This window comes from Electrophorus electricus, chromosome 11, assembly GCF_041902795.1.
Source record: "Electrophorus electricus isolate QZ-2024a chromosome 11, ASM4190279v1, whole genome shotgun sequence".
NCBI classification, from domain to species: Eukaryota; Metazoa; Chordata; class Actinopteri; order Gymnotiformes; family Gymnotidae; genus Electrophorus; species Electrophorus electricus.
The window spans coordinates 11,356,109-11,492,981 of NC_137507.1; the positions used below are offsets into that span (position 1 = coordinate 11,356,109).

Consider the following 136,873-nt stretch of genomic DNA (forward strand, 5'->3'; position numbering starts at 1 on the left):
TCTAGCCCCAAGCTCTGAAAAGGTATAGGACTTCACTCAGCTCTATTACTGAACACATACTGCTTAAGAATACCATACCAGAGAGTGTGTACACACACTCACGCGAACACACACACACACACACACACACCATTAAGTCCATCTGTTGAGATATCCATCAACAAAACACTGATGTACCTGTATCAGTCATCCTTTGCTTTCTCTCTCCAGCTCTCTTCATGTCTCACAGATCAAAACCTCATTGCACAAACTGAAAGAATGAACATTAGACTATTCCCCTTACACTATCTGTAATGCATAAAAAGACAATAGGAACTCCATAAACGTCCCAGTGTGCTGAAGGAATAAAGGCTGCAGTCTACAATCTAGACTCACCCAAAATAGAAAGTTAAAGACAAAGAGGAGGTACTTGAGACAGACAGTCATCCAGTCATCCTGCTCATCCTTATACATGCTCCCCATCTTTCCTGTAAAATCTGGGAGAGGAGAGGAGAACATGTTCATTTAAAGTGGGGGTTAAGATGAATAAAGCTTTTGCCTTACAGTTTTCAGAAAGCAAGAGGAATATGATCAGGGAGGAAAAGGACAAAGATGGTAGCAACAAGAGGCTGCTGAAAGGTTTTGATCAGAGAGACAGCAGTCAGATGCTGTTCTTTTGGGTGACACGTTAATTACCAGATGTGGCTGTGCATTGCTACTGCATGAGAGTGACATGGACTATTTGAGAGCTCAGTGTAGAAGCAATGCATGTCAAAACAGCAGCTGAATAATGGCCCACTTTTGGAGAGAAGCAGTCAAAAAATATATATACCAAAACACACACAGACACGCACACAAACGCACACCCACACACACAAAGAAAATTCACAAACTCCAGAACAGACAGATGGCTGCAGCTCATTATGACGCTGACTTACACTTTTAGGAGCTTTAAATAAAGCATTACTGTCCCTAATGACATAAACCATGCAGTACCACACTGGCCCTGAGTTTCTTTATAATGACATATAACCCATGGAGTACCACCCTGGACCTGAGTTTTCTTATTGTGGATGACATTTTAATCTGTTGTAGATATAACCTAATGTACCATACAAAAGTCTTTAGCACATAAACAAAAAGAAGCTTAAAATTATCATAGCAGAAAGTGTTTATTTGCTCTGAAGGAAAAGTGGTCACATGATTGGTGGGAAAGAATTTCTTCTTTTTGACTTAAGCAGTTTTTGTGCTCTGTTCCCTGTCCAAGTCATCCCCCACTGTTCCAGTTCTGTTATGAATAGGGTTCTAGATAAGTTTCTAGATAGGGGTCTAGATCTGTTTTGTATAGGGTTCTGTTCTGCCCATCAGTATGTCTTAATTGTGTTTCTGTGTGTTTGAAACACTTATGCTGAAATATGTCACCTTCTCAAACCTATGTTATTAATTAGATATCAATAACTTGTTGAAAAAAACATTAAAAAGTTCATTTTTATAGTATTAATGTTGAATGTATTTATGTATTAATGTAATCCATGAATGTTTCTGTACTAGTGTTGGTATATTATTTAATGTTTTCCATGCAAATAAACACACATTACAGAGTTTATAATTTTCTGGATGGCATAAGATTTTTTGCATGGTACAGCATGCACACAGGATATGTTTAGAATAAGCTGATGAACTGATTTTCCAAGTTATTACAGAATGGTAAAGCAAGCCATTCTCAAGTCTTTGGAGTAAACAAAATAGAACAAAAGCTACAAAAGATTTCCTTTTCTGAACAATGAATGTAAATGGTTAAATTATGTAAATAACTACATTTGTCGGGTGTCTGCATCATAACTGTGCCTTAATTCATAAATCAAAATACATAATTTTCTTCACCCATATATTATTGAATGTGAAAGGACACAGTGAAGCTGCCCGATATGTTTACACAGACCCCAAGTTGTCAAGGGTTGCCACATTCAGAGAGGAAATATCTGAACCTTGGCGCTACTGTTTTCTGGCATGGGGGCAACTTCAGATGCTTCCCGATGGCGGAGGCGTAGCTGAGAGGTTAAGTTTCGTTGAATAAGACGGGCCTCGCTCAGCACACAACCAGACTGATTGGTAGCCTATACGAGCTACTGCGGTTTGTTTACAGTGGAAAACAGGGCTTTTGTTGTTATTTTAAATGTCCGCGTCCGATCGATTTCAGATCAAACACAGGTCGGCTTTTCATGGCGATATAAAATAACCTAAGCCACTAGCGTGTTTGCACATCTAAACCGCTAAAAGATCTGTTGTTTTATACATGGATTGAAGGGTTGATGAAAAAGAGCGGAAATTTAAATCATTTGGTTGCATCTTCCCCGAACGCTGGCTCTAGTGATTATCAAAAACATTTGTTATTAGGCGCTTATTGCAATTAGTTAGATTGCCTTTCAGTACTATCACTTTTGTTAAATCGACACAATTAACAAAATGAAAACAGCGACAGTGAAAGGCATTTGCTTCTCTCAAAACAACTGCATTTAGCTTATCCACAATGTGAGGAAAGTACAAACTAACATTCGCCAAACGCTACTTTTGCGGTGTAGGCCAGGAAACCATGAACAGGGAGCTTTTTTGAAAAACTCACCAAAATACAGCGAGTCCTTTTCTCACTGTGTGAAGCTTGTTGCTTTGCCAACGTCCGTCCTGTCCACGGGAGGAGTGGGTCACTGCAGGCTGTAGAGGAAATGCAACTACAACCCGCCCCTCCGACTGATGGGATTAAAACGCGTCTCGCCATTAATCTTCAAACAAATAAGTAACCGCGAGGTGACTACGCAACTCAAGAAAATCAGCTTCCTCGACCATCTGTAATTGGCAAATTCATACATTATATAATGCAATTAAAATATATTGAAGATTATATTTGTTGTGAGATTGAAAAAAACAAAATACCGTTAAACCAATGACAGACCACGCTGCACCGGGTGTACATAAAAATATGTGTATAGGCTATAAGAAATATACGGGGCACATCTTTTCTAGGGTCCTAAGAACAGCCTCAAACTCAAACCCTTATTATGTACTGGAGAGCGAATAGAGTATTAGTCATAACTGTCCTTTTCATTATGCAAAGTGAAGAGCGACGCCATATCACACCTTCATCGCAAAGGTTAATTTGATGTTTTTAACAGCGAGGCAGGGCTTCGCTGATTAGACAGGCGTGTTGTACTGTTATGTATGCCTGTCAGTAGCAGAAAGGATTTTATTATAGAAAAGCAACAGGCGTATTGGCCACTCTGGACCCAACGGTGTGCTGGGGTAAGGCTGATTGAACTGCTGTCCCTACTAACCAGAGATGACATAAGCAACCAAAGACTAAATAAGCTCCACTATTTCATATTATAACAATGATATTGTGGACAGAAGGCCTGCGATACAGCTGAAGTAAACTAGGTCTAAATTGTTCAAAGAATGAAACAACAAAACATGGCCGACAAAGTGGCTATCAATAATACCAATACCGTTCTGTAGTATATAGAAACCTGTGTGTTTGCAGACTGCTACTAGCTGCGTATCCGTTATCCTAGCCCATAGTTGAGGCAAGGCGTTTGTCCCCTGTTCCTCATAGATTACGACTCTGTGTGAGATTTCCTCCCAGCCTACATCCCTGTAACTCAGTCGAGTCAAATCTCCATGAGGAGAAAGCGTTCCATCTCAGGCAGTGGACACAAGCAACAGTTATTTGCTTTTGATGTGATCTCTCAGCGAGAAATGACATTAGGGAAGAGGATGACATCTGTAACACCAGAATTGGCAGAGGGAGTCTACTGATACAACCTTAAATGCAGTTAATTTGGGAGACATCATCAATAATTGACATTCAGTGTATGATAAGGTGCTTAATTCTGTTTGTAGCCCACATGGTGGAACTGGTTGATCATAATATTGATATACCAGAAGAGAATATGATGTAAAAATTGTCATCTGGGGTCACAGATTTAAAAATAATCTCTATATCAAAGTACAGTAGGGAACTGAAAGTCAGTGCAGGGTGTGACATGGCAAACAAGCAAAGAAATAAGGGGGGAAATCATGAATTAATTTGATGAAGAAAAAAAAAACAGATAGAGACAACACCGTATACCTTTCAGAATGAACCTGATCACTTAACTGTATTTTTGTCAGGTCCACCCAATCTGTTCCTTGTAAGTTTTTCACTCCAGTGTTTTATTCTCTGTCTAAAGCTCTTAAAAGGCTGCTCTTGAGGGGGTGTTAGTGGGATGTGTTTTGATGGAAACACATTCAAAATGGACAATCACATGCACATATCCAGGCACACACACACACACACACACACACACACACACACACACACACACACACACACACACACACACACACACACACACACCACAGATCATACAATACTAGCTTTAAGTTGTAGGCTGTAATGCCTCTAAGCTTTCAAGTGCTTGCTCTATACAATGCCTCTCTACTGATAAGTTGATGTATTAAATCATGAAAAGGCTCTCTTGCTCCTTCAAGCGAAATATAAATAATATCTAACCTTGAGGAAATAAAGCAGAAATGTTGTTTTAAGGCCAAAGCAGTAATTGTAGACTGAAACTGAATAACTCCACAGTGCACTTGACCTAAAAGAAAGATAACAAATATATGGTGTATAGTGAAGAAAAAAAATGTCAGAACTTGTACAAAAACAAGTAAATGTCTGGATTTGAAGAATAACAGAAGACTTGCTGCCCACACCCTCTCAAGGGTTACACACCAACTGAAGAAAAAGTACCGCTGGACATTTTACAAAAGTGTGTGTGTTTATTTTTCATCTTGTCACCCATGTTGGTGTGTGAATGTGTTACTCTGTGTATGGTTTTGCACAGCATGCGTGGGCAACACTCCTTCGGTGTGAAGCTTGAGCAGTACACACATTGGAAATCCTCTCACCAGGAGACATCTTAGCTATCTTAAGACTTATTCCAAACTAGCTACAGTTGATTATTAACCATAGGTGCTCGTATGATTTTTAACTAGTTAAGGATAATATTTTCTCCACGCAGTAATGTTTAAGCATGGCCTACGCCTAAGCGTTCGCATCTCTCTCTCTCTCTCTCTCTCTCTCTCTCTCTCTCTCTCTCTCTCTCTCTCTCTCTCTCTCTGTGTGTGTGTGTGTGTGTGTGTGTGTGTGTGTATGTGTGTGCGTGCGCGCGTCTACATGTCAGCGCAGTGCTACTTCCCACATTAGCTTCAGGGATTACACAAGCCGAGGGGGCGGCACACTGTAACAATGCGGGGGTTGCAAACTCCAAACTAAAATCCTGAATCTCTCTCTATATGGATAGCTATATATGGAGCAGACTCGCCTAGACATCGTGAAAGCATGATTCACTTAATCCGCTTAATTTCAGTCAGGAATGGAATCGCACATAAAGTTACACTAGCCTATTAAGTGTCGCATCGTGTGACGGTTTATCCAACGGGTTTCTGAGGTAAGAAAACAGAGATCGTAAACGCTTGTTGCTCGGCTTTTACGACTGTTCAAATCAGTGTGCAACAACTGTCCTACAGGAGCAACATAGTTACGAAGAACCCGTTACCAAGTTAAATAAAACGTCAAGTAAATTCAGAGAATAGTGTTCTAATGCAGTGATTTGCAGTGACAATTCTACGTTAAATATTTATAACACCGACATATAAGTATGGAAAAAACTGGAGGTAATTTTTTTTCTCTAAATATTTAAAATGTTGACCAAACCATAATCAGACGAACAAACCCCGATCTGCGTGATAAGTATCCTCGGTGCGCTATAGTCCATAAAATATCACCACATAACTTAAATATTTTAATGCGCTATCCTTGTATACTCTGTGAGAAAATCTGTGGGAAGGTGGAGGTGCAATGCGCGTGTAGGAGGTACCGATTTAGGCTAGGGTTCACAACCACGCACTCCGGTTGTTCGACGACTCGCACAAATGTCCATTCATCTATTGCTGTTCAACTCTGAGTAAAGTTCTTTTTGACGGGAACTTTCAATGTAAATTGCACCTGAAATTACCGACAAAAATAAAGCATCTTGGCGTCGCTGATCTGTTACAGGATTGCGCGAGGAAATATGATAACCTTGGAAGGGTGAATTCATCGTATCTTTTTAAATGAAACAATTGGTACAGAAGACGGGCAGGTCTCGAGAAATGCACGCTTAACGACAACGCTGTGGCGCGCTCGAAATACTGACGGCTCGTGGCTCAACTAGTTTCCAAGTGGCGCTTTCTAGGATATTTCCGGTAACTTCAGCACAATGGACTACAGGACTCTTCTGTTTCTTATTGGAAGTTGTGTCTTGAAAGGAGAGCGGGGAGTGACTTGGCTATATGAAAAGTTATGATAGTTCCACTTAAATATTGATGTTGAGAAAGGCAGAGTTAAGTGAAGGGCCATTATAAAGCATAAACCCAAATCATACCTACTTCAATATACCCTAAAGATCTGCACAGGGATATATTAGAACATTGTAACATTTAGGATTACCGAAACATTTGTACCCTCGTCGGGAACCCGAATCTCGTTGGCTCATATGGGACTGAAGCACTCATCGCGGTGCCTGCTCCTTCGGAGAAAGATGGCGGAGGCAGAGGGCTCGGAGGTGAGTTAAAGATACGTTCTGAAATGCATCATAACGCCAAAGTTCGCGCCAGTCTTTGACAAGATTGTCACATTGTATATAATATTACTGAGCACAAATGATTTCATTTGTTTCATGATAGCTTTCAACGTAGTCTTGAATCTGGAGACAAAATCCGCGCGACGTTCTGTGCAATGCTGCGGGCAATATAGCCTAGACGAGCTGGCGACAAAAAACATCTTTTTGTAATCATACTGTACCGCGCGTCGATGGCAGCGTAGTAAAGAACACTAAAAGATACTGCGATCAAAAGGACACTGGACCCTCTGTTGTGGGACGACGCTCCTTGTAGTGTTGCCGGGAATTAAATGCCAAAGCACGCCACGGTTTTTTTTTTTTTGTTTGTTTGTTTGTTTTTTGTTTGTTTGGCGGATCTGGTAGTTAGTGCGGTCGCGTTGATTGAAAATCCCTGCATACACAGCCTACGTTTGTACGAGAGCTGTCCTTGGTGCTGCAGTAACTGCTACATCACACGTTAACACCACGAACGAGCTACACCGTAAATATATGCATACGTTTATATATATATATATATATATATATATATATATATATATATATATATATATATATATATATATATATATATATATATATACACTTCATCAAACGGCCAGTTGATCAGTCCATGCTTTCCAAAACATGTAGAGAACTATAGGCTCCAAGCAAGCGAAAGTTAATAGCATCGTTTTTCATCTCTCCCGGCTAGCAACAACAGCGCACTGTTAGCGCCCCCTCATCGCAGTCCCCGCAGCCTCCTCCTGTGCCGAAGCTCGTGCCCTCCGTTCGCCATGTCCCTCGACCTCCTCACACTCCACACGTCTCAGCACTGTCCGCCTGCCCCGGACGCGGCAAGATGGCCAAGCTCCTTAACCCGGAGGAGATGACATCACGAGACTATTATTTCGACTCGTACGCTCACTTTGGCATCCATGAGGTACACCGGCAAAGCTGTGACAGATGCGTACATGGCAGAAGTTGTATTATGCCAGTGATCTGAGATCACTTTTATATTTGTAGTCAAGCATTCTAAGCTGTGGGCACACTGCTCTGCACAGATATGGCTTTCTTTTGCTGTGACACACTTAATGGAGTAAAACAGATAATTAACAAAGACTTAATGAGTTATTGGGTGTGTTTTAAAGCAGTGTGTCTGCAGGACTGGATTTTATAGCTCATAAGTCTTGAGTTTTTTTTACTACTTTGATAGTATTACATAAATGTGCAGTGAATCACCTAATCTAACAGGACAAGTTTTCTGCCCATGCTTACAGTGTTGATGTGAAGCTCCCAATGAGCTTTTGTATGTTCGTTCACCAACAAATGGTTCTTTCTAGTATGAAGTGCTACATCATCTATTGTATCATCAAAAGAATAGATTCTACAGAATCCTTCAAAAGCATAAGATAACCTAACTTTACTGTAGCACTCGGCACCAAGAAACACCCCTCTCACAAAAGACCCATGTTCATGATGGAGTGTGATACTGGTACATTCTCTAGGTATTTGGGTCAGGTTGGGCTGTCTGCTGATAAAGGGACTATTCCTGATAACAGAAAAATAGCAAGAAAGGGGGAGAGAGAGAGAGAGAGAGACAGAGAGACAGAGGGAAAGCGCAATGGCCATCAGATAATCCCTCCAGGACTATTATGGAGACCTGTCTCTATAAAAAGAAAGCTAAGGATACTGTGCTATGTGTCCTACATATCTCATAATCCCATACTCTTGTAGAGATGAATGACGATGGAGAGCCTATGTGTCACGATTAGTCCCTCCCAGTTTCCATGTTCCATGTTTTCCCGGTCTTGTGTATTTTAGTTCCATGCCATAGTATTGTTTTCTGCGCCCCTCATTTAATTTTCCACACCTGTCCCTCATTTAGCTCATGTATTTAAATCCTGCCTTGTGGCCTTGGTCTTGGCTGTTCATTGTTTATTTGAATGGTGGCATTTATGTGGTTGTATTGAATGTTTGGATGTTAGAATGCCCATCTGTTTTTCCTAGCCTTCATATTTGTTAGTCTCTGAGTTCTTCCTCATATCTGTCATAGCTAGTTCCTCCTGGCTGTGTTCATGTTTTGTTTGTTTGATCATGTATCCCCATGCTCTCCGTGTTGGTAATATGACCCTGGACTACTACAACGACTCTGATTTTGGATTTGCCCATAATAAATCTCGCTCTTCTCCGCTCACGTGTCTGCCTCCTTACCGCGCACCGTTACACTATGTAATGAGTGGCTCTTTAAGAATGCATGCTGCTGTAGACACTGACTGTGATCCTAGATATGACAGAGTATACTTTACATACATTTTATATTTTTATTGCATTTTAAATCATAAATAATATGCTTTCTACAAAAATAATGTCCACTGAGTTGACCAACAGGGTTAGAGCTGAACAACAATATAATCAAACTATGTTATTTTAAAAATAAAAATAGACTTATGAAGAATATCATCACAAATAATAACTCTGGGCCATCACTTTTTACTAAATTTGTGTTCTTAAGACTACACACTCATACAAAATTACTTTTATTGGTATTGCTGCTTGTAGCCTAGGCATAAGTTAGGACAACCAGTTGTCGTTCTCAACTCATGCTTCAAATCTGACCCGGTCTTACAGATTTCTCCTTTGTAATGTACAAAGGATATAACCCTTTCTCTCACAAGAAGCTGCCCAGGTACTTGTGCAGTCTCTTGTAATCTCAAAGACAGACTACTGCAACTTGCTACTTGCTGGTCTTCCTCTAAGAGCCATCAGACCTCTACAATTTTTCTAGAATGCAGCAGAATGACTGGGCTTCAATCTTCCGAAGTTCAGACGTCACTCCACTGTTGCACTCCCTTCATTAGCTTTCAGTAGCTCCTTGCATCAGATTTAAAACCTTGATGCTTTCCTACAAAGCCAAAACTGGACCAGCCCCTCCATACACAATGTCAATGATCATAGCACAATCTGTATGAGTACTTCGAACCTTAAGTACAGCTTGGCTTGAAATACCATGCTTCATGTCTCATGGAAGACAAGCATCAAGACTATTCTCTGTCCTGGCTCCTAGATGGTGGAATGAACTTCCGCTTGCTGTCCAGACAGCAGAGTCCCTTGTACTCTTCAAAAGCAAACTGAAGACCCATCTATTTCTGGAATATTTAAATTACTACTGATCCTGCTCCTATGTTGACTAGCTGAAACTCTAGTACTTATTGTAGGGAGTTTTGTTTATTGCACTGATTGTTGTCTGAGATAGAGCTTATTTATTTTGCACTTCTAGGCATCAGCATTGATCCCTGTATTTCAACAGGGATTGGACTCTAACCTACAGTACTGGCTAGGATGTATTCTCTGAGTAAATGACAAAGCACTATTGTAAGTCTCTCTGGATTAGAGTATCTGCTAAATGCTGTAAATGTAAATGTAAATAATTGCGTAGTTGAAGCTAGATGTTTCTCAATTGTGTATTACACTGTAGATTGCCCTTTCTTATTAAAGCATTATATAATATTAACAAATGTCACTAACGAATACCTATATAGTATTTCCAAACATTTATTGCAAGCATATATAAATTGTTTTGAATTTGTTTCCCCCAACAGGAGATGCTGAAGGATGAGGTGAGAACACTGACCTACCGGAACTCCATGTATCACAACAAGCACATTTTTAAGGACAAGATAGTTCTGGATGTCGGCAGCGGCACAGGAATCCTTTCCATGTTTGCTGCTAAGGCAGGGGCCAAGCACGTTTATGGGGTGAGAACACAACTCCGGCTCCAGACACAGCACTTTTACAGGAGGAAATTCTAAGCCTTGAATTAGAAAGATAAAACATATGACATATTTTTCAGGTCCAATATTAGAGCTAAAAGTACAGATTAAAAGATGGGGGTGGGGGTTGGATGGGCTATTTGCTTGTGGGTCTCAGCAATAGATCAATAAAAAGTGGACCATTACTATCAAAGGCACTGATTTTCCTGCATGTTTTGCAGATTGAATGTTCAAGTATATCAGAGTATTCTGAGAAAATCATCAAATCAAACCACCTGGACAATGGTAAAACCTATTACATGTTCACTTGTTGAATATCTATGGAGAGGAAAGGGTGACACATTTCAAGTCAGAAATTTGCATTCTATCATACAGTAACACTAACTTCCTGTATAGGACACTCACTTCCTGTGGTGGGATGGCAGAAGTTGTTTAGCTAAATCTGTCTTCAGCAGCTCTGATTAACATTGGCAAGCAGTTGGGGGGTGAGGCCTGAGTCAGCGTGCAAGAAATCACTGCAGCATGGTCGTGCACATACACACACACACGCACACACACACACACACTCTCTCTCTCTCTCTCTCTCTCTCTCTCTCTCTCTCTCTCTCTCTCTCTCTCTCAGCACCCCTTCATCGGTCAAATCAGTAATTGGAGACTGGCAGCTTGCCCTACTGAAAAAAAAGAGAGAAGCTGAGAAGCAGAGATGGGTAGGAGAAGAGAATGGAGAGAAAGGGAGACATCAGTCAAACCAGACTCTGAATGAACACTCTCAGCCAAAACAGCTCCCTATTGACTTCAAAGCAGGGGGTCAAATGTCACTGACAATCTTTTCATGTAATTGTTCTCCCTGCAGTTAACTGATAGTAATTTGTTAGGATTCAACGAGTTTAGGCCTCATTTCAGTGGGTTTTATAAATTGGTGATGTTGTTACAGGTACTGTATTTTGTACAAGTATTCCTGTGTTTTACCCTGTGCTTCTCTACATGTGTATTTTGTGTGTCATACAGTGATCACCATCTTTAAGGGGAAAGTGGAGGAGACAGAACTACCTGTGGAGCAGGTGGACATTATCGTATCTGAATGGATGGGCTACTGTCTTTTTTATGAATCCATGCTTAAGACTGTCATCTATGCTAGGGACAAGTGGCTGGTTAGTAAATATTCATATGTGTTTAATCCAAGGTCATATAAACCAAGTTCATATTTTAGGATTTATAGTGACCTGGATGTTTATTGTGATACACTGTAATTCATTACACCAAGTAGCAAAGAAGGACTTATAAATAAGTGGGATATTTCAACCCTCTGAAGACATGAGCAACAGAAAAAAATGGTTGCAACATTATAATTATGTCTCACTCATAGTAAACATCAGTAAGTGGATACATTGTAAACTTTCACTGCATAGCATATTTATATGTGTAAGTTGAAAGGGAGATATTTTATTATGATTAGCATTTAATGAAATGTTATGTTTTAATAGAAAAAAAAAAGGTTGACTTCTTTGATAATTTTCTCCACTAGTTTATTTGAGCTGTGAGTGAGAAATAATTAGTTTATTGCAGCAGTACACTGACAAATAGTGTCTTCACAGAGTTTAAGCATTCCCATTTGCTTATGTTTAACAATGAGCATGCAATGTTCATCCAAGAGGGACAGAGAGTGAGAATGTAAATGATGAAAATGAAGTGATAATTTGATATGCCAGATGTTCAGAAAAGGTTATGTGAAATTAATATGGAATACAATAATGTCCTGTGATACAATACCTACCTTTTTCAGAAGCCTGGGGGCTTCATGTTCCCAGATAGAGCAGCCCTCTATGTGGTGGCTATAGAAGACAGACAATACAAAGACTTTAAAATCCACTGTAAGTACACACACACACACACACACACACACACACACACATGCACGGAATCACACATCACCAAGATGAGTCCCAGGTGATATAAATGGCATGTATCAGAAAGAAACAGACAGGAGCTGAAGAGACATCCCTGTAGTATTTGTCACACTCTTCTAGTGAAAGCCTATTTACTTCAGTCCCCTTGTGTTTGTTTTCGATGGAAGCATATGATCTGATTTATTCTAATGTTTTGTTTTTTTTTCTGAAGAATGATGTAATCTCAAGGCTGCCAAACAACAGGGATGAGACTATTTCAGGCCTAAGGGGATAAGAAGACTTTAAAGCAGTAAGAGTCAGAGAGAGACAGGAAGCTATAGAGAGAGACAGAGAGAGACAGGGAGCTATAGACAGAGACAGAGAGCCTGGCTGGCTGTGTAGTGAAAATAATACTGAGCTAATATTAGTGAATAACATTTTATTTGCATTTCATCCACATTGCAGTGTAGCCTATCACCTGTCTTTTTCTGCACACAGCCATTGTTGAGAGAATATTATTTGCCCTTCTGAGAGACAAGAGTTTAGCAGAGATGGGTAGGAGGAGAATGGAGAGAAAGGGAGACATCAGTCAAACCACACTCCGAATGAACACTCTCAGCCAACGTCTCCACATGGACTTCAAAGCAGGGGATCGAATGTCATGGATAATCTCTCCATGTAATTGTTCACTCTACATTTAGGTGTCATTAATTCATTAAGGCGCAATCAATTCACTCAACCTTCAACTCTGTCATAATATCAGCGCTGTGTCTATCTCATTAATGTTATTACAAGTCCTGCACACTGTAAATTGTCAGTCTCACTGTTTGATTGAAAGGTGGTCTGCCACTCAAAATTATCCAGCTAAAAATAACTGAACCGCTGATGGAGTTTTGGAGGATGGTAAACAAACTGCATGAGATAAAGTGGTGGGCTATAGTCTGTACACCTACAAGTTTCTATTCAATACATGTAACCAATAAAGTGGGTGGTAAGTGTATAAAGCAAGAAAGCAAGAAAAAAAGTACACTTGGGGGAGAGTGTGGAAGTGGCAACACGATGTCTATACGCACCACAGACGGTGTTGCAAGTCCTCATCCTCAGAGATTTGCCAACAGCCTGCTCCTCATGTATTGCTCTTACTCCCTTTTTAAATGCTTTTCTTCATGTCAGCTATGTACACTTGCAGGTGGATACTCATATATGACTTTAACACATCCACATGCCAACACATCATATAGAGCGCTTTGAACGTGAATGTCAAGCTTTCCAGCCAAATGTCCACATCCCCTTTGTCATTCTACCATTTCAATTCTCCTTTAACCCAGTTAGGATTGTCCACATCTACCAAAAAGGCAAACCACAACTCCTCACTGTTTGGGCCAAAGAGAGAAAATAGTTCAAAATAAAGCTTTTTTGGCCTAAAGTCACGCAACATCAAGCAATTATTGCTGTTGTGTAACTTTAGGCCAAAGCAATTGAAAAAACCTTGTTTTTCCTATACAGTCTGCCAGGGCTCCTATCCCAGACTCAGAAATGTTGAATGCCAAAAAATCTCACTATCAGTATCTATTTTGACCCATATGCAGACACTAGTACCTTGACAAGGACACAATAACTAAAATCTATCTATTGCGCTCTAACATATTTGCTGTTAACTTTATCTGATAAAATGTTCATGACATTTATAAAACCGTGTTTGCTTACTCACTGTTTGACTTCTAGGGTGGGAAAACGTTTATGGATTTGATATGACTTGCATTCGGAATGTTGCCATGATGGAACCTCTGGTTGACATTGTGGACCCCAAACAAGTGGTGACCAACTCCTGCCTTATTAAGGTCTGAACATAATGTGTGCAGGTGCATAGGCTATGAAAATGTGAGTGTTTGAGTGTGCTCATCGTGAAAGCCCTGCACTGATTCATAGAGCAGATTGACTAGGCGCTACCTCAGGACACATGTTGCGTGGGCGTTACATAATGACCCAGTTATCATTAAGGGGCTGTTTGATGACTGGGTGTTAATCTGTTTTCATCATTTTAACTGACTGGGAGTGCATTTCATACTGGACTACATAAAATGTCCAGCAATGTTATGATTACACTGCTATATTGTGATTGCAATTTCATTTTCAAAGTGTTCCAAAGATCCCAAACACTTCATATTTCTATGCGATGCAGTCAACAGGCTGGGAGATGTTTTTCAAAACAGCACTGAATTTGTCCATTTGACCGTGTCTGTGGTTCAGCCAAATGTTCACAGAAATCTCATATGGGATGCTGATAAAAGGCTACCTTACTTAACGGAAATTTGTAATATGTTAGTGCTCTTGTTCTGAATAGCATAATAACTACAAAAGCCAGATTTTCCTGCTCTAGTACTAAATAGAACACATAGAACAATAGTTATATTTTACCATTCTATCACAAGGGCAATTAACCTGTGACACCAATAAACATGCTGTATACTGCAGACCTACTCAGTCCTATTGTGTTGTCAATATACAAGGTTTTAGTGACAAAATTATTAATCATCACAATAGGCCTTTATAAATAAGTGCAGTATTTTTCATTGACTGTCACTCTGAACTCCCAAGGATAGCTGCCAACTAAATGTGAAAGAAATCAGTCAGATTGTCTGTAATAATGTAGGTTTTTAAAAATATGCTCAGTGTTCTTTTTTTTTCTATTTGTAGATGGAGGTTGCGACTATAAAGATTATGTGGCATAGCCGTTCATGTTTATTATATGTGGCGTTTGTACTCCTCAGCTAGCGAGATGGTAATTTTAGGATCTATTATACAAACCTTTTCAATACTTAAAATATCAGAGAAAAGAGTGCAAACAGATACCAAAGGGTGGAGAGAAAACAGAGAGGCAGACAGAGGAAGAGAGGGGAGCAAAATTCCAACATCAGCATGCATGTCAGTGACTCCTCTGTTGGTGTAATCATGAAACACCTGGAGGAAAAGGCTCTTTGAAATGAAGAATGGCCCACAGTCGCATTGTCAGGCTCTCTGAATGGAAAAGGCGAACAGGGGGAATGGAGTTAATGATGTGATGTTGACACCATGATCAAAAGCACAGTGAAAGCTTTACCCATTCACCCTCATCTTATGTTCAGAGGACACAGACAATAGGACTGAAATAGTCAAGAGATTTACAATGAATAAGAAAAACTTGTTAATCACATGTATAAGAACTTGCAATAGGGAACAATCTGTAATAATAATAATAATAATAATAATATCATTTCTGTGTTCCCAGCAATCTACATCCTCGGCTATGAATCTTCAAACTGCTAAATGTTTTAGCTCATTTTTCCCCACCTTAATAACTTACCAAATTAAATATTGAAGGCTAAGTATTGTGTCATGGTCATGGCTGTAGTTTATGATGATCATTCTTAATAGATGCCTCTCAAGTATCACGAACCAGAACATCGGGGTTTGTTTTATTTATAAAAGATTAATCAAGATTCAGAGTCATACAACAAGCAGACATCAGTATCCACAGGGCAAGCAGCCAGAACCTAAGAAATAGGCAAAGGGATAAACAAGAAAACAGTCCAGAGTGTATAAAACCAGAGGGCAGTCCAACAGGGAAAACTAACCAGGTTGGAGTAGGGCAGAGGCAAGAATCAGGCAACAAAACAGGTCAGAGAGACAGATAAGGAGACCGCTCAGTACGCATGTGATACTCACGGCAATACTTTGCAAGGAAAAGGGAGGAAATAGGCAGGTATAAACAGACAGGTACATGATGAGAATCAAGTGAAAACAGTCAGTAATCAGGGGTGGCAGATCTGGTGAGCGTGATGATTGCAGGAACTGAATTGAGTGACGGGACCTTGCAACAGGTGAATGCTGAGAGACGGACTTTTGGGCTAAAGAGCGTGATATCAAGAGATTTTTGTGTTTTCAATGGCAGCCAGAAAGCTGAAATCTTTTGATTGTGGGGGTGCCTAAGTGAATGGATGCTGGTCCTTTGTCCTTTGCAGGAGGTGGACATCTATACAGTGAAGTTGGAGGATCTGACCTTCACCTCAGCCTTTTGCCTGCAGATCCAAAGGAACGACTACATCCATGCCCTCGTCACCTACTTTAACATAGAATTCACCAAGTGTCACAAGAAGACTGGCTTTTCTACAGGTTCAGCTCCACTAACAAACTCTGACAAAGCTCATGTTATCTTATTACTATTAGAAATATTAGTTTAAACTTCTTGCTGACTTCAAGCTGATACATATTTATTTTCTCATGTTCTGCTCATATTTTCAGCCCCTGATGCTCCAAGTACTCACTGGAAGCAGACTGTATTTTACTTGGAGGATTACCTGACTGTGCGGAGAGGGGAGGAGATCCTGGGCAGCATTACTGTGAAACCCAATGAAAACAATGAGGTGAGTATGAATGACCGAATATTGAGGGGCTCCCTTGACAGAGGTATCAGATAGACAGAGAATGAACCCTTCTGGCAGAAAAGGAGTGAATAGTAGATGTGTCAACCACTGGCTTAATTTCAATCTTTTATTTTTCCCTAGCGTGACCTGGACTTTACCTTTGAGCTGGACTTCAAAGGACAGCTTTGTGATGCAGCCATTTCTCATGACTACAAGATGCGGTAGTGCTCTACCAGGGAAGACAGTTTCCTATAAACTGAGCAAACTAGAGAACAAGAGGAGGCTAAGTCATGTGCTGCTACATGCTCTGACCAAAATTGGGAGACTAGGAGGATAATGCAAGCCTAGCGATGTCATCTGTGCAAAACCTGCACGTGAAGCAATAGTGTCATCAATCCTCCAATGCTGCAAAAAACACAAGGCCGTAAGAGAACAACACTTTGAACTTAAGAATGTCCCATTTGTCCTTTATTTTAGCTGTATAAAATAAGAAAGCATGATAGTTGAACACTGTTGAACAGTAATCCATATGTCTGTGTGACACAAAATGAGGTGACTACCTCAAAAAAAAAGACTTAAGTGCATAAATTGCAGTATGAGAATTTTAAGCATGGAGAAAGATGAGTGTTTAAATGAGTAAGAAACTGGACTGCATATTTTCAAATAATTTAATTTATTTCTCATGATTATTAAATATTTATCTGATAATTTCATAAATTTCTTGATCATTAGTTTAATATTGTGATTGAAATGTCTTCTGAACTGTTGCCTTTATTAAGATATTCCTTATCAAGAATCCAAAAAAACAGTTTAAAGCTTTTTTTAAGGGCAATGTTTGACATATTTTGCCATAATCTGAATATTTAAACAATTATTTGTTAAGTTTCTTGGACTGTGTGGAGCCAGGAGTGGTAAATAAATCAGAGATAAATAATTAATCACAGTGTATATTTATTAAACAACAACAAAATAAATTAGCTGTAGAATTTAGCAGTATACGTCTTTTACTTCCTAGTCCTTGGCGTTAAATTCTTTCAGGAGAGATTGATCTATTTATGCTGATAAAGCAGTTTTATTAGAAAGCTGACAGAAGACAGAAGCCATTATGAACAAATCAGGTCTCTATTGCAGCTGTTGCAGATGTGTGTCCTACTGGGCACGTCAAACGAACCTACTTCATTAGTCTTACCAATTATTTCAACTTGAATTATTTTATTTCTGATTTTATTAAATTTGTTTTTTCATATTTTAAAAAAGTAATAATTTCCAGAATAGATCAAAGCCATGGGACAATGGAACTCACGAGTGGATATCATCTGAATAATTTAATCTGACACTATCATACAGATGAAAGCACACACAAGAAGACATTCTCCTCAGAGTAATTTCTGCGTGTGTGTGTGTGTGTGTGTGTGTGTGTGTAAGGGGGAGAGGTCAATTGCAGCAGGCTTTCCTCTTCATTGGCTTGTCCACCAGTAACACTGTGCTCTCCCACACTCTGTCTTCCTGCTCCCTCATCACCCTGATTCAATAAAGAGAAAAAGCTTTGAGTAAACAACACACATACAGCATTTAATAAACTACATGCAAACAGAATTTAGACAAACAGTACATATGAAGTGCTCAGAAAGAGAATAAAAAAGTTGTGAGCTTTTCATTACTTTGCTTTCTTATTAAAACAACCCTCTATCTATATTAACTTTCATTGTGTTGTACATTTACTCTCAAACTTTACCATTTCCCTCAAGATTCATAAAAACAACAGGTTAAATACACTGTGTGAATGTATTTTATTTAGAATAACTTCTAAATGCATTACTTATAACTAAATAAATAGATAAATGGGCTAAATCTACTAAGATACAATTTATCCAAATTAAAAACTGTCATTTTTTTAAACCTTCCTGGTACATCTTTATTACTCTTCCATGAATTTATAAACTGATAACTTTTCTGAGTTTTTCTGAGACATCAGGTTAGGAAAAACAGGGACAGAATTCAATGTCACTCACTGGTTTGCAGTCTGAATAATACCATTGACAAGACTAATGATGTTTTACATATCGTTGTTCTCTCACTGTGATATGATTTCACATCAAATGTTTTACACTTTACCCCATAGGCAAAAAGCAATCCATAAAAGAATAGTTCTGCACACCCACAATTTCCTGTCACAGCCACTATTTATACTGCTGTGGTTTCACAGCACAACCTCTGTTAATTACAGGTCTGATGGAAGCTCTGACCAAAGTGATTTCAGGAAAGTTCACAAACAGGGAAAAATAACCAGGGATGCCTGTAAATTCATCTCAAATGGGAAGACCAGAGGGTGTTTCACTGTGAATTGATTATCCTTGCCTGGCTAGGTGTAGCATGGCCTCCATCACATTGTGACCTGTGTAAGCACTGCACTCGTAGAACATCAAACCTGTTTCCTAAAAAAATATATCACAGGCAAATATTAATATCATCTAGTGTCCATTAATGATCAGGTACACAGGCCTACCTGATAGTTGTGTAAAACCTTAGGGGTTGTCGTGAAATTAATATTTTTTTCCCCATACTGTGCTCCTGTTTTTGCAAGTAGTGTGAGCTTTATCAATGGATGAATATTATCGCTTGAGAATGTTCCGAGCACTACCTGAGCAAGCTGCTCCCCCACTTTAGTTGGCACTTCTCTCATAATCTCCTTGTCTGATTTGTTGCCGAGAAGCATGATGGGAATGGGCCCCCTCACTTCTTCCTCTATGCTGTCTAGCCAGCAGTGCACTGAACTAAAGCTGTCATGTGTAGTGACATCATAGATCACTACCACTCCATCAGCCTTGCGAAAAAACTGTTGTGTAATACTTCGATACCTGTGAGAGATGGCAGACAGTTACAGTTCACCATTATTTTTTCATACAGAAGGGGTTACTGTTTATGATAGGTTTGCTATCCACTAGATGTTGAAGCTAGTTAATACTATTTGGTTATTATGAACTAGTGAAACACTAACATTAAGGTTACATAGCAGTGGAGTGCCATTATAATACCCAACATCATGACAATTTTATCATCTATAACTGGACTTTCAAAACCTCTGAGTTGAAGATGCTGGCAGAAGATATAAGCTATGAGTTAAAGAGTTACCATGAGTTAGCCCTTTGAATTTAGATATTACATTCAAGTTCATAGTAGGTAACCAAGAATATATTTAAACATTAATCTTCAAAGCAAACAATGCATCAAATTTTAGTTAATCAAAGAACTCACCTCTCCTGTCCTGCAGTGTCCCACAGCTGAAGTCTCACAAGACTATCTCCCAGATTCAGGCTATGCATGCAGTAGTCAATGCCTTCACACAGAGACAGAAGAAAAAAAAGTAAAAGATTATAAGTAAGTCTAGCATAAAGAAGCATAAATCCATCTTTATGTACTTCCAAATATTCCTCAGTAAATTGGCAGATATACAAATAGACAAACAATCAAAACACTCAGACACATCAAAGACTTATTAAACATTAAAAAAACAAGTATTTTATGAATTATTGATTGCAGCGGTCAGCCTAACTCTGCCTACCTGTCTGTCATGTAATCTCTGAATACATCTTTAAATAAATGTAACGCATTTTGCAATAAGTCAATACATTTTTCAAAAATATTTCAGCACCCGAATTTTAGTATTTGAAGTCTTATAGTTATATAAGTTATAATGAAGTAAATATTAATGGTTATATGGCTTATTCATTAATGTTTTTTAATATGAAAATGGTTATATGATTCATTAATTAATATTAATATTGTATTATTTATTAATATGGCAATACCTTTATTTCTGTAACACACACACACACACACACACACACAACTTGTTTCTTATTTTTAAAAAATGCAAATAATAATTAGTAATCAGGATCCATCAATAGCCACAAGGAGGCACTGTTCAGTAAATTTAGTCACCTTAAACAACCAGTAATGTGTGTGGATTTAAATCAGGGATTAAGAGAAAAATCCAGATTAGGGTGAATTGACATAATCTGTTAAACACTAGAACTCAGACGGATACAGCCATCTCATGTGACCCTGTTCTTCCACTTTTTCTTACGTCTCAGACAAAGTACATAAGGACTCTTTTGTCTGTCTCTATCTCTCACACCCACATGCCCACACAGCCTCACACTCACAGACAACATTGGTCTTTTTAACTCTCTAATAAAAAAATTTACAGGAAGTGGGGTGATGGTTAACCACTTATAAAGTCTTTCTCTGAGCACAAAACTGGCTCATTCTGCTAGTAACCTGAAAATATCAAATCATACTACAGCCTCAGTCTCTGTCTTTAAGTGCTTGCTAAGAAGTAGTCCAGGCTTTTTTGTAGGTCTCTTAGTTGATTTAGAGCTAATTATCTTAAACTATCTCAGTGTAATCAATTGTAAATAACCACTCACAATATATGCACAAATAGTGGGCTCAGAGGTCATCAGAGGCTGTGAGACTCACCAACAGTGACCATGGTTGGATGGAATCGTCCATCACAGAAGCGGCGCAGCAAAGCTGTTTTCCCTACACTCGAGTTTCCAACAAAAATGACCTTAAAGATGCACTCACGGAGGCCCACAGCGTCCTCCACTGGACCCTGCACAAACAAATGCACAGTGTCCTGAACAATATCTCAGAGAGTAATGTGCTGGTGCAGTAATATAAAGAGATCTTTAAACACTGCAGACTTTATGCAGAGAGATCCTTCACCTTCTGCAAAGATTCCTTGCCTACTGGTTGGCCCCTGGCCAAATTGGGGACAGTTCCTTCTCCTCCTTTCTGTTCAGAGAAGTGCATTTTTCCTCGGGCAAGAGGAGCTGAATCGGCACAGGCCAGGAACATGTCAGAGGAATACATTTCCAGGTCAGTCTGGGCTTCCTCCTGTCCTCCTTTCTCCTCTTCCTCTGCAAGCTGGTGGAGCAGAAGATGGGGGTCTTCCTGCAGCAGGTTTGGGAGGTGATCCTCCTCAATGGAGATGACCCGGCGCAAAGGCCATCCCTCTGGAGGAGCTACTGTCACATCCACGCCCGGACTCATGGTTGCTGGAGCCCAACCTGCATTTGAAGTGCAGTCGGCAATTCTCGTCTTCCCTTCAGCCCTGGCACCCAAGTGTGACGTTCTTACATTCAACAGAGAGGAAGGCTTCCTGCTAGAGGGCTGAGTCACTTCCTCTGTGCTCATCTCTCTAGGGTGAGGAGAGGCCAGAGACTCTGAGTGTTCAGGGTAGTTTTAATCGTCAAGAAGGAATTGCTGCCATGTGAAAAAGAAAAGTGATCTCCAACAAATGTGCTTTAGCCTGTCACACCCATTCTAGCTTCTCACCTTGCAGTATCTTGGTTCTTCCCAGAATTCTTTATTGGGGTAATTACTGCTGGTCTCTGTGAATGGGTGATTTTTTTGAATAAGTTGCTCTTCTTCTGTAACCAGAATCAAGATGTTTTTTTTCTGAAAGCTATCTTTATTACATAAATAGACTTGCAGTGCGTTACACAAATAGAAACTGAACGCTTACCATAGAGCTGATGTCTCGCTCGTCTCTTAAATGTTTGTTAATTTCTCTGAAGAAACACGCACAAACTGTGAAAAAGTCATAGACAATTATTCTCAAATCAGTAAACATGTTTGGAGCTTACCTGAGTAGGTCTAACTGTTTAATTAGACTTTGTTTCTCTCTCTGCAGTCCTTCTGTGATTCTATAAATTTCCCTGTGTGAGAGAACAGTGCTTCTGAGCATGACTGTGTATGCATGTGTGCATGCACATGTATGTGGATGTATGTGCATGTGTATACTTTATATGAACATGCATGTATATACTGTATATGAACATCCATGTGTAGACTGTATATGTGCATGTATGTGCATGGTGCACCAGGAAGCAATAAAGAGAATAAAGAGATATCTAAACTAATAAATAAAAATACAACATGTTTGTGTGTTTGTGTAGAAGTGTATGGGCATACATCTCTCTCTCTTGCTGAAGTCTCACAGCCTGCTCCTCTAGGATGGCCAACTGTTCTTGAGCCAATGAGAGCTCATGACATGTGTTCTCCAGCTCATGAGACAGCTCCTCATTGGTCATTTTTAATTTATTATTCTCCACCCGACTCTCCTGGTGCTCACTATGCAGCTCCTGACACTGTTTCTCCAACTAGGAAAAACATTCATACAAAACACAACAGGTTCTTTCCAAGTAACTCCATATTAAGTAATTCTTTAACATCTGCTGGTGCACTTGTTGATAGAACAGGTGTACTCCTGAATGCATTACAGAAACGGTTGATTTTAGCAATGCAAAAAATGGCCACTGCAGTTTTTTGGATGCTTGCTGGGCATTTGTACATCTCCAGTACTTTCCTGACAGCACCCACCCTCCTGTGCCTGAGGCCAAGCTGCTCGAGCTCCTGCTCTTTGCAGCTCAGCTGCTGCTCCAGATCCTGGCTCCACTGCTGTATGCGCTCTGAGCCCTGCAAAGAGGAGAGAGTCATGGTCATCATTTACAGACTGCATGCCATAAAGGTCTTTCTTGTAGTATCTACATGTTCTATAAGCCGATGTGGAAGAAGGTTGCTGGTACACCCATGTTTCAACACAATTTTAACTCGCAGATTCACTGTAGAAAATACAGTGTTGGCTTAATCAGTGAAAGTTGAGATCAATTATGTCATCACGAAATTAAACATAAAGGACTGCTGCAGGCGCCATCAAATTACGAAAAATAAAATAAAATAAATAATAATCATAGTCAGGATATAGGTGGAAGGAAATCCTGTTCACCTTAAGAAGCAGTTGATCTTTCTCAGTGTTTATCTGTTGCTCCATTTCCTCGTATAGCTGCCGGATTTCACCATCATGTGTTGCAGCTTTTCTGTAAAAAAAAAAGGAAACTACCAAGTCTACTAATCTATGTGTCCACACTAAAGTCTGTACTTCTTTTAAGCATCAAACATGGATAGACATAATTACTGGTAAACAAAGAGGCCTTAAATGTTGAATCATAATGACTCATGTGAAAGGGTGACATGCAAATATACAATTACTTCAATAATTCAAAGTTTGTTTGTTTGTTTGTTTGTTTTTTTAGAAAAATGACTTCTAGAAAATATGAATCATTGATATCAACACTGATAATTCAAACTTTATGTCAGTGTTGTGGATCAGAAATATTAAGTATTAAAAACATCATTAGAAACTTGACAAGAGAAACTCTCAAATATAATGTTAAGATTTAAGTAAGCAGATTATAGTTTTCTCAACTGCTGAATTCCAAAATGCATCAAATTCTTTACCTTAAAATGTTTTGGGGGGAGGTAGATGGTTAATTATTTTGTATATTGTTAGACTTTGCAAATATGCATTTGTATTACTCTACTGACAAGCTTAAACGTCACTAGACATATAAATAATTATCTACAGTAATATAAAACAATATGTACAGTAACATTAAACAATAAAAATACTGCAACCATTGGAAGATTTTAACCATTTAAAATCAATTTTAAAAATCATTCTAGTTTTTCTAATACATTATAATACAAAACCATGATAAAATGATGCACTCCATATCATTTTGAACAGCTAAGACAACTGACATTAAAGTGCTTTTAAGACACTACGTTCAGATTGTTAACGTGTATTTAAAATAAATGCCCACCTCATGTGGTCACAGTGAGTGATACAATTTCTTTATGAAAGGCTACAACTTTAACTGCCTTATACCACATCCATAACTTTTCCAGACTCCATCCCATGCTCAGCAGCACTGAAGCATAAATGCTGGTTCATGCTTTTATCATGCAGTTTATCAGTCTTGACTACTGTAATGCCCTTCTCTTTGGTCTCCCACTTAAACTCCTTACTATAGTATGTCCAAAACTCAGCATCTAGAGTCCTTATATGCTCTAAATCCTATTCCCATATCATACTTGGTCCCCACAAATTGCACTGGTTACCTGTCTTCTTTCATATGTTATAAAAAACTACCCCTTATTACCTTGAAAGCCTTACATGGACTTGCTCCGTCATACATTGCTCAACTTCTACATCCCTAGACTCCAGCCTGTACACTTAGGTCTTCCGGTACTTAAAGTCCCTAGTTTAGATTGTCTTCAGTCAATGGTAACAACTCTGAAACTTGGGAACTCCTCAATGGCTCCATGATCATACCCCTATTTCTACCTTTAAAACACATCTCAAAATTTATGTTTTCTCAGTGTTTCCTTTCCCCTTCTCTTAATTTTGATTATGTTTGTGTTTGGTCATGCATTGCTTTGCTGACTGTCCTATGTTGTATGTTTCATGCATGAATTATGTAAAGTGACCTTGAGTGTGAGAAGCTGCTATATAAATAAAATTTGTGATTATTATTATTATTACAGGTTTATATATAAAAGGAGTTTACGGAGACATTCATTCACATGTGAGAAAAGGCCAGAAACAGGGTGTCCTACATTCTGAGTGCATCTTCCATCTCTTTCCTCTCTTGTCTAATTTGGGATGTGACTTGGGCCAGGAACTCTTCAAAATTGGACAGGAGGTGAGGCTCATCTTTTTGGAGCTGAGCCCACAGACTGCGCACTTCACTGTAACTAGAGAGAGAGAGAGAGAGAGAGAGAGAGAGAGAGAGAGAGAGAGAGAGAGAGAGAGAGAGAGAGAGAGAGAGAGAGAGAGAGAGAGAGAGAGAGAGAGAGAGAGAGAGAGGTAAAGAAAGTGCAGAGAAGGAAATAAAAATTGCTTTACAGCCAATTAGCCTGTATGTTTGTACTATTTGTACTAATAGTATCAAAAATTAAACTTTTGACAAATTAATACTAGTCAAGAAATCTCTGTGTATCAGTGCAAAGACTCAGCCTTATAAAAATAAAACTGGGCTGAAATTGTCAAAAATACACAATGACACTAACTCCTTAAAGACACTACAAGCATCAAGGCGTTCCATTAGCAGGCTAAAGTGTTTCTCCTCCTCATCCTCAATTCCTGCTTGGGGCTCATCTTGATATAGCACTTCTGGGACATTCTGTGAGAGATCTGCCATCTGATCCTGTGCTTGACTCAATTTACGGCCATACAGAAAGTCACCTGGGGCAAAAAGAGAAAAGACATTTAAGCCCAACTTGGCTTCATTCAATCAATACATGACAGATCAGTCCCGCTAAGAGCATGTTTGAGCATCAAAGACATTGGACTAATTGTTTCTCAGTCTCTTTATTAGAATACAACCAGAAAATACAGGAAATTTGTATGTAGTATTACAGTGGCAAGTATTTAGTGTGAGCTCCCCTTACACTTGACCAACAGCAGGGACCTGGCTTTCTTAAATCTAAATGGAATGAAACCTGAATAGTTCCACTCCATTCCAGAAGATTACTTCAGAAAACTTCAACAGAGTCTCTACAAAAGAGTTCAAGATGTGTTTATTCCCATGAGAGGTCACATTAAATACTGACTTTTGCCTGTAGAAGCCATTTTGTTCTGAAAATTGTGTTTTTTTAAAGTATATGTACATATTTCCTATATTTTCTGTTTGTATCTTAATAAAGACACTGAGAAATAATTATATATGGTCGTTATAGATTTAATGGTGGCCTAAAACTTTTGCACAGTACTCTATATAGACATATAAATATCCAGTATTATAAGCCTGGTATAATGATCTGTATACAAGCTCACTAAATCCCAATGAGAACTCTTCCAGAGTAAGACAGCCATTTTTGTCTGAGTCGAGTGAGTTGAAAACATTCTCCAATTCTTCTGCAGTCAGTGGCATCTCTCCATGTAGCTTCTGAAACAATACACCAAGAGGTGGGGTGGGGGGCACATGTTGGTACATAGAGGAACAAGAAATCATAAAGTAAACATTGCAAATTTCCCCATGTGTGTTATAATTGGATAGGATTACTTAATTAATAGGCAAGGCACCTATACCAAGCAGAAAATACAAGACAATTTATAAGGGAATCTGGTTTAGCTGTCCTGTTTGATGATGAACACAAAGTGAGTGTAAGTAGGCTTACGTTTAAATTAAATCCAATAATTAAAGATCGAAAGAGATGATAAATGTAGTGAGATTCTGTGCACTAACAAAATTAAACTCTCACAATTGTTGCTCTTTTCAGTAGTAAACTACAAACCAGTCTTAAACCAAGTGGGATGAGAGCAAGAAAAGAAACGCTGCAATAAAAGTCACTTAAAAGTCACATTCAGCCTTCATGGTCATATCAAACTGCTCTTCTATAAAATATCGTCTCATAAGTACAAGCTACATGCTACAGCTAAAACAATGTAAAATCATAAATTATATATTATAAACAACACATAAACAACATAATGTATTACTTATTTTTCCAGGTAATACATTACATTTTACAGAACATATCAATTCTTCAGAGTCAGGTCATCAACATATAGTAATCCATCAGTATTAAAGAAACATGTGGAAGACTCACTCCACTCATGTGTGAGAAGAAGGGATTCCTTAGGTCATTTAACTTATGATTATAGTGACACACAAGATATAATTTCAAGCAAAATGTTAAAGGGAACAATTTTAGACAGATTATCACCAATGAAATATATAGTTTGGCCTGAAATAGAAAAGTACAATCAAAATGTACACCAAAGAAAAAGAGAAACTATAAAAGATTATTTTGGCGTCCCACAAATAAAAATGTTTCGGCTCTTTACCTTCATGTCAGTGCGTGTTATGTAGCCTTTGTCATCACTATCACAGATCTGGAAGAGCTCCTGTATCTTCTCCAGCATTGCAACAGGTGCCAATCCTGATCCAGTTCTCTCCAAGTTCTTCCTCGCCTGCGCCCATGCCAGGCACTCGTTGTTCTCTGAGAAGTCAACTGTCATGACCCGTCCATTTGGGAATTCAGACATGGCTCTGACTTTCTCCTATCCACTCAACTCTGCATCCTCAGGATAGGATGTGAATAGGAGACACGATGGGGGAAATATAGGATCCACAGTAAGGGACATCAGAGGACCAGTGGTTTTAAAGAATGTCATTACTCATGTTGCTGAGTTTATCTTTAGAGCTTAAGTAAGAGAAAAAGAAAATTAAATTAAAAATGCAAGTTTAAATCCATTATCATGTGATCATGCTAAGAAAACTTGGATAAACGTTCTGCAGAGTTATTTTAATATACAGTAGGTATGTGTGTGTAGTGTTATGTAGTGCAGTGCCCTTAACTAATTCTTCAAAGTTTTAATCAAAGTTTTTGTTGGATTATGTGTACTGAAGTAGTGACTAATTAGACTATTAAAGTTACGAAATAGTAGATGTAAACATACACACGTTCATCAGTAAATTCGGAGATAGTTGTCAATACTACATTAACTTAGCACTCTCCCTTATTCAGGTTTCTCAAAATGAATTCTTAATAAAGTTATAATTTTGACAGCAATGTTACGGCAGTGTGTCTGGTGTTCTAACTAGGTACTTGGCTAAACGCTTTTTCTTTTGGGGATCGATTTTTCACAAACTGAAACCTACCTTTGATGAAAGTCACACACACCTCGCCATAATGATGAGTAACAGGAAGAGGCATTTGCGGTAAAGTGTTAGATTTCCTGCTCTGCAAAAAGAGCAGATTAAAAGAGTCAGCAATGATGAGTCCACTGATACCAAGGGATACTTATTCAGCTTCGGTGCATTAGTTAGCCTGTTACAAAGAAATATATAAACAGTTGTAAAAGCGTCAGAAAACTGGGAGAACACCATCTCAACTAAGCAGACCGATAAGAGCAACGATAAAAATAGGAAAACATTTTGTAAGTATACGCACGAATTAGGAGACGTTGACCAATGCCACTGACACTTTCAGCAAGTGCGGTCTTACCTTAGCACTGTTTAAAGTGAAAATTCAAATCCTCCCGATTATTTAGGCGTCGAAAACGACAACTTCAACAACATAAAGAACTCCAGTTTTGCAGCATGTTTAGCTAACTTTACTTCATGAGCCAATAGTTCTCGACTTCTCGGTTGCTATTGTGTGGTAATGTGCTCGTGGTAAACGTCTTTAACTGCCCACCGCCTCTTTTGAATCAAACAAGGACTGACTAATCTGTACATGAAGTTTGACGTTTCAGTCAGCAGTCGTGCGAATCGAATAAATTGCTCTTAAAAAAAAACCAAAACAAAAAAACCCCACACATTAAATGCCTTATTTATATAAACAAAAGTGCCCAGCATATTAGTTGACCCTGATCCATAATTGGCTCAAAAGCCTACTTTTAAAAGTAACTGTTCATTTAATCCACGTTGTGCTAACAGTGTTCTACTGAAAGTTCTGCTAACTACTGGAAATGTGTATCCTGTTCAACTCGTGTAAACTTGTAAAGCCTTATTAACCTCTTTAATGAGTGGCCTAACTTTGAACAAAGAGTTGGTGTTTCTGGTGTTTTTTAACAGACAGCACATTTATAAATCCCCCTGTTAATGCTGTGGAAGCTTATCCAAAGTATAAACCAAATGAGGCCTTAATTCAGTATGCTTCCTTTTTACACATCAATTTCCCTTTTCCCCTTATGTGGCATATAAAGAAAAATATTAGTATAGCTTTATTACTTTGAAGTCAAAGTTACATAAAAGTTAAAATGCAATATAAATCTGTTTATGTAAAATCTATGAGCTTGCACAGACAGCACTTCACCATACTATTTCTATTGACATATTCCATCAGTCCATAATTTATTGGATTGCCAGGATCGCACCGCTAGAGTTCAAGGCTCTCATTCTCTGCCAGGTGCAAAAACCTTTGGCTGGACCTTTACAGCAGCTCAGTGTACAGCTTTGTCATTTGTGCTGATCTTGGATCTTCTGAAGCAAAAGCTCCATCTGCAGGTTCAGGTTGGGCTGACCTTTTTTAGTCTTTTTTTTCAGCAACTGGTATGTTGCCATTTTCTTTTCTTTGTAATTCTTCAGGGCTTCCTCTCTCTGTGCTTTGTCCTTCAAGTATTCCTGCAACAGAACAAGTGCATACAAGTGAAATGATAAAGGAATATAAGAATTGTTTTCTTTATTTTGGCACAACAAACTGGAGTGAACTGTATTATTCTCTGACCTGTCTCTTTCTGTCTTGTTCCTCCTTGATTTTCTCATACTCTTGCTTCATCTTCTGATAGGAAGACATTTTCTTCTGGTTCTTTTGCCTTGGTGTATCTTTATGGGAACTGCCAACAGCACATCAGCACAAAACATAGCAATTAGCAAAGTAAATTAACCCTTTTTTATGTAATCAAGTGACTTCTTATACCAAATAACGCATTTCAGATAAAAGTTCATATAAGACCGAAATCCCTGCATTCTGAAGGGTTTAGCACCAGCACAAGTTTTACCACTGGCCTGCCATCATAAAGCACATACATACTCTTGCGTGATTAATTGTTCCCAACACAGGAGATGGTCAGTTTGTCACTGTTATTGGTGAAATTGTAAAACCTACACACCTCTGAATCAGTGAACCCTGTTCATTAGATGAGCCTATAAGAGCTGACACCTCAGGACAGGTTGCAGCCCTTGTCACAGAACTGGAACGAGCAGCAGTGGGTTCCACGGTCCCTATTTCCTCCTCTTCAGGCTCCACAGTCCGTCCTTTCCTCCTGTGAATCCTTTTCATTTGCTCTTCCTCATCAAGCCTCTGTTGCTCAGCCAAGTAGAGATGCTTCAGATGCGCTGGGTATTCCTCTGTCAGTTGAGCCTTCGAATCTTGCATTCTCCATTTCTCCTTTCGAAGAAGCTTTCTGTATTCCTGTTTTATTTGCTGCCTTCGTTTGAAAGCAAATCCCTGGCCTGTTAATGGATAAACAGCTCTATTAGACTGGCTTAATAATAACCCAGTAATAACGTAGCCACTACATACCTAGCTATTACTGCGCCTTAAGATGTCTTGAAATAGTTTGTTGTACCAAAAGGTCTCAAATAGTATTTGTAATAGCAGTTAGCAAACTAGCTTGCTACCGAAGTTACGCAAATTTGGGGCACTGGATCAGTTCTTAAGAACGTCTAAAGAGTCCGAAGAGTAAACAAGAATTGTGGAATTCTATAACTCCATAAATTCAATGGTCTACGAAATATAACCATCTAGTTAGCTCTAATAGCTGACGTTAACCAAAATGCTTAGATTGTGAGCTACGGACAGACTAACCAGAGATCAACATACTTAGGTCTATAACGGTAGCTAGATATTAGAAAATCTCTGGACTAACCTTGCTGTAAACTGCCATCGAAATACTTGTTCCCGGGAATCCATTTTTTCTTCTTTTGAGTAACAGCTAATGACGGGCCCTTTTCACAATCGTTTTTCACCTTTTTATCTTTAAATGACGCTTTAGCACTAAATCTTGGATTTGCAGGTGCCATTTCACAACTAAGTTAGCTAGCTAGTTAGCTAATCGAACTGTAAACATATGTAGCATGTATGGCCACAATCCGACACGTGACATTTTTGTCGCATAGTAATTACGTAAAGGTGGACAGTAGATCCTGCTAATCGAACATGGGCTATCGATAGACAGGGTCTTTACATTTTATTAAGTTTATGTAGCTATTTATAGTGCTATAACGCAACTACATTTACTTTAATAAAAGTGTAATTGGTGTCAATGATGAAAGTAAACAAACATTCAGACATTCAGTTTTCTTACTGAACCTTATTTTAACAACTAGCAATGTCTGAATATCAAGCCTCACTCTTCTGGTCTCTGTGTGACATGCCAGCAGTACTTTTCGTGTATTTCAATACAATATGGCTTTTTCTAATATCTCTAGTAATAAATTAAAGAAAAATATAGACGACGTCCGCCGTTTTCTTTCTATATCATTAGGTATTGCAAATGCGCACACCGTAGATTTCTATACGCGCGATGTTTGGCGGACGTCTATAGCTGTGAATCCTGAAGAGGTGTTGTCGGCTGTTAACTCTACTTGTGACCACACGGTGGAGGTAGAGGGTAAGTTAGGATCTTGGATAGTAACTTATTGTATACATACTGTATAGTATACTCCGTGCCTTATAAAGGATACACATTGCTTGTTTAATTTTCAGAAATTACTTTCAGTCTTCCTTTTTACAATTTTAGGTAACGAAAACATTACTTTTGGATTCTGTAATGTCACCAAAAAGCTGGTAGACATAGCAGCACTTCTCAGGGCAGCCAAAGCTCATTCTCTGGCTGGCTTGGGTGTATGTGTGCAGCGCACAGCAATGATGGAGTCACTGAGAGTGATGTCTGAAGGCTGCCCAGGTCTGTTTTTTAACTATGTGAATCTTAATAAAAGTTTTTCATTTGTTCATTTCACTGTTTATCAGCCATTGAATTAGTGGCTTATTACTGTGTAATATTGTTGACAAGCATTTTACATTTCCCTCATTTACAATTTCACAAAGTTGTTATTCACTACTTTGACTGTTTTAGATGGAATATCAGATGGACGTCTTGTACCTGAAGAGTTCATGAACTCTAAGAAGGCTCATGAGGTGCCAGCTATGTCTGAAGTGGTGGCCAGTCTGGCCAGATGCTGTGGAGTCAAACAGGTTAGAATGGCCTTGTTAACACTGGTACTGCTGTCACACTCACTAGAAGCTCACTAAAGCTGGATTCAGTAATCTTTCTCACCAACTTGTTTGTATATATTCTGTTTCTTTCCCCTGTACTCACACTCACTCACTCTCTCTCTCACACTCTCTATCTCTCAGGTTATCGATGTGGGCTCAGGTAAAGGCTACTTGTGCTCATTCCTCTCTATGCAGTATGGCCTGCAGGTATTTGGCATTGATTGTTCCAGCACAAACACCCATGGTGCAAAGGAGAGGAACAGGAAACTCAAAAGGTTCTCCAAAGCCTACCGTAAACATGACAGAGTAAGGAGAAACCAGAAAGTCCTGCCCAAAGACTCAAGTAGCAGGCAGACAGAAAAAGAAGAAGAAAAAGAAAAAAGAACCAATGAATGTCACACAGCTACTCCAGACCAGAAAGAAGGGGATGCGGAGAGCAGTCAAGCAGAGGAGAATGTTGACGAATGGAAAGTTGGGACAAACCTCTTCACCATAAGTGGACAGAGTCGTATCGTCGAGGTCCAGAGTTCTGTTTCACCAGAACTGGCCAGGGATCATTCTGCAGTCTTGAACAGGCTTGGCGAATGGGCATCAGATGCGTCAGAGAACCCTTTCATCGGTGCTTTGGCCCCTGACATTGTGGAGCACACCTCACCTCGTGTCCCCCCGAGCCAGCTGAGCCCTGAGGAGAGGGAGAGGAGGAAGAGGGAGAATCTGGAGAGGAAGGCGCAGGACGGCAGACACAACAGTGACAATGGCAACTTGTTTTCACCTCTGACCTCCTATGTCACAGCCCAGACGGACCTCGGGACACTCATTTCAGAACTGGAGGTGAGGGATAAGGAACACTGCTCTGACTAATGGCGAGTTCACTCTTACCAACACTGTTCAGACTCTGTTAGCATGCAGTAGGTTAGAAAAAGAAGCATAGTGGCTTTTATGTTGCCATCTTCTCTGCAGAACAGTCATTTATAATCCTCATGCACCTCCAAATCAGGCTTAAATGTGCTAATGCAGTGAATGGATTCTTATGTGCTGTGGCCTCTTCTATGCTTCACTCCTTTAACGGGGCGTAAATGTCATAAGAGAGTCAACTAGCCATTGGGTTTTAATATGGAGCAGAACCCTAAGGCCTTTCGTTCCCCTGATGTGACAGCAGTAATCATCCCAATAATATTAATTATGTGGATTATGGGAGGTTACGCTCAGGAATTACAGGGATTGGTGTGTGAGATGTTTCCATCATGACATATGATAGCCGTGTTCAGTGAGCGGCTGCCGGGGAGAAGAAAAGTGGATGCATGCGTTAATGCAGCGTGCTGCCAGATAGATTTCATCACTGCACTCCTCCCCCCTCCCCACTCTCTCTCCCTCTCTCTCTCTCTCTCTCTCTCCCACTCCCACTCTCCCTCTCTCTTTCCCTCTTCCTCTACCTCTCTCTCTCTCCCACAGGAGGCAGTTATGGTTGGCCTGCATACGTGTGGAGATCTGGCTTCCAGCAGTTTGCGGATGTTTGGAGCCAAGCAGGAGCTCCGGGCTGTCTGCAGTGTAGGCTGCTGCTACCACCTCCTCTCAGAGCAGTTCGATCCGGATGGCCAGGGTGAGCTCATGCCCTGTGTTCAGGGTTGTATACAGTGAAACATCCACCCAGCAACCCCAGGAGCTGAGTCACTATATCCGCATATTAAAGAAGAATGAAGGGTCACATAATCACGTTGGCTGAACTAAAGGGAGCAATTCATATTTAATTGGTGTGGTCATTGGGTAATGGAGGTCAATATATCTTTTTTGTTGTTGTTTGTTTGTTTGTTTTAAAATTGAAATACTACCCTGTAACAGGCTGATGAAAGAGTTGGTAGTCTGTGTAGGACTTCAGAGTAGCACCTAGACAGCAGCGTTCATTATGACATCACGATCACTCAAAGTGTCTGATTGCTTTCAGTGATGACACTTCAGTTGATGGGTTGTTGAGACATGCAGTCAGCCTGTGGTGTGTATGCATTTATCTATGCATTTGTGCTTGTGCATTTGCCTCTGGTTCTTCTTCCAATAATAGGTCTTCCAGCAAAGTTTAATTTCGTGTCAACATAGAAACTCAATTGTACATACACACCACAGGCTGACTGTGTGTCTGCTGAGGAAAATACTACTTATATAGTATTTCTCTCAGTATACTGTCTCCCATGAGACAGCTCTCCCAAGGGAGCATATGCTTCCACACACACACACACACACACACACACACACACACACACACACACACACACACACACACACACACACACACACACACACACACACACACACACACACACACACACACACACACACACGAGTACACACAGCAGGGGTTTGAGTCCTGGACAGCTGAAGCTGCTCTGTACAGCTCTCCTGTTCTTTATTAGTTCCTCACACAGCAGTGGCTTATTTGTCCTTCCTTCTGACCATGCGGGAAGGATTATTACTTATTTTCTCAGCCAAGTCAAGAAGCATAAATGCTCTAAAAGGGCTCAATATATTATATGTGACAGGTGATAGAAACAGCAGACCTTACTGCTGCTTCCTTTAAAATCACTTAGGAAAAGGACAGGAGATTCCGGAAAACAGTATGATATAAACAGGGCAACCTTTTTATTAGCAATAAATAAAAATTATGGATTAGGCAAAGAAAATGTGATGTTTTTCATTGGAGCACATGAAGACATTCTTTTCATTTTACCCAGTAAATGGTTCTCTAAAATTTATAAATTGTCCATTTCGATTCTACTTATAGAAAAATAAGGTTTGACAAAACATATGGTGAAATGCCTGACAGAAAGTGTGCAAGAGTTAAAATGAACACTGATGCTGCACTGTGGCTAATGCTACTTCCCATGGCAGTCCCGTAGTGACCTTCCTCAGTAATGCTATATTAAGATTAAGATTAATCTGTGTCTGGACATGCAGCCCCTTCTCATTGCCTCTAAGTCAGAGTGTAGTGATGACATAAATGCTTGCAGTAAAGTCGTCCACTGGGGCTCACGTGCTCTGCGTCGAGAAGAGTTCTGGCACAGCTTCTTGGCCACTGCAGACAATACTTGCTCCCAATCAGAGCAGAGCCGCTGTACCTGAAAACAGCCAAGAGCAATAGTGAAAGAGGCTGGAGCGGAATTAAGGAGGCTGTTTCGGAGTGAGGAGGCGACGGAGCGATGTTTCGCCCACGGTGCTCTCGCTTCCAGCCTCGCAAAGCTCGCCTTGAGCTGGCTTATATCAACAGTCACACGAAATTGAAAGTGTTGCGTCATGGTATGGTCACAAATGCATCAGGCGTACTTGCGCGCGCACACACACACACACACACTCACACATGTGGTGGAGAGTATCCATCTTAGGGCCCACTGTGATTATGCATCTCTGCGCAGTGTAAGAACTCACACTTAGTTATGTCCATGTGAAAGCACTGGTGGTCATATCCTGTTAGCCATGATGCATTGTTCTCCCAACCCACCACCCCAACAAACACACACACACGCACACACACACACACCATACATTCTCACAGTTTCTGTTAGGTTTTGGCTCTTGTTCAGCACAGCAAGCTTCAGGTTAACAGTAAGGCATCTTGTATTGCATAAGGAATAGGGCCTAAATGCACCAGTAGAGGGCTGGTTGAGTGGCAGGCTGACTTGAACATGTGGCTTGCAGGCATGTGCTCTGTGAAGCCCCACAGGATAACACGGCCTAAGAACACTTGAGTTCCTTAGGGCCTGGAGCAATGATGAATCGGGATCTAGATCTTCTGCAGCTTCCAGCAAAGTGATATATAAACAATGTTTAGATAATGATATTTATTCATGTTATTTTTAATCTTTTCTGGAATATATATTCTTTTCATTTATTCCCTGGCCTGTCCTGGGTAGAGTGTGAGGTGGATGTGTGCGGGTTTCCCATGAGCCAGTATCTAAGAGAGCAGGCATGCTTTTGCGGACGCAACGCCAGGATGTCGGCATGTCTGGTGAGTTTAAAATACAAACTCTTTGCCCAGAGGTATTGGAACACATTGACCAATGAGATTAACCCGGAGGTTGATGCCATTGACATGATATTGCAGTCTTGTGGTGTGAGAGTCAGTCTCTCTTTATGTTTGCTCCTGTGGTTCTTAGGCTCTGGAGAGAGTGGCAGCTGGAGGAGGGGTAAGTGACTGATGAAGTTGTATTCCTGCCTGCTGTAACCACACGTGTGCCCCCTCAGATTTGCATATAGAGAGTGATTCTGCCAAGGAGCTGTTTGTACAGCTGACAGTAATAGGCTGTCCATGCTGAACACCAGTCCTGCAGTTTGGGGTTGGAGGAATATGAATATTTATCATGCTCTGCTTAGATGGGCTGATAGGGTCTGCTTTTTACTTTAGATTTTTTTGTTTGTGGAAATTAGCGCAAGCACAGGGCCAGAACAGTGTGTTCTGCTGATTTGCATTATTTTGTGTGTATGTGTGTGTGCGTGCATGCATAACTCCATGTGCGAAGAAATGCACATCTATGTCTGATAACAACTGTGGAAATAAATGTGCTTTAGGCACAAGTGTCTTATATAAGGTCCAGGAAAACACCGTTAAAATGTGAATAAAAGGGGTTTTTAATTAACATTTTGGAGCATTTAAATGCCAGTTGGTTAGGTAATTCCTTATCAAATGTGTTCTGATTGGCCTGTTCACCTTTCTTTCACAGCTTCCTATGGAATCGCTCTTCTACAGGGCAGTTCTTCATGTTATTCTTCAGGATCACTATGATGCCCATAAGAGGTACTACTTTTGTCTATCTGTATACACACAGGAATTCAAACACGCGCGTGCGCACACACACACACACACACACACACTCACACACGTTACTTACCAGGAATCTTCTTCGGATTTAAATATGAAGATTATTTGTAGTGTATGTATATATGTAGTGTTGTGCACACGATTTCCAGAGAAACAAGCCATGTAGATACACATAGGTCTGCCTCGCATACTGTATGTTTGTGACATCCTGGATCAAGTTGTACAGTAATCACCAATTTATCAGGGCATATAATACTGTAGTACATTGCTTTATAGTTTACAGAATTATATATTTCCCAGTGGTCATTAGGCTGTCATTCTAAAAGCAATGTATTAAGTAAAAGCAGAAATGCACTGTTCCTTGGGACAACTGAGAAGTCAGTTCTGGTATAAAACCCTAGCATTACCCGCCTAACCTTCCCAGCACTCTCTCCCAACACACACACACACACACACACACACACACACACACACACACACACGATGACAAACACAAAGCTTGCTTCGCTTGCTGACACAATCCCCCCGGGTGAGCGGGAGACACAAGGTTCTGTATCTCATTACCATGACTCCCGGCACATAGCATCCAGAGCAGTGTGTTGTTTTTCCCGCTCATGCTCCAGAGAGCTTTAGGAAGCACTGGGGAGCAGGGGGTGACCACTGCGGGACACTCAGGGGCTCCAGATACTTGATACTCACTGCACAGGTTGAGACCTGATTCTGATGACTGATGGTTATGACTCTTGTCTGAGCACTGGTTTTCCCCGTGGCTAGTGGGAAGCGCGTTGGGAATGTTTACTCCAAAGCATCCTCATTCGTGGACTATGTGAGGAGGGCACTCAGGAAATTGGAACTGGACGCTTCAAAGGTGAGCGGTAGTGACACTGAAGATGTCAAGCAGAGGGGTTGTCTGTTCTTCTAATTTTCTATGAAAAGATGCCCAAGTCATAATGCAATCTGGATTCAATCTGCTGTTTGTTATCAGATTTTATCATGGCAGAGATCATTTTTCGCCTAACAGAACTGAACTAAGCACCTCAATTTATCCTTTATGGGGACTTTCATTTACTTTAGTTACATTGTAGTAAATCTCTGTTATTGAAGAGTGCTTGTGTTCATCTGATTTCTGTTAGGGGAACAATGGATAAGGCCTAATTAAGCAAGCAGGGAGGGCAGAGATTTATCAAATTTCGCATCCAAGCATTTTGCATCCTAATTCTCTATGGTCAAACAGTGACTCTTGTTGTTTCTGGGCTCTGAAAATAGAATATTTTTTCTTCTCTTATGGTTTTGATTTTCACTGGTCTGCCTTCTCCCATCTTCTCCCCTTCTGTGCAGCTGTCAGATGGTGTGATCCAGGGTTACCATGACCTCTACCATCCTAGGCTGAACGAGATGGTGGCCTTCAACATGGTGAGTTCAGTTTTAACGCCATAACTCCACATTGTTTGACAACATCATAGAGTTTCCCTCCGTCCTACCACATTTAACATCCAACAAACTGTCTGGAGGGAAGTTACAGATTGAACTCAAAAGTGAAACTGCACATATGGCACTGTCACATTCTCCTTCAGCTGAAGGTGACTTTGGCTCCATGTATCGAAGGCCTTATCCTGCTGGACCGTCTCTGCTACATGAAGGAGCAGGTAACAAAGTCCTCGTGTCCTCATGACAGTGATAGATATTAGATATTACCATCTGATTGGCTGACCTGAGCCATTTGCAGACTGATGGTTTTTGCCACCATCAAGTATTTCATTCTGTGCAGGTCACCAGTCACACTCTAATGAATATGGAGGTCTGGTCCTGTCATCTCTCCCCACCATCCTCAGCCTCCCTCTGTTGGTCCCTTGCCCTTGGCCCTTTGACCACTCTGAGCCATTGTTGGATAGGGATCTGTTTCAGTTCCACGATGAAGTTTGTTCTCCAAGTGCTCTGCATGCGTCAGTCTGAAATAGAACACCGAAAAGCTTTTTAATCCACTCGTAATTAGAGGAAAAAGTGCACTTTGTCAGTTACTGTGGGACTGTTGAAAAGGGCCGTTATTTCAGGCTAAATCTCTAGCTTATGCCTCAGAATTACAGCAAATATGGTTCTAATCATACAAATCTAAAACTGACTATTCGGCATTTTGGACACTGAAAACTGTTGTAAAGCAACTATTTAAATACTAATTCATCACTTTCTAAAATGATGGATCACTTTCTGGTTGAACTATGTGCTGTTCCTGTTAATATAGAACATAGCTTCCAGCATGAGCCCTCACAGTGGTATTGTATTTGAAATGACTCATCAATGCATACACACTCATCACATAGAGTGCTAAATAATTAACAGTATTTAGCTGGGCTGGTAAGACAGCATATGTTTTAGTTAAATATTCATTTATTTTTATACCCAGAAAAGGTATTACATGCAAGTTTGGGCAATTTGATCCTTGCTCCAGTCAAACAGTTGATCATGAGACAGAATCATTAGAATCTATTCTTCTTATCTTCTCTCAAGATTCATTTGATTTTATTGCCATGCAAACGTGTGCCATTGTAACGCCGTTTCAACTTCTTTCTTCACATCATCCATCTGTGTTTCAGTTTCTACTCTTCTTTTGCACTTAATGCACATAATTCTTCCAACTTATCTGGATCTGAGCATCTGTTTTGTAGTAGAACTTCAAGGACCTTGCGTTCTTACCAGTTGCTCCAATACTGCTGATATTCTCCTTTATTTTGCTTAGCTATTCAGCATACAGAATATCAGTCTTTGTCCTTTATCTTCTTTTATAAGCATCAACTTCAAACAATCAAATCTTGTGTTGGTTAATTTAAAAACGGGGCAGTGGTAGCTCAGTGGTTAAGGTACTTGACTTGGTATGCTGAGCAAGGCCTTTAACCCTCAATTAATCCATTTGTACTCAGTCATAACTGTAAGTCACTTTGGATAAAAGTGTCAGCAAAATCTAAGTATAAATGATTCTTTTCTTTTACTATACTGTAGTTTTATTCTCTTACATGTTTATGTACAAACAGCCAATCGTTCTACTCCAAAAGAGTGGTTTCTTAGTGGAAGTAGGGAGAGGGAGGCACCAGCACAGGTGTACTCTTGTAGGTCATATAGTAAGGCAAAACCTGCTCCACAGCGGCCTCGGGTGGTAAAGCAAACTTAGGCAAAAAGACAGCTGTATTCATATATTCACACACACAAAAAAGTAGTTCGGGTTCCACAGCTCTCTTCGTACTACAGGAATTCAACAGTTTAGAGTTTCGTCTCCGTTTCTGCCTTCCATAACATGCTTTAAACATAAAACCCAAGCCTCCTGTCGAGGACACTTAAGAGCGTGCGGCTAAGGCAGTCACGAGGCGAAATCCGCAGACTATGGAAGAGTGATAGAAATGTTGATCAGGAGTGAAGCTGTTGGTTCTCTGGGGATCATTTCTGTATGGTTTTGTTGCGTTCACTTGGCGGTCATATAGCATAAGGCAACTAAACCATTTGCTTTCGTATAGAATGATGTGGTTCCCTTTTGTCAGACACTAGAAGGGCTTGCTGCTCATTAAGCATTGTTGACATGACAGCCTGTGAGCCCATGGTGTCCATATGGAAATTAGAGTCACAATAGACATCATAGCATTTGTGGTATAAATAATTTAGCTGAGTTTGCTACCCTAATAATAAACCTACTTTGATGAGCAATTATGGAGTGTTTTATTATATGAACTTGAGGACAAAACAGTTTTCAGCTGAGCCAGATATTATATCTAATCTAAATAGTCTCTTCTGTGTTTTATATACAGTAACTGCACTCAAGCAATTGGCAAACTAGTTGATAGAATTTTGTTATGTAATCCTGTTATGCAGACATGAAACTACAGTAGAGTTTAAAAGTCCACAACCAAGAACTGTTGGCTTCATTAATGAGAAACTAATCCAAGTGTTTAGTCATTTATTACTTACTAATGAAGAATAATTTTATTAAGACTGTTTTAGATCCTCAAATGAAATATATCTGGAAATCTTGTTTGCACATCATTCGCACATATTTTTTAAATTCTTGAGACAACCATTCTTGAGAATGGTAAATTATTTGCCATGTCTTAACAGCTAACACCGATTGTTTTCCCAACATGATTCTTTATGCAGCTATGCGTATGCTTTAACAGTAAAGAGCATGGGCTCTCTTATACACCACTCTCTGTTTAGGCAGGGTGTTAAGTAGATGGCAGAACAAAAAGCTGCAGTGAAATATACTGCACTGCCGTCATGCAACCGTAGCCCTATATTATACATATGCCTCTCCAGTGTACAAATTCCTCTTTAAAGACTGAATGTTCCAACAGGAGAATGTGTGCTACTCCGCCCTGGTGCAGCTCTTTGACCCACTTCTGTCCCCCAGATGTTATGCTGTCGTTGGAGTAAAGAGCCAAAGGACTTCATAACAGCCAAAGATGCTTTACCTCATATATTCCTTTTATTTGTTGTAATTAAATTTTATTTACTTGCAATGTACTCTTATATCCTAATTGTTATTGTGAACTATAAATGATTTCTTATGTCTGCATCTGTGTGTTGTAATTAAGTCATTATGGCAATGTGCTTTTTCACTATCTCCGTAATTTCCATGTTGATATCAGACTTAAAGGAGTGACTAGCCCTTGAAAGCAAATAGTCGCATCCCCATCTGATCTTTCAAAGAAACAAAATCTGATTAAAGCATCACAGAGTTGTCCAAGTAGCACTTTAATAGAAGCAGTAGATAGAAATTAATGCAGTGTGTTATTCAGGCTCTAAATGAACCTTTTGAACTCCTGAGTTTTTGCTATTGTGGATACTGCATGCATGGAGTGATCCTCAGACATAAGTCGCACTCAGGCTGCCAGTATTCTGCTGTGCCAGGTTGGTTACCAATAATCAGTACTAATTAAAGCCTCAACTCTTGGTCACCTCAGCCATTTCATCCACAGCCCTGGATGTGCACGTAACATTCAGATTTATTAAAAACATATATAAGCTCCTCAAAGAGATACATTGACCTCTATCATTGCCAACTCTATAGATCATTGCAGTTTGAGGGCAGAAGGATATAGTGGAACTATTCTTTAATTAGTTCTTTGTATATTTATCTATTCCTTTTGATCTGTGTCTGAATGGAGGAGTAAAAAAGGTTTCAAGGCTATTGGAGATTCTGTTTGCTAACCACTAGTGAACAAGGCTCTGTCTTAAGGGCAGATTTCAACACCTGGTAAGTGCATCATCTATCTAGTGGAAGAGTTTTTCCCTTCACCTTTCTCAGTCTAACTTTATAACTGACCTTCTAAAAGTAGGTAATTCAGTAGCTTTTTGGTGCACATGATTTATGCAATACATATTCACTGATTCAGTCCTATCTGTGGAAAACTAGCTATTTGAAAAATATGCACATACTCCAGTATAAATGATAAAGATATATAGTTATATCCTCTTTTTCAGGTTTATCATATTTTTTGTTCATTGTTGTAATGGAGTCATGAGGTTACCTGATTTACATAAAGCTATGTATCACAAAATCCACTAAGCACATGGCATTTGTATTTCTAGGGGCTGAAGTGGCATTTGAGGTCTTAAAAACGAAGGGCTAGTCTCAAACCATAAACAAAAAAAAAGCATATCCACTTTTTCCTAGTGTTGCTGGTTTTGTATGCATGAAGAGTTGTTTCCAATTGTAGTTACTGCTATTGTCTTTGCTGCTGTCATCACAAACATTCCTCATACTACAGTGCTGGCTGGAGCTCACTGTGCTCTGACATCTGTCCACAAACACCTCATTCAGAATGAAAGAATGGAGCAGAATAAGTTACCGGAGGAATCTTTTGGGTGTATATGCTGTGGAAGGGCTTTGATTCCTGCTCACTTCTGACACGTCGCACCTGTGCTGTCCAAACCTTCCCCATGGTCCAGGACGTTTGTGGTCATTCACACTGCACAGAGCCTGTAATTTACACTGACCGCTGCCTTATCTTCTGGCACTGCTTACTCTGTAAAGAGCTTGCACACACACACTCATGCACAAACATTTATGCACTTAAAGCAGCTGAAGGCAATGCCATACTCCAGCAGGGATGTGATGCCATTTCCTGGTGTGTGGCTAAATCGGGGGATGGGGAAAAAACATGTCCAGGATATGATGTTTTAATGCAATCTTCAGGATCTCTGTGCCTGAAATAGCAAAGAGATGAGAAACAGACTAATTCGATCTTCTGTTTCATTTGCCCAGGTCTCGGTTTTGGGGAATGAAAGAAAGTGTCCTTTTGATATACAGACCATAGCATCTACAGCGTCTCTGGCATCACTAATGTCCTAACTACTAAATCTGTGCTATACATTATTCATTCCACATGGACCAAAATCACATATTTCTATTTTAGCACCTTGGTAAACACAATGGACTGATTTAGTTTTCAACACTGCAAACAGCACAGTCCTGAGGGTATTTTATATACAGAGCTGCGCTCTCCGGTAAGCTGTGGCCTACAATGATATGGTGTAGGTATTTCACAGCCTCAGTCTTATACAGCTCTAAATATCAACTTATTACCACTCCATGAATCACTGTGGATTGTTTGTCATGTAACATATGAAACTGTTGCACAGCTGCCAAGAGAAAATCCCCAACAGTTCAGAATAAGATTCACACATTTGAAAGGGCGTACATGCATTATTTAAACACTTACATTATTTAAAAAAAAAAAATCTGTTGGCATAATGGCCTTTGCCCCATGTGATCTGATCAGCTGGTGGAAGGGGGTCAAACAGGAAGGATGAGACTGGAAACAGGCTAGTCAAGCTTCCGGCCAGGGAAACAGAACAAGAGGAAGTTGAGAGAAGGCCTGGAACACTGCTTATCAGGCATCAGCTCTTTGAAAAAGCACCGTGAATGAGGGACAGACGGAGGGAAGCTGAGAGGAAAGAGAGGTGCGATTTATCTTTTCCATCGATGACCCATCATCATCAGTGCGACCAAACAGGATGCAGGGAGGTTGGGCGAGGGTGGAGGGGGTGGGGGTCTATTTACAGATTCTCTCTCCCACACACACACACACCACCAGTCCATAATGGCACATGATGAGTTCCATCTGAAAACAATCACTCACTCGTCCAGTGTGTGAACTGCAAATTCATTGCATAAACACTACCACAGCCAACAGAGACAAGTATACGAAAACAAAGAACAACACAGTATCTTTTATCTCCTCTTCTGAGGTGGGATCTTTCCTTTTTTCTTTGATGTGTAAATAACAATATATAACATATATTTAGCTAAGTAATCCAACTTTAACATTTAGTAAATTCCAAGTTATACAGTTTGCTCATGTTGAACCATTATATCTCTAGAGCAGAGCCTTTAATACTTTCAGATAAAGCATGAAGGTGATTTTTCAGTCAACGTGTTTGCTATATTAAGGCTTCATCCAGTTTTATGCCACTGATCTTGTGTGGTTATGAAAAGATGAATAATAATAAGCATTGTGATTGCACTGTGCTGTGGACAAGCAGCAACATTTCAATCTAAATATTTTTCATGATATAATGTTCCATTCACATAGCCATTGTTTGTGTGGATAGTACATAAATGTAGTTCATATAGACTCAAAAACTTAGATTGTTCCCATATTTTTCAGTTTGCTTCTGGTTTATTTTTATTTATTTATTTACTTCAGGCTGTAGTATTCAATAAGATTTCCAATGAAAGAAAACATTTTCTCAGTAAAACTAAACACTTTTGAGCTTGCAGTGAAGTACAATAGAGTAGCAGACTCAAGGGATCTGCTAATCACTACAATGTTTTCAGTAAGTAATTAGAAAGTTCTGAATTTGGTTTTAGTGATGTGCTTGTTTTTGAAATATATCAGTCTAGATATAGCAACTTTTTTAAAGGTATAATGAAGCTTAATTAAAGGGTACCAGGTAGGGCAATTGTTAGAACATATTCAAAATTTCTTCTTGGAATGAAAAGAAAAGTTTAAAGTTGCAGAAGTTCATTACATCATTTTAGATTTTTACATTTAGATTTACATTTACAGGATAGTCTAAACCATAGTTTAGACTATCCTGTATTCTATTCATGCAATCAAAAATTATAATAAAAAATCTAAGAGTACTATGGCATTCGTTTTATTATATCAATTATGTCATGCAGATGAAAGAACACGATCAAAAAAATGAGCAATTTCTGTAAAAGCCATAAAATAGAAACTCTGTTGTTAAAGCAAAAGCAGCTTTACTGGCCATTTATTTCTCATTCAGAAAACATGCACAAACACTTGTATCTTAAACTGAGGTTAACATTATCAGATGAAACCTAGTCATCTGTTGTAAACATGCCTAGGTGCTAGTGGGTCTCTGCATCTAAATGGCTTACTCTCACCACAATCAGTGGACAGTTTTAACATGATTAAAGGCAGTGTAGTTCAAACACATATCTATCTGACAGCCATTGGGGCTTTGTGCTTCCAACATTCAGCAGTACATTCTGAACTATCTGAAAAAAAGTAACTTGGGCATGCACAGATGATTAATGACGAACAACAAACCATTTTGAGTAATCAGGAAAAGAGGAGAGAGAAGAAAAAGAGAGGAAAAAAGATGGAGAGAAGGATTCCAGAAAAGAAGAGATAAGCCAAACATCTTCTATGATAGTTTTCATGTGTTCCATCTCTCTTGTAATTGGAGGCAAAGGCTGACACTATCTTTGTCTCTTTGCTGTTAGTGATTTTCATATACTTGATAATAACTGTTTTTACATTGGCTTGAAGTGAGTATATGCTATTTCTGACTGGGCGTGCTCACACTCTGTCATTCCTTATTATGATTTATGGTTTCCTGTGCGACATTCATCAGCATTTATGGAAAATGCTACTACAAATGCAAAAATATGTAACTCGGTAACAGCAGCTCTTCATATGCAACTGGAGCATGCACATTTGTGCAACTGATTTATTAAGTAAAAAATAATCATTATCCTCCCGAATTGTCCACCCACCTTGTGCCCCACTCCAATACCAAAAGCAAGCAGGATATGAGACTGTCTATCCTCTACTAGAAACATTACCACTGCTGGGGAATTACGGTTGGCCAGAGACTGAGGCAGACCCTGGGTTAATATAGTGTTCACTGAAATGCCTTTCAAAAGCTGTCAAACAACACAATAAATAATTTGTAGTTCATGAAAAAGACACTTTATGTTTGTCTTCCCTTGACATTGATTAATGAAATAAAAGAAATTCAACAGTCATATGTAAAAATAAGTGATAAAACATCATTTACATGCTATATTTTATACCTGTCTTTCATTGATTAACTTCAATTTATGCTTCCTCTCATATTTGTGGGGTAAAATATATAACTTAGATATGGTAGATAAACTACTGTTTCATTATGTTTTAGAAAGCCCAGTGCATCTGCCTTTTAACAGCTTGTTCACCTGTCATGACTCTACACAGAGGAACAGCGGATCAGGAAGCACGCTTAGAATGATTTGGATTATTAATACAACACTTGTGCTTTCAATAGGAGTAGAAGTCAAAAGTCAGATATTTGAGTTCAAGGAAATGGTCACATGTCTTATCATGTTTTTTTTTTTCTTCTTCTGATTTTGTACCATATGTTTTTCCCTTTTTTCAACACCCTTCCCCCCACTACACTCACACACACACACACGTTCACACTTACTGAACAGGTTGTAGTGCAGCTGGTCCACAACAGGGTTGCACTATATTTTCAAAGTGGCACACATGGATCATATCTTACCAGGGTGTGAAGATATTACATTATTCTCTCTCTCTCTCTCTCTCTCTCTCTCTCTCTCTCTCTCTCTCTCTATCTATCTATCTATCTATCTATGTCACACACACACACACACACACACACACACACACACGCACGCGCACACACACACACACACACACACACACACACACACACACACACACACACACAGTATTGTTAGTATTGGTAGTATGATCTAGGTGAGACTTTCTTTGAAAGTGCAGAAATTACATCTTTTGTAAGACAGAACCTCTTCCTTGCCATATATAAGACATATTTAGTATATATACACTATACTATAGTATTATTTTACATTTTTGTAATTTTTAAAAATTACATGTAAGTACAATGTAAGACTTTACAGGATTTCAGTAGAATTTATAGAATTAGATTTTGTATTCTCTGTTATTATATACCTGATTTGCAAATATTTCTTTCTTTTTTGTTTATAAAATCATAATTGGAATCTGAATCTGAGGAACCTTGAACAAAGTAAAAACTTTCAAAACTCTGTCAGTGGAGGGCATCACACTCAAGTAGGCTAAAGCAAGTTTGATTAATTTTACGGTGTAGCTAACGAGTCAAAAAGAAGTGCTTGTTAAAATGTCTTCGACCAGGTAGGCTGGATGGTGTAGCCTTTTGGACTTTCAGCACCATTGGTCCCTCGTAAATTGCCCGTTTGGGTAGCGTCAGGCTACTGCGCATGTGTGTCTTTTAATCAACACACGCGGGCAGTGTTTGATAGGAGGACACTGAGGAATGAATACTAGGCTGTCTGCGCAACGCTGTCGAGAGAAAGCGCATCCATACGGCCGCAGAAATGTAACAACGCCGCTACGTTTTCCGACAGTTTTTATTCTCTTTCGAGCTGAGCCAGAGGCATGTTTCATGTCGCCTGCTGTAAAACTCCGCTCGTTTGATGGAGAAATAAGAATTTCTCTCTCACAGCAGGGAATCAGTGAGGAGAAGAGAGGAGAAGTCATTTTTTCACGATTAGTCTCTTTCTGTGTTGTTCAAAAATGATAACGGAGTTGGTGTGCAGTGCTGTCGCCCTGATCCTCTACGTTAACACCCTTAAGGCGGATTTCTGCTACGATGACAGGTAACTACCTCCATCAACATACTGTCTGTTGTACTAGTCTTTATCTCATTATCTGTTAAGGGAAACAATGGGAGACAGAGTAATAACCATAACCTTTACAGTTCCGGATATTACGGTATAGTTTATCGTTTTGTAAAGCAAACTAATATTTAAGGGTTATGCGGAATGTTTACTTTGCTATAAGGCAAATTGTTACACTTGCAGTTAAAAGTTTGCGACTGCAATTATAAACACGAAACATGAATTAACAGAGTTTTTCTAACAATATTCGACACGAAATCTCAGTCTAACTTGATGTCAAATCGATGTTCTTCATCTCTGGGATACATTCTTTCATTGTCTCTAACCAGTGGTTTCGGTTGTCAGAGAAACCGTGAACACCTCGTCGACACGCGGCGTAACGGATGTTGTGTGCGCTGTCGGAGGGGAGTGTTGCAGTGAGTCTGCACACAATACCTCTTGTCTGAGCTATTTCTTATGCAAGGCATTAAGAATGCTTTTATTCTGGAGGAGGTGATGTTATACACCACCCCCGGGGCGTTTTTCTTTGACACTCAATGAGAAGAAACCAACCACGAAATGGGAGGATTCGCGTAGACACTGGTCAAGAAACGGACCGATCTTAATGAATAGCCCCAGATGATTTAAATTCAACGTGAAGATTTAGCCTATCGGTAGGCCCTCAGATGAAGCCCTACAGAACAGTGTTATTGATGAATTAAAGGCACTCTGCCTTTGACCCACAATGCCGTGTATAAAGTTTGGGGCAGGAAATTGCTTTTTCTTGTAATACGGTCATTTTTGCCGAAATTTGTAAGCATATCTAGAACTATTCATGACTGTTTAAGCATTCCTTATACGAAACTTAAATCTAAAAATCTTCAATTACCCTTGTTATTTCAAACAAGACTGTTGAAAGTTAGAAGTCTTACGGAGGTATGGGGCACAATATTACGGTATAACCTATATGAATAAAAATTAAGATTTGCTCTGCAAAAACTAGTAACTACATAAATCTTTGATGTTTTGATGTTTTTTGACGTCTCACGTAAAATAAACGAGTCCTCACCCTTTTAGATGAAGAAAATAAAGAATTGTGGTTAAAAGCATATCCCTTATACTGTTGTGGTTGTTAAATTAAAGCTGGTGACCTTTAACATTCAGACGTAGTTTTAATTTGCACCCAAGAGGCTTGGCGTAAGATTATGTGAGTGTGTATGTGCCCTGATGTGTAGTCTCTAGAGTGGCTAGGTCACAGCGTATTCTATCAGTGAATTGACACCTCAGAGTCATTTATCAAATCAACTTCTTCTGAAAGGTCAACAATGTCCTTTCCTCTGACCTGTCCCTTCCTTTGGGATGTGCGTGTGTGCGTGCGTGTGTGTGTGTGTGTGTGTGGGTGTGTGTGTGTGTGTGTGTGTAGCACAGGCTGCATACATGATAAGAGAGCCTCTGAGCCTAATGAGTGCTTTCCAGTAGTTGCAGCTCTTCTCTTTATTTTTTATTCCTGCTTGTGGATGCGCACTAACCAGTGCTGTACTGTGTTGTGTGGTTGAGGTCCAGGGCTCCAAAAACATGTTGTCTGTTTTTTTTAATCATGTCAACAACTTTTCCTGGGAACAGTATGGAAACTAATTTTTACACAATCAGCCAATCATAATATTAATGAAAAGTAGAAAAACTGTTCATGCCATATGCCATAGTTTCCGTCATGAACACCATTCCCATGGCTCTTTCCATGAGTCCGTGGTCAAAAAATGTCTTACATATGGCTTGTTTTTGCCCTCAAGTTAAAGTTCACTGGGTTTGTTGTGATGAACGCTAGTTGTCAAAACATCCATATGTCCTCCAATCAGTAGACCACACCATATGCCAACACCCACCATTTGTGTTTGGTTTTATGAGGAAATGACTCAGCCAGTGGTGAGGTTGTTGGTGCTAGAGGGGGATTGGTGAGGCTGGCTCATGATTGGTGTCTCTGACAGATTAACTACTATGGCTGTATCTCTGTATGCTGAGTTAAATCACTTTAGTCAGTGTAGTTCATATGAAGGAGCAAGAACAGATGTCCTGAAGGGAACTTTTAGAAGATGGATACCGAAAGAACATAACATAACAGCTTCAACTGATCACAATTTTTTTTACTGTGATCTGTAAACATTCTAACAGGCTTCAGATGTACCAAATGAGTGCTCTTTGAGTTTAACAAACAAACATGAACAATTTTGGTTAACACTGTGCCAGCCTGAATATCCCATGTACCTTAATATTTTACATAGCACATGTAGCAATACATGTAGAGACAGGAGTGCGATAGAGTATTTTTGCACATATTGTGCACCCCTGCTTAGTGTTAAATATCACAGAGAATATGTAACACATGGTGTGTTATGCCCTGAGCTTACGTGGCCTTAGAATATCGCAATGGGTCTTGGAGGACTTGGTAACAAAACATAACCCTATTAAGTTTAAACAAGACTGAAACAAGGCACTGATTCAGTCAGGTATTATAGCTCTGAATGACACAATAACACACCTTTTCCTGCAGACGTTTGAGGTGTTAATGTTCTAGATTTGCCCTTTGTGCTCTGATTCCTATTAGCATTGTCCCTGGCTATCAGTCAGTTGGTGTGTGATCCACATGTGTCAAGAGGCTCATCAGTTTAGTTTGTTTGTGTTTGTATGTGTGTGTGTAGTGCTGTGATCACCCTGTGATTGATGGACATTGTCACAGAGAGTGCACTCCTGTGGGCTGTACATGTTGTCCCGCTGCTGTACAGTGGAGTTCCAAGAGTGTGATCTTGCTTTGTATCTTAGATTAATACTTTAATATTAATATTAGTCAAGGATACACATTAATCCATTAAGGTATCTGTCTAGTAATCAGAAGGTTGCTGGTTTGAGCCCTGCTGCTGCCAGGTTGCTGCTGTTGGGCCCCTGAGCAAGGCACTTAACCCTCAGTTGCTCCTGTCTAGGTTTGGGCTGCCTAGCAGTATCCTAGTGATACCTGTTGCTGTTGTTGATGGCAGGGCAGTCAGCAGTATTATTCTGTACCTCTGTACTACTGTGTGTGTGTGTGTGTGTGTGTGTGTGTGTGTGTGTGTGTGTGTGTGTGTGTGTGTGTGTGTGTGTGTGTGTGTCAGGTAATGTAAATCTCCAGTTGCTTTAGAGCCTTGGTTATCATGTGGAAGTAGTTGTATGCTATTCATTAAACCCTTAACTCCAGAAGGCCCCTTACAGAGGCTTATTATAACTCCATGTCCACCTCCCAGAGTCATTAGAATTCCTTGAACAGCTCCATGACAGGAAATGTAATACTCAGGAATCACCTTAGCACCATGTAGTATTAGGATGTACCCTGAGATTCCTGGCAGGGTTGTTTTGAGTGACTCTCTGCATGGCTTTTCAGTTCTGCTTGCAGCAGAAAGAATTGGTGTGTTTGGGGCTAGATTTTTTTCATGCAAATAACACTCATTTGAAATATTCACCACTGCACATGCAGATAAATCACCCCAGATGGACTTCATGGATTTGTTATTTTTGCTTTCAGGCCAGTGTAATCAGTTTTAGATTCTGCAATTTGCAGTTGCATTGTTAATCTTGCCCCAGTCATCACTGCTTATACAAGTTTCCACTGTGAACAGTTGGCATTAAAACTAATTAAAAAATGAAAGTGATTTTGCATAGGATGAATCTGGTTTTCTTTACTCTCTGCCCCTCAACAAACTTTCCTTTTGATCCTTCAGTGGACACATCTTAAAGCACTGTTATACCAAAAGTGAAATGGGTGCTCTTTAAATGCATGCATGTTAATGCAGAAAGGCAGTGAGCGTGAAATATAATGAGTTTGCACAGAGTAATTTTAGCAGGTTGGAGGCAAGAAAGACATTTCAACCACTTGACCCACCAGAGTACATCGTAGAGTTTTTACACAGCAGAATCTGCCATTCCTGCTGAAAAGGGCTGAAAAGCATAATTGTGTGTGATTAGAGAGAGAGAGGGAGAAAAGAACCAGAAAGGTAGAGAGAGCTAATATGTTTCCATGGATATAACCAAGTAAAGGAGTCCTTGTATTCCCCCTACTGGCTCAAATGTTCAGCATTATTCGGCGACGCATGCATTCTCAATATCTTCACCAAGGTACACGTGTTTAGTCTGTGCATGGATATTTGGATGGATATTAAAGAGCAGGGAGGAGCAAAAACCAGAAAGCATCACACTTGCTATAAATCCTGATTACTTGCAGAGTTTCACTGCTGAGCTTTTTATAGCAGCCTTTGAGAAACTATTAGCAACCACAGCACGTTTTTGAGACTGAGAATAAAGCAGACCACATTCAGGTTTAAAAACCATTTATGCACTTCTGCTCTCAATATGGTCTAAGAATATTTCAATAATAGAGGATAACCAAGGCTGTGCTAATGAAAGTGGAAGTCTTGCTATCCTTAAATTGAAGTCATGTGGTCCAATGATGCAGAATCGTAGACCTAATGTTACAACATCAAAGAAGCCCACTGGAAGTGCTCTGGCAGATACCATGAAGGGGAGCGGAAACCCTTTATGACTGTTGTCTTTGAGTGCTGTCATAGAGCTCCTGGGTGAATGAATCTACTATATGCCCAGACACATCAGGGAAAAGAAGGGATTTTGAAAGGAAAAGGACATTTGCTCCTGTGAGATGAAACATGAGCTGACTGAACCACATTTTATGTTTGTGACATCTGGACTTATATTGTTTTGCCAGGAACTTAGGCTTTGCTGTTCAATTGATTTGCCGTGGTGGTGGTGTGTGTGTGTGTGTGTGTGTGTGTGTGTGTGTGCTTATTCAATTTTAATATTCCCTTTTGTAAATGTACCATTATTTTATTGTTTTTCCCTTACATATAGGCAGCAAAATTCCTGTGCTGAAAATTATATGTCCAGCTGGACACTGTAGCTCAGTTGTTAGATTACTTGACTTGTAGTCGAATGGTTACTTGTTCAAACCCTGCCACTGTTGGGCCCCTGAGCAAGGCCCTTAACCCTCAATTCCTCAAGTTGTATTCAGTTATAATTGTAAGCCTTTTTGGATAAAAGTGAATGCTGTAAATGTAAGAACTGGTGTTTCTGCTATTTAGATTTACCTTTGTTTTTCCATCTTATTAAAACATAATATCATATCATAACTTTCACTTAAACCAGTTAATAAATAGGTAACCACATACACAGTACAGTACATACACAGTACATCTTGTTTAAAAGATAATGATTTAAAAAAACATTGTTAATTGACTAAAACGGCACTCTTAACCACAAACATTAAAAAAAAAATGCAGTAATAAAGGGCATTAAGAATGAGAAAAGTCTGTTCTGTATAGGTTCGCATTAGTTGGTAAAATGCTCTCTTTCATATTTTTTATTCTGTTAATTGTAACAGGTATGCACAAAATTTTAAAATAGCTCCAATCATGTACAAAATTTGCCAGCTGCACTGAAATGAAACTGTTATAGTCAACATTAAAAAGGGTTGATCAAACTGTGAGTACTTGGATATGACTTTAACCTAACTCAGTCCAGCACCACACTATTAATCAGTAGAGGCCATCTCAATAGCCAGACACAGATGGATGAGTATGTGTGGACATTTTATTTCTAAGGTTTTCTCCATCACTAATAGGTCAGCAGGATGTGGTGTAGGGAGAAGGGGGGTTGATTAGAGTAAACCCTGGATAACCTTTGGCTGGCCTTCACTGCCAGCATTACTAGTCTTCAGTGGCATAACCACAGTGTAACACTGTCACATTGGTCATGATGTTGGCAATTGGAGACTCCCTCTGTCATAGCTGTCTGGAATTATATTCTCCCAAATGTCAGTCATGCTGCTGAAGACCAGGAGCTGTACATTCTCTAAAAAGGTACAGTGTGTACAGAGTTTTAACACAGGCTTGAGGTTAATTAGTGATGATAAAATCTCAATCTTACAATTCTTCAAAATCATTCAAATACTATGGGTGTGCTCTGAGTCTGGCTGTTGGGTTTCCTGTGGCTGAATTGCTTATGGAAGTGAACAGTGATAACCCCTGGTTGTTACTCGGATCTCTCCTGCCACTTCAAGAGCTGATCTGTTGCTCTGTCAGATTGTATTTCTACTATGCTGCACTTAAATGTAACCATAATAAGCTGGGTCTGCACTGGTGTTACATTGCACCGAAGAGCTGCCATGTGCTTTCTTTTGCTAACATAACATGGTTTTTAAAACAGCCCCAGTAAGGAGAAACCTACACCCTGTGGGCCTGAAATTACACACACTTTCACAGGTGTTTTTCTTCCCTAAGAATGAGTCCCTATTGTGTATCATCTTAGAGAACCCACGTTCTTCCTCTCTGTCCTTGTCTACATTTTCTGTCTAGAGTGAAGGGAACAAAAAAGTTTAGTCTGATTTCTTCTCTTCACCTACTCTAGCTGGCAGGGCATCTGATTGGAGGCAGGGCAGGGTGTCTGGACTGATAACAGGCTTGGTGCATGGGCAGACGTGGAGAATGACAGTGATGAACCGCCCCCGGAGCTGTGATATGAGTGTGTCTCTGTCACGGTGGCCTCCATGCTGTAGTTACAGCGCTTTTGGACTGACAAGCTAATCATGTGTAATCAGGGACCCTGGTGTGCTGCGGGCCCAGATAATCTTTTAACCGAAAATGACAGGGCTTCAGAACAGGCTGAACCAAGACAGCGGCAGGCTCCCTCTCACACTACCATTAAAGAAGTGCTGACTGTTTTTCATACTTATGCTACAACAGAGGACAGGATAGAGAATTATCTACCTAACAATGACAAAGGAAACTATTCACATACATATAAAACAGCCTTTGTAATTGAACAAAAACTGATCAGGATTAGTCCTATAATGATTCTTAAGCAGAATAACTTGAAATATTCCTGCCAGCTACTTCAGAAAAAGAATAGTTAGCATACACTGAAATTACAAGCAGTCTGTTAATAAAGTGTTTTATTTCATTCTATGCTTTGGAGCTTAATTTTAATGCTTTGCATGACCCTTACAACAGATATTAAAAACATTTTTTCATTTTAAACAAGGAAATTTTGGCAAGGACAATGAAATAACTTTAGTTGTTGGTGAAGCAAAATGTCAGAAGGCTCCATTCTCTGATCAAAACTCTGGATCTCAGTCTCTGGTGTTTGACTGTTGTTAAACGGTAGATGTATAACTTTGAGCCCTTGTCTGAAGTTACTGTGTATGAAGCAAAGCATTTATCAACCCATTCTCCACACTGACAAAAGCATTATTAGTACATTGTTAGTGATCTGGAACCATGCAATATGGTGGGACTGAAATGCATTGTGTCAGTATTAGAGACACGTTTACATCCTCTGTGTTATGCTACGCTGTGTATGAACTCAGATAGGCAGTACACAAACACTGCCAGAGATGACTGCAGCATAATGAAAACTTTTAGTTTTGCCTTTGTGGAGAGGCTTTAAAAATTACTTTAAATGTCAAAAGTTGAGGCCCAGTTTCTTTGTGATTCCAGTAAAGAATCATCAAGCATCTGCCCATTCACAGAGCCGGATCTCAGCCAGCAGGGAGCGTGTCCAGCCTCATGTTTTGTCTGCCAAGCCCAAGTCTCAAAACTCAAATACCCAAATTATATATACAATCATTTGTTGTTCACCTCGTGTTTAAATGTTTGTTTAAATGTAATTTTGCATCATAAACAGTTGAGTATATGGCACTATAGACATACAGGGGAATGGTAAGGCTATTTAATGCTCTCCAGAAATCTCTTTCCTGGGTCAGTGCAAGCATTAGATATGGTCCCAATGTTAGTGGGACTCCTTAATATGCCCAGTTATATATAAGGTTCTATCAGTTAGGTTACTTTCTTTTTGATAATATACTGAGTGTGTGTCTCAATTTAAAATGCAACAGGATCACATTAATATGCCTACAAACCACTGAAAATGTTATATTGTAGACTCCCAAGAAAAATGCTCCACTATATAGCTAACATATGTATGCTATATTCAACTTTGGCTAAAACGTATCATTATGTTAATTATATGCTGTGTGTTTTAGAGGACTATGGTTGCTTTGCATGTCTGGCTTGCTCTTTTCATGTTAGAAACCATGTCTGGGATATTTTTCATTCCCTATGCAGAAGATTCGGAATCTGGATACACTAGCACTTTTGTATGGTTTTTTTTTTTTTTTTTTTTTTTTTTTGTGTGTGTGTATGTGTGTGTGTGTGTGTGCACGCGCATTTCCATTTGATGATGTCTGGGAGGTGGGATGGTGGGGTGGGGTGGGTAGTTGGTCTGAACAGCTTTCAGTAAAACCTCAAAATACACAGATGTATTAAAATCCACTGAAATAAAGTTGCCAAGTGAAAGTTGCTAAGTGTCCTCACATCACAACATGGTAGCTGGCTATTTATGGGGCCCATTGGGGAGCGAAGGATGAAACCAACCTGATAATGTAACAGGAAGAGTTGTAACATCTCAATGAGAATCTGTTTTATTTAAATGGAAGTTGTTTGTCAGGGACAGTGAAGCAGGGAAAAGAGGCTGCTTTGTTTATACTTCCTGTTGATGTGTAAACAAAATAAATATCTGTATTTGTTTTTATTTTAATCATTTATTTTTTCTTTCAATGTAATGTGCTGAAGAGAAGCATCATTCATTCCTTCACTCGTCACTCATTGTTCCTTCCTGTGTATTAATTGGCTGTTTCCAAAACATGGCCAGAAACACTGGATTTGAGCACATTGGACTTTCCACTCTTTTTCCATGCAGTGTTGGTAGAAAGAGGTGATCCACAGCCAGTCATGTAATGCACTGCTCTACAGTATGACACCTCGTTTAGACCACTGCCCATGATTAGACTTATTGCACTGACTAAATAATTTTTATTCATTCACACACCAAATAATCTGCAGACTTTGTCTGTTCATGTATGTGTGTGCCTGACAAGAAGGCTGTGGCTTGCTTTGCTACACCAGCAAATGAAACCTAATTTCACTACATCTCATTTTCTTCTTTCTTTTCTACTTCCCTTTGTTTTCTCTCCCCATATCTCTTTCGTTCTCTACTCCCTGTACCCCTCCAAATCCACTCATCACTTTCTAAATGGAGCTCTCCATTCAGTCTCCCTCAGACAATGACATTTCATTTGGACATTTTATTTTTCCTTGGCAAACGCTTGTCTGCTGTGGTGTCAGCGTGTAGGAAAGGCAGCACTGTGACAGGCATCTCTATTGAGAGAGTAGAAAAGCTTTGCGATTGGTCGGCAATAAAATGGCTTGTCTATTTGTCTCTCTCTTGCTGTCCTTTGTTTGGTGGCGTCCCTGGTTTCCAAGTCGATATCGGCAGAGCGAGGCTGCTGTGCTCGTGAAGAATGGAGCACTGGCTTTGGCCATCCTGATATAAAGAGAAAGTCGGTCACAGGCAATATGTGCAATTATCTCAAAAAATGCTTTTCTGAGGAGCATTGCTCTCACCTTATCTGTCTCTTGGTAACATTAAGTAGAACTGATAAAGTAAATTTGCTGTTTTATTCTCATGCCTGATATCTTCCCCTGTCTGTCTATTATCTATCACACCAAGGCCCGGATGTTCAATGCTGTACTAGAGAAGGCAGGAGTACAGTTCAGCAATGTATCTTTACTAATCACATGTGATTTTATTTTTGTCTTATTTGGCTTATGAAGGATTATTGTATTCTCTGCTCTTAGGCTAATTTAGATTCACCGATGGTGATGGTGAGAAATGGCATCTTCTCTCTTCTGTGCAGGTCACTCACCATGTGCGTGATATACTGCGATCCAATGTGATATTTTCCACTGAAACAAATGGCAGATGAATGCTACATTACACAACTGCTAATTCGAACCATTTCAGACTGGGACCAGGGACACGCCTTGCAAGCTCTTGCTTGCCTTGCTGTGATGAGTGTGTGGTGGGTTAGGGCTAGGCATTGATTGAATGAGGCAGACAATGGACAGTGGACACAGCTGGTCATATGCAATAACTGCCAAGTGGTGATTCCACTAAAAGCATTAAAGAAAAGAAAAGACGAGGATTAAAATGGAAGGAGAACATGTATGCCATGAAGTTTGGTATTGTGATGAATAGGATTGCTCTCTCCTTCTCTTTGTGTCCCATTCGCTGTCTCTCCCTTTCACCTCCTGTGTTCCTATTTTGCGGTTCCTTTGGAGTCTGGCTTTTAATGACTAGTCTGGGCTGGGCAGGTCGTACATTGACGGGGTTACAGTGTGAGCACGCCATTCCTCATTAGGAAGTCTGCACGCTATGGCACGTGCAGGCCAGCCTCCCTGTGCTCTCAGCCAACATGCTGTGCCTCTCCTGGGGCTGAGGCAGCCACGGTCTGCCTGTAGCAGGTGGGAGCTTTGTAGGTCACCAGCCCACCCTTGTTCTCCTGAGAGAATGGCTGGGGGTGGGGGGCAGAAGGGAGGCAGAAGAGTAGGGCAGAAAAATGAGAGGCAAAGCAGAGCAAAATGAGACAAAAGTAGTAGTTAGCAAATTCATCTTTATGGAATCATTTTCTGATCAAAACCTGATTAAAAGTAGGGTCAATAGAAGTCCTGTATTCAATAAAAATATTAGTTTAGAAAATGTCTTGACGGCAGTAGCAGTTAATAGGCATGTTAATAGTTATGTTATAATAAGATTTAGAATTCTGCATTTATATATGCAGATGATAGAGGAGCTGTGTTAATTTACTGCTTACTCAAGGAGTGGTAATTACCTGGCCAGACAATAGAATGCCTTAGACTACTTAAATAGATCTATAGTATTGAATACTATTAGGATTTTTCAATTCGCTGCCCTTTAATGTACATTTTAATTTTGAATCTGTATTACCCAACCAGTAGACCATTGGTGTAGACAGCAATGCCAGGGGCTCCTCTGGGTAGCCATATAAATCCCATTTTAATTTGGTTTTATAGGAGATATATATTTAAGAAAAACTATCTATGCTAAAAACTGCATCCTGGTATTGCCTGTTAAGTATATCTCTGCTCTGTTTAGCAATGCATACATTTGAGCTAGCGACAATGTAAGGCAAATCAGCATACATGTCATATTAAGAGCATCTCAGAGCATAGCAGAGAAAAGCTTACAGATTTTGCTTTTCCAGACGTGTATCCTCACCGAGGGTCTTTGAGTTGGAAAGGCAAGCTCCATTGAGCATTGGTAGGGTGGAGGAATCAGGGGGGAAAGGGGATAAAGGTGAGGGTTGTCTGGTGTCTTTAAATCTTTCACTACAATTTACTGCTGGATCTGTGGAATGATTTTCATAGTCTCTGTCTCTGCAAGATATGAAATGTTAACTTCTAACTTGGAATGTTTTCTCCCTCACTGCTCTTCATAGGTAAATGTGCACAGCTGTGTCCCCATTCAGTTGTATATAATGATTTATGTTTTTTTTTCCATTCTAGAGACTACACTTACTATATGATGAATGATTATAAAACAGATATTTATTAAATGTGTATGTGCAATAAGTGATTTTTCTGCACTGAGATGTGTGGCCCTTTATACATCTTATAGTAAAACTACTGTTTAAATCCTAATATCACCTATACTTCTACCCAACTTCCCATTATGAGACATCTGAACTGACCCTGACCCAAATATCCATTTTATGCTTACAGTATAGTTCAACAGCTTATCATCTCCAGACAGACTTTAGAACATGTAACAGACTCCACTATATATTCCTAATATTGCCTAGCTGATTTCTCTGACTGACAGAAGCCCATCTATTTGCTAAACCATTGATTTCCTTTAACATTTTTCCTCTAACCTTGTCAATGGCACGGTTATTGATCATCCATCATTGGGCGATGGGCCTACTTGGTGCAGAGACCGTGTTCAATCTCTGGGGGTTGAGTGCAGATGGCTAAAACAATCGATTACAGATGAGAGAGCTCTCAAAACCATCCTCATCAATGAGGCAAAATACTCTATCAGATATCATTAGACTTTGTCCTTCCACTAGATTAGAAGGTGAAGCGTCTTGTCCTCTGTTTTGAGGCTGTTTTGAGTTTGTATATCCCTGGTGGAGCTTTTACTCCTATTGTGTACTGTTCTATACTGCTGTGAAAAACAGCTATAGAGCAACTGTGAATGGAAAAATGGTGTTTGATTATATTCACACATATGTAACTATATGGGCTTGTAGTTGCAAGCTTTGATTTAATTAAAATTGAGTTATTTTGTACAATGCTGTTTAGAACAGGTGTTATCACAAAGTAGCTTTACAGAAATCACCTGATAAGGGAATCCAGGGCCAGTCCACAATAAGAAAGCCAAAGGTGACAGTGGTATAGAAAAGCTCCCATTGTCGTCTGTTCAACAACTAATGGCAAACTAACAACCCAAACTGAATAAATTTGCTTTTTGTGATAAACTTAGGAGAATGGTGTCTCTCCGATATATAAGCGCCCCTCTGCTCTGCTGTCAACAAACCTGTGTGAACAGGAGAGCACCATGGTACGCCACCGCCACCATCTCAGTTTACCTTCATTCTGAATGTCCATGAACCCCAAGATCTGCACCATCTAAACAGGAACTGTAAGCTTGACTACAATTTTTCAACAAGGAATCTGAGTCCTGAACACTGGACTGAAAGTTGGGTCACTTGGACATTTTATATTTTAGTAACAAAAGTTTGTAATCAGATAAGGTAGTATGGTCAAACCTTCTATTCCTTATAAGGACTCTAGGTGCGGCATTCTGGATTAATTACATCAATAAACAACTGGAGTTGTACCATGTTGTTCAGAATTCATGGTTTCTCTTCCTTTAAACTGTGTATATGTGTGTATATTTGTGTTTGTGATTCAAGTGTAAGAGAGTGTGTGCGTGTGTGTGTGTGTGCGTGTGTGTGTGTGGGCGCGTGCATGTGTGTATTTCACGCCTTGGCTTAGTTGTTAATCAGGAAGTGTGCTTTATAAGTAGATGAAAAAGACCAAGTCTGACAGTAGGGGTCAGGCATTTCCTCACATGGCCCCAGTCTGCCTGCTCCTTTGAAGAAAAAAAGCTACCGGAAGACATTTGTCTGTTCTGATTGGCTGTTGGGTGAGAGAGGCAGCAGCCAGTCTCTGTGCTCATGAATGGACTAGAGGGAGTCATGCAGTGTTAATGAGGAACCCATTGCAGTTCAACCCCAATACCAGTGGTAGCTCCAGCATCTGGCCAGCTGCACTTGATGGCTTTGATCATTGGTGCCTGAGTTGGTTTTAACCTTTATTGAAAACACAACCCCCGGAGTGTTTCCTATAGGATATATAGTATGTGCTAAGGTTTTTCAAGCATATATGTCAGTAGTCTGCAAAATCCAAAGTACAAAGTCCACAGTTGGCTTAAATCCAAAACCATTGCCAAAACCATGTACTGCCTGTCTTTTACTTGGACGATGAGGCATAATATATTTATTTTTACATTTACATTTATGGCATTTAAGAAGACATGAGATGCTGTGTACCATAGCATGTGGATTTCCATATTCATTAATGACACACCAACCATTAATGACACAGCAGTGGATTCTGCAAGGCAGTATTTCGCAATCCCATTGCAGGGAGCTATATACACAGCAGCTTTTAGATTTATTCCTGCTCAAACACATCTAATTTAACTCACCAGGTAAACATCTGGAACTTCAGGTACTAAGTCAAGTGAGTTAGGATAGCCTGAGACAGGTGAAGGTGTAGTGCATGGGGAGTGGCTAATTCAAGATATGGCTTAGTGTCCTATTTGGACTCGTGTATATAACCTGCACAGATTTAGTTTTGTATAGTCAAAATGGTCTAAACTAGCATTTCTTACTCCTACTTCTAAATTTCTCCTGCATGACATTTTCCCCAGTAAGGATTCTACTCATTTAATAATTATCAGCCTCCCTAATGCGAGAATCAGATTTGCTAAAGCCTTTGCTTTGCTTTGTGCAAGTGTTCCAGATCAGGACCCGGTTGGTGAGGCTGTGATAGTGCAGTGGGTGGTCAGGAACATGACCTAACTGACCTTTTAATTGAGTTTGCAGTGAATCTCTGAAGAGACCCACTCTGAGGCATTTGGCTCTATTCTGGCACTGCTGTTCCTCTGTTTACACACATTGTATAATTTTTGGCTTGGTGGGAGAGCCAACTCCATAAACACTTCCTGACTTTGTTTGTAAATATTTCAACTAAGGAGAGAGGCACTCAGATGGCTGATTACTTAATATGCTTTCACACAGAGATTTCTCAATATTATATTATATTTTTAATTAGGCACTGCTGAAGTTCTGCAATACTGTCATGGAGAATTCAGAAATCAATTAATTTCAGTTTCATAAAAGCACATAAGCTTTCATGTCTTGGCATATTTAATTAATCCATTATAGAATTAACATATTTATTTTAGTGGTTATAAGAGGTTAACATTGATAATGGAAATGCAGGGTGGAGTGTGTTACATAAAGTGAGCTATGATGTATGCCAACTCAAGATAAATTGACTTTCACACAAATTGAGAGCTTGTCTTTAGGACATCATGGAATCATTTTTTTTTTGCCAAGCAGAATGATGGGAGATTGAACCTAACCCTCACCAAAAAGGAGACTGCTCTGAAAAATGCTCTGCATTCCAGAATTCCCCTGTGCCCAGATGCTTTCTTCTGGCATGTATTGTGCACATTCATTAATCTTTTGCCCCATGTCCAGTACTCTTTATCAGTCCAAACTGACATCCTGAGAAAGCAAGCATAAATGTTGTTGCTGAAAGAAAGAATAAACCTACAAACTGCTTTCACATTTCACAGGGAACTAGGAAGTATGACTGAGTATAAGTCAACATAAATCTATTACAGCATTTCAGTTTTTCGTGAACTTGATGAATGTTTGTATTATTTATGATTGTGATATTTAATAGAGTGCCAGCTGCAGCAAGTCTACTTCTAGCTCCCTCATGTCACACCATAGTTTGCTATTCTTTGCACATGTATATAGTGGAGGCTGCTTCAGATTGGTATTATGAAACACGATTAGTGCAATTCAGATATTCTGTTAAAGTATTGTTTGGGGTGTGTGTTTGTGTTTGTTTGCATGAAAAGGAATATATTTGGTTTGTTTAATTTTGCTTAATTGTGTTTTACAGTGAATGGGTGTTATGATCATGATTGTACAAGGAAAATTAAAATGTGTTGTAAAGGCATGTATACTATGTATACATACATAGTACAGCAAACTAATAATGCTCACCTGAGCAGAGCTGATTTTTCTGAGCTCAATTGAGTTTGGTTCTCTTGCACAGCCACAGATCAGTGAGTGCAGAGTTTGAACCCTTTTTCTCCAGTGCTGGAAAAAACGACAGCAGCCGCACAATGATCAGCTTCTGATCCTGTTAGTGTAGGAGTAAAACTTTAGTTATGCTCCCCTTAGAGTAAACAAGTATCTGCACCCAAAACCCACAAATGACCTACACACTGATTCATTTAACCTCTAGTCTATCATTATAATTGAAAGATTCAGCAGTCTATTGTGTGATCATTTAACATATATTTTGAATACGAACCTCCCTTTTAAATGAATATTCAGTCTGGACAAAATGTCCATCACTAGCTCAATAAGGCTACAGCACTGAATCCCAGCAACAGAAAATTGCTGCTCATGTAAGTATATCCTGTCTCATGAGAGGAGCTAGTGAACTGGATTCTACCAGGCAAGTCTTCTAGTGAACAATAACTCTCTTCAAACAGCTATTTAGTAATTTCCAGTCCTTACAGTTAAACTGGTATAAAATAAAATTAATTGCTTTTTATATCATCTTGAAAAACATTGCTGTTGCTCCACAGTATAGATATTTGATAGGTATGGCCTTATTTACTGGTACATCACTTGCAAATCTCTCCAGCAAGCATATGGTACATGACAAAGGTGAAAAAGAAACAGAAGGATGTAATGATAAACCTGAGATTTACCAGTAGTTTGTAAGACATAATCTCTCTAATGTTTTTACTACTTGCAGTTGGTTTGAACCACAGCAGTAACCGAGTCTGCTTATTCTACAGCATGACGTTAGTTTACACTGGCAGCGTTTATCTCTGTGCACAACATGAAACCGTAAGCAGAGACGTACACTGGCTCAATAAAGCTCAAATATTTTGGCAAGACTCAAGAGCTGGGTGTCACAACAGGACACTGACCAATACTTTCAAAATAGTTTGAACCAGTGACCTGATAAGTGTCTCTAATCCTAAACAGAATATCTGGAGGATAACCCGTAGCACATGCAGTAGCTGCATTTTGATGCGGTTTATTCCTGTTGTGCAGGCAGTGGCTACATGATATAAGATTTTAACAAGTAACATAATTTATTACTAGTATTTATAGTGTATTATGTTCTAGGTCAAATTTGGTGTGACTTAATATCACAGTCACATCTTTATTATGAACATGCTTTTTCTGGGTTCATACTGTGGTATTAAGGCTTTAACTTTGTCTTAACATCTCATAACATTGTCTTAATCACTAATGCTAGAGGTAAGCTCTATAGAAGAATGCAACTTATTCTTGTAGATTAATTTTAGCCTCTTTACAGTAGCCTGTCCTGTAAGATAATGGGAATACTTCATAAAAAATATAACAAAACACTATCACCACCAACAGCACCTCCTGGCATTACACATTTACACATTGTTAGTTCTACTGGGTGCAGTCTGACACATAAATTGTGTGTGTTCTGAAAGGATTTTTTTTCTATGTAAATTGTAATGCATTGTCTCTGGCATGGGAGGAGATATAAATTGGGGCTGAACAAGTGAGCTGAGCATGCGTGTGTGTTTGAGTTTCCGCACTCTGTCATAGCAGGTGGTGAGTGGCTAGTGCACTGGACGGTGTCCTCAGGTCCGAGGCCATTGTGTGAGCGTGCGGGCAGACACAGACCTCCACATTTCCCAGCACTGTGTTTCCTGTCTGGTGAAACAAAGCAAGGCGTTCTCAGGCTCCGGGTCTGTTCCATACAAAAGTGTGTGTGTGTGTGTGTGTGTGTGTGTGTGTGTGTGTGTGTGTGTGTGTGTGTGTGCGCGTGTGCATGCGTACGCATACGTGTGTGTGTGTGTGTGTGTGTGTGTGTGTGTGTGTCACGCCTGGGCCATGCCACTTAAGGTGCAGCACAGAATACATTACGGATCTGTTTCTATGTAGCATGTTAAAACTGCGTTGTTATTTGTTATTAATTATCTTACACTTTTGTCTCCTGTCCATTTTGCCTCTTGGTTCCAATTAAGAAGCTGAATGCTACTGCAGTTTTGAGCTGTTGTGCAGGATTTCCTCTGGTTCAGATCTTATCTCTATGTACAGCTTATTGGTAAATTTCACCTTAGTCAATTATGTTTTTACCATTCAGTCTTTGTTTCTATATTTTTTTGAAAATTGTAATTGCAGAGTTCATTCCCCTTGTTGTTCGGGCTGGGTTTCTTTCTCTGTCCATCCTACCCTGTGGAATTTATTTCAATTTAAATATGCAAAAGCTCTCCTCCCACATCCTTGCTGATCACAAATTAAAAGAATACATTCAACTGGTGAATACATTAACAAAGTACAGGGATTGTCCTGTTGTCGGGCCATGACAGTAGCCCAGTGATGGGATTATTTAACTGTGTGTGGGGAGGAACACCCACTCAGCAACAGATGCCTGAAGAGCAAAACCCAGCAATTTGACTGTGTGGAAAGCTGTTAGAACTATGAAACTATGGAACATAATAGCAATATGGTACTTTACCTTACATTTGACCTGTTGTATATCCACATTTCTTAACTATACTTGGCTTGTGTAACTGCTATGTGTGAGACCCTGATCATTATACTCATGCTCTTTTTTTAATAAGGGGGTAAATAGAAGTGTTTTATGAATTAATTTACTAAATGGACTGTAATACAAACACAATAGTTTCTTATTCCTCCTTCCTTAATTACTGTAATGTAGAGGAAGTTCTGTCTTGGCCACTGACCAGCTCATGATGTTGTTTTAATACTGATCTCTAAAAGAATGCATATTTCATTGACCACATCAACCAGCATGGCCAGTATCCACTACATTAAACAGGTTTTACCTGAGAGAAAAACTACCATATGTAGTAATTTATAATACACCTTTTGTGTGTGTGTGTGTGTGTGTCTGGCCAAGTCCTTTAAGAAGTGAGGACTGGTCTTGACTCCCAGGGTGACCCCTTTTCTTCCGGAGCTGTATAATAAAGTGTTCAGGTGTCACAAGCTTTGACATAAAGCCATTGTTCCAGGCATAGTCCTCATTGACCCCAGCTCCAATATAAGTCCATCACTCCATACACAGTTCTCGAAGACCACAAGCCTAAGCTAAATTATTATGACTATATGGTAATTTGTGCAAGATCAACTTTTGAGTAAATAAAGAAGAGAATTTGATAAGATTTTATAAGATGACTAGAGATTGCTGGAATCTATAAAGGTGCACTGATAAGCAGTGTCACTATGACTACATGTGCTAATGATGTTTAACAGGCAAATGGATGTAGTAGTAAATGTTTGTTGAAGATGTGAGGTTGTAAAGTTGTTGGCTGTGTGAAGCTCTCATCTGGAGCTGATAACACAGACCTTGGGGAGTTGTTTGAGTCAGGCTCTTCCTTCCGTAATGCCTAACTATGTGTTAATGATGTGACCTGGGAACTATTCTCCACCTGGTGCTCTGTGCTTATGTGTGTGTGTGTGTGTGTGTGTGTGTGTGTGTACATGTGCTTGTGTGAGCTGAAATGAGTGGAAGAGCCTACATTGTGTGTGTATGCATGTGCTATTTGTCATACAGCACTGTGTACTGTGTCTGTGTACATCATTGATTAATTAATTGCCCTCTTTCTTTCCTTCACCTTCTCTTACCTTTCTCTCCCTACATAAGCCGGGCTATCAAAACCAACCAGGACCTCTTGCCTGAGACGCCTTGGATGAACATCCTGTACAATGACTTCTGGGGCACCCTCCTCACGCACAGCGGCAGCCACAAGTCCTTCCGGCCCCTCTGCACACTCTCCTTCCGCTTCAACTATGCCCTGGGCGGCCTGGAGCCCTGGGGCTACCACCTGCTCAATGTGGGCCTGCACTGCTGCGTCACTTCCCTCTTCACTACACTCTGTCGGCCCCTGTTTGGCACCGGCCCGTGGAGCCTGCTGGCGGGACTCCTCTTTGCCTCCCACCCCGTCCACACAGAGGCAGTGGCAGGCCTGGTGGGTCGAGCAGACGTGGGCGCTGGATTGTGTTTCCTGCTCTCTCTGCTCTGCTACACCCGTCATTGTCGTCTCCGCCCTGGCGCTGGGCGTTCTCATCGGGCCAAGTGGAGGGCATGGGCATGGCTTGCCGGTAGCCTGGTTGCTGCGGCAGCAGCCATGCTGTGGAAGGAGCAGGGAGTGACTGTCCTGGCCGTGTCGGCCGTTTACGATGTCTGCGTGGTTCACCGCATGCGCTTGCAGCAGGTGCTGCTGCTTTTCTTTAAGGTGAGTGGGGTTCTTAAAACCTTAGCATGGGGCTCTGCTTATGAATATCTGACAGACAGGCCCTTGTTTACGATTAAGGCTCCTCAGTACATAAACTCAGGTTCTTGGTTTTGGTTTTGGTTTTGTGGAGCAGTGTCAAAAGTGCAAATTGGACTACCCCTATCTCAGAATGTAGGACTTAATGATTTAAGATAACGAGGAGTAGCAATACCATGCAAGAACTGGAAAAGGCCATCCAGACCTGAGATATATATGATATTTAGTAAACACATGTTGTTTTACACTGGCTGTGGTCTGTAGTATGCATTTTTTGGCCTGTTACTGTGTCTTGGGCACTAATCCAACAAGCAGCATGAAGGTCTCTGTTGAGGAAAACCAGTTTTCCAGTTTGCCCTTCCTTGTCTCTCTTCCAAAGATTGTGTGTGTTGTGTATGTGTGTGTGTGTGTGTGTGTGTGTGTGTGTGAGAATGTGCTTCTAATGTTTTTTTTTGCATCCAATTTCCTCTTCCCCTCCCTTGGGGATGACTTGGTCAGCAATAGCCTGATGCACTTCCTTTTATCTACCTTGAGGTGTGTGTGTGTGTGTGTGTGTGTGTGTATGTGTTTGTTTTTCATTAGGCATGTAATTTGAAAAACGTTTGGTGTATATCCACAGCTGGTTAACCAGAAAATGAGCAGAGCTCTGGTTTTCCTCCCTTTCCTCACTGGCTAAACGGAGAGGGAATACACACACGTTGTGGCCAAACAGTGCTGTTGTATGTGTATGAGCCATTACCATTGACCTTCATACTATAAACAGATACCCTTAGCATCTCTTCTCAGACCAGTTACAACTCTTGTTTCCCAAACAAACCAAAGTGCATTGTTTAGATTTGAGTTTATTCCACTTAAACTCATCGCTCTTATTCAGGGGCTCCATAGCAGCCATAACTATAAAGGATACATATAGAGAAAAAATAGCAGACAGGCTAATTTAACATCTGGAATCATAAATGATTATGCAAAATAACAAGAAATTACCATTTTCCATGAGCAAATTAAGTGTAGCAAAAATTATGATATGAAATACAACTGTTTTATTTTCTCTGGTAATCTTTGGCCTCCCTGAGGACCTCTGGGTGTACTTGGAGTACTGCCATAGCCTGCCAGTTTAGCATGCTCCCCCTGGGTTTATCTGTTGAGTTTAAACCTGGTGTTTTGGCAGGGGCTCCCACCCTGTTCCACACAATGGGCCACAGACACTCGGACCAGGCCAAGCTCTGCAAACACATGCCAACCCTGCACATGGTGCCAACACATATGGAGCTTTTATCATGCCCATTTTACCCATCTCCTCCTATGTACCCATGGGTGGAGTAGACTTGAGGTCCATGCCCCGTCTTATAGCATGGACTATCATGTGTTAGATTAGAGCTTTCTGGGCAGCCTGGAGAGTATGGGAACACAAACACTGGAGGAACGAGAGGTAACATTGAGGAAGGGAAAACATGTTCTCACTTCCTCTCTCTTTCTCTCTTTTTTCTCTCCTTCTCAATCTTTCTCTGCTGGCACTGTTGATTAGGTTGTTATTGGTAATGGCTTTTTGAACAACACAGGACAATAACACATGCCATGTTTATCTTTGCAATCACAGGGGTGTGCATGTAGAAGGAGAAGTAGGAGAAAAATTGGTTTGATTCATTAATATTCTCCGTGAATATATGGGCCCTTAATATTAGACCTACTTTCATTTGATCAGAGTCTAAACCGATGCCCTGATTATTGGTCTGGCCGCCCAAGCATGTGGCGTGGACAGAGGGCAATTTTTCATCTCATCAGCCATTTAATAGGATTGCAATGAGATAGAATCCAGGGTAATTATATCAAATGCATTCTGATCTTTGGAAGAGTACTAGCACTACTGCAGTACAGTCAAGTTGGCAGTGTTTTTCTCATCTCTTGTTATTTTTTTCCGAAAGCAGAATAAAGAAAACAAGTGAATCAGCTGTTTTAGTTACATGGTGGCAGAATATATACTTATTTGTCTCAGTGATGTTTGGTTAAGGAGATTAGTGTAGATAGGTAGTAGATGGCATGATTAACGATGTGCCAGTTACCCTGTAATGGGACTTTCAGCCGTGAAATAAATCAACTCCCTGTGCTTGGTAAATAGCAGAGCTGGCCAGTCCAGTTGTAAGCTGTGTCTGGGAGTTTGCATCTGCTTGGACTTTCATGTTTTAAAACTGAATCAGTGTTTGTGAGGATACATACATTTGCATAATAAATGCTTATGAATATAAATGCATATGCATATAAATGCTTATTTAAAATGTCCATGGACAGAACTGAAGTCAAATTTATGACTTTGAAAAGTGATTTTAGGTTAGTTCTGAATAATGCATGTATTTTATTTGATAAATGAGAGAATATTGGAATAAACATAATCAGTGTTAAATTGAATAGTTTTGTAAGTTACAAAGGAATTGTGCAGTCCAAACCTGAACTAATTCCTGTTGTCTTGCTTTTGTTGTTCTGTCAGCACCTAGTGTGTGTGTGTGTATGTGTGTATGTGTGTGTGTATGTGTGTGTGTATGTGTGTATGTGTGTGTGTGTGTGTGTGTGTGTGTGTGTATAGCCCCCTCACTTTGGCATAACATTGTGCCTACTGCTTTGTTCAAAGCTATTGATCACCCTAAAACGAGGTTTGGAACTGATCCTTCCCTCCCTGACATTGACTACTCATCAACATGAGTACTAGTATACTGAAAGATAGTATGCAAGTGCAAGACATGCAATGTGAGTGGATCCTCCTGCAGTTCGATATGAGCTATGTGCGATATAGTGACGCAGAAATTAAGGGAGCTGACCAAGAGAGGAAGTTAGCCACTCCCTCCCTCACTTGTGCATTAGTGAAGAGCTCTGCTGCCCCATGCTCATAACTGCTCTGTGTGCTTGATCCTTTGTGTCTCCACTTATGGAGAGGAAATAGGAAATTGCCTCAGTTCTCCACAACAGTACCTCCGCACACTGGGTTGGACTTGGTTGTTTGCAACTGTGAATTTTGTTTGTGCTCTTATTACACTGATTTTTGTTTGTTTATTTGTATGTGTGTGTGTGTGTGGTGGGGGGGGGGGGGGGGACCTGGAACAGAAATCTTTGTCAGGCAAAATGGAGAGAATTTGATCCTCTGAATCTTTTGCATCAGAGCAATACCAAAAATGACTTTCTTTTAATGTACCTGTATCTTTTAATTTGGGTGATGTTTTGCATAAGAAATAAAATATAAAAAACATGATAATAAAAATACTAAAGGTTAAGCACAGTCCAGTGGCTATGCATAAAAGTAGACACTTTATTTGTGTTTAGTAGGCTTTTATTTGGGTAAAGTAAATGTTTAAGGAGTTGTGTGTGGCTTCATCTAAGAAAAGTAAATAATCAAAGTCTAAATGGTCAGAAGTGCAGAAGCTCCTATTTAGCAATATTTTAGCAATACAGTGCTTAAGTGCTAAAATAAAAGTGCAACAAAGCCTATTTAAATTGATATATCCTCAAAAGACCACAAAATGTTTCACTTTTAGAAAAAGATCAAGTTCCAGGGCACAGAATTTATTTTGATAGTTTCATAGTTTGAACTGCAGGTTGAATCACTTTTGTGTTAAACAAATGTAAAATGTATTTATTTTAAAATATAACATGTATTTTCTTAAGAAATAGACTGTTATTCCTGGCTATTTGGGGGAAAATTGCACATCAGCTTTGCCAACAATGTAGAGCAAGTTTCACTTGTTTTTTCCAAATTGATCCAACCACATTGTCATATTTGGGAAAGAAACCTTAAGGTTCTTCATGAAAGTGCCTGAAACTAGTTCAAAATTATATTGGAGAGTGAATCTGAAGTAAATTGAAGTGCAAACTGTTGAGTGAATCAGCAGCTCAGTCTGAGTGGAGAAGCTTGTTCTAAGATAACTGTTTTTAAGTTTTAACACAATAATGTAGAACTAGTATATACATCTAATATGTGTCTGCTCCTCTCCTTGTTTTCCAGAAGAGAAACGTAGGACTGTTGGTAAGTCTGGCTTGGCTAGCTGGTTGGGGGATGGTCCTGTTAGCAGCTCGGCTATACTGGATGGGAAACAAACCGCCAAACTTCTCCAACTCTGACAACCCGGCAGCTGATTCATCTCACTTCCTCACTAGAACACTTACTTTCCTCTACCTTCCAGCAGTCAATGCCTGGCTCCTCCTCTGCCCTCACACTCTCAGCTTTGATTGGTCCATGGAGGCCATACCCCTGCTCAGAACTGTTTGTGATCAGAGGAACTTCTGCTCAGTTGTATTCTATACAGTTTTTGTGCTACTTGCGTGGTTTGGCCTGAGAAGCAAGGATTCTACCACATTCCATAAGACCAATGCAAAATCCCATGTCACCAATGGAAAGGTCCTGACTAATGGCCACAGTCTCCATCACCTTGACAGCAATCATCACCATGACAGCAGTCACCACCACAATGGCTTCACTCCAGTAGAATTTCCTGAGAATACCCAGAATGGGTATTCCAGACACGTCCCCACTTCCACTCATGCATCTTTGCCATCCAAAGAAAACATGGTGGTCTTCTCCCTGGGCTTGCTGGCTTTGCCCTTCCTGCCTGCCACCAACATGTTCTTCTACGTCGGCTTTGTGGTGGCTGAGAGGGTGCTCTACATCCCCAGCATGGGCTTCTGTCTGCTGGTGGTGCTGGGGCTGAGGACCCTGTGTGTACGAGCAAGGCAGAGGAGCTCCAGGACGCTATTGCTGGGCTGTACTGCTGGGCTGCTCCTGCTCTATAGCCTCAGAACGGTGCACAGAAACCAAGACTGGCAGAATGAGGACTCGCTCTACAGGTCTGGCATCACTGTCAACCCCGCTAAAGGTATGACAGAACTGTGGTTTTGATGTTAAGATTTTGATATTAATTTTTTCAAAAGTTGTGAAAAGGATACACATTTTCTAGAAATAATTAAGCAACATTTCTGTCACTCAGCTTGGGGTAACCTTGGCAATGTCTTGAAGAACCAAGGTAAGATGCTAGAGGCAGAGGAAGCATACAGAAATGCCCTGTATTACCGTGGCAACATGGCTGACATGCTTTACAACTTGTGAGTTTCTGTCTTACCATCCTATCAATCATTTTGAAACCCATTTTGAAAAAGTGATTTCTCCTGTGTCCCTGCCAAATTGTGAGACTGCTATTTCTTCAAGCCTGATTAGCTGGTCTTGGAGAGTGGAGGCATGGGCTCCTGTTGCTTACCTTTAAAGTGGTGCAGTAACCCACACTATTCAGCTTTTAAACAGTCCACACACCTTAACAGTCCATCTCATCACTTGTCCTTCATCCCTGACTCAGAGGTCTGCTGCTGCAGGAGAATGATCGCTTCTCTGAAGCTCTTCATTATTATAAGCTGGCCATCGGGAGCAGACCAACCCTGGCCTGTAAGATCCAAACTCTGTCTCTCTTATTAAACCCACAATAGAGATTGTTACTGAACTTACTCTTTCATTTCAATTGACTTACATTTCATGGTCTGATTTTAATTAGCTTGCATCTAAGCTGTACTAGTGATAATGTATAAGGATTTACAGATGAATGAATCAAAGTCTTTTTAAGTGTGCTGACTAAGTAAACACTTCGTATTTTAATTCCATCAGGCTCTTCACTTTTTTTCTTGCATCTTCTGTCTCCTTAACAGCTGCATATTTGAACACTGGTATTATTCTAGTGTCTCAAGGCAGCGTGGACGAGGCCAAGCACACATTTCAGACCTGTGCAGACATCCCGGATGAGAATCTGAAGGACCCCCATGCTCACAAAAGCTCAGTCACTAGCTGCTTGTACAATCTGGGCAAGCTGCTACACGAACAGGGCCAGCAGGAGGTACTGTGCAGTCTGGGTTTGAGAACCAACAAGATGAGACTGGCTCAGATATCTTGATTAGTTTAACAGTGTTATAGGGAATACACTGTGGTCTCAGTCTCTAAATTGACTTAAGATTCTACTCAGGTTTGAAAAGATGCCCATTTTTTTCCTCTTGAAGTTTGAGGTGTGTTGGTGACCTTGTTGGTGAGAATCCCTCACACCTGCTGAACATTGCTGTGGTAATAAGTGCTGTTTTATAGGCTGGAAGACAATGAAAGTGATTGCATCTCAGACTGGAAAAAACTAAGACAAATTTTATATTGCAGACTTCTTTAGGTGTAAAGGAAAGTGATTATTTTAGAGGGGTGGTTTGGACATAACTAAGAAACATGTTCCCGAAACTCCACACAAGAAACATCTTGCCACCTCAGAATTTTACTATTCATAAAAATGTTAAGCACCTGCTCAGCACAACTCTCAATATGGATGTCTGCTGATCTATCTTCTGAACCTAAGAAGCCAACTTAGGTTGCCAACCATGAATATGTATCTGTACTTGTAAGGCCTATCCTATATTATTCAAGAACTCTTAAGTCATGGAGGACAAAGTGACTACATGTAGTAATATGCAATCACATTTGTCTTGCTGAGTTCAGTGGCCTAGACTGCTATGGACTGCATTGCCATAGCTTGGCTCTAGCCACTTCTCTTATATTCCACTCTTGTGGACTCCACAGGAGGCCCTGTCCATGTATAAAGAAGCTGTGAAGAAGATGCCTCACCAGTTTGCCCCTCAGAGCCTTTACAACATGATGGGTGAGTGGTAAGCTGAGCATGTTTCTTTCTAAGTATGGCATTGCCACTATTCTAAGAAAACCTCATAACATTTTTTGTCTGCTTGTCTATGTGTTTTACTACATTTGAAAATGTCAGCAGTCTTTTAAATTGTGGGAACATCTTTTACTACTAGAAATGGTCCAGAATTACTTGGCATTCTGGGCATTCATGTATCTGTAGCTAGCTATCTGCATTAGCTTGTGCAGTGGCAAACACATGATTAGTAATGGTCCTGGATCAACACAAGTGACTGGTCTGAGATCAAGACAATGATGATTCCAAACAATTCTGGAATTCTGGATTGTCATAAATAAGATGAGAACTGCTCACTCAGCTTTATATAAAACCTACCCAATTAAGAATGGTAATTTAAAATAAAAGACTCAAATTTGACATGTTCACTTTTTTAATATTTTCAATATATCTAAAGAATTTTATGAACAAAAATGTGGAGGTGGGAGAATTTTTTAAATGGCTTAGTGGTCAGAGGAGTACACATCAAACACATACTGATCAGAGGTCAGTGATTGGTTAATAGACATGTTGATCAAGGAACATGGACAACACTACTTGAAGAAATTCTGTTCACCTTTGTGGTGTACATGCAAACCTGTAGAATTTAGCTGTAACTGAGTGGCATTTGTAGGCATCTGCAGTATTATGAATAGAGAGTGTGCTAGTTAACACTCACCTTCAACGTCTGCCCTATGACACTGAATGAGTGGTAGCTGGAAAAGATGGACATCGGCTACACGTGTGTTAAAGGATGTCAGTGTCCCAGATTCATGGCTGATATGCAACAGAAAAGACTTAGATAGCAGGTGAACATTCACAGTGGCCACAGTAGCCATGACAGTAAGGTAAATAAGAACAAGAAAAAGAAGGGGGAAATAGTGTCTGTTCTAATAGTGGAGAGATGGAATGGAGTATGTTTTTTATTTGGCTTCAGTATGATGTTTGAACCTTTGGGGAAGACACCTATAGGTGAGGTGTAAGGGAGCTACATTTCTCAATCCAAAGGTCAGTTTAAAATGCAGTTAGGGAAAAGCATGTTCTAAAGTCTGAACTGTGACCCCAGACCTAGGCCACACAGTGTCAAGTACTGGCTCAGTATACAGCTTATTGTTAATTGCTTTCCAGCAGACACACTGTTTAAAAAATGCACTGTAATTTAGTGGTGCCATCGTGTACTTCACAGTTAACGAATTCACTCTTTGCATTCTCATGTGAGACTGAAATGTATGTGAGATCATGAAGACCTGCATACCTGGAAGTCTGAATTACAAGAATGGGTATATTTCCATATGTTTCACTTTTGAATTTTGGTGTAACCCCTCTCAGGTGAGGCTTATATGAGGCTGAACAAGCTTGAAGAGGCTGGGTATTGGTACAGAGAGTCGCTTAAGGCCAAACCCGACCATGTCCCAGCCCATTTGACCTATGGCAAGCTGCTGTCAATCATGGTGAGTTAGCTTGTGGTCTTCTTAGATTTTAGTCTTCTCTAAACTGTGGTGTATTTGGGGGTTGACTGCCTTTTAAATGGATTTAGGTCACTTGGATTGCTATGGTTACATTTATTAATCATTACTTCATTTGCTAAACTTCAAAAGGAGCAGGGTAAAAGACTATTTATGAGCTTCAGATTTCATAACAAAGTGCATGGAAACAAATCTCTAAGTAAATTCAAATTTTTGGATGGTGGAACAATTTCAGCTCAGCAGTTTAAAAATGAAAGTGTGAAAACTTGACCATTGTTGCTGTTACCTTATAAGCTCATAGCAGCACAAGCTCATAGCAGCACAGCAAAGGTAGACACACACACAAGGTAGGCACACACACACACACACACACATATATATACACACACACACACACAAGGTAGGCACACACACACACACACACACACACACACACACACACATATATACACACACACCTTTAGCACATAGTATTTCATTCTCACATTCAGTGGGTGGTTTTACCCTCAAATCTCATTCCCACATTCAGTGGGTGGTTTTGGCTGACAAAGTTAAATAGGTGTGACTTGATTCAGGGAATTTTGAACTTGACTTGGTGTCATCTGCTGTGGTGCAGCTGTGGTGTGAATCCTTGGATGATGTTCTCATTAACAGGGCCAGACAGCAGACGCAGAGCAGTATTTCCTGAAGGCCATAGACCTTGAGCCCACCAGGGGAAATTGCTACATGCACTATGGTAGGTCAAACCCATTACTCCTTTGTCTCTGTGTTCTTTTGTGTACTTTTTCTTCCCTTCTAATTATCTATAAGATGTTAATAACCTGTTAATAAGATCTTAATAAGACTTAGCCTTTCTCTGCCTGAGCCAATACTGCAAATAGCAGTTTATCCATAATGGGAATAGGGTTGTATTGTTATAATTATGTGGCCTATGCATTATGACTGGTGCAAACATTTGCTTGGCTTGAGGAAAGAAGAGCTGTATGATGTGTTACTATAGTATGGTGTCTACAGTATATAAATGCATCTTTAGAAATTTTAGTACTTTTTGCAGGTTTTTTAAAATTTATTTATTTATTTATTTATTATAAATACCCTTATGAAATATCTCTAAACTCTGATGGAACTCTCAGTGAGCTCTCACTGAGGATAAGGACTTGGGTTAGTTATCCTAGAGCAATCAGACACCTAAACTAGAATGGGGTTAGTTGGATTTCTAAGTAGGTTATTCATGGTAGTGCATCACATAGCTTTTAATTTGGTGAAAGATATTACATTATAGATATCATATAAACACAAACGATGTATCTTACTATCTTACTATATATATGGAGTTTTTATAAGACATAAAGTGCTTATGGGTATGTACATGGTTACAGATTGGACTGAAATTTATAGCCATAAGAGTTATAGAACATGGTGATTAGTGAAGGGAGGTGTCTATTTGTTTAGCTATAGAGGCTGCATGTATAATGGCAACCCTCCTGACTTCGAGGATACTTAGCATTCAAGCATCCCATATGTGCACTTGCACACATACATGCACATACACATATACACACACACACACACATACACACACACATATATATATATATATATATATATATATATATATATATATATATATATATATATATATATATATATATATATGTGTGTGTGTGTGTGTGTGTGTGTGTGTGTGTGTGTGTGTGTGTGTGCACACAAAACACCTTTACACATTACTTTCAGTAGTAGTTGCACTTTCAGAAGTTTTTCAGCCTCTGTCATAACCCTCTGTCAGCCTTTCAGGCTTTTCATTCTCATGACATCAAGACTGGTACATATAAACCCTGTTTAAACAAACTGTCCACTAGTAAATCTCTCTCTGTCCATCTGTGTTTCTCAGGCCAGTTTCTGCTGGAACAGTCTCGTTTAAGTGAAGCAGCAGAGATGGCAGAGAAAGCAGCTGACCTGGACAGCTCCGAGTTCGACGTTGTGTTCAGTGCAGCGCATATGCTCAGGTGTGTTTGTGAGGGAGATGACTTTTTACAGTCTGAGACTGCACGCTGAGAGATGTGACAGGTTTAAGAACCTTTTTAGAGTGCCGTCAGAGAGAGAGGCAAAGGGTGTTTTACACCTCACAAACAGGACACCTTTATGTCCTGTTGTCAAACATGAAATAGGTAGGTGGACGTATGTACACAAGGACATTGATACTTGATAACAATAGTAGAGATAAGACTACAGCAAAACATACATAAACCATGAAAGGTTAAAAGATAGCAGTGATAGCAGTGGTAGAAGGAACAGGATGTGTTCCATGGGGACCAGGTGTCGTTCTTCTGTTCCATAGCCCTTCCAGTACAGCAGGTATGTGACCAAACAGGTAGTTTGCACATTGGTTGCTGTCTTTGTCATGGTTTGTGCTGATGGATGTGCAATAGCTTATGTCTGTGTAGAGGCTGGGCGATGTGAGATGGTAAAGTCAAAGTGGGCGAAGAACATAGCCCACCTGGCTTAGCAAGACACTGGGCCTGATGTAAAACAGATCACAAAGGTCAGTGTTGATCACAAAACAGTGATGATTAAAACTATGGTAGCTCAGTGGTTAAGGTACTGGACTAGTAATCAGAAAGTGCTGGTTTAATCCCTGCCACTGTTGGGCCCTTAAGCTTAAATTGCTCAAGTTGTACTCAGTCATAATTGTAAGTCTCTTTGGGTAAAAGCATCAGGTAGTGTAAAATGTCTTCGTTATATGTTAGCATATGTCAAATTTAGTAAGCTTGTAACAGAGCTTTTTGAGAGTAGTGTAATTAAGTTTTCATTGATGTGTCCATCTGAGAATGAGAAAACTCCTTGAAACAGTGGAAATAGATCCCTGTCAGGTCTCCTGACAGAATCCCTGTTAGTGTCAGTCCAGTTTTTTTCAGAAATGACATTTTGTTGGGTGGGTCTGCTGTGCTGATATCTGAGCAAAGGTTCAATATGCACATGATAAAAATCCATGGTTAGCCAATTATATCAGCTTTAATGTCAATGGTTTGAAAATTCAATTGCTAAAAATTGCTGATAATTTGCATCCATTAATCCATAAAAAAATTATTCAAGTTATTTATATAAGAATGCACTGCATACAGAAGGGATCACCTGGTGTTCTTTAAGTTCATGTCTTCAGTGCAAATATCAGTGTTTTGGGTTAAGAACTGTAAAGAAGATACAGACATTAAAAAATATTTTTTTAAATGATGTGTTAAAATGCTTTAGAAACTGATTTAACAAATGACAGTTATGCAATATGCCAAGCTCAAGGTTTTCAGTACTGTAGTTATTGTTCTTAGTCTTAACCTGATATTCTTAACATTCTTAACCTCTGTTTTTAACACATGGTGTGTACATTCCCCCCAGACAGGCCAGTCTGAACGATGCAGCTGAAAAGTATTACAGGAGGGCAGCAGACCTTAGACCGAATGTAAGTACATCAGCATTGCTGTAGAGCATTAAAACATCAGCTACACTATAGTGGAGGGCTTCACTTTTTAACAGTTCATCCAATGTGTGTCCAGCTCAAGTATTTTGACCTTAAATGACCTCGCAAAGCCATACCAGTAGTTTTTCCAACCTACCCAGGCGCATTAAAGATCATATTTTGAAACAATTTTCATCAAGTTTGGTGATTCATTAGTTTTGCATGTTGCTCTACATAGAAGCTGTTTTCATCAAATAAATATACTAAGTAATACTTTAACATATGAAACAGAAGTGGAAAATGACTTCTTTGGGATGTTTCCTCTCTCTCTCTCTCTCTCTCTCTCTCTGTTTGTCTGTGTTCAGTATGACTGCCTCACTTAATTACCGACTCCTCCACTATAGCTCATTTGCATTTTTTTTCTCATTACTGCATGCAACTTTAATTCCACATCAATATAATGTTGACCGTATAATTTTTCTTCTTGTGAATTTCAGCAGTAGATCGCTGTTCTACTCGCTACACATCAGGCAATACATGAGCAGAGAGAGGCTTTCTGTACTATCTATCTCTCTTCAGTTGAAACCAGTCGACATTTAATCTGATAGTGATTACAAGATGGTTATTCTTTCTTGCCAAAAAAATATATAAAAATCTATGCACAGAATTAGCTGAAGTTAGATTATTCTCCAGATTCAAAATTTCCAATCCACCTTAAAACTCAGCAGACTAATGGCAAACAGCAATCTTTCTGTTTTTTCATGCGATTTCAATATAGTAAGGCCATGCAGTAATTAACTTCATAAATTTATCTTAATGAATTTAGAGAGGGAGAGTGCTTCTTTCTTGGTTATTCTTTCTCCTCTACGGCTCAGTTTGTCAGATTTCTCCTTTCCCCGACCCTGAACTTCCTGTACTTTACAGCCAAACCAGAATCATTATTTTTTTAAGGGACGGATTAATAAACAAATCATCATTGATCGTGGATCCATGGCAGTGAACAGTGTTTAAATGCTTTCACCAGAAGGCAGATAACCTGTTCCCTACACCGGTGCTGCACTGGGTTATCAAAATGATAGCAATGGAAATCATCACACACGTGCAAGTGCATGGATATTTGCATATGAACATAATAGCTTTTACGCTACAGAAACTACAGCAGTGTATAATTCATGCGCCATCTAATCCAGCTATCACATGCCATGCGCTGCTGCAAATCACTGCTGTGCTATTTTCAAGATGGATGTGTGATGTATCGGATTGGTTTCCTGGAAAATGAATCCACCAATATTCAATATATATATATATATATATATATATATATATATATATATATATATATATATATATATATATATATATATATATATATATTGAATATTGGTGGATTCATTTTCCAGGAAACCAATATATATATATATATATATATATATATATATATATATATATATATATATATATATGATTCAAATAATCTTACATCTTTCAACTACACAGTGAAGTTTTGTCATTTTTTTAGACTGCAGTAAATCTTCAGAATTACTTCAGAATTGGATGCAGTTTGAATCAGGAGTGTAAAGATCTGGGTATCTATTTCCAGGAAATATATTTTGATGTACTTAATTCCACCACTTTCAAGCTAAAGGAGTCTCAGAGCTCTGGTGTGAAACTAATAGAAGAATTGTTGGTTACCAATCATTTTTGACAAACTATCCTTCTAGTAATATCAACATTAAGTATTAGAGGATTACAGCATGCGTTCATGCCTGTGTAACTGAAAAGGAGTCCTGACTGGAGAAGGCAACTAATATGATGACCTGTAGTTTTCTTTTTAAAAATCAGGGTTAAATGACATTATATTTGACTGTGTCAGATAAAGCCACATTTCTAGCCTGCATTGTTATAGTTATTTCTAGATGTAAAATTTATCATACATACTAGAGCTATTCAGTCCCATTCAGAAAAGAAAAAAAAAACAGGTGTCCTTTGTTGGTACCTCATCAGCAGTCATCAAGAAATTAACATCACGAGGAGACTATACCTGATTTAAATTCCAGGCTTTTTGATGTTTTTTCTCTCTCTCTCTCATTATCATCTTTTTCTCCCTCTCTCTTCCTCATTTCTCTCAGTATGCTGCTGCTCTCATGAATCTTGGAGCCATCCTCCACCTCAACAGAAAGCTTCAGGAGGCTGAGGTCCACTACCTCCATGCACTGCAGCTCAAACCAGACGACCTGATCACACAGTCCAACCTGCACAAACTCTGGAACATCATGCACAAACAGGGCCTGAGGAGTACGGGGTCATGACACAAGCCCCATGGCTACACACAGTTAGTAGTGAGAGTTTGAGACTTGTGAGTCTCCGGTGCAGGTGAGGTTGGTGATCTTGTAGCAGAACCAGCACCACTGGATTTAGACCAAAAGAAGCTTCCATTGGGCTCATGAGTTTGACAGTTTAAGAACTTTGGTTCTGATTACTGTGTGGGAACTGATCAAAGGTTTGACCTGACCAACTAGATCCTTATGTCTGAGGGATGAACAGTGGAAAAGATCAGTTGTTAATTTGCAGGAACTTCGTCTGTGAATAATACACAGCTGAAGGAATTGCATTAGTTGATTTTTTTATTTTATTTTGGAAGTGAAAAATATTTAAATGTAATAATTGATCTGATGCATTGAGAACAGTAGGTTGGGGGAAATGTTTCTGCAGACTGCTTGTAACATGAATCTTGGTAAACAAGTCATTTATATACCTTTTATAATACAGTCATGTCTGGACTGAAAGATTAAGTTTAAAAATAGCCACACATGATAGATTCTAGTTCTGCAGTAATTTATTATGGGGCATTGTGTCCTGATAATTTGGTAATTATATTTTTAAAAATTAATATTTTATTGGATGACTGTCATGAAAATACAAGAATAAAACAATACAAGCCAATTGCTTGGAAATGTTCCTGTTATTCTAGAATGGACACTCATATTTACTTTAATTTCTACAAAATAAAATGCATCTTAACATGTATGTTGCATTAAATAGTATTGAAAGGACCAGATAAAGAACAGAGGCAGATGAGTGATATTTAAATTCAAGTGATGATAAAATAAAAGCAAATTTAAATAACAACGTTTAAGGCAAGTGAAATGTTCCATTTTACCACGGGAAAACACCAAAGCCATGATAGAACACCAGTAGAGACTTTAGCTGGCAATTAGAGTGAAAAGTGGAGTTAGTGAACAAATAATAAAAAAAAAAGCTTTTCTGCCATCTTGTGGACAAAATATGTATTAGAACAAAACGGCACCATGCATGCAAGTTTTAAATTAAACAGTTGTGAAGAACAAGTTTGTGTTCTCTTATTAAATAACTTTTTTTTTAAAATATTTCTGCAATGATATGATGTTTATGTGAGACAAAAAAAAACATTCAAGGTATTAACATTTATTTGAGCAGTTACTGGATTTAATTTAGTATATTCTGAGTGATAATAAAAAAGGAAACGAGTCAAAAACTAGAGTTTCTGTATCCTAATCCAATCTAGTTGTGTGTGTTTGTCAGTTATTTATCGGTGCTTAGTTCAGTTCTGTGCAGGTGGCATTAAAGCTGTATCCACCGCTGTATCCAAGGAGAGGAACGGAGTGTGTGTGTGTGTGTGTGTGTGTGTGTGTGTGTGTGTGTGTGTGTGTGTGTGTGAAATATGCTTAATTAATTCCAAATAAGTCATGTTTATTTTTTATTACAGATTCCCTCTAAGCAGACTAAAAAAATAAAGGCAACATTTATTAAACACATAACACATTGTAGAGTTATGTATGTACACATTTCCAAAGCTGTTATTTCAGTAGAAGCACAACTTGCTGCATCTGAATCAACCATAAGAAAACTTTATCTTGGATTGGGTAAAAGGGGAAGAAGAAGCCTAGAAGTGGCCCTTGCTGTTCAACAGATAAGTAGTCTAACAACATGAGTCTCTGATGTCTGATGTGTCCCATAATTATACAGGTCTGACTTATGGTTGCGAAATGCTGACTGGTTATTGCTGACCAGTTGTTTGGCAATAAAATGGATTTGTGCATATGACGATTGGGGGAGGGGTCTGCCTATAATAGGTCTACCAGGAAGATAAACTTTTTTAAAGTTTAATTTTAAATATGTGGCTAAATAGGTGTTATTGAATTACTGAATTAATATATCCACAGCTATATTTCATGAACCCAGAAACCTGAACCCCTTACCTCATGGTCATAGATTACATATTGGCCAGAGTGAGAAGTTAAGTTACATTCAGTGTCTCAAATATTATACTAGTGGATGGGTTCAACAACAAAATAGTTGCTAATGCTACAATGTCTATGAAGTTCAGGACAGTATCATCTGAGAAAATAAGGTATTATACTACTAACTTGAGACTAGGTTTCAAACATGTTTAGGGTTGCAGCTGTAGCCCATGGAATGTAGGATCATGTGAGGATGGACAAGAGGAGGGTATTTTGGCCTTGTGTCAAGAATGTAGCAGCACTTCATTACAATTTTCTAACAAAGTGACATCTAATTTAAGGATGTGAAATTAGCTCGCTATCTTTATGGGGAGACTAGTAATAAACCAGATAACAAATGGAACATTATTTGTTTTATATAATGTAATAATCCTTTATTAATTCCAAAGCTTTTACTCACAAGGCTGTTGTCTAGGCAGGGCAAGGTATCTATTGTGCATATTTATAGGATTCAGTAGTGAATTCAGTAGTGAATCAAACACTGATGACTTTGTTGTAGGCCTATATAGAGTAAGGTGTGCATCTTTATACAAACCAAAACCAGGACAAAACAGAATATAAATGCTGGCTAACTGTGTATAAAACCATAATAATCTTATGAGCATGGTGCTAATATCACCATGGTCATGGGTTTGATTCCCAGGGAGCACATGCACCAAATACTGATAAATGAGCCCTTGCATCAAATAACATATCAGCCATTTCAAGCTCCCAAATTCAACATTATGTATGTATATAAAAGGGTTAATATTGTATTTCTATGATGCTTCTATGTTTAAAATGATTTTCAAAAATGTGTTCTGGCAAAAGGGTAAAGCAAGACATTGAACCATTTGTAATCTAAACACTGTTTGAGTTTCAAGAGGTCAAATGTCACTTCCTGAGCAAAAGCACTCTCATTCATGAGGTTTTCTCTGACTGAAGCTTTTCCTCTGTGTCTAACAGGTTATCATAGTCTAATCACAAGAGTAAATATATCAATTTATTACTGATTTTTGCTAATTGATATTTCTGTATGTTCTAAATACAGGATGCCTTGCAATGTAACAAAACAAATTGTTAAACAGATGATTTAATATAGTTAAATATTTTTTTTAAACATACATTATTGTTGCTTTTTAGATTTGGTGATTCTTCAAAGCACACTGAGCACATGTCTATAATGTTTTAGATTGGTCAGTATTCTCACAGCACAAATTATCACTATGCTGTAATACATCATGTGTCAGATGCTAAATAGAGGCCAGCCCATCTTTTATTAATGCTAAGCAGTGCAGTTGGAATGTGCAAGTAAAGAGAAAACATTTAGAATGGTCTACACCTAAACTGCCACTGTGTTCTCACCTCTACCACCATACTTGCTACACTATCAGGAGCCTGGCCACGATTGATATCATCAGAATTTTCTGGTGTGTTTTCTGTCTCTATGTCACCTAAATCAAATAAAATGAGCTAGTTTAAGTCATCATCTCTTTAATTTTAGTGAAGTGATGAATTAAACAAACTTACATATCAGACCACTACAGGTGATGGCATCATAATACTGTCTTTTCTTCATTGACAGAATTTGCTGTAGCAAAAAGAAAAAAGTGAATTTCTTATAAGTTATCTTAAAAGAAATGTTGCATCCAAAGATAATTCTTTATCAGAATAATCTCCAAAACTCCAAAGTTCTGCAAGGTGCAACGCCTGTCACCCATAGCACACTGTCCAAAAGAATTTTTAAAAAAGTTGTAATGTTTATGACAATATAGCATTAACTGTGAAAATTCAACATTATTAATGAATACTATTATTTCTATAATTTATAATATTTCTCTTTGAGATGTACTCCCTTACCTGAGAGAAGCTCTTCACCAACCTCCTCATTACAAGAATGCTGTACTTCAGAGCTGATACGTTCTGTCAGAGGTGAACAGAGTAAACATGAGACATGTTTGAAATATTAAATCATGAGCATCTACCTCCTATAGATAATAAATGAGCTTGGTAGGTGTGAGAGAAATACAATATTTGACCAGTTGATTGCAGTTTTACAGAGAATACAGAAACTTACATTAGTCCAGGGGCAATACTAGACCCTATTTAATGGGGCATGTGCCCCAGTATAATGTCTCCATGCCCCACTATAATCATGGCTATCATTAGGAAAGACATAATGCTTTATGTTTTAACCTGGATTGCTGAGCAAATCTACACCACATAAATTCACTACATATACTAAATTCACTACAGGAACTATATTTCCCATAATGACCCAGCATTTTTCCAAACACTTCAAAACCAAGCAGCTAACACTTTCAGTCAGAGCCAGTTTCTTTCAGCTTCTCTGTTCTGGTTAGCAGTAGAAACGGACCCATGATAGAATTAAACAGCAGGTCAGAAGTTAAGGTAATAAGGTGATAATACTGTATACACTTTAAGACTAGTCATATATAACCATTTAACCTACCAAAAACACATGTTGCATCCAAAGAGAGGCTAAAGCAAAGGCACTGGTTATTTGAGCAAAAGGGGACACTGCTAACTAGATAACACAAGCTTGTTCAAGCTGATTCAGCTGAGTGGAAGAGTGAGAGAGTTGAGAGAGGTGAGAGAGTTGCGTGCAAATTCTGCCCATGGGAGATATTTGTGCCAGTTAGTCTGTGAGGCACAATATTGATGGATGAACCTTCGTACTCCCTGGTTGACACATTTAACCTCACCATTAGACTGGGGATAATAACCTGACAAGAGGTTGACTGTTATGGCAAGCTTTCTTCAAAACTGCATGCACACCTGTGATGTAAATTGGGAACCAAGATTTCTTCTGGTAGGCCAAAGATACAATGCACATAGGTAAATACAGCTTCAGTGGTTTCTAGAGCAGTAGGTAGGAGGGAAAAAGGAATGAGACAACACATCTTAGAAAATTTGTCAACCACTACCATTATGACATTGTACCCTTGCGAAGCAGGCAGGTCTGTGATGAAGTCCACTGCTATGTGGGTCCAGGGGAGATGTGATACAGGCAGGGGCTGTATTTCACCACTGGGGAGACAATAAGGGGTACATGACTGAGCACAAACAACATGTAATCACACGTATTATCAGGAAGGGAAGGCCATCAAAACTTTCAGGACAGCATGCGTGTAGTTCACGTGCGTGTGATGCCTGAATGCCCATTACACAGGGTCATGTGAACCCATTCCAGGAGTTCCTCTAAGAGAGGCAGGCACACACCTGGGGAGCTAGTTTGACAGCAAGAAGCTCCCGGTTAACAACATAATCATTTCTCTCTGTGGGCTGTAGTTTCCTTGAGTAGACTGTACAAACATGGTAGAGTGTCTTGTCTCTGGGACAAGACAGATCCTATCCCCACTTCTGATGCATCTACCTCTACAATAAAGGGCAGAGAAGGGTCAGGCTGTTGAAGAACATGTGACGAAGTAAAGGCTTCTTCAATTTTTGGAAAGTCTGATTAGCAGCCATACCCAACTGAAGCCTCCTGCTGCCCTGTTTTTTGAGAATAAGAGTAAAGGGAGCAGAGATGGTACCAAACCCCTGTATGAACCTCCTATAAAATTTGGCAAACCCCAGGAATTCCTTGATAGTGGAGGGTTTAGGCCAATTCAAGATGGCAGATACATTATCCGTATCCAGGGAGATGCTGCCTGGCTTGATGGCAAACAAAACAATTGACAGATTCACATTGAATTTCACACTTCTCTGCTTTGGTGTACAGGTGAAGCTGTCTCTGATATGTCAAGATGGCTGTAACGTGTTCCACATGTTCTGCTTCTGACTGAGAAAATATAAGAGGATCATCAATATAAACAATCAGGAACTTACCTCCTTGTCCTGAAAGATTTCATCCATAAATGCCTGAAAAACAGAGGGGCTTTTGGCACGACTAGGTACTCAATTAATGTCCACTTGATGTTATGAAGGCTGTGTTCCACTTGTCACCCTCACAAATGCATATGAGATTATAAGTGCTGTGCAGATCTAATTTAGTGAAGATTGTGGCTCCAAGCAGACATTCATGAGTTAGAGAAATGAAGGGAAGAGGGTAGGAGTACTTCATTCGGAGCCCAGTAGTCGATGCAGGGTCTTAATCCCTCTCCCTTTTACTCCATAAAGAAAAATCCAGTAGCTACTGGAGAAGTGAAGGGTCTTAACCGTCCCGCTTGTCTGTTTCTCGTCTTGGTCCTGTGTTTTGAGATTTTTATTTATTTATTTATTTATTTTTGCGTGCCCCGGTGTTGTGAGATTTGGTGTGGGGTTCTGTAACAATTGGCCACCCTCCTGGCGTCAATGTTTTATGGTTTCTCTGTCGTGTCTATTTTTCCTTTACTTCCGTGTTCCACTCCTTAGTTTCGTTTTCGCCACCCCTCATCTGTTCCTTCATTCCAGTCCGTGTTTTGGTTTTCCCTGTCCCCATGTTCACATGAGTCTGTTTATTGCCTAATTGTCCTGGTTATTTGTACCCTGTGTTTTGTCTTCAAGTTTGTCGTTTATTGTGGTAAGTTACGTTATTCCATCAGTTTTGCCTTGTGCTCGTTTTACTGTTGTCGTCTTCATTGCTTTTCTGTTTACTCCAGTCGCGTTTTATTTTACCCTCAGTGTTACCCCTTTGCTTCTGTTTGTTTTACCCTTCGTGTTTCCTCATTTAATAAACCACCTCCTGCATTTTGCATCCTACCTCTTGCCTGTTCCTGGTGGGATCGTTACAGAATAGCCAACCATAAAACGAATATGCAGCAGGAGGACCTCTCCGTGTCACATTGTGTTCAGTCCGTGTCAGCCCACCCACCCCCACACAATGGTTTGCTCCCAGATGGGGACATGGATTACATCAGGGCCCTGCTCACTTTGGGAGGGGAAACCCTTGACTCTACCTCACTTATGGCAACATCCAGTGAGTGTTATGGGGAAGGTAAATCTATGGGAACATATGTTATGCAATGCCGTAATTACCTTCAGCACTTGACTTGCCCTGAAAACATTTGAAAACATTTCTCCGGGGTAAAGCACTCCAATGGGTTGAAATAATTCTCCAGCACAGGGCTCAGGAGACTATGACAGTGGAGGGTTTCCTCCGTTTGCTCTCTACACGATTTGCTCCACCTAAACAGCTTGCTGTAGCTGCCACCCTCCGAGACTCTCTATCAGTCCCTGTTTCTGGCATGAAAGAAACCACCCAGCCAGTTCCCGTCCCCGGCCTGATCCCGCTCCAGTCCCCAGCACGAGAGACGCTGCCCGGCCTGATCCCGCTCCAGTCCCAGGCGTGAAGGACGCTGCCCATCCTGATCTGGTTCCCGGTGCGAGAGACGACTCCCGTCCTATTCCCATCTCTGGTGAGAAAGACGCTGCCCGGCCCGTCTCTGCCTCCAGAGCGAGAGACGCCGCTCCTTTATGAGCCTGTTCCTGTTCCCCATGCGGATGATGCCGCCCGGACGGATCCAGCCCCCGGCGTGAGAGAAGCCGCCTAGCCAGATCCAGCCCCTGCCTCCTGGGTGAGAGACGCGACCGAGCCTGATCTGGTCTCCGGCGCGAGAGACGCCGCTACCCGGCCTGATCCAGCTCCCAGTGTGAGAGATGCCACCTGTCCCGACCAAGTCCCGGTCCCCGGTGCGAAAGACGCTGCTCATCATGAGCCTGTTCCCAGGGCAAGAGACGCTGCCTGTCATGAGCCTGTTCCTGGTGCAAGAGATGCCGCCCGGCCCGATCCAGTTCCTCTTCCCGGTGTGGATGATGCCGCCTGGCCTTGTGGTATTGGTGTTCTCTTGCCTGTCCCAGTACTTGTACCCATGCCTGTCGTGTATTTTGGTCCTGTGCCTGAAATTTACAATTGGGTAAAAGAATTTGACTTAACGCTCTCAATGACTAACTGGTTGTCAAGCATCCATACCTGAGCACTGTCTTTGATGGGGAAATAAAGAGCATTTCACATGTTTTTGTAAATGTTGCTGTTCTCCTGTGAGTATAGCAAGATGAATTATGATTGTTCATTTGACACTCCAGAGGATTTAATTATGAAATTAGATCATTTAGATCATTGTTACATTTATTTCAACATCTGGCATAGATATCTGCAATAATCTTAACATACACTTTCAGACCAAAGAATGTATATGAAGGGAGAATCTGCCTACCTGAACAGGTAATGTGAGCCACCTCCTTGTCATTATCACACTTGTTTTTCCCCCAGGGATCAGATGGGCAGTGCCACAGAGTGGAGTCATGTTTCCTACATTTCACCTGACCCAGCAGATGATTCCAATCTTGCTCTGGATGTGGACTCACTGCCTGTTCTTCCACAGAACAGCTCTCGACACACCAAACTTACTGTTTCTTCATTCATCCCATTCACACACACATTCCCCCATTGTAGAACACTTCCAGATTCCCTTCACACCCCTCAGTGAGTCTGATCTCTTTAAACTCTGGTGAGAGAAAATATGCAGACAACAACTGTTTTGTCAATCTTTATATGATTCTTAAATGTTTCTACATGAGAGCTCACTCTACCCACAGTATAAATAGACAGTTGCCATCAGTGTCTGTTAATTACTGTTATTTATGTTTCTTTAAACCCATATGAAACTTAGCTTTCTTAACATAATAAAACTTAAATAGCTAAAAGCAAATTAAAAAGAGTATTATTAAATATGACACTGCTTTGGTGCAGTTTGGGGCTATCTTCTGTCAGAATTATTAGATATCATTCTTGTATGCTTAACGTCATATACTTTTACAATTGACACTTGCCTTTGAACTGTGCAACTGTGTTACATTTTATGTTATCACTATACACTTTAAAGAATAAAGACAAGTAAATCAAATTCAAGAACAGCTGCAGTCAGCATACTTCACCTGAGCACATGACCTCTACATCCTCCTTGTGTCTGCAGTCATGCTTTCCCCAGACTGACACCTGCAGTTCCACAGGGACGTCTCCCTCCCCTTACACTGCACCTCATTCAGCCATATGGGTCCAGTTCCAGGACCAAACCAAGCTGGTACCTGGGCACTGAGGGCCACTCCACACTGCAGCTGCCTGCACACCACCTGGGCATCCTCAATATTCCATGAGTCATCGCACACTGTCATACACACACACACACACACACACACATGCACAAAGTGTGTATACACACACAGTCACACCTTAATTGTCCAGAACAGTTCAGACAGTTGAAACTGGTTTTGATTTACATAGAATTGTTCCACCAAAATAAGAACACCAGGTTATTATTTTTGTTAATGTGACATAAAAGTCATTAATCCTCACACAACTGGTGTACATTTTAGAGTAGATTAGGCAAGCATGTTATTAACTTTATTAAGAATTACCAGTTTTTAGGTTAATGTAACACATACCAGAGCAGGTGATTGACAGCTGTTCCATGGAGCTACAGGAGAGGTTGAGGAGGTTTGCAATGCTGCAGTTCCCCAAATTAGCTTCACTCCCAGAACAATTGAAACCCCTCACACACATGTGGCTGTGTTGATCAGGACTGGAAGAAGAGGAGCTGGAGAAGTTCAGCACAGAGCCACAGCCCAGCTGTCTGCACACCACAGAGGCTTCAGATACACTTCGGGAGTCCAGGACAACTCTCCTCCAGCCCAGGCTGAAATAAACCTCCACCTGCCCCTCACGCTCACTCCCTCCAGACAACTGCACTCGGCCCTCATGAAAGGCCTGTGAGGAAACTGAAACAGAAACATGCATAAAAACATGGGTATATAGCTATATACTTATGTGTATATATATATTTTTGAGAATGCAGTAGTTATAATCTTATGTTTACTTTTACAGAATAGCAGAGGAGGGCATTTTCCCATAAAATGTATTTTTAAGTAATGTGGTGTAAAAATGCTCACCGCTGCAGATGACTCCAGCATCCTGTTTATGAGAGCATGCTGCTCGACTCCATGATGAGATGGGACATTCTGACAGGTGTGTCTCGTTCCCATGACAATCAAACACATCGGCCCAGATGTGGCCACTCCCCTCCCCAAACCAGTCCACCCCCAACACAGCCACAGCACTCCCACACTTCAGCTGCCCACAGAGGACACTGGCAGCTCTCATATCCCAGTTACCACCACAAACTGAGCCCCAGTCACTGAGGTACTGGAGCTCACTCGACCAGAACAGGAGTCCCAGCCGTTCAACAGACGTGCAGCTGTGTAACCTGTAAAACACAGAAATAATGACAGATATGTAAACAGAACAAGCACAATTGTTGTCATAGTATCTCATAGTTACAATAGTTCACTCGCAACAAAGATAAAGATTAATATTTAACCTGAACATATTAGTCCCACATCACGGTAATGGGAGCAGTTCTGTTTGACTAAAGATGTTGGACAGAGAGAAATCTCAGATTTGTTGCCTCTACACTGAAGCTCCTCTGTCCACACAGAGGCCCTCCCCTCTGCTAAAAGCAGCTGCTCCCAGCACCTCAACAGGAATCCCACAGCCCAGCTCTCTACATACAACTTCTGCATCCTGCTGGTCAAAGTCAGCATCACACACTGTGGTCCAGGTCTTCCCATGAATCACCTCGACTCTCCCAGCGCAGTGAGGACCACCAACCAGCCTCACTCCTAAAATATTAATATGGGGAATAGAGACCATGGAACATATTCTAGTGACAGAGAAAATACTTACTTTATTGATTTTCTAATATTACACTAGTTAATGCATGGTTCTTCATTAATGGCAGCAAATAAGAAATATATTATTAGAAAATAGATTTTGTCGGTGGTCTAATAAGTGACAAAGGATAATTTAATTTCCTTTACAAATGCTGAAGAAAGAAAGCACAGCTGTTCTATCTGAAAAAGGAACTGCACAAGAATTGTTAAAAACTGATCTATCATAGCATGTCACATTCATATGTTCATGGCCATAGAAGCTTCTAATGATAATAATGCCATGCTTTCCTTTTATTAAACAAATATAAAATTGAGATGCACAAAATTTGTAATGTCATAACAAAGTCTGAAAGTTAGCAAATATGCAGAAATGCCAGTTGGGGTAAATATATCCATTCTAAAGATTAGTATAATTTACCTGAGCAGATAACTCCTGTATGATGATAGTCACTAACCTAGCCAACTGAACCACAGTTCTTCAGCATAGACTCTGATCCACTACAGGCCACTTCATTCATCCAGATTGGTCCTGATCCTGGTCCAAAGTGAGCATTACCCAGTACATCTACAGCCTCCCCACAGCCCAGCTCTCTACACATACATTGTTTACCTGGCTTAATGTTGTGCCTTTTGGTTTGTCTTTATCATTATGGAAAATAAATACAATGCTCAACCGCACTCGCATCTCACTCACTCCCTGCCTCCATCACACTTTCATTTTAACTAATCATATTTTTGTCTTAATAGGGCCTTCCTGTAAATGAACAGCTACTTCAATGATCTTGCTCCCTGTAAGCCTTTTAAATAAATACATAAATAACAAACAGATTTCAGGAAGTATATGAAGTGAAAGGTGTGTTGCAATTAAACAAAAAAAATTCAACTGTACCATTGACAAAGACTCATTAAATTTGAGAATGAGAATTGACACATTTTATCTGAGCAGATCATTCCATCATCTTTATTTTGATTACATCCTTCACACAGTCTCTGCATTTCATCAGCTCTACAGACCCTTTGAGTCAGCCAGATTGGTCCTGATCCTGGTCCAAATGTACCCTGTACATCTACAGCCTCCCCACAGCCCAGCTGTCTACACAACACTGCAGCATCTCTCATATCCCAGTCATCATTGTACACTGATCCTCACTGTCCTCTATGAAGAGCCTCCACTCTCCCAGCACAGCGACTACCACCATCCACCAGCCTTGCACTATCTGCACACCATAAAGAGGGAGGGAGAGAGAAACAATGAGAAAAAATATAGAAGACCACATTAACTGCTCAGGAATTAGAAATAGCTGTTTGGCTGCAGACAGCTGTTTATTCTGTCTTTTCTTTTATGTTTATGTTACGCTGAGGAGGCAGAGCAGGATGCAGGTACGATTTGTGGAACACAGAACACGTTTATTAACACACACAATAACGACTACGTGACTCGCAGGCTAACAGGGTTCAAACACAACACTTATATACATGCACACTAACGATATACAACGAAGAGCACGTGTGAAACATGGTGTGCGTGGCCATGTGAACGAACTCACACCCTCACACACACACAGACACAGGGAGACGTTTGGGAGGAGGGGCCGTACCATGACAGAGCCCCTCCCCAAGGGTGCGACTTTCGGCGCTCCAGCCTATCGGGCTACGGCCCTGAAACCAATGCCAAATGGCAAGACTGGAGGACCGAGCGACCCGACACGTGGCAGCGCGAGCAGGACAGAGGGGAGGAAGACAGGGATCAGGACGACAACAGACACAGGGACGTACACAATGATGGGCACAGGTACAGACACAAAGGGGGACAAAGCAACTGGCACAGTAATAGGTACTTTGATCGGGACAGGTATATGAACCGGACTACATAAAGAACTATTAAACAGTCCGGGGAAATGTAGCAGGAGCCCCAGCCAGTCCTCCTATCGTTGGCTGCGTCGGAGACCGCCCCGGCTGGACGTATCTTCCTTTGCTGGCTTGTGTGGTGGTGGCTGCTCCGGCTTTGGCGCACGCGTATCCGGAGACGCACCAGCTGATTTGTCCATCTCAGGGGCGGGCACTGGCGACACTGCCTTCTTGCCTTTACGAGGCTTAGGCATTTGAGCTCTGGGGTTGCGAGCCTTCATGGAGGGAGTGTCCTCATCGGATGACTTGGGTGGTACCTTGGGCGTCGGAGGTCCTTCGCTCTCAGAATCCGCCGACACGGTGTCCATCACCGACGGAGAATCCCTATGGAGTTATATTTTAGTTTGAGCGTCGCTCTCCCCCAACGTATTATTGTATCCATGCTGTTGTGCCTTTATGTAATATTTCAGTTGCCGTTTCTTAGTGGCCCATCATACAACCAAGGTGTAAAAACCTGACCATCATTGCTGTTACCTTATAAGCTCATAGCAGCACAGCACTCACTACCATAGCATGATTATTGCAGTCTCATTGTCCACAGTGGTCCTGTGGTCACAGACTAGGCAATGGCAAAAGGATTAAAACAATATCTATCTATACATAACAGCTAAGGTGTTTACACCACCAGAGGGCGACGTAGAGTCTTTGCAGCATTTCACCCCCACTACCTACTTTACCTGGAGTCCTATTGGAAATGGCCTCAAGACACACAGAAGGCTGCAGCAGTGTTTATAAAGTGATGCAGTTAGCTGTTTAGTTCAAAGCACTTTCAAAGAAATTGCTGAGAGTCTACTGTAAGCGTAAATTTTCATTAAAAATACTGTGGAGCTGCGGTTCAATTGTTTGGGGTAATTTTTTGTGTTTGATGTATTTTATATGCTGTTTTTACAGAAATGCAGGGATATGACAGATAGGTTTACTGAAGATGAAAGCATTTAATATTTTTTCTTCCATTGCCATACAGACAGTGTCTCTCTTAGGGAGATAATATGCATTGCCTTGTTCGTCATGTTCTTGGTTCTCAGCTGTAATGTATGCACCCCAACACACCACACATACAAACACTCACTCTCTCTCTCTCTCTCTCTCTCTCTCTCTCTCTCTCTCTCTCTCTCTCTCTCTCTCTCTCTATCTCTGACTCTGTTCAGTATGGCTCCCTCAGGTACTTACCCACTCATAAAATTTACACTGATAGCCTGATAGCTCTTCTGCATTTTTTCTCATTAGTGCATGCAACTGTAATTTCACATCAATTTAATGTTGACCTTATAATTTTTCTTCTTGTGAATTTCTGCAGTAGATCGCTGTTCTACCCACTACACACCAACAGAAGTGCGTGAAGTAACCAAAAACTCTACTCAAGTAAAAGTACTGTTACTTTAAAATAAAAATTGCTCAAGTAGAAATAAAAGTACACATTTAAATTATTACTTTAGTGAAAGTAATAAAGTATATGTTAAAAAGACTACTCAAGTTGTGAGTTTCTTCACTGGAAAACATTTAATAACACAAGGCAACAATTTTACTTGTGTGTCCCTCAAAATTAAATATGAGGCCCTCATAATTTTTACACTGAATTCAAATCACTTTTAAAGATGTTTCTTTCAAGGTTTCAAGGTTTTTAAATGAATTTTACATGAAGTGTATGTTACTTATTAATAAATAAGGCTGTTATTCCACTTAAATTTAATATGTACAATCTTGAACATTTCTCCAGTAATAGTTTGCCTGCCCTTTTCTTGGTACAGTTAAGTAGACAACTAAAAGCACTTTGGTAGATTTCTGCTAAATGCCATACATGTAGATGCAAATATAATGGAATGAGAACAACAACAACAAGAACAACAAGAACAACAAAAGGTTAATAGAGAAATTCTAAAAACATATTTGGATTCAGCATGCAGAAATTCTTACAAACAGCTTTTTCTTTGCTCTGGGTCTTTGTCCTACTTAGTTCATGTGTTATGTTTAAGCTACATAAGGTTTTTCATATCGGCTAAACATTGTGTATATGACATAACACACAAGCATCACACTGGATTTGGTAATCATTTTGTGATTAGTACAGTTTCTGGGAATATTCCAAGCTCTTGCCAAAGGTCACTTACTAGACATTTTACTTTTCATTATATTTACATTGCAATTAGGTGACCAATTAGTCAGACTGGCTGGCTATGTAGCTAGATATGCTTCATTGCCCAGCTAACAAATGCACCTGTATGTGGTCAAAAATAAATATCAATATGTAAAATCAATAATAAACCTTAATTTTTATAACCTCAGAACCTTTAGAATCTTGAAAATATGCCGCAACATAAGGCATGCCTTTCTGCACACCCTGAGTTCAGTTCAGCTGCTGCATTTATGTTTCTAGTGCTTGTAGTTTATAGCTACGTAGCTAGCTAGCCTTTTTTTTTCTTAGAATATAATTGATATCTAACCATATTTTACTTTCTTATTACTTTCTTATTTACTTTCTAATTAATCATGCACATATTAGGAGCGCGAACCGAATTTACAGTTCATGTGATGTGTGAACCTCACAGAAAAGTATATATATATATATATATATATATATATATATACTTTTATATATATATATATATATATTAGAGAGAGAGAAATAGATAGATAGATAGATAGATAGATAGATAGATAGATAGATAGATAGATAGATAGATAGATAGATAGATAGATAGATAGATAGATACTTTTTTCAAGAGATATGGCACCTTGCATATCATATCTCTTGTTTGTGAAGTACCTTTTTTGTGAGTTTTGCTGGTGTTTTGAAAAAAAAATGTTTTGAATTTTGACTGCTATTTATTATGTGCAATTTACATTTATTTTTTTTACTTCTCTTCATACAGCATAGAATCTCAGAAGACTGCAGCAGTTGTCCTTTGATGACACCTGTGTGGAATGTGTGAAGCTTGACAGATTTGCTGCAACATTACATTTGACAATGTTTTGTATGTAACTGTAATATGTGTTACAAGCCAGAAGAACATATTACTGTCAACGGGGAGCTGTTTCCTACCAAGGTCCACTGTCCAATGCATTGTAGTAGTTATATTTGATACAATGAATGTAGACAATAAATCAAAGTGAAACTGTTTTAGGCGACATTCTTTCTATCTATCTATCTATCTATCTATCTATCTATCTATCTATCTATCTATCTATCTATCTATCTATCTATCTATCTATCTATCTATCTATCTATCTATCTATCTATCTATCTATCTATCTATCTATCTATCTATCTATCTATAGCACAATTTATAATTGCAGCAAAGGTGCTGATACTAAAAAGGCCACTTTAGTACAATTTATCAGTCCAGGTTAAATGTTTAGATGTTTGACGATCAGTAATTTAGCAACTAAAATGACAACAGCAACATAAAAAGTCTTTACATGGACATGCATATGCACAGCTCTAAGTGTAACTGTTTACAGTAGAGCTGTATGGGCCCTGCCTCATTCAACTATTCACTGATCTGATACATTGGACAATGCAATCCACACAGACTGTGTGAAATATGCTTTTATTAATTCCAAATATGTCAGTGTGCTTTTATATTTATTTTTAGCACAATTTCCCTCTAAACAGATTAAAAAGTAAGAAAGAAAAATGATCTGATACAGTAATTTCTATAATCATCTCTTTAATTTTAATGAATTGACGAATTAAACAAACTTACTTGTCAGACCACTGCTGGTGATGGCATCATCATAATACTCTTTTGTTCACTGACATATTTTGCTGAGAAAGAATAAAACAAAGTTGTATGTTTATGACAATACAGCATTGACTGTGAAAGTAGAACATTATTAATTAATAATTCTGTTACAAAGTGACATCTAGTTTAAGGATGTGAAACAGTTATTAGTTGACTGTCTATGGGAAGGCCAGTAATAAAACAGACATTAAATGGAACATTAGTTGTTTTAATCAGAAATATTCTACTTTTAGCTTGTAGAATGTGAGCTCTTTATGAGCACAGGACAAAACGCACAGAAATGAAAGCCATTCGTAATTGTGTAATAACCTTTTATTAATTCCAAAGCTTTTACTCACAAGGCTGTTGCCAAGGCAGGTCAAGGTATCTATTGTGCATATTTATAGGATTCAGTAGTGAACCCATCCTTTAACACTGATGACTTTGTTGTAGGCCTATACAGAGTAAGGTGTGCATCTTTATACAAAACAAAACAAGAACAAAACAGAATCTAAATGCTGGCTAACTGTGTATAAAACCGTATAAACCCATAATAATCTTATGAACATGGTGCTAATATCACCATGGTCATGGGTTTGATTCCCAGGGAGCACATGCACTGAATACTGATAAATGAGCCCTTGCAACAAATAACATACATCAGCCCTTTCAAGCTACCAAATTCAACATTATGCATGCAATATGTGTATAAAAAGGCTTAATATTGTATTTCTATGATGCTTTTATGTTTAAAATGATTTTCAAAAATGTGTTCTGGCAAAAGGGTGAAGCAAGACATTGAACCATTTGTGATCTAAACACTTTGAGTTTTAAGAAGTCAAATGTCATTTCCTGAGCAAAAGCACTCTCATTCATGAGGTTTTCTCTGACTGAAGCCTTTCTTCTGTGTCTTACAGGTTATCATAGTCTGCAAGTAAAAGAACAAGAGTAAATATACCAATTTAGTTTTGCAAATTAATATTTCTGTATGTTCCAAATACAGGATGCCTTGCAATGTAACAAAACAAAGTGTTAAACAGATGATCTAATACAGTTAAACTTTTTTTTAAAACATATATTATTGATGCTTTTTAGATTTGGTGATTCTTCAAAGCACACAGATCACATGTCTATAATGTTTTAGATTGGTCAGTATTCTCACAGCACACATTATCATTACACTACAATACATCATGTGTCAGATGATACGGAAAGGCCAGTCTCTCTTATTATTAATAAGCAGTGCAGCTGGAATGTGCAAGTAAAGAGAAATAGAAACATGTTATAATGGGCTCCACCTAAACCGCCACTGTATTCTCACCTGTACCACCTAAAGAATCTTGTCCAGGGGAGATGACATCATCATAATACTCTGGAGTGAGAGCTACACCAGCACATGTAAACAAGTTTTAATGCCAATGAGCAACAAGTCTGACATTAATAATGTGTTGATTCTTGTGGTGAGAATTCCTTTATCATTTTAAGAGAAACCAACCTGTTGTAACATGCGAGTTTGGTCCAACAGTAACAGCATCATCATAGATCTCCATGACATCCTCTATCAAAACGCAAGATAAATGCCATCAGACATCAGTGTCATTGAATGTTATTTTATGTGTTTAAAATTTACAGTGCAAATTGATGTAAAATTAACAAAAATAGCTTAAGAAAAATAATTGATAGTATATGTATCACTGTCAATGTTACACGGCAAAGCTGCACAAGGTTGAAGTTGTATCAGTGTTGCAAATTGACAGCAAATTAGTTACCTATTTTGGCAGTAGTTTGAGTAATGAAATTATTAGTAGAACTACATTTTCCAGAAGCAAGGGGGTTTTATTCAAGCATACTTGCTACAGTATCAGGTGTCTGTCCATGTGTGATGTCATTGTAATTATCCTGTGGATTTTCTGTCCCTAGACCACCTAAATCAAATAAAATGAGCTGATGGAGTAATTTCAGTCGTCATCATCTCTTTCATTTTAATGAAGTGAGGAATTAAACAAATTTAATTGACAGACCACTACTGGTGACAGCATCATCATAATACTCAGTCTTTTCTTCACTGACAGATTTTGCTGTAACCGAAAGAAAAGTGAATTTCTTGTAAATTATATTAAGATACATGTTGCATCCAAAGAGAATTGTCTATGAGAACAGTCACCAAAACTCTACAAGGTAACACATCCACAAGGTACCACATCTGGCACCCACAGCACACTGACTAAGGAGTTTTTAAAAAGTTGTATGTTTACGACAAAACAGCATTGATTGGAAGTATAAGATTATTAAAGAACACTATGATTTCTATCAATTCTAATATTTCTTTGTGAGATGTAATCCCACCCTTACCTGAGAGAAGCTCTTTACCAAAATCTTCATAACCAGAATGCTGAGCCTCTGAGTCGATATGTTCTGTCAGAAGAGAACAGAGCAATCATGAAACATGCTTGAAACAGGAAATCACAAGCATTTTCCTTCAGGGATAATAATGAGCTGTGAGAACAACAGAATATTTGTCCAGTTGACTGCCATGTTTCCATACAATACAAATACAATAATCCAGGGGTGTCACTAGACCCAGTTTAATGGAGCATGTGCCCCACTGAAATGTTTCCATGCCCCACTATAATCACTGGTAAAAGTCACTGAGCTAAAATTCAGTACAAAATCTATAATGCTTTATATTTTAACCTTGCTGAGTAGAACTATACCATATAAATTCACTACAGGGACTACAGGTCCCATAATGACCCAGTATCTTTCCAAACACTTGAGCAGCTAATAATAATAGTGATGCCAGTATTTAAAAGCAAGTCAGAAGACAAGGTAATGATCATTTAAAATGTACTCACATATAACCATTTCACTTGCCAAAAAACACATATTGAACCATTAAAATGAAGGCACTGATTAAGTTAACAAGGGGGCACTGCTAACTAGATAACAAGCTTAAAATGAGAAATATAAGCAGTAAACTATTCATTTTGCAAATTTGTGTTATTTAATTAGCATGAACTGGTGATGCAAAAACAAAATCACAATTCACATGTAGTTTTATCTCTCAAAGGAAACATTTCATAAGATTATTTGATAAGAATATGTGAAAATAGTATTAAAATGAAATGTAAATTCTTAAATGTAACATGTGAAAAAGTAATTTACATTTAATACATGACAAATGAGAGAGCAGGGAACAAGAGTGAGAAGAGAAGAAGAAGAGAGAGAAAGCATATGCAGAACAGGTAGAAGTAGTAAGAGAGACAGAGAGTGTAAGGGTTGGCACCAGGCTGAGGCCCCTTCCAGCCACCAGAGGGAGGCCTTGAGTCAACCACACGACTAATCAGGCTTAACACCCAACAGTTGGGCTAGACCTTATATAAGCCCAGTGAACCAGTCATTCAGTGCTGGGTCTTTGCCAAAGTTCTGAGCTAAGCTCCTAGCCGGTAACTTAAGGTATTGAGGTCTGAGCTCTCGTACTACACCTCACTTCTGTGCTGCGAGGGTGTCCGTGTTCACACGTCCCCTCCTCTCTCCAGTTTTCCCTCTCAAGTCTGTCTTTCTCCGGATGCTTCCCTTAGCCATTCAAGTTCCTCCCTGTTTTGTGGTTTTGTTTGGGAAGTTTTAGTTTGAGTTTTCCCCAGTGCATCGGGGTTGCCATTCCTTCCCCTGGCGTCCTTTATTCTCCCTTTTTTCCACGCTCAGCGTGGTGTTTAGTTTTTTCTTTTGTTTTACCTGACCCAGGCTCTAACTGTTCGGCAAACGGGCCCACCATTGTTAGAGCGTGGTTGCTCACCCAGTAGGCTGTTGATATCACCCAGCTGACCTGGGTTTGAGACCACCTTACAGAGAGCAGGGAATGGAGCAACAGAAATGCATATGTGCAGTTCTGCCCCTCCTACTGACTGGAAAACAAAGGGGCTGAGCTATGTCCTTAATTCTGTGTGTCTCTCAGTTTAGAAGATAATTCTTTAAATATATTACTTTACATCACTTTTACATATTCAGCATGTAAAAAAAGTGCTTAGAGATAAACAACTGGAAAGGCACCAAATTGAACAAAGAAAAGACAGAGGTGATTACATTTGGCCATTAACAGCAATGACTGACTTGAAGTCAGTTCTTATCTTGACACCAGAGCCCTGAAGACTAAAGCTAAAGTCAGAAATCAGAATGTTGATTCAGATCAGAACTTCAGCAGTTACATCAAATCAATAACAAAGAATGACTTAACTATCTAAAGAATATATCAAAGGGTAAACATTTAATGTCTAAACAGGACATAGAGAAACTAATACCTGCATTTTTCTCCTACATTTCCATTTATGGCATTTAGCAGACACTCTTATCCAGAGCGACTTACAAAAGTGCTTTGTCATTTACTCATAGAATATCCTAGTACAGTACAATAGGATAGAGTCCAACATACCAATAAAGTATATCTTGTCCTACAGACAAAATTACTGCACTAGTCTTTATACTGGCTTAAACAAGTTCACAAACTGTTATTCTTATTTAAAAGGCAGCTGCCAGAAATCTTAACAAAACAAATAGAGTTGAAGACATTGATTCCAGTTTTCACATTCTTACATCCACTACCAATTCATTTCAAAGTTCCTCATTTTTGGTATTTCTAAATATAATTATATACAAACAATTGTATATAAATCACTGAATGGCCTAGAACCAAAATACATCTCTGATCTACTGGAAGAGTACAAACCCAATAGGCCAGTCAGGCTAATCAGCTAATGCTGCCTAGAATCAGAACCAAATATGGTGAGGCAACTTTTAGACAGTATGATGCTAAATGCAATCAGAACCTTCCTGATCTTAGATATACCCCAAATGTTATTGTTTAGATTGACAATGTTCTTGTTTTCTTGTATCTTTATCTTTTAATTTGTAATTTTACTTTACTTTAAATCTACTCCTATTTTTTAAAGCCCTTTCTGAGGTGACAGATCTCAGCCTTTATTTAAAACTTTTTTACACTCAATGTTTCTATACATTTGAGTAAAGTACTTTGAATTCCTATTGTGCATGAAAGGTACTACATATTAAAACATGCCTTGCCTTACAAGCAGACATTTATTATGATACTGTTCAGATCTCTTAATGCAGTGAGCAGCAAGATGTGAAATGTCATAAGGTATGAAAAGAGTGCGATACAGTCACACAGCTTCAAAATAACAAATATAACACACAAGCTCTCTCATTTTTCTCTCACTCTGTATTTTTCTTTTATCTCTGTGTCATACACACTAGGATTGCCTGCAATATTACCCTCCATATTACTCACCCTTTTGAACAGAGATGGGAGTTTTTTCACTGGTGATTCTGTGGTCAATCTCCTCATAAATTACTTCAGGCAAAGTCTTACACCTCCTCTTATAGAGCACTGGGTGTGAAGACATGAGGAAACATGGCTCCAGCAAATGAATGGTGTAAAATGTCTGAAACCATAGATTATATGTGAATGTTCCCTACCTCTCCTGAGCACTCTGTTCTGGTAAACCAGCCCAGAGAGAAGCACTAAGGCCAGGAAGAGCAGCACTCCCAGTACCAGCAGGACCACTGACGAGGTAACTGGTTGAGGTAGAGGTCGACTGGTTGTCATCTCAGATTTATCAACTGGACAGGAAATTGCAAAGGAGAACGTGTATAAACAGTATTTTTCATTTGAACATTAAAAAAAAAAAAATGAGGCAGAGGAATGAAAAGAGGACCTGAGATGGAGTTGATGGTTACTTTGCTTGTAATCACAGGGGTCAGGGAGATGTCTAGAAATAGAGAACCAAATCAGTTAGGTGGACACAGAACTCACACAAACATACAAAATCAAATTAATTAGCTTTATTCTCTAACTGACCCTAGCAAGTATATGTCGGTTATATCATTTAAATTACATTTCTTTCTAGACATTTTTGATATTATTATTATTGTTGTTGTTATTCATGTTGACACTCATAATGATGATAACGATTTACCTGCAAAATCCAGCATTTCTCAGGTTATTAAAAACATTTATCATTGTCACTGGTGTACATTGTCACGGACCAAATGTCAATATTTAATTATGAGTTTGGCAGTTCTGGTAAGCCAAAAAGCAATTCATGAACAATGAAGCTGTGGATGACATTTATATTTGCTCATTTTTTATTCAGATTTGACTGTATACTAATGCTACTTCAATGTATAAGGACATGTATTTTCAGGGCTATACATTAGTTAGGAGGGAAGAACTTAATTACTAGGTTCTTCTCATTTCTTTAACTGTTCTCACTTCTTTGCACCTCTTCCTCATGACTTAACTCCTCCCTCTGGGGATGTGACAAAGAGATGCAAGGATGAGATGTGAGGACAGAGGGCTCAGTGACAAAACGTCCACCCAATGAGAGTCCTTGCTTACAGCAACATTAATAATTGATGATGTGCTGCACAGGTGTATCCCTCATCACCAGATACAACACCCAGAGATACATAACAAGGTGTAATTAGCCTACAAACTAAAAAAACCAAAAACATCAAAACATTGCAAGCACAATTTCTATTTTTCAGCTACTGAATTTGTCAAAGGAGTTATTTATTGAATCCAAAACCCTGTCTGAGGTCTCCTCTAACCTGCACAAATGATGCCAGCATCCTCTTTGTGGGAGCAGTCAGTGTGGTTCTTCAGTGAATAACTGCAGTCCCACAGGTGAATTTCATCCCCTCTACACTCCACTCTGTTCAACCAGATCGCCCCTTCACCAGCACCAAAGGCAGCACTCCCATTAGCATGCAGTGCCTTCCCACAGCCCAGCTGTCGGCAGACCACCTCAGCATCCCTGATGTCCCACTGATCATCACAGATGGAGCCCCACGCAGCATTATGATAAACCTCCAGCCTCCCAGAGCAGCTTCCCTCTGGTCCACTCAGCCTGAGAGGCAGCGGAACTATACCACAGACATATGACATGAGGAGAAAATACTGCACAGGACAGTTAGGGCAGTAACATAACTGTCTGGGTTCAGCAGATACCACATTTCGTGACAACTTTGACTGTGTGAAGTATTGATGTTGAGTAATCCATTAAAATTTGCAATGATGGGTAAGATATTGGAAGAATTTTGATTTAATGCTCTCATTAATTAATGCATCCTTACCTGAGCACTGGCTTTGATGGGGAAATGAAGAGCATTTCACATGTTTTTGTAAATGTTTCTGCTCTTCTGTGAGTATGGTAAGAAATTATGATTGCAGATTTAATGCTCATGAGCATTTAATGATTAACTTCTCAGCTACTTGATATCTGCAAGAATCTTTACATGCACGGAGAATCTGCCTACCTGAACAGGTAATGTGAGCCACCTCCTTGTCATTATCACACTTGTTGTGCCCCCAGGGGTCAGATGGGCAGTGCCATAGAGTGGAGTCATGTTTCCTACATTTCACCTGATCCAGCCAGTTAGGAGATGATTCCACTCTTGCTCTGGCCCCAGACTCCCTGCCTGTTTTTCCACAGTTCAGCTCTTGACAGATCAAACTTGCTGTTTCTTCATTCATCTCATTCACACACACATTCCCCCAGGTCCCATTGTAGAACACTTCCAGATTCCCTTTACACCCCTCAGTGAGTCTGATCTCTTTAAACTCTGGTGAGAGAAAATATGCAGACAACTGTTTTGTTAATCTTTATGATTCTTAGACCGTTCTACAAGAGCTCACTCTACCCAAAGTATAAATGCACAGTTGCCATCAGTGTCTTAATTATTGTTTTTTTTATGTTTCTTTAAACCCATATGAAACTTAGCTTTCTTAACATAATAAAACTTAAATAGCTAAAAGCAAATTAAAATGAGCATTATTAAATATGACACTGCTTTGGTGCAGTTTTGGGTTATCTTCTGTCAGAATTATTAGATATCATTCTTGTATGCTTAATGTCATAGACTTTTACATTTGACACTTGCTTTTGAACTGTGCAACTGTGTTACATTTTATGTTATCACTATACACTTTAAAGAACAAAAGACAAGTAAATCAAATTCAAGAACAGTTGCAGTCAGCATACTTCACCTGAGCACACGACGCCTACATCCTCCTTGTGTCTGCAGTCATGCTTTCCTCCAGACTGATACCTGCAGTTCCACAGGGACGTCTCATTCCCCTCACACTGCACCTCATTCAGCCATATGGGTCCAGTTCCAGGACCAAACCAGGCTGGTACGTGGGCACTGAGGGCTACTCCACACTGCAGCTGCCTGCACACCACCTGGGCATCCTCAATATCCCATGAGTCATCACACACTGTCCCCCACAATCCACTGAGGAAAACCTCCAGCCTTCCTGCACAGTCTCCCCCAGATCCAACCAGCCTGATGGAGGAGTGGGCTGAAACACAAACACACTCTAAGTGTATACACACACAGTCACACGTTAATTGTCCAGAACAGTTCAGACAGTTGAAACTCTGGTTTTGATTTACATAGAATTGTTCCACCAAAATAAGAACACCAGGTTATTATTTTTGTTAATGTGACATAAAAGTCATTAATCTTCACACAACTGGTGTACATTTTAGAGTAGATTAGGCAAGCATGTTATTAACTTTATTAAGAATTACCAGTTTTTAGGTTAATGTAACACATACCAGAGCAGGTGATTGACAGCTGTTCCATGGAGCTGCAGGAGAGGTTGAGGAGGTTTGCACTGCTGCAGTTCCCCAGATGAGCTTCACTCCCAGAACAATTGAAACCCGTCACACAGATGTGGCTGTGTTGATCAGGACTGGATGGAGAGGAGCTGGAGAAGTTCAGCACAGAGCCACAGCCCAGCTGTCTGCAGACCACTGAGGCCTCAGGCACGCTCCAGGAGTCCAGGAGAACTCTCCTCCAGTCCTGGCTGAAGTAAACCTCAACCTGCCCCTCACACTCCCTCCCTCCAGACAACCGCACTTGCCCCTCATGAAAGGCCTGAGAGGAACCTGAATGGGAATATAATTAAACAGGTAAATTAATAAGCTTATTTTAGCATGCAAAACATCACTAATTTCACTAATGTGGTGAACATGTGTGGAAGAGCTCACCATTGCAGATGACTCCAGCAGCCTGTTTATGAGAGCATGCTGCTCGACTCCATGATGAGATGGGACATTCTGACAGGTGTGTCTCATTCCCATGACAATCAAAAACATCAGCCCAGATGTGGCCACTCCCCTCCCCAAACCAGTCCGCTGCCAACAAAGCCACAGCACTCCCACACTTCAGCTGTCCACAGAGGACACTGGCAGCTTTCATATCCCAGCTAGCCCCACAAACTGAGCCCCAGTCACTGAGGTACTGAAGTTCCACTCGACCAGAACAGGAGTCCCAGCCATTCAACAGACGCACTGCTGTGTGACCTGTAAAACACAGAACTGATTACAGATCTCTAAAATGACAAGAACAAAGCTTATCTTAGTATCTCATAGTTACAATATATTTCTGGCAGAAAAATGACAAACACTTAACCTGAACATATTAGTCCCACATCATTGTAATGGGAGCAGTTCTGTTTGACTGAAGATGTTGGACAGAGAGAAACCTCAGATTCGTTGCCTCTACACTGAAGTTCCTCTGTCCACACCTGACCCTCCCCTCTGCCAAAAGCAGCTGCTCCCAGCACCTTCATAGGATGCCCACATCCCAGCTCTCTACAAACAACCTCTGCATCCTGTTGGTCAAAGTCAGCATCACACACTGTGGCCAAGGTATTCCCATGAAGCAACTCTACTCTCCCAGAACACAGGTGAGGACCATCTTTAAGTCTGGGCATTTTGTGACCTGTGTGTAAAGTAACATCATCAATACCATGGACAACACATATAAGAATGAATGGTCTATAATCATTCAGTTAATTAAAACATACTACGATATTTAAAGTCAGAACGATCTCATCTATGTTCTGTGGATGATGGGTCCAGAATTAATCACAAATATGATATTTATCAGATGTTTATACAAATCATTCTAAAAGAGATTAATAGAAAACAGACTGATTGAATATACACACTGATTTCAACATACCTGAGCAGATTAATTCAGCATCATCATAATGAAGACAGCTATGTTCACCCCAGCCCAATGATCCACAGTGTTTCACTGTAGACTCAGTTCCACTGCAGTCCACATGACTCATCCAAATTGGTCCTGACCCTGGTATGTAACCTACGTTAATACTCAGAAACTCTCCACAGCCCAGCTCTCTACACACCACTACTGCAGCTATTGTACTTATACCAAAAACACACACTGTTCCCCACTGTCCTCTATGAAGAACCTCCACTCTCCCAGCACATCGACTTCCACCATCCACCAGCCTCACACTGCCTGTATGGCCAAGAACAAGAACATGATAGAGTAACAAAGAGAGATAGACAGATCATCATGTACAATGGGTTTTTAACACAGAAAATGTTTTTTATGTAAAATGTGAAATCAGTTTAAAAAACACAATTCTTACCAGCACACACCAATCCCACATCACTGTCATGAGAACAGTCATGTTTGACTGCAGATATTGTTGGACAGGAGAAAATATCCGATTCATTGCCTCGACACTGAAGCTCCTCTGTCCACACCTGGCCCTCCCCTCTGCCAAAAGCAGCTGCTCCTAGCACCTCCACAGGAGGCCCACAGCCCAGCTCTCTACACACAACCTCTGCATCCTTCTGGTCAAAGTCAGCATCACACACTGTGGTCCAGGTCTTCCCATGAAGTACCTCCACTCTCCCAGAGCAGCGAGGACCACCAACCAGCCTCACTCCTAAAATATTAGTATGGGCAATAGAGACCATGGAACACATTCTAGTGACAGAGAAACTACTTACATTATTGATTTTTTATAATATTTCACTAGACTATATCAGACCATAACCTGGTTCTGTTGTCACCCACATACTGGCCTGTTGTCTTAAGACAACCTGTGGCAAAGAAGTCAATAAAGAGATGGTCACCAGAGGCAGAGGAGGCTCTGCAGGTTTGCTTTGAGACTACAAACTGGCAAGGACATTATCACAGTATCACAGACTGCTTCAGCGACTATATCAACTTTTGCACTGACTTCATTGTTCCTGTCAGGTGGGTACGTTGTTTTCCTAACAACAAGCCATGGGTCACCAAGAACCTGAAGGAACTTCTTAATAGGAAAAAACAGCCTTTCAGACTTAAGGACAAGGAACTATTGAAGGGGGTGTAGAAAGAGCTTAAGGTGAGACTCCGGGAGAACAAGGAAGGCTATAGAAGGAAGCTGGAGATGAAGCTTCAGCAGAATGCAAAGGAGGTGTGGACAGGCATGAATCAGATCAAAATAAGGCAACAGACTGTTGGGGGCAGTTAAGACAAGGCCAATGAGTTGAATGTGTTTTTTAACCGGTTCAGCACAACACCCTCCGCCCACACCTGCAGACGCATCTCCCCCACTTCCTCAACATCAACACCTCTTAAATATCAGCACCCACCCCCTTTCACCCTACAGTCATTATCTGTTGATTCACAACTTTCACAACTCCCCCACCCAGAAATAACAACCAGCCAGGTGAAAAGACAGCTGTAAAAGCATAGAGTCGGCAAAGCTGCAGGGCCAGATGGAATCAGCCCAAGGGTACTGAAGGTTTGTGCAACCCAGTTGTGTGGGATCCTTCAGCAGCTCTATAACCTGAGCCTTAAGCAGGAGACTGCCAAGGCGGTGGAAAACCTCCTGCCTAGTTCCTGTTCAAAAGAAGTCTACATCTTCCTTGAATGACTACAGACTGGTGGTGCTCACATCTCACATCATGAAGGTCCTAGAAAGGCTAGTGCTGTCATATCTTAGACCTATAGTCAGCCCTTTCCTGGACCCTCTGCAGTTTGCTTACCAGCAGCAGGTAGGTGTGGATGATGCTGTTATCTACCTACTGCAGAAGGCACATGCACATCTGGATCAGAACAATACCATTGTAAGAATCACCTTTTTTTTATTTCTCAACCGCATTCAACACCATCCAACCTCTCAGATTCGGGGAGAAGATGGAGAGAATGCAGGTGGACATGTCCATGATCACCTGGGTCAAGGACTACCTGTCTGACAGACCCCAGTACGTGCAGCTGGGAGCAAGCCGATCTGAAGTCTTGGTCAGTTACATTGGAGCAGCACAGGGAACTGTACTCTCACCTTTCCTATTCACCCTGTACACTACTGACTTCCAGTACCAGTCTGACCTATGCCATCTCCAGAAGTTTTCTGATGATTCGGCGATGGTTGGATGTATCAAGGAGGGAGAATACAGAAATGCGGTTAACAGTTTTGTAGAGTGGTGTGAGAGGAACCATCTGCTCCTCAATGTGGACAAGACCAAGGAAATGGTGCCAGATTTCAAGAGGAGGAGGACAACGACCAGTCCTATTACCATCAAGGATCAGGATGTTGAGCAGGTGGTAACGTACAAATACCTTGGTGTCATCCTTGACGATAAACTGGACTGGAAGGGCAACTCAGAAGCTGTGTACAGGAAGGTGATGAGTAGATTTTACTTTTTGAGGAAGCTCAGTTCCTTTAATGTGTCCTTCAAGATGCTGACAATGTTCTACCAGTCTGTTGTCATGAGTGCTATCTTATTATCTTTTAGTCACAGACTCATTCTGCTCTGCTGTAGTAAGTAGCGGTACAGGAGATCATTCGTTCCAATTGAGAGCACACTGTACAATCCTTCTTTGTGTCGGGACACTACTGAGTGGTATTGAGCATTAGATAATCGTGCTTATTATTAATATCCACTCTGTTGTCATTCTCTTCTGCATTCATTGCACAATCATATATACACACCTCAGTGAATGTTTGTATTGCACTGTCACTTTGCCTATGTCAATTTCCCCCTGGGATTAATAAATAAAGTGATCTATCTATCTATCTATCTATCTATCTATCTATCTATCTATCTATCTATCTATCTATCTATCTATCTATCTATCTATCTATCTATCTATCTATCTATCTATCTAGTTAATGCATGGTTCTTCATTAATGGCAGCAAATAATAAATATATTATTAGAAAATAGGTTTTGTGGGTGGTCTAATAAGTGACAAAGAATAATTAAATTTCCTTTACAAATGCTGAAGAAAGAAAGCACAGCTGTTTTATCTGAAAAAGGAACTCCACAAGAATTGTTAACAACTGATCTATCATAGCATGTCACATTCATAGGATCATGTCCATAGAAGCTTCTAATGAGAATGATGCCATGTTTTCCTTTTATTAAACAAATATACAACTGAATTGAACAAAATGTGTAATGTCATAACTGGTATAACAAAGTCTGAAAGCTAGCAAATATGCAGAAATGCCAGTCGAGGTAAATATATCCATTCTTAAGATTAGTATAATTTACCTGAGCAGATAACTCCTGCATGATGACAGTCACTAACACTTCCACTTGAGCCACAGTTCTTCAGCGTAGACTCTGATCCACTACAGGCCACTTCATTCATCCAGATTGGTCCTGATCCTGGTCCAAAGTGAGCTTTACCCAGTACATCTACAGCCTCCCCACACCCCAGCTCTCTACACACCACTGCAGCATCTCTCATATCCCAGTCATCATCACACACTGTTCCCCACTGTCCTCTATGAAGAACCTCCACTCTCCCAGTACAAGGCCTGCTGCCATTCACCAGCCTCACCATGTCTGTATGTCCGAGAGAGAGAGAGAGAGAGAGAGAGAGAGAGAGAGAGAGAGAGAGAGAGAGAGAGAGAGAGAGAGAGAGAGAGAGAGAGACAACGAGAGAGTGATTAAGTTGGGGGGGGGGACAACATACACGTATCTGTCATGTAAGTCACTGTTGTTACACACAGGCCACCAGATGGAGGCCTCAGACACTTCCCACATCCACCACCAGAGCTCATCTGCTCCAGAATACTGACTGGTTTCCATGGTTCGTAACTCTGCACACTAAGAACAGTTTGGAACTCTTTAAATGTATTATTTAAACTCGCTTGTTTTATTGTGAGGTCTTGCCACTTTTCTCTGTCTGCATTCCTGAACTGTTTATCTGATGCATTTGGCTCTTTTTGTTTCTGACCCTCCTTTTTTAATGGTTTGTGATCTTAGCCATTTGTGTTTTGGCATTGCTGCATGATATAGAATAATTCCCTGGTTTTCTGCCTCTATACTTGTTAAGACTCCACTTATTGTTGCTCTGTGTTCTTTAACTATTTCCGCAGCAAAGAATCTGCAAATTAATCATAACACTTCCCCAGCTTCAGCATCACCATTACAAAGAGAAAATGCTAAAATGATATATAATTCATATATAGAAAAAAATATACATTTAACAATGGGTTTAAATTGTAAATAACATAAATGATTAGTGTCAGAAAAATACAAGATTAACTCTGAATGCATGCATTTCTTACCAGCACACACCAATCCCACATTATTGTCATGCGAGCAGTCATGTTTGAGAGTAGATGATTTTGGACAGAGATGAATCTGGGATTCGTTGCCTGTACACTGAAGCTCCTCTGTCCACACCTGGCCCTCCCCTCTGCCAAAAGCAGCTGCTCCCAGCACCTCCACAGGAAGCCCACAGCCCAGGTCTCTACACACAACCTCTGCATCCTGCTGGTCAAAGTCTTCAATACACACTGTGGCCCAGAGCTTCCCATGAAGCACCTCTACTCTCCCAGAGCAGTGAGGACCACCAACCAATCTGACCCCTAAAGTATTAGCATAAAAGAACAAAGAAAATTCAGTGCTTCCTAATGATTATTATTCAAATGTTGAAATATGAATGTATTTGTTGGGACATTAAACTCTCAACCCTTAAAAGTCATGGAAAATCTTGAGTTGGAGGTGGGAAGAATACAATAATATGCATTATATTTTTAGATTCATAAATGACAAAGGCAAGGAAATTAATAAATGTTCAGTAGTAAACTGTATTATTTGAGTTTTATATTGAGATTTAGAGCATCTTACCTGAGCAGATGACTCCAGCATTTTTGGTTTGATTACAGTCATGTTTACCCCAACCTGCTGATGTACAGTTCTTCAGTGTAGACTCTGATCCAGTACAGTCCACATCATCCATCCAGATTGGTCCTGATCCTGGTCCAAAGTGAGAATTACCCAGTACATCTACAGCCTCCCCACAACCCAGCTCTCTACACACCACTGCAGCATCTCTCATATCCCAGTCATCATCACATACTGTTCCCCACTGTCCTCTATGAAGAACCTCGACTCTCCCAGCACAGTGACCACCACCGTCCATCAGCCTTACACTGTCTGTGCAAAATGAAAATTAGGAAGAAAGAAAGAGGCAGAGAGGTATAGAAACAAATCAGAAAAAGAGACAGTTGTGCAAGCGATACAAAAAAAATGTTAAAATCTTACATAACTTATAATTACAGTTTGAGAAATACATGTTTACATATGAATTACCCTAAATCTTACCCCCACACACTAGTGCCACACCATGCTCATGAAGGCAGTTGTGTGTAAGTGTAGATGATGAGGGACAGAGGTGAATCTGAGATTCGTTGCCTGTACACTGAAGCTCCTCTGACCACACCTGGCCCTCCCCTCTGCCAAAAGAAGCTGTTCCCAGCACCTCCATAGGAGGCCCACAGCCCAGCTCTCTACACACAACCTCTGCATCCTTTTGGTCAAAGTCAGAATGACACACAGTGGCCCAGGTCTTCCTATGAAGCACCTCCACTCTCCCAGTGCAGCGAGGAGCACCAACCAGCCTCACTCCTAAAATATTAGTATAGGGAATAGAGACACATGTAACTTATTGTGATGACCAAGATGCTTAAATAGCTTAATATTAAGGTAATGCTCTAATTAATGCATGGCTCATATGGTTTTCTTTAATGTCATAAAATATCAGTAAAAACCTTTATGTACAAAATACTGCCAACATACAAGACATGACAAACACAAATAGTCAGAAAAGTTTAAGAAATTTAATACCTATAAAAACACCCAAATTTGCCAAAGACATTTGAAAGTAGAGCCATAGTAACTAATACGATATTAGGTTGTGAATTACAATCAGTACAGATATCATATGCAGATGTATTGTAGTTTACCTGAGCAGATAACGCCAGCATTTTTAGTTTGATTACAGTTATGTTTACCCCAACCTGCGGATCTACAGTTCTTCAGTGTAGACTCTGATCCACTACAGTCTATATCATCCATCCAGATTGGTCCTGATCCTGGTCCAAAGTGAGAATTACCCAGTACATCTACAGCCTCCCCACAGCCCAGCTCTCTACACACCACTGCAGCATCTCTCATATCCCAGTCATCATCGCACACTGTTCCCCACTGTCCTCTGTGAAGAACCTCTACTCTCCCAGAACAGTGACTACTACCATCCACCAGTCTCACATTGTCTGTGGGAGACAGAATGAATAGAGTGAAGACAATCTATTCTAAATGTGAAAGTGTTTGACATAAGCAAATAGAGATGTGGAAATATGTCATTACGTAAAATAAATGTATTTCTTACCAGCACACAACAGACCCACATCGTTGTCATGAGAGCAACTGTGTTTGTATGAAGATGTCGGACAAGAGTAAATATCAGATTCGTTGCCTCTGCACTGAAGCTCTTCTGTCCACACCTGGCCCTCCCCTCTGCCAAAAGCAGCTGCTCCCAGCACCTCCTCAGGAGGCCCACAGCCCAGGTCTCTACACACAACCTCTGCATCCTGCTGGTCAAAGTCGGCATCACACACTGTGGTCCAGATCTTCCCATGAAGCACCTCTACCCTCCCAGAGCAGCGAGGACCATCGACCAGCCTCACTCCTAAAATATTAATACAAGGAATAGAGACAAATGTAACTTAATGTAATGACTAAGAAATGCTAAAACAGATTACACAAAACCATGCATTTGTGATTTGTAATATTGTAACAGGTTGCAAAGTGAATTTGTGCGTTTATTGACAAAACTAAACGGTCACAAAAAGAAAAACAAAAAATAAGCTTTTTATCTTTCGGTGCTTCTTTGCTCTCATAATATTGCTCTCATAATATTGTAACAGCTTAAAACAGCTGAGAAATTGTAGCAAAATCATTAAATGCTGTAAACTTACAAACTTTATACTACGTCAATGGCAATGTGCAAAGTTTGCAATGACAGTTTGTGACCTCAGTTCTCTAAGCGAAACCTGTCTGACTCCACTCCCTCCTGTTGCAAGTATTGTTCAAGATTTGTTTAATAATGACAAGAAGTTGTCACCAACAAAATTCAGTCAACAAAAATGAAGAGGAGTTATCCTTCTGGCAGTGAAAAAAGAAAGAAGAAAAAAGAGGATGAGGAGAAAAAAACATTACTAGTGAGTGGAGCAGATAATACCAATTAAATATAATGATTAATAACTAATTCCTGCAAGTCTAGCCTTAAATGAGGGGGAGACACACTTGAATAACATCCACTAGAATGACATTATTTCATTTGTTTACCTTGACATTTAATATTAGTTAACCTAGCTTGCAAAGCATCCTAGTGTGTCCAGCTCAGTTTTCCATGACATGAGTCAGAGTCAGTATACAGGCAGTTGACTCAGTAGTGTAGCTAGCCTGTCAGGCTGTCAGAACGTAGACGCTAGTAGCTACAGTATTATATCTTTTCATTAAAATGTTATTTATATTTAGATTCTGAAAATAATAATACTGTTAACTTTTGAAATAAAAAGTTAACATTTTCCAACTTCTTGTTGGTGTTAGATTATTTATAAGATAATGGCGATGAACACTGCTTGGAGGGGCCTCTATGAATTTTTGCCTAGGACCCCAATAGACGCTAGAATCGCCACGGCATACAAATCTGCATCCTGCTGCATCGGGATAAAAGCTGGCGTTAAATAGCAAACGTTGGGACAAGCTGTGACATGTCTTTCTCGCCTCACCGCAAAACTTCTGATGTGAAATATTTAATGTGTTAACGTGATTCAAAAACAAGACAAGAGTAATCGAACACACTGCTTTCTCTACTATGTTGGTTTACCGTAGTGAAGAAAGAAATCCATAAATAAATTGCTTTTATGTTGCCCATTTATTCACTTATGTATGGTTTTGTTTATTGATTGATTTAGATTTTTTTTTAAATTTCTTCCTCCATAAGAACTATTGAAAATAATATTTAATGAAACCTAGCTAAAACGTTTATAGCTAAACAGAACATGCTTGACAGTAAAAAGGGAACACATCTGCCAGCATTGCGTGTTGTGATTTCTAAAAGGATGCATACGTTCTCCCGCTAAAAATAAGCATAGGCCACAGTAATAAACAATTATCAAAACGTGTTAACTCAATTACAAGACTAGGTTTCTCCTTTGACAAAATAAAACTGAGCATGCGCTGATCTCTCTTCAGCCGCCTTCTACGAGTGCATCGGGGCATGCGAGCTTTTCTTTTTCCGACATAATATATATGTTTGAATAGTCAAGGGCATTAGACCGACTTCGAATCAAGACCGAGACGACACCGCGACCAGTTCGATATTTTTGCATAATATAAAAATAAAAAGTTTTAAAAAGTAGTTCCATTTACATTAGTTATACTTCAAATATACTAAATATCAAATTTGTATATATTATATATTGTATGTTACTTGTTGACATTAAATAATATATAAATAGTCAAAGATAGTCAAATATTATATTTTTAGTCCAACTGTATTGAAACTTATGGAGGCAAATGATACAATTAAGACATTTCTGTACGTACTGTACTTTTAGAAAAGTTATTCAGAAGTCAGAACCTAAAGTCTACGCAATTTAGGTCAGCTTAGTTTAAACCAAAGAGGTTCATATACTCATGTGTATTAATAAAACGAAAACAGGAGTAATATGAATGAATGAACATAAAAAAAAAAAAACAGAAAAAAAACAAGCTGTTATGGAAAGGATCAATTACATGCCTTCTGTTACATAAAATTCCACTTGTCTTGATAAAGGGGAAGATTGAGCAATATCATCATAGATATAATAATAATGATAATACATAAACCCAACAAATATATAAAATACATAATAAAATTATGCAGCTGATCTTACTACTACCAACACCACCAACACCACCACTACTACTACTACTACTACTACTACTACTACTACTACTACTACTAATAATAATAATAATAATAATTTTACAAAGCTGCCATCTATGTTTGTTGAGGACACATAACCATGAACCAGCAAGCAAATGCGAACACTATCATTTAAGTTACATGAAATGAAACTGCCTGTTATACTTTGAGAAGGCAGATTGTCTTAGTCTGTTAAAACTGTAAATTTGGAAGCTATTGTCTGTAAAAATGCTACATCTTTCAAAATACTATACCACAGTGACAGTTATGAACATCATTTACTTGCTATGGTCATATTTGCTGATGGTCGAGTGGAAATGTGAAGCTTACAAATTTGAGTCCTCCTACCCTAAGACCAAGATAATTAATTTATGGTTTCATATACTACAACACTACATATGGAACAAACCCCTTTACCAGTTATATCGAATCTTCAAGTCATTCCAAATTGTGGACTGTTATGTACTTTGCCCATATAATAAACTACTTTATATTATTAATTATACACCTTTGTGTTTTTTAAATAGACTCTAAATTCATATACTCTAACCTAGCATAATTACTATATAGTGTATTATACACATACTACAGAAATGGACAAATATATAAAATTGCAAATATTATAACATCAACATAGTCTTTTAATAGTTATGTTGTTCCCTCGTGTGACCAAAAAAGAATACTATAGCAATAACCAAATATACATATTATATAAATATAATGTTGTATGATACATTCTTGTGTATTTAATTGAATGATATTGTTCACTATCAGATAATAGTAAACCTTGAAAGAGATTAACACAAGACAAGATTAGATATTTCCCTGGTCTAATATAATTCTCAAACAAATTATGACTCCATTTGTCTCAGTAATTTTGTATCTCCATTTCATCTAATATTGTTTCTTCTAAGGACTTTTCATCTTTTAGCATTTGTTTTTTAATAAATAAAGATTTTAGGAAGTGATGTTTAAAAGGTGAAATGTATGTTACAAGTAAACAAAGTTTTACAGTGGACCACTGAAAAAATTAATTACATTTGAGAATGAGAATTAGCACAGTTTACCTGAGCAGATCATTCCAGCATCTTTATCATGATCACATTCAAGTTGTCTCAAAATTTTACGAATTCCACATGTTTCCCACATAGGCTCCGATCCAGTACATATCCTTTGATTCTTCCAGATTGGTCCTGATCCTGGTCCAAAGTGAGCATTACCCAGTACATCTACAGCCACCCCACAGCCCAGCTCTCTACACACCACTACAGCAAATTTCATATCCCAGTGAGCATCACACACTGTTCCCCACTGTTGTCTATAAAAAATCTCCACTCTCCCAGCACAGTGACTACCACCATCCACCAGTCTCACACTGTCTGCATACCAAATAGAAGATACCAGATGGAGATAGAAAGAGAGAGACAGAGAGACAGAGATAGAGGAAAAGAGAGATAAAGAGATCATATTAATTGCACATGAGTTATGTATGGCTATGTATGCCTGCCTGTCTATTCTGTCCCTTCTTTTATGTTTAGCTACCGATGTAAAAATGTCAAGGAATAACTAACTTACAATAGTGTTAAGATATAAGCAAACACATTAATAATAATAATAATAATAATAATAATAATAATAATAATAATAATAATAATAATAATATGACTATCTGCTCAAATGTGTTTTTGACATGAGGACTTACCCGCAGTAGTGAGTGTGACTGTGGACATCAGAAGAATTAAAGTCCGATAGCTGTCCATCTCCCTCTGCCCTGCACACATTCTTTGTTAAACTCAGCAGGCAATAAACTCAGCAGGCAAGACAATCTTTAACTCCACTACCTCAGAGAGACTGAAGAAACTAGCCCCCTAGACAAAGAGAGAGAGAGAGAGAGAGAGAGAGAGAGAGAGAGTTTCTAACAGCCACCAATCACACTTACTATTACCTTATTAGACAGAGAAGTATAATCATCAAACATCTTCAGTGACAAATCAAAAAGATATATTTTTTATTTCTCCATATATATCAAAAGAACGTCAGCGCTGATGAACAGAACTCCACCTCCCGTCTTTAGAGGCGTCTGACTGAGGAGAGTGTGTGAGAAAGTCACCAGCATGCAGGAGACTGATTTCAGAGAGAGGAAGCACTCAGTGTAGATACAGCTTTAATGCCACCTGCACAGAGCTGATCTAAGCACTGATAAATAACCGAACGCGACTCCTCTACACATGCGTAGAAATGAGTTAAAACATATCTTAAAAAAAAAACAAAAAAACAAAACCTGAATCAGGTTCTTTACATGGCTGAATCAGGTTCTCGTGTTCTTTACATGGCTTTTATTCTCTACGCCTACGTACGTCAAGAATGTACTGTAAAAGTGAAATTGAACGCGCGAAATTAGCAGCCAGAACCGACCGACGAACTAGCTCGCTCGTTTAGGTCGTTTATGTGCGAAATACAGGGTGTCTGACTATCTGGCTAGATGACATCTAGCTAAATAACTGATTAAACGGACCCAGGTAGCTTGCATGCGCGTCAGGAGTGGTGCTTTACAACTCGAGATTGACTATATTGCTGTATTCTATGTATTGCATGTATTGCAGACGCGCAGCGGTGTATTGCTTTCCTTGGAACCGTTTTGGTGATATTCTATATGTGACACTGTTGTGTGTGTTCTTCTTTCTACAGTTTGGGTATTCACTAACGATTCAAGTAAGTAGCCTGTCAAAGTTTTACGTGTACGTCTTTTGTCTCCGCAGACGTGCGTGCGTGCGCACGACGCTTGTGTCTTTTCCTCTCTTGTTTCATTTTGGACAGAATGGATTACAAGCCCGCATTCAGGCGAGAGACCTCCAGTGAGCTCACCCTCCAGCCTTCGTCCGAGACCGTGGAGCTGTCCAACGCCTACAAGCGTCGGTCGGCCCCGTCTTGGGCTTGGAGTGCCGAGAGGATTACGGAGGAGGCCAAGGATGGCGTGGTGGCAAGCGTGGGCGATCCCGGGAACACCCGGCTGGTGCTGAGCGAGAGCACGGTCCAGTACCAGGGTGAAACATTTAAATGGTTTCTGACCCACCACGTGGGATACGCCGTCATGGTGTTGGCAGCCCATCAACCAAGGATGGGTCCTCCTCTCCTGGGCGGAAGGATCAGCAACTTGTCAGCTTCGGGGAACACCAGAGCGTCTCGTACAAGGACCTGCATGAGGATAAGGACAGTTAGAAGAGGAGGTAGGTGTTGAATTCACACATGACAAACAGAGCAGCATTGGAACCTGGAAGGTTTTGCAGTTACACGCGACGTTTTGTTAATCCAGTTACATCCAGTGGATCTGACGGCAGAAATTGATGCCTGGGAGCAAGATGGAGGCACTGCAAAAATACATCCAGTGCAGAGACACAAAGGAGAGCAGCCATCTGCAGACGCACTCTGCAACCCCATCTGTACCTGCTCTGGCACTAGCGCCCCATCTTACAGGTGCGTGCGTGCGTGTGCGGACAACCGATTCATTGAGTGCATTTGAATGTGACCCCTTTCTGGTGTCTGAAGTTGCTTCTTGTGTCTGTACGCAGGCGCCTTCAGCCATCGGAGTTCCACAGCCAGACGCGCACAGGAGCCTTCCGACGCCAAGCTGCTGGCTGTGTCCATGGAACTGGATGCTGAAGGTGAGCTGTGCTGCTGAATGGATTGAGTGAACTACACAAGTATAAAATTGAAGGTCTGTCTTGTTGTTTGTCCTGACTGTAACGTGTTTTGTTGTGATACATTGTAATGCAGCTATAATGGGAAGGGTCTATAATGGGAAGGAAGCGGTCAGGCAGGTGATGTGAGATACTGGTAGAATGACCTGCGCGGTCATTAATTCATTCTGTGGTGCTTTTCGTGTTTGCTGGCTAAAACAGGGCACTGGTAGCTCAGTGGTTAAGGTATTTGTACTTGTAATTGGAAAGTTGCTGATTCAAGCCCCACTACTGCCACTGTTAGCCCCCTCTGCATGACACTTAACCTTCAGTTGTACTCAGTCGTAATTGTAATTTGCTTTGGATAAAAGTGGCAGGGAAATGTAAAGTGTGTCATCTGCTTGTTTCATTAACATAGCTGCACATAATGACATAGATTTGCTTGAAGCTTCTGTCGTTGTTGAGTGGTGGATTGGGAGCTCAGTTGAGCTCACTCTTCAGTAGCATTAGATACTTTTAACTTCTTGGCTGTGTCAGTCGTCCCTGCAGGCTGATGTGCACCCGTGATGTCAAGTGCCCTTTTCTTTTGCCCTTTTCTAAGCTCATTAATGTGTGTTGGTCCAGCTCCCTCGTCCTCTGCTCCGGAAGTCCCTGCACCACCCCAGCGCTCCCTGCAGACGGCTGAACCGGAAAAGCAGACTTCGCGAACGCAGCCAGTGCCCACTGCTGAGGTGAGCAACACCACGCTGCCTCTTGTGCTTTTGTGGTAGGTTGAGGAAAATGCCAAGCACATATATACGATGCATCTGTTTGTTCGTTTAAGGTGCTTCTGCCCGAGGACTGGAAGCAGATGCTGCCCAGAGAGCAGCATCATTGGGTCAGCTGGGTACTCTTCACCAGAAAGCAGTCTGGGAGGCCAGCGCTGACCAAGAATCTGTGTCTGTGGTGGTCACCTCCCGGACCCTGGCTGGTTTATGCGCAACCTCCGTCTTCGCCCAACGCCTTCTTTCACAGCAGACTGTTGATGTGGATGCCGTACCGCATGTGGGCATTCCAGTTGCTGTTCTTACAGCCTGAGTGCCGTCAGCTGGGCCATAAGATGATGGCCTGTGGGCTGTACAAGACTGTCCGGAGGGTCTTGGACTTCAGCGGCTGGTAATTCATGGCCACTGTGAACCTGTAGTGCTGCCGCTGCAAGAAGAAGGTGGCTGGCTGGTCGCAGGACATATTGGATCAGCTGAACCCTGTCCATTGGGAGAAGTTCCCAACGGCCCTGACATACGTGTGTGTGTGTGTGTGAGAGAGAGAGAGAGAGAGATTTTGTGATGGATTAATGTGTGACCTGTTGGTTCCTCTCTGTGATTTTGTGTTGCCGTTCTTTAGGCTGTCCTGCGAAAAGGGGGTCGTTTGCCTGATGCGGGGTCGCACTCTGGGGAACAGTGTGACCTCGCTGCACAGGCATCTGTGCATCAGGCACAGACAGTAGTGGCTGGCCAAGTCCTCTGAGTACCTCTCCATGCTCAAGAAGTTTCTGTCCCTGGGCACCGACCCCAACACCATCACCCACCAGCTGCCTCCAATGGTGCCAGTGCCCACTCCAAAATGGCTGCTGACAGTATACGTGCAAGATGTGCTGTCACAGCTTGAGCAGTTGAAGGCCAGGGTCACCTCCATCTACAGAGCCATTTTGAATATGGACTCCACAAATAAGGTAAGCTAGGGTGCAACACGCACGCACGCGTGCAGTAACCTCTACAATATGCTTGATTGTCACATGTGTGATGTGTTGTGTGCCGTTTGTCTCTTCAGGTGACCAAGAAACTTGCTGGTGTTGCTGCCAGCACGGCGGCATGGGCTAAAAACGTCGGGAATGAGTTTGAGCAGGTCCTCATCAGCGTCCTCATGGTGGCAGAGGGTGAGGACCTGCTGCCCATGTGTGTCAAGCTGATGGAGCGGAACCAGCAAGCCAGAGAGGCCCCTCCTCAGCTCCTCTACGTGGACTGTGACTGCTGTTTCAGCGTGGGCAAGGGCAAGGCAGCTGCCATGTTCCACGAGTGGGACCAGCTGGTAGTCAGGCTGGACATGTGGCACTTCATGCGACGGTTTGTGGCAGGTGTCACCACAGACAGTCACCAGCTGTACTGCCGCCTCTCCTTCTGCGTCTTCAAGTGGGACGTGGAGGATGTGGCCCATCTACAGGAGGCCAAGCAGTTGGAGCGCGGGGAGGCCCCCGCAGTCCAGAGGCCACCTGACTGATGCTGGGTTTTGCAGCAGACCCACCGTCAAGGAGCTGGCTTGGCACTGTCGTCTCCGCCGCAAACACGGGGCCCAGGAGACTGAGCTGCTCATCCAGGAGCTGATGGAAGACTATATGGATGCAACGGACACCATGGGCATCAGCCTTCTGGACCACAAGAAGATGGTGGACATCTGGCAGACCCAGAGGCACCACCTCCACTGCATTCAGGATCCTCCTGGTGTACAGCTGTACAGGAGGGTGGGGCAGGTGACCAGGGGAGGGCTCGTCCTGCCCGTGTATCGCTGTGCATGCGGTTCCACTTCCTTGGAGTCGTTCCACCTGCACCTGAACCCATTCATACCTGGTAAGTCCCTCTCTCTCACTCTCACTCTCTGTACGCATGTCAGCACTGTTTACTAAAAGCCTCCTTTCCTCGACTGCTGCAGGTACAAGTGCGAGTGCCCTGCACTTTCAGTCATACCTGCTTGATCGGTTGGTGAGGTGGAATGAGGACCGCATAGCAGCAGCAGTGGAGGGAAGTGATCCTACTCAGGTCTGCTACAGCAGCCAGCTGCAGCACTATACCAACCAGCTGAGCAAGCAACTCCTTAGGCTCCAGATGGACTACACTAGGCCTGGAGAATATACATGTAATATCCTCTCAATCTCTCTCTCTCTCTCTCTCTCTCTCATATTCACATACACGCGCACACAGTCCTTTTTTCCCCTCTGGAATGTATTCAACACACTTGTATAGGTGAACTCATCAGGGTGGAGTACCTGTACTCTCAGACCGGTGTAGTGCTGCATTAGGATGTCGGCAGGGATACAGATGCTCCGGATGGGCTTAGCAATGAGGACCTTCCAGAATCCCTCGCTGAAGGACGAGGGATTCGAGGATGTGGATGTGGGGTTCAATGAGTCTCAAATCACTGCTGCCTCTCCATTGCGCAGCAGTGGGACCTCGTTCTCTGGCTGCCTCGTCGCGGACCCAGTCGTACCGAACCGAAGTCCTCCGCGTCCGGGCCGACCTAGGAGACTGTCCCCGATGGCCCGGTTTCTACCCAGACTCAGGCTTTGTCTGGGGATGAGGAGGATGTAAGTACATTGTAGTTTTTTCTATTCACTTTGTGTTTACATGTACAGTACAACACAAGTCCTAACCAATCCAAAATAAATGTTGTTCAACTATATATGAGAGCGGTAAATGTTTGTGTGCTTCAGTCAAAAAGTGTATTTTTCTTTCTTTTATTTTCAGAAGAGCCTGGGACCAGGTGGTGTTCTAGGTTACCATCACGTAGTAAACCTGGCCAACAGTCTGGTGGACCTGCGTCACCAGGCCTTTGTGACACAGCAGAGGGTAGACAGCATCGTCGCTCTCTGGGAAAAACCAGAGAGTGACAAGGGCAGTGTTGCCTACCGACTTGTCAAGGGATGGTTTAAAAAGCAGCCACTCTAAGACCTCTGTTGTAGCTGGAACAGAGAGTCTGAAGCGGTAAGCACACTCTCAATAATCTAATAAATTTCCTTAAATTTGACTAGTAGCTGTGTGACTGACTGATTCTGTCTGTCTGTTTGTCTCTCCTTTTGTATCTTCACAGCTGCTTCCCTGGACAAGGCAGTGGGCCTTCCTAGTTTCCCAGCATCAGCCGCCTTGTCGAGGCCGTATGCCTGGGGCTTTGTTGGCTCCACCCGGCTGGTCAGACCATCACTGGTGTCAGGGCTGCCGTCATGAGGGACTATGGTGTCATCATGGCCTGGACCCATATTCAACTTTTTTAGCTAAATCAGCAGACACTGACCCAGTGGTGAATTTATCGGGTCTTAGATCGATCTTATTGACACTGTGGATTATACAGGCTGAGTACTAACAGGCTGTGCTGCATTTTTTGTTACAGGTACAACACCAGGAAGAAAAAGCATGAACAGAATGTTCTGTGCCTGAGCGTTGGCCAGTCCAGCACTCCAGTAGTGGCCCCGGAACCCCTCCCTCCCGCGTTGAGTGAGCTCCTGGAGCATCTGACTGACGGGCACCCTGCTTTTGACTTTAACATCCAGCAGAATGCGTCTGGGCAGGCTTCTCAGCGTGTCCGAGGCCAGCCTCCTCTTCTTCCCGGTGAGACCCTGACATGCTTCGGTCTGGAAGGCGACCACCACTGCCACCACTGCCACTCCCATGCCCGCTGGGCCCTAAGTGCCAAAGACTACAGCGTGGCAGTGGAAGAAAAAGGCAGAGGCTGAGGCCACCACTGCTGATGGACAGGTCCTTTCAAAAATAAATGAGCACTCTTTAATACGTCACAAATTGATTGAGCACCGATTTACATTTACCTGACACTTTTGTCCAAAGCAATTTACAATTATGACTGAATACAACATGAGCAATTGAGGGTTAAGAGCCTTGCTCGGGGGACCAACAGTGGGGCTTGAACCAGTAAACGGCCAATTATAAGTCACAGTACCTTAACTGAACTACCACTGCCCACTGATTTATTCTGCTTTGTAATTCACAATCTGAATGGGCAGCAGTTTATTCTGAATGGGCACTGATGTAAACTGCTTTGTTCTTTAATGAAGTGAATGAATGTGTTTGTGACTTGTTGGTAATTAGACACATTCTTACAAAAGATGCATGTGTTATTTTGATTGATATTTATTTGATGAACAATAAACAAGTACTATTCAAACACTTCAGAAATGTAATATCCTCTCAACTCAGAGAATAAATGATTAGGTTAAATTAGCTTGATGTTGACAATTGAATTATTCTATTCTTAAATGAACATCCATGTTTAACAATATTTATAATGGTATATATTTTAAAAAATGCAGAAAAACAAGACAATAAAAATTACTGTTGATGAATGTCTGTTGAATTTTTGCATGCAATCTTAATCATGATTAAAAATTAATATAATTACACAGACAGATACACAGATAAAAAAAAGTCTAACAGCTTGAAACAGCTACTTGACATGCATGCTCAACTGCACATAGCTGCTTGACATGCGAAACAACGTCCGACCCTCTATCGCCATAGTCCCACCTCCTTGCAAGAGAGGGCACAGAGGTCACCTGGGAGAGGAATTTGGGAAGATTCTGGGTGAACCATGGGTCCAGGAACGGCGCGGATGAGATGGGGTGCCCCCGGAAGGGCCACCGAAGGGCCAAAACAGCTCTGGAGGTGACTGGCCACAGAAGATTGGCCCACAACCACTGGACTCAGTCTGTTCTATGCCTTATTTTCCTGTATGTTTACCTTTCATTCATTGAATAAATCAGTATGACTGGCATCTGTGCCCTGCCTCTGCTTCATGCAAAGTGCATGTCACAGATTAACTGACCCTAAAAAAAGATGTCAACTCACTGCCAGGTCATTTGTTACCTGGCTATGAGCTGACATGCCAGAAACTTATTGAGGCAAGCCAATACAAACAGCATGCTGCTCATTGGTTTGCAGACAGATTGGATCAGCCAATGGGCTGAGACATCAGGGTGGGGAGAGAGCAGATTTGCCTGTGCAAGTGGATTTGAAAGCCCCAATGGAGAGGGACAAGGCTCACCGTCATTTGCTCACCGTCTCTTTCCTCTCATAAGAAGGAACTGGACTACTACTTCCTCATGACAGATCACACCCTGTCTACAGGAGGTCTCCCCTGCCTGCCTGATGCCCCTCTACAGAAGGTGTGATAGGAGTTAAAATGACAATGTTTGCAAGATTCTCCCTGAGGAGTGTGTGAATTATTTTGACCTCTGGTGTCTCCAGAATACTCTTTCCCAGTGTGGGAGAGGTCTAACACACAAACAAAAAACCTTCAGACTGATTTCTCAGGCTGTCATGTTCTCCATCTACAATGTGTAAAACAAGTTCCAATAATCTGAGCCTATTCTTCTGAAAATCCCTTAAAGTATCAGGACTGGTAAACTAAGAAGCCAAATCCTCTGCTTGTATTACCCAATGATAAAATAGGATACATAAAGAAAAGGGAAGCATGTAGGAACAATTAATAAAAATCCCACAGTATTAATGTCCATTGAATTTCTCTCATTGCTAAGCTTTTATTTAGCAGTGTGAAGAGAAAAGCCACTGCAGATAAGCAGATGTTTAAAGCAGGTTGTTACGTGGGGGAGGTGGAGAGCGAACATACTTGAAAAGTGGCGATATTACTAACTAGGGAAGCCATAATGAGCTAGACAGATTGGATAGAATAAATGTTTAATAACAGAAACAGACTAACAATACAGATTAGAAGGAAGAACAGGCTAATGCGGTGAGGCCGAGAACTAGGCAACAAAGGATATGAACACTAAAGAAAGACTAACAGAGAACAACGATGAGGTATAAAACTGGTATAAGCGGGGAATACATGGAACCAGGCTACGTAAAATAGACAAACAACCAAGACAAAAAGACACCGGTAATCAGTCTGGGAGCATGACACAGGTGCTTCTATTCAAACACATGCAGAAGAGCTTCTCTTATAGAGCAAATTAATGACAACTACAGCGTGAGGTCTCTAAATGCTAATCAGAAAGAAGACAGTCACAGAATGTGAGACAATCCACCAAACGAGTCATCTTCAAATATCTGTCCAGTTCTAGACGGAGGGGGAGGGGTCTCTAGACAGGTGAAGGTTTTATGAAGGTGTCATGTGGCCATCTAAACTTTACCCTTCAGTAAAGTGTTACTGAAAGTTTTGATTGTCAGCATCTTATATACATACATGTCTCAATACCTCTCATGTCTAATATTGGGCTACATCACAAATTGTCCAAGGTGATGTTTCCAAATTCCAAATGCTGAATGCCAAATAGTATGATCATTTCAGCAATAAATGAATAGGCCCATGTAAATGTTTAAAGTGAAATGCCATTTTTCACCTCACTAGGCTTAGGCCCATGCTCTCCAAACAAGATGCTGAGACCCTGGTTCACGCCTTTTTCAAATATGGAACACTTTACCTCAATCTCTCCATCTCTGCTCCTTACTTTCCTCTTTCAGCTCACAGCTTAAAACATGAGAGAAGTTGAGACAAGAGGTATAATATCTCTTCCTCTTCGTATTTGTTAATTTGACGATTGTGTCAATGTCTTTTTATTCTCTCCATCTTTGTTATTGTAAAGTGACCTTGAGTCTGTGAAAATCACTGTATAAATTAAACTTACTATTTTTTTTAACTTGAAATTGCCAATTGTACCTAACATAATCATTATGAAGCCCCCGAAACACCAACAAAATGCAGCATGTTCTTTCACAGACACACAAAAAAAAAACAACCTCCAAAAACATTTTTAAATCCCTAACACCATTCAGAACAGGAATTCTAATTTTTACTAAAAGTGAGGTTATCCAAAGTCTCAGAACTGTCCATGCTGCAGAATAAAACTTCTTTTGATATCTTACATAAATGCATAATATTTCAGCAGTTGCATGCACTTCTGAAAAAAACATATTAAACAGTCATTACTGATACATGGTACAAAAATTGACCACCTATTAATACAGTTATGGAATTTGCTGTCTAGTGACTTGAGGGCTATTTGACAATCAAGGCACTTTTAGGGGTCAAGACTAGTCTGTTTAGACATATCTATTTAGAGCTAACTGAGAATATCAGGGTGAAACAAGAATAATAAAATGATAATACAGTGGGGAAATCAAAAAATACAATTACAAATTAAAACATGGGAAAAGTTACAGTAAGAGATTGGCAATACAAAACATAACTATGATAAAATAAAGCAGTGAGGCAATAAGAAAATAAGATGTACAAATTAGGAAAAGCAATTGAAAAGAGAAAATTTTTTAAAAGCTTTGTGAAGGTGGATAGTGATGGCGTTGGGGTTCCATATCTTTGGGCATGCAACGCTAAATGCTCTTTCACCATTAGAGCATAATTTGGCAGGAGTAACAGAGAGCATATGAGCATCAGCAGTTGCTGTATGTGATAATGGACCAGGAGTCAGTGTAGGTTTTTTAACTTGGGGGTTATGTGTTTCCATCATCTAGTGCACATGAGAATTTTTACTGCTGAATTCTACACATATTGGAGCTTCTTGAAAAGACTAACAGGGAGCCCAACCAGAACTAAGTTGCAGTAATCCAGTCTGGATGTAATAAAATAATGAATTAGAGTTTTACACAGAATCAGGGAATAAGGGATGCAGTCTAGCAATATTTTTAAGATGAAAAAAGGCAATTATAATGATGTTATTAATGTTGGCCTCAAGAGATTGTAGAGTCCATGATAACACCGAGGTAGTGAATCTGAGTCACAGAAAACGTCATAAAACCTGGGTTAGATAGGTTGGGTTGACATTTCCTCAGTGTGGAAGGTAGATGCTATTAGAGTGGCTTGAGATTTAGTACTATTAAGTTTGAAGAAGTTCATAGCCATCCAGTTTTTAATGTCAACCAGGCAACTGATCAGTGAGTCAGGGGGCAGTGTATCAGAGGGCTTGGTGCAGATGTAAACTTGAGTATCATCAGCATAACAGTGAACCTTAATAGCACCACGTGGAAGCAAGTAGATTATGAAAAGAAGGGGGTCAAGAACTGAACCCTGGGGACACCATGAGTGAGAGCAGAAGTATCTGATCTGATGCTGCCAAGAGTGATGAATCGTTGCCTTTCAGTGAGATAAGGCCTAAACCAAGCAATTGCTGTGTCAATGACACCAGTCCAGGTCTCTAGCCTATGCAATAAAATGTTATGACAGACTGTATCAACTGCCGCAGCAAGATCTAGGAGGACAAGGATTTTCACTAGACTAGCATCACCTGCCAATAACAGATCCTTAATCTCAAGTGACTTCACTTTATTTTCTATGTATTTTATTTTTAATATTACTTTATGTTTTAGCTTGTTTGTAAAAGTTCATTATAAATAAAGGTTATTATTAATATACTGTGTGACGCACTCATACATGATAAGCATAACTAAGAAATGTAAAAAATAACTTGCTCTCTGTTAGCAATCAAGTACTGTTCAACTCTGCACTGGCTATTCATCTTATCTAAGTACCCCATCAGCAGTGCAGTCAATTACCCATTTATCTTATTGGCCCTTCATTCACTCGCTATAGCTTAATACAGGCTCTGCTAGCAAGAGGGTCTTGTCACGAATGGATTCGACTTTGTTTCCTAATTACCAAATGATGAATATAAACTCAGATTATTCAGTCTATCATTGGGAGAATCATGAATGTTATGGTTTTATTTTCAAGTGTTGATTATAAACAGAACTTGTGTTGACTGTGATGTGCAGAGCAAGTTGAAGTCCAAAAGTTCGCACTGAGCATGCACATACTCCAAAAGCAATGTTACTGCCAGTTCAACTCCATGGACAGTGATCACCCCACCTCTGGCAATCATTAGAGTATTAGGTCAGTGTCACTGTGTAGTTCTTCTACGGGCTTATCTTCTTAGGAATATTTGACTGCATTTGTTCATAGACACACTGTGTATATGTGTTGTGTTTTGGTAGTTCACATCAATTATGCTTAGCACAATTTGCAATGAAGGTAAAGGTGCTGACATTGAAATTTCACTTTTATACAGTTTACACTTTACAATTTGCAATTATCACAGAAGGGCAGAAGTTCAGAACCATGGACAGTTCCGCGACTTTTGATGACATCACATTCGGATAAACTGGGATGTAGCCTACTGCCAAGATTCAAAGTTATTTAATCTCATCTTTATCATATAAATTATGTGTATAATTCTTAATGCACAAGAATTAGAATTAGAATCAGAATGCTCAATTTTATATTTCAAATTAATCATAATAAAGTCTAATTTAAGAAATTGTATCCTGATTGAAAATTGATCTAATATTGCAGGGAAAGCTCTAAACTAGCTAAGAAATATTACCATAGTTCCCATGGTGATGTTCACGTCATGGTCTTTGTTTGTTTTTGGTTTCCTTTCCTTGTTTCCCTTTTTGTTTATCTGCAGGTTTTTCTTGTTGTCTTGTAATCCCTTCATGTATTTAAACCCTGTTTTCTAGTTTATGTTCATCATTGCAAGTGTTTTTGCTTCTGTGTTCTTACTGCCTTGTTGGTCTGTTTTACTGTTAGCTGTATGATATCTGTACTATGCTTCATTCTGTCAGCCTGTTTAGTTTTCTGTTTTTGATACGAACCCCAGGAACTACCCTCAGCCCCGCACAGCCACGCCCTCTTGCACACACCCCCGATCTGACTCACTGGAATTCTAGCACACACCTGATTCCTATTCCCCTCATTACCAGCCCCTTTATAAGCTTCTCCTCCCCGTATACTAATCGCGAAGTATTGCTTAACTATGTGGTGTACCGAGCATTTCCTGAGCCTGTATGATTTCCCGGTTATTGACTCTTGCCTGGCCCTCAGACACCTCCTGTACGCTACCCCATGCTTCGACCCCGGACCGACCCGACCACGCTTACCTGTCTTACTGCACGTATTAGTTTAGTTGTTAAAATAAAACCTCTGCAACTGGATCCTCTTCTACGTATTTAAACCCTGTGTTTTCTAGTTTATGTTCCTCATTGTTCAATGTCGCAAGTGTCTTTGCTTCTGTGTTTTTACTGCCGTTTGCCTGTTTCACTGTTAGCTGTACTATATCTGTACTATGCTTCATTCCGTCAGCCTGTTTAGTTTTCTGTGTTTAGCTTTTGTGTTTTGCTTCTTCTGTTTGTTATGTACTCTGCTTTTGTTTCGGTATCTGATATTGCTGGCTTTTTGCCCTCATTCTATTTAACTACAATAATTATGGATTTGCCCTTAATTAATATCACTCTACTTAGTCCTACCTCCATCCACCCACCATTAGTCTTAGACTGAAAAGAAAAAGAACCCTCAAACAAATAGCAACAGCAACAAAACACTTTTACATGGACATACATATGCTTTAAATGTAACTGTTTACAGTATAGCTGTACTGTGCATTACTTACCTTTTCACTGATCTCATTCATTGACCTCAACAATGACATCCATACAGTGTGTCAATGTTTTATTCATTACAAATAACTCAATATGCATTTTTAAAATCAGATTCCCTCTAATTAGATTTGAATAAGATAAAAGGTATTATTAAACACATGGATGGACTGTAGAGTTATGTATGTAGACATTTCCAAAGCTGTTATTTCATCTGGAGGACATGGTGCACCTGAATCAATGATGATGATTCAAATTTCTCTCTGTAGTAGGATGACTTTGCAGATGTTACTTCCAGTGAGAAAGGAGAGACTTGTATGAGCTGAGGTCTGAATCTACACGAGATTTCCTCCACTGCCTCTCTGCAGTCCTTAGTTCTCTCCTGTGGCAGTGAAGTGTTTCTGTTAGACAGGGGGCAGGTGGGGAGGACTTAGGAGGTCTAGAGGCGAGAGGGCACAGAAGATACATTGATGAGGATAGTGTAGAAATGAAAGTATTTGTAACTGTATCCAAAGAGAGAGAAGATAGAGAGTCAGTGTGAGGAAGGGTGGACAAAATAGTAGAAGTAAGGGAAGAGGGAGTTATGGAGTGCAGATTGCGATGGAGGGAGGAGGAATATGTTGGAGAGGACTGGATGGAAAGAGAAGGAAGGGAGAGAGATAAGGATAGAAAGTGATGGTCCGAGAGGTCGAGGGGGGTGACTGCGATGTCCGATGTTGTGGTGGTACGGGTGAAGATCAGGTCCAGAACATTGCCTGCTTTGTGAGTCAGAGGAGAGTGGTTGAGGGTGAGGTCAAATGCTGTCAACAGCGGAAGGATGCAGGAGCAATGCAGCTTGTCTGATGGAAGGTTGAAGTCACCAAGGAGAATGAGTGGATTTCCTTCAATGGGGAAATGACTCAGAAGGATGTCGAGCTCATCAATGAAGTGATCTAGGGAACCTGGAGGGTGGTAGATGGCAATGATAAGAAGTTTGGTGGGGAAAGACACTATAATGGCATGAAATTCAAAAGAGGAGATGGAAAGTGTAGAGAAGCAAAGTGGAGCGAAACACCACTCTCGAGACATTAGTAAACCTGTGCCACCACCCCTGCCAAGATGCCTCGAAGAATGCGTAAATGAGAAGGCAGAGGACAGGGCAGCCAGAGTTCTCAGGGGTGATCCATGTTTCTGTCAGAGCCAGGAAATGTAGTAAGTGGAGGGATGCTAATGCTGAGATGAAGTCAGCCTTCTGGACAGCAGATTGGCAGTTCCAGAGCCCTCCTGCCACCATGATATGTGATAGTGTGAAGCATGGTGTGAGTCAGTGAGGTTGCTGAGATTACTATGATTGTGTCGAGGAGATCTGTGGGATATGTGGACAGGAATTGTGAAGCACATTTCAGATGCTTGATTTGTGGATGTATGAGATAAAGGATTGAGATAATACGAGAAGATACTTAGCCCAGTTTGTGAAGTCCTGTAGGTGAGATGTAGATGAACTGATTGAGAACACCACCAAACCTTCTCCAGATGTTGAGTCGTCCTAATTTAACTCAGTTCAATAAATGCTGAGCCCGCCCCTCAATTCACACTTAAGGTCAGGGCGAAACTACACCTGTAGTGAATAATTACCGCTACCAGGCAACTAACAACTAGGTTTAGACAACAAGCCTTGAATTTCACAGAATCTAAGACAAAAGTAAGTGAACTCAGAGCCTACCTTAACCAACGAGATGATAATCCAACGAGACAAACCAAACCAAAGCACACTGTACAGCACACAGGTTCATAAATCATCACACAATAAATACAAATTTTAGAGGAGATTATTTAAGAATTTTAAATGCAACACATACCAGAGCAGGTGATTGACAGCTGTTCCCTGGAGCTGCAGGAGAGGTTGAGGAGGTTTGCTCCAGATGAGCTTCACTCCCAGAACAATTGAAACCCCTCACACACATGTGGCTGTGTTGATCAGGACTGGATGGAGAGGAGCTGGAGAAGTTCAGCACAGAGCCACAGCCCAGCTGTCTGCACACCACAGAGGCTTCAGATACACTCCAGGACTCCAGAAGAACTCTCCTCCAGCCTGAGCTAAAGTAAACCTCTACCTGCCCCTCACACTCACTCCCTCCAGACAACTGCACTCTGCCTCTCATGAAAGGCCTGAGAGGAAACTGAAACAGAAAGATGCATAAAAATATGGGTATATAGCTATGCATATATATTTTCAGAGAATGCAGTAGATATAATTTAATGTTTACTTTTACAGAATAACAGAGGAGGCATTTTCCCATAAAATGTATTTTTAAGTATTGTGGTGTAAAAATGCTCACCGCTGCAGATGACTCCAGCATCCTGTTTATGAGAGCATGCTGCTCAACTCCATGATGAGATGGGACATTCTGACAGGTGTGTCTCGTTCCTATGACAATCAAACACATCAGCTCAAATGTTGCCACTCCCCTCCCCAAACCAGTCCACCCCCAACACAACCACAGCACTCCCACACTTCAGCTGTCCACGGTGGACACTGGCAGCTCTCATATCCCAGCTAGCACCACAAACTGAGCCCCATTCACTGAGGTACTGCAGCTCCACTCAACCAGGACAGGAGTCCGAGTCGTTCACCAGTCTTGCTGCAGTGTGGCCTGTAAAACAACAAAGAACTGATTACAGATATATAAACAATGCTTATCTTAGTAACTCATAGTTACAATATATTACTGGCAAAAAATCGCTTAATACTTAATACTGATTTGTTTTGTACTATTTACTATAGTAATGATATCTGTTTTATCTCTTATTTTCTTTTTAATTGCATGTTTTGGCTTTGTCATGATGCGCAGGGAACATAGCAGGAGTGGCATGCCCAATGAAACACACACACACACACACACACACACACACACACACACACACACACACACATACACACTGCGCTTGCCCCACTCCCAATCACCTGATCAAGTAACTATGAGCACCTGTGTCTTATTTATTCTTTCTCTATATAAAGCCCACAGGTACTCTCCTCCAGTACTGTGCATTGATCTCTAACAGCATCTTAGAGACGTCAATTCATGAGTAGCCTGCTCTCTACCATCACCATACTATGAGCCTTACTGCCATTGTACTTGGTTACTTGAATTTGCTGCATTGTTTACCCGGCTTAATGTTGTGCCTTTTGGTTTGTCTTTATCGTTATGGAGAATAAATACAATGCTCAACCACACTCGCGTCTCACTCACTCCCTGCCTCTATCACACTTTAATTTTAACTAATCATACTTTTGTCTTAATAGGGCCTTCCTGTAAATGAACAGCTACTTCAATGGTCTGTGTCCCTGTAAGCCTTTTAAATAAATATATAAATAACAAACAGACTTCATGAAGTATATAATGTGAAATATGTTGTAATTAAACAAAAAAAATTAAAGTGTACAATTGACAAAGACTCATTAAATTTGAGAATGAGAATTAACACATTTTATCTGAGCAGATAATTCCATCATCTTTATTTTGATTACATCCATCACACAGTCTCCGCATTTTATCACCTCCACAGACCCTTTGATTCAGCCAGATTGGTCCTGATCTTGGTCCAAAGTGACTACTACCCAGTACATCTACAGCCTCCCCACAGTCCAGCTCTCTACACACCACTGCAGCATCTCTCATATCCCAGTCATCATCGCACACTGTTCCCCACTGTCCTCTATGAAGAACCTCCACTCTCCCAGCACAGTGACTACTACCATCCACCAGCCTCACCATAAAGAGAGGGAGGGAGAGAGAAACAATGAGAAAAAATATAGAAGACCACATTAACTGCTCAGGAATTAGAAATAGCTGTTTGCCTGCAGACAGCTGTTTATTCTGTCTTTTCTTTTATGTTTATGTTACGCTGAAGAGGCAGAGCAGGATGCAGGTACGAGCTGTGGAACACAGAACACGTTTATTAACACACACAATAACGACTATTTGACTCGCAGGCTAACAGGGTTCAAACATCAACAACATTCACACTTAAACACAACACTTATATACATGCACACTAACGATACACAACGAGGAGCAGGTGTGAAACAAGGAGTGCGTGGCCATACGGATGAACTAACACACTCACACAGACATAGGGAGATGTTTGGGAGGAGGGGCCGTACCGTGACAGAGCCCCCACCCAACTGCGCGAATCCCGGCGCGCCAGCCTATCAGACTACAGCCCCGAAACCAATGCCAAATGGCGAGACGAGGGGACCAAGAGACCCGACACGTGCCAGCGCGAGCAGGACAGAGGGGAGGAAGACAGGGACCAGGACAACAACAGACACAGGGACGTACTGATGGGCACAGGTACAGACACAAAGGGGGGCAAAGCAACTGATCCTCCTTCGCCAGCTTGTGTGGTGGCGGAGGCTCTGGCTTCGGCACATGCGTATACGGAGACGCACCAGCTGATTTGTCCATCTCGGGTGCAGGCACTGGTGAGGCTGCTTTCTTGCCTTTACGAAGCTTAGGTGTAGGCGTTTGAGCTCTGGGGCTGCGAGCCTTCGCGGCAGGAGTGTCCTCATCGGATGCCGATGCCTCCCTGCAAGCCCCACTGGGCAGCCTACTTGTTTTGGAGCGGCGCCTCCTGGGCGGAGCCTTGGGTGGTACTTTGGGCACGGGAGGACCTTCGCTCTCGGAATCCGCCAACGCGGTGTCCATCACCGAGGGAGAATCCCTGTGGAGTTATATTTTAGTTTGAGCCTCACGCTCCTCCAGTGTATTACTGTATCCATGCTGTTGTACCTTTATGTAATATTTCAGTTGTAGTAGTTTCTTAGTGGCCCATCATACAACCAAGGTGTATAAACTCGACCATCACTGCTGATACCTTATAAGCTCATGGCAGCACAGCACTCACTACCATAGCATGATTATTGCAGTCTCATTGTCCGCAGTGGTCCTGTGGTCACAGACTAGGCAGTGGCAAAAGGATTAAAACGATATCTATCTATATATAACAGCTAAGCTGTTTACACCACCAGAGGGCGACGTAGAGTCTTTGCAGCATTTCACCCCCACTACCTACTTTACATGGAGTCCTATTGGAAATGGCCACAAGACACACAGAAGGCTGCAGCAGCATTTACAAAGTGATGCAGCTAGCTGTTTAGTTCAAAGCGCTTTCAAAGAAATTGCTCACAGGGCTTTGTGAGAGTCTACTGTAAGTGTA

The 136,873-nt window shown here is 40.3% G+C and overlaps 7 protein-coding genes and 1 long non-coding RNA gene across 23 annotated transcripts in view; 3 read left to right on the plus strand and 5 right to left on the minus strand.

Annotated features, from left to right (window-relative positions):
• Window positions 1-2,761, minus strand: part of tspan11 (tetraspanin 11) — a 14,914-nt gene extending 12,153 nt beyond the window's left edge. For 2 of the 3 annotated variants that reach the window (XM_027020264.3, XM_027020263.3), the window contains exons 1-2: window positions 2,603-2,761; window positions 376-476 (exon numbers count right to left, since the gene is read on the minus strand). In XM_027020264.3, coding sequence (XP_026876065.2) covers window positions 376-462 — 87 coding nt within the window. In that variant the 5' untranslated portion in view covers window positions 463-476; window positions 2,603-2,761. The remainder of the gene's footprint in view (window positions 1-375; window positions 477-2,602) is intronic. The other variant, XM_081723280.1, reaches the window with a different exon arrangement.
• Window positions 2,762-5,103: 2,342 nt separating this feature from the next.
• prmt8b (protein arginine methyltransferase 8b) lies at window positions 5,104-17,203 on the plus strand. 3 transcript variants are annotated; one of them, XM_027020242.3, is made up of 10 exons: window positions 5,105-6,617; window positions 7,366-7,593; window positions 10,253-10,408; window positions 10,645-10,708; window positions 11,432-11,574; window positions 12,210-12,294; window positions 14,035-14,150; window positions 16,311-16,461; window positions 16,591-16,712; window positions 16,854-17,203. In XM_027020242.3, exons 1-10 carry the CDS (start codon window positions 6,549-6,551, stop codon window positions 16,935-16,937), a joined length of 1,218 nt encoding a protein of 405 aa, XP_026876043.1. In that variant the 5' UTR covers window positions 5,105-6,548; the 3' UTR covers window positions 16,938-17,203. The 3 variants fall into 3 exon arrangements, with proteins under 3 accessions (XP_081579400.1, XP_026876043.1, XP_026876042.1); XM_027020241.3 differs by having other exon boundaries at window positions 5,108-6,617; window positions 12,207-12,294; XM_081723274.1 differs by lacking the exon at window positions 7,366-7,593 and having other exon boundaries at window positions 5,104-6,617; window positions 12,207-12,294.
• Window positions 17,204-17,217: 14 nt separating this feature from the next.
• On the minus strand, window positions 17,218-29,166 carry cracr2ab (calcium release activated channel regulator 2Ab). Of its 5 annotated transcripts, none has more exons than XM_081723263.1 (18): window positions 28,578-29,166; window positions 28,232-28,308; window positions 27,415-27,644; window positions 26,401-26,512; window positions 25,635-25,809; window positions 25,182-25,319; window positions 23,509-23,599; window positions 23,103-23,198; window positions 22,695-22,882; window positions 22,367-22,438; window positions 22,246-22,291; window positions 22,056-22,150; window positions 21,444-21,918; window positions 21,195-21,330; window positions 19,968-20,049; window positions 19,354-19,570; window positions 19,071-19,147; window positions 17,218-18,234 (listed from the first exon to the last, which is right to left on the minus strand). In XM_081723263.1, exons 3-18 carry the CDS (start codon window positions 27,613-27,615, stop codon window positions 18,147-18,149), a joined length of 2,289 nt encoding a protein of 762 aa, XP_081579389.1. In that variant the 5' UTR covers window positions 27,616-27,644; window positions 28,232-28,308; window positions 28,578-29,166; the 3' UTR covers window positions 17,218-18,146. The 5 variants fall into 5 exon arrangements, 4 of the variants coding, with proteins under 4 accessions (XP_081579389.1, XP_081579388.1, XP_026876034.3 ...); XM_081723262.1 differs by having other exon boundaries at window positions 28,232-28,313; XM_027020233.3 differs by having other exon boundaries at window positions 17,219-18,234; window positions 27,415-27,773.
• mettl25 (methyltransferase like 25) lies at window positions 28,328-41,804 on the plus strand. 6 transcript variants are annotated; one of them, XM_081723269.1, is made up of 13 exons: window positions 28,328-28,509; window positions 31,564-31,689; window positions 31,819-31,983; window positions 32,155-32,273; window positions 32,436-33,125; window positions 33,747-33,894; window positions 36,194-36,288; window positions 36,437-36,466; window positions 37,001-37,074; window positions 37,873-37,966; window positions 38,437-38,511; window positions 38,673-38,744; window positions 38,867-41,575. In XM_081723269.1, the coding sequence occupies exons 3-13, from the start codon at window positions 31,944-31,946 to the stop codon at window positions 39,074-39,076; spliced, it is 1,647 nt and encodes a 548-aa protein (XP_081579395.1). In that variant the 5' UTR covers window positions 28,328-28,509; window positions 31,564-31,689; window positions 31,819-31,943; the 3' UTR covers window positions 39,077-41,575. The 6 variants fall into 6 exon arrangements, 5 of the variants coding, with proteins under 5 accessions (XP_081579395.1, XP_081579394.1, XP_081579391.1 ...); XM_081723265.1 differs by lacking the exon at window positions 28,328-28,509 and having other exon boundaries at window positions 31,411-31,689; XM_081723266.1 differs by lacking the exon at window positions 28,328-28,509 and having other exon boundaries at window positions 31,412-31,689; window positions 41,489-41,804.
• On the minus strand, window positions 29,286-31,187 carry ccdc59 (coiled-coil domain containing 59). Its single transcript, XM_081723281.1, has 4 exons — window positions 30,946-31,187; window positions 30,187-30,529; window positions 29,802-29,910; window positions 29,286-29,698 (listed from the first exon to the last, which is right to left on the minus strand). The coding sequence occupies exons 1-4, from the start codon at window positions 31,097-31,099 to the stop codon at window positions 29,534-29,536; spliced, it is 771 nt and encodes a 256-aa protein (XP_081579407.1). The 5' UTR covers window positions 31,100-31,187; the 3' UTR covers window positions 29,286-29,533.
• Window positions 41,805-47,573: 5,769 nt separating the features above from the next.
• tmtc2a (transmembrane O-mannosyltransferase targeting cadherins 2a) lies at window positions 47,574-82,588 on the plus strand. Of its 3 annotated transcripts, none has more exons than XR_003411332.3 (12): window positions 47,575-47,998; window positions 66,931-67,522; window positions 71,547-72,414; window positions 72,526-72,640; window positions 72,889-72,974; window positions 73,232-73,416; window positions 74,136-74,214; window positions 75,577-75,698; window positions 76,368-76,449; window positions 77,605-77,719; window positions 79,108-79,167; window positions 81,294-81,382. XR_003411332.3 is itself a non-coding variant. In XM_027020219.3 (12 exons), exons 1-12 carry the CDS (start codon window positions 47,916-47,918, stop codon window positions 81,471-81,473), a joined length of 2,571 nt encoding a protein of 856 aa, XP_026876020.2. In that variant the 5' UTR covers window positions 47,579-47,915; the 3' UTR covers window positions 81,474-82,588. The 3 variants fall into 3 exon arrangements, 2 of the variants coding, with proteins under 2 accessions (XP_026876021.2, XP_026876020.2); XM_027020219.3 differs by having other exon boundaries at window positions 47,579-47,998; window positions 79,104-79,167; window positions 81,294-82,588; XM_027020220.3 differs by lacking the exons at window positions 76,368-76,449; window positions 77,605-77,719; window positions 79,108-79,167; window positions 81,294-81,382 and having other exon boundaries at window positions 47,574-47,998; window positions 74,136-74,221; window positions 75,577-75,694.
• A 257-nt stretch (window positions 82,589-82,845) lies between these two features.
• On the minus strand, window positions 82,846-87,411 carry LOC113583740 (uncharacterized). The gene is made up of 4 exons (XR_003411330.3): window positions 87,276-87,411; window positions 86,372-86,474; window positions 85,284-85,346; window positions 82,846-85,014 (listed from the first exon to the last, which is right to left on the minus strand). It is a non-coding gene; the product is annotated as an uncharacterized LOC113583740 (long non-coding RNA).
• Window positions 87,412-98,088: 10,677 nt separating this feature from the next.
• LOC113569243 (scavenger receptor cysteine-rich type 1 protein M130-like) lies at window positions 98,089-114,507 on the minus strand. Its single transcript, XM_081723252.1, has 23 exons — window positions 114,247-114,507; window positions 113,822-114,130; window positions 113,181-113,483; window positions 112,704-113,012; window positions 112,139-112,441; window positions 111,114-111,410; window positions 108,210-108,512; window positions 107,770-108,076; window positions 107,219-107,514; window positions 106,795-107,109; window positions 106,360-106,692; window positions 105,786-106,100; window positions 105,056-105,361; window positions 104,873-104,938; window positions 104,348-104,662; window positions 103,453-103,506; window positions 103,214-103,357; window positions 103,026-103,124; window positions 100,076-100,138; window positions 99,574-99,801; window positions 99,219-99,281; window positions 99,045-99,107; window positions 98,089-98,651 (listed from the first exon to the last, which is right to left on the minus strand). Exons 2-20 carry the CDS (start codon window positions 114,030-114,032, stop codon window positions 99,722-99,724), a joined length of 4,419 nt encoding a protein of 1,472 aa, XP_081579378.1. The 5' UTR covers window positions 114,033-114,130; window positions 114,247-114,507; the 3' UTR covers window positions 98,089-98,651; window positions 99,045-99,107; window positions 99,219-99,281; window positions 99,574-99,721.
• Window positions 114,508-136,873: the final 22,366 nt, after the last annotated feature.

Bases quoted from the DNA above. Each gene is read 5' to 3' on its own strand.
- cracr2ab (XM_081723263.1), bottom strand. From the start codon at position 27,615: ATGTCTGAATTCCCAAATGGACGGGTCATGACAGTTGACTTCTCAGAG. The intron at 22,292-22,366 runs GTAAGCTCCAAA...GTGTTTCTTCAG, and splicing joins AAACAGTTAGACCTACTCAG to AGAAATTAACAAACATTTAA. The intron at 18,235-19,070 runs GCAAGGATAATC...TTATTGAATCAG, and splicing joins GCCATGCTACACCTAGCCAG to GGTGATGAGGGAGCAGGAAG.
- mettl25 (XM_081723265.1), top strand. From the start codon at position 31,485: ATGGCTTTTTCTAATATCTCTAGTAATAAATTAAAGAAAAATATAGAC. The intron at 31,690-31,818 runs GTAAGTTAGGAT...TTACAATTTTAG, and splicing joins CCACACGGTGGAGGTAGAGG to GTAACGAAAACATTACTTTT. The intron at 37,967-38,436 runs GTGAGCGGTAGT...CCTTCTGTGCAG, and splicing joins TGGAACTGGACGCTTCAAAG to CTGTCAGATGGTGTGATCCA.
- prmt8b (XM_027020241.3), top strand. From the start codon at position 6,549: ATGGGACTGAAGCACTCATCGCGGTGCCTGCTCCTTCGGAGAAAGATG. The intron at 7,594-10,252 runs GTACACCGGCAA...TTCCCCCAACAG, and splicing joins CTCACTTTGGCATCCATGAG to GAGATGCTGAAGGATGAGGT. The intron at 11,575-12,206 runs GTTAGTAAATAT...TACCTTTTTCAG, and splicing joins ATGCTAGGGACAAGTGGCTG to AAGCCTGGGGGCTTCATGTT.
- ccdc59 (XM_081723281.1), bottom strand. From the start codon at position 31,099: ATGGCACCTGCAAATCCAAGATTTAGTGCTAAAGCGTCATTTAAAGAT. The intron at 30,530-30,945 runs GTTAGTCCAGAG...ATCCATTAACAG, and splicing joins CGATGGCAGTTTACAGCAAG to GCCAGGGATTTGCTTTCAAA. The intron at 29,911-30,186 runs GTGTGTAGGTTT...TGCTGTTGGCAG, and splicing joins CAGGGTTCACTGATTCAGAG to TTCCCATAAAGATACACCAA.
- LOC113569243 (XM_081723252.1), bottom strand. From the start codon at position 114,032: ATGAGAGATGCTGCAGTGGTGTGTAGAGAGCTGGGCTGTGGGGAGGCT. The intron at 104,663-104,872 runs GTAAGGATGCAT...TCTGTGGTATAG, and splicing joins CCATCAAAGCCAGTGCTCAG to TTCCGCTGCCTCTCAGGCTG. The intron at 103,125-103,213 runs GTAGGGAACATT...CTTCACACCCAG, and splicing joins GAACAGAGTGCTCAGGAGAG to TGCTCTATAAGAGGAGGTGT.
- tmtc2a (XM_027020219.3), top strand. From the start codon at position 47,916: ATGATAACGGAGTTGGTGTGCAGTGCTGTCGCCCTGATCCTCTACGTT. The intron at 73,417-74,135 runs GTACTGTGCAGT...TGGACTCCACAG, and splicing joins ACGAACAGGGCCAGCAGGAG to GAGGCCCTGTCCATGTATAA. The intron at 76,450-77,604 runs GTAGGTCAAACC...TGTGTTTCTCAG, and splicing joins AAATTGCTACATGCACTATG to GCCAGTTTCTGCTGGAACAG.